Source organism: Zootoca vivipara, chromosome 12 (genome assembly GCF_963506605.1).
Source record: "Zootoca vivipara chromosome 12, rZooViv1.1, whole genome shotgun sequence".
Classification (NCBI taxonomy): domain Eukaryota; kingdom Metazoa; phylum Chordata; class Lepidosauria; order Squamata; family Lacertidae; genus Zootoca; species Zootoca vivipara.
Window position 1 is genome coordinate 22,732,967 of NC_083287.1, and position 141,461 is coordinate 22,874,427.

Sequence of the window (141,461 nt, forward strand, 5' to 3'; positions counted from 1 at the left end):
AGGGTGGACAGTTGTTTGGAGATAGGGACGGGGATGAGGAAATGTTAGATGAGGGCGCTGCCCCTCCGTGTGTATTTTTAGCCAATTTCTCCTGACTGCTATTTTTCCGCTCGTTGCTGATGCAAAGAAAGGATTATCAATCCAGTTCAAACCCAGGGCACTACAGAGCAATTAATACCCCCCCTTATTGTTACCCTATTTATTCTGCTTGTTATTTCCCGCCCACTCTCATTATTGATGCAAATAATACGTGTGTGTGTGTTTGTGTGTGTGTAGATAGATACAGATTCAGTTCAACCTCAATGCAGCTAAAGAGCTATAACTATTTTCTCCGGTCCTGCAGCTCATTCGAACCAGTTTATTCTGGCTATTATTATTTTTCGGGGCATTACTGAGGAAGTCTTGATTAAAACGATGCAGAAGAGCATAGGCGGGGCCAGAGTGGGACAAGAGCCCCCCCCCGTAGACCCCTCCATTCACTATCATCCTTGCTTGACCCCCGTGAGAAAAGCGTATTCTATAACCCCCAACCCCACCCCCAAAACCCCTGCGCTTTTCCCCTTCTGTTCTTGGTGCGGGTACTGTAGAAGAAGGTTCTCCTACATATTAGACTCGCAGTGGGGTTAAGATTCCTTCCCATTCCCCGCAAACCTATTTTAAATCTGGTTATCAATATTTTCGTGCTCCTTTCTGGTGAAGACGATGCAAATGGTGCAGAAATGGACCTGACGGCTATACTAAATATTCGCAGTCACGCAGCTTTGCTTTGGTTCTTCGGGAAATAAATGCTCCTGCCTGCTGCCCCTTACTATAATAATAGTATTCTGTGAGCAGCGAGTGCATATTTAATCAGTGTGGTGCGAAAATGATAGTCAGTCCTATCTTAACCACGTTTACCCAGAAGTAAGTTATAGTGAGATGAATGGAACCTTAGTCTCGAGTCAATGCTCCTAGGATTGCTGGACGACGAGGCCCAATGAGAATACAGTTATCTTATTCCCTTGTACTACAGCTTAAATGGTCCGTGGTTTGCATTTTTGTCCAGTATAGCAGAGTAGCCCATAGCTGCCAAGTTTTCCCTTTTCTCGCGAGGAAGCCTATTCAGCATGAGGGAAAATCCCTTAAAAAAAGGGATAACTTGGCAGCTATGCAGAGTAGCATTGCAAAAACGCAGGCAATTTGTTTGTTTGAAGGCCTTCTAAAATCTGAAGTTCGTATTCTGAAGCTACGGAGAAACTCTGGAGACGAAGAATATTGTATGTTAGGTGAATATGGCGATTATAAAGAATGGTTTTTACAATGAGTTTGCAGCACAGAATAATGAGAAGCTTTGTGTCGTCACTTGGTGATTTAGGGAAATTAATAAACGTTTTCTTGTTGTTGTTATAATAGGTCATACCAATTCTACAGTTGTTTAAAAGCATATATTTTAGCTCCCATGTGAGGAGTTAAAAAAGCATATATGTTATTGTACTGTACTTATTGTACCTAACAGGTGATTCAAATAATAACACTTTATCAAATTACTTTTCTGTATCCAAAGAACAATATTAGCGAAATCACTGAAGGTACAACAGGTATAATGAAATAAAATTTTTTTGCTCAAATATCTAGTCTTGAACAAGAAATAAATTTTAAATGTTGGGAATAGAGAAATGAAAGAAATTGAACGGTTTTTCACCCATTAAGTAAATAATGAAACATAGCACGATCATTGCATTAAAATGTTATACTTTCGTGGATTTTGTTGATTAACAAACCTAAGGTCAAGTTCAAGGCATCACCTGTGACAATACGTCTAAATATGTCAAACTTGAAATGTTGTCCTGCGGTTGTTTTGGTTGTTTATAAACGGGAATGGTCTCCTTTGCAGACCAGACATTGACCTCACGGTCTTTAGGAAAAAACCCGAGGTTCAGAATCCGTGGCTGGACTTCTCATTAGGATGTCAGAGCATATTATGTCTTTGAAATTTACAAGAGCGGTGTCCGTCTTTTGCTCTCTTGAAGCAGCAGATCTGCTGGGGCAGATCCAGACGCAACCTTGAAGGGAAAAAAAGCTAGAAATATAAATTCCTTGATAGGTGCTACAGTGCTGTGGTTTAACCGACTGATGCTAATTATGTTCTGCAATGGCTGATTTGTTAGGGATTTCGTGGATATGAACCGGGTGTGTTTTGTCCATCAAGGAACGTGTAGACCTTTCCACCCCTCACCCTCCTGCTTTTTCTTCTCAAACCAAGTTAGCTGGTCTAAACACCTGGAGAACCTTGCATCTGGAAGCTTTATGTATTGGGACTCAAAAGAAGACCTGTGAATCCTGTATTTGTGTGTGCTGCCCATATTTTCATTTAGTGGGGAAAGGAGAGTGGTCAAATAAATGTACACTCCAGAATGTACACCCAAAGCACAAGAGCATGAATATGTGGCTCCTTCTCCCGCCAGTAGGTTACAGAAACACTGACTGCAACATCTAAAGTAATACCTCAATTTTATTTGCAAATGCTTATGCAACGCTATGGAGTGTTTAGTACAGTCTATCACAGAAGCTGTTGCTGACTGCTATAATGAAACAAACGCTGCACTGAGGTGGACGAAAAGCATACAGAAAATTCACATCTATGACTACCGTCTGTAAGCGGTATATCTTGAAAGCACATGTAACATTCTGTTAATAGTTCCAAGTGTACTTACTTGGAAGCAGATTTCGTGGAAAGCGATGGGGCTTATTTGGAAGCAAATGCAGTTTAAGATAGGGAAAGTAACAGGCGGTTTGAGGTGTCTAAAAATCTTAACAGCAGCTAAGGAAAGTCAATCTCTCTTGCTTAAACTAATGGCAACTAAAAACCCTTAACTTTAACCTAGCCATGATTTCCGATGTCAAAGAAACACTTCCAGTTTTGGATAGGATCGGGCCCATTCTTTAATCAAATATGTATAGGGTCGAAATCAGTTCGCGCCATCTCATCAGGCAACAAAAATACATTTCCAAATGCATTTATTTGCTTTAATTTTTAAAGTAAATACTGACACCAGTATCTCTAGGGCAAATTGCAAGAAAAACCAGCACCTAATCCACAATCTGTATTTTGTTAATATCCATTCACTGTTAGGGAAATACAACCGAAGCTATTGTTTTATTTAAACATATATTTCATTATAAAATATTCCTAATAATTGCTTCCAGGGACATCATCCAGGGAACAAGGGATTCTAAACCCCACTGAGTTCAGTGGCAGAGAACAGGTGAAAATCTCTCACCATTGAAATAAGGGAGAATGAAAATGCTTAATTTTATCTGGTTCATGCCCTATGAATTTATTTATGTATTTGTAGGCCACTTCTATAACAGTAAGTGTGCATTTAAAAAGAACAACAAATAGAGGGGAAATATTGGCCAATGGGACAGAATACATTTACAAGCACAGTTTATAAATGGTTTTACAGCAATGAAACTTCTTTTACATAGCTGCTTTTGTTTTAAGTAATGGAAAATTAAAAGCCAGGAGTCACTTGCAGCATCAACAACCTCACACCAGCATCTCTCCTGATTGTCCATTTAGGTGCCATATGCAACCTATCTAGCTAATAGAGGGCATATACCCACAGTAACATGACAAATCCCGCAGACCTAAATCCCATTTAAGCTCAGCGACATGTACCGCCGTGCATCTGAACTGAAGGAGATCAGCTGAAAATAAAATAAAATTCTGCAGCATGGGCCCAATGGCAAAACACATTATACATTAAGAAAAAGACGTGATAAGCGAATTTTCACAACATCTGCCAAATATATACCCATAAAGAAGCAACCATTCTCTATAATATCGTATAGATCTGAGCGTCGGGCGCCTGGCATATAACCATGCTAGACAATTTATAGGTAAGAAAGCGAATAGGCATTTAGCATATACTGTAATAAAGCGAGGTCTTTAGAGAACAAAGGGAGCATTTCGAATCTTTCTTCTTGTGCTCGTTACAACGACGAAGAGAAAGCCTATAATCTTCCGGAATGAAAACCGCTCTTCCTCGTTTAGTGGAGGCATGTGTTTTCCTATTTTCCCCACTTACGTGCACTGAATCCTTAAATCCTTAAATTGAGACCCTCGATTTCTAATCCCAAAGTAAGCACCTCCGTGTTATCTACGTGGCTTTCTCACAAGGTGAATTGTGGGGATGGCGCAGGCTCAGGGGATGATCCTCAGCTTCTTTTCCCTCCTCCTACCGAATCTCAGCAGAGGAAGTCGCTGATACTGCATTCGGGGGGGGGGCTTTTTTTAAAGGAGAGCAAACAAATAAGCCCCCAAAATAGCCACCTTAATAGCAGGCTCACCATAACTGAGGGCCCATTTGGAGGAGGCATACATTAGCGGTCTTTCACTTAGCAGCAAATAACGCAGAGATAAGTGTGCCTTGGGTGCCTACTAATTCTTAGACTAGTGGCACCCTTAAGTCTTGTCCCTTTGCATAATAGCCATTAATGGCTTCACAAATGTAAGCGGTTGCCAGGAGTCAATGCATAGTGTGTGTCCCGCACCCTTCCTCCAGCACACACACCGCCACCTCTTCCATTGCACAAAAATTACAACTGTACCCAAATCTCCGAGTATCTAATTCATTTCCGAAAAACGAAAACCCATCAATAATATCCCAAGCCAGACAGGAGATGGCTGAGGGTGCAGACAACTGGACAAGCTTCATTCATGCTATATCCTCCTCGCCGCCCCATCTTAATTTCCCCTTTGTCTGAAAGGATTTGAACATGCAAGACTCTCGGTCACCCAAAGGACCTGGAGTCCTACCGAACAACAAACCTTGGGCTTCCAAACCTGCCGCCTTTTCACCTAAGGCTGCAGCAGACTTATTGAAACCAGCGAGGAGGGGAGGGGGGAGGGATCCGTGTAGGTGGTTGTCTGTCTCCTGGCTTTCACGTCGGTCGGATCTGGCATGTCCGCTCAGAGGCAAGCTGAAGTTGACTGCCAAAAGTGCCATAAAACCCCAGGCCAGTCTAGAACTGTTTTCGGTTCTCCTAGACGCGCCGGGTTCAATGAGAGCCTGTAAAAACCACCCCCCACCCTCCATACAAGTGCAAGAAAGTTGTTTGCTAAGGCAGAGAGGCGGAGCGAGTCTGGGCAATGGTGGCGCCTTTGTTATCACTGGGGAGGAAAAGGGGGGAGCCTTCAGAAATCCACTCTTGTCCAGTTGGAAGGGAAAGGAATCAAGCAATCTTTTCATAAATATATTTGGGTCCTGGGGGGGGGCGATCCTCATTATGTATTTTCTACCATATGTATATATTACAGTATATGGTAGCCTACAAATGTAAGCTAGATACAATTCTCAGGTACCTTGTTTTATTCGGGACGGAGGGAAAATAAAAGCAAAAGGCTGTCGTTAAGGCCAATTTGGCAAGCATCAGTGTTGCATATTTCTGCACTTTACCCCCCTCCCCAAAAGAAAAGAAATAAAACAGTTTTATAGTCCCACACAGACCCAAGCAATCTGTAACTAGCCCTTTGATGACACGCTTATCTCTTATTTTCATCCACTCTCTTGGCAAATGCGACAAGGAGGGAGATTAATTAATAATTTCAAGTTCAGCTCACAACCGTTGAAGGCCCATAAAAGTTATTCCAGCGATCCAAAATAAAGAGTTCATTAAAGGGATATGTCCAAAGCGCTTGATTTGTGATTGGTAACCCTTGTAAAAAAAGAAGAAAAAGAAGAGGGGAGGGGGGAGAGAAAAGAAAATAGGGAGCCAGAGAAAGAGCGAGGTAAAAGGCATATAAACATTAATGTTAATAAATTAGTTTACTCCGCTACAAAGTAATTACTAGATATTATTGATATTTGCAGCTTCGTACAGTTAAATCGAACGCAGAGAAAATACATAATGAGGATTTTTTCCCTCCCAGGACCCAACATGATTAGATTTGTTATTGAGTCAGTTACCATAAGTTCAGCAATAAATAAACAAATCGATCTTGACATTCAAATCCCCGGATCTCCAGCATGTACAGTAGAACTTTGAGCTTCTGATTTATTTAAAAAAACAACAACATAGGTTACATAGGTGGGTGGGTGGTAAAACAGCAATTCAAAAAATGATTTCTCCCTCCCTAAAAAAAAGGTTCCCAAAGAGATCGTGACATCCCCTGGAATGATATGTGTGGGGGGGTTTTCTTTTTACATCAATTGCATAGGAAGTTGTCTGTGGCCTTGTGGTAGCTCTGTTCTCCCCACCCCGCCGTCCGCTATAATCAGATCCAGCCAAAACACGGATCTTCCTAAAATTAAGCATAGTAAGAGTGCACACATAGGGAAGGGTGGGACATGGTTGCTGTAGGTTTTTCCTGTTGCTTGGCAGGATTATTCCACACACAGACACACACCACCACCAGCACTTCCACCTGGTTTCCGTTTACTCTTGGGTGCGGACGTTACTTCTAAACACAGCCAGTTGCCTTTTTTCTGCGCATGTTTCCTCGGAAGTAAGCTCCACTGAGTTCAATGAGCCTGAATCAGTTGCTTCCAGCCCTAATCACTTCTCTATACAGTCTTTCCTCTCTCTAAGGCCGCCTTTCCTCCGACTATAGTCCAAGCTATTTTTAAAAAGAGGTCTCTTTCTGCAGACTGGGGTTAGTGCTATACAGTATAGAGCCACTGAGCAGTTAAACGTTATCAGTGAGATTCGGACCCGCCGAAACCATGGTTCGTCTGCCTCCTATCCCTGCTAATTTTGCATACTTCTTGCTCGCAGATATAAGTCTCGCTTGGCGCATCTGACCAAGTGATTCCAGTCCACGCCAGTTTGTGCCATCATGGAAATGTGTTGGCCTTATTGGTGCGGCTCACCCGCTGGAATTCTAATGCTCCTCACGAGTCCCTTGCAATGAACGGCACTTACTTCCGAGGAACACCTTTCAGGATGGGGAGGGGCGCGCGCCTTGGGCTCATCCATCCTCCTTGCTGTGGGTTTCTCAGGTAGGCAGCTGCCCTTAGGTCGCACGCTGCTCTTTCACCTGATGGGTTGCAATCCAAAGACGTCCTGGCATTGCAAGTAATAATGGACAAAAATAATAACAATGAAACTAATCGAGCAACTGGGGTTTCAAAGCGAGAGGAGGCCGGGGATGGGGAGTGTGTGCACGCGGGGATCGGAGAGGAAAAGCCTTGTTAAGGGAGCATAAAAGACCGTGAAATGCCTAGAGCAGAGCTAGGATGAAGCAGCCCAGGCTCTCTGAGGTTAGTACGCAGGAAAGGAAGGCGTTTAAGCGCCTTCGGAAGTCGAACATGAATGCGAGCATGTCATCTATTCACCATGAAAATCAGTACAGACTTGGCCCTGGCACATTATTCCCCGATCATGCCTTCGGAGGGAAACCACCACCCCACCCCCCGCAAAAAAAAACCCTGCAGGGCTGGGCGAGTACCTTCCGGAGGAGCCCTTCCCAAGGACCCCGTAGTTTTGCGGAGCAACGCTTCCCAGAAGTCAAGATCTGGTCAGAATTAGGAGATTACTCGGCATCTCATGGAAGCGACTCAACGTGCTTTTAAATGGGGGAAGGGAAGGGGAAGGTGCGGGGGAGAGGGAGAGAAATCCGTGGGCACTTCAGCGGGCTAATAAGCTCAAGATAGCTTGATTGCGCGCGCGGGTGGGGAGAGAAGGGCTGCAGGGCGAGAGAGAGAGCGAGGAAGGAAGAGAGAGAGAGAAAGAAAGGAGAGCCGGACAGAGGCCAGCAGTCTTTTCTGTCCTCCTTACTGTCCACGAGGCCCGCGTGAGTTGCACTTTAGATCTCGTGCTTTTTAGCCAGAAGACCAAAAGTGACGATCTGTTGCTTCCCCTGAGATGGCTACAAAAGAGGAGGGGGCGGGAAAAGCGGGGGGGGGGGACGGGAGGGGAGAGAGAGAGAGAGAGGGCCCATACTCGCAGCTTGTCAATTTCAACATTTGGTCACGTGACCAGCGCCTCCCTGCTAAGGATGGGGATAGATTTCCACGTCAGCTTTACGTCTCCAAATTTCTTACTTCACGGATCTGCTTCAAAGAGGCAGCTGCATTAGAGAATCATGTTAAGCTCGGCTAATGCGGAGAGCCCGAGGTAGCCTAATGATGGATTTTGATGAGCGTGTCCCTTGCTCGTCAAATATGTATTTGCCAAGTTGCACGTACTACGTGTCGGGTCCTGATTTCTCCAGCCTCCCTTCTTTCCTGCCCCAGACCCCGTCTTCTCGCCCCATGACATACTCCTACTCCTCCAACCTACCCCAGGTCCAACCCGTGCGGGAAGTCACCTTCCGTGAGTATGCCATTGATCCGGCTAGTAAATGGCACCACAGGAACAACCTCCCGCATTGCTACTCGGCCGAGGAGATCATGCACAGAGACTGCCTGCCCGCCGCCGCCAACACGGCCGCCGCCGCCGCCGCTGCAGCCAGCATGAGCGAGATGTTCGGGAAAAACACCGCCGCCGTCTACCACGGCCACCACCCGGCTACCACAGCCACCGCCGCCGCCAGCGTCTCGTCCAATTTCTATAGCACCGTGGGCAGGAACGGGGTGCTCCCGCAGGCTTTCGACCAGTTCTTCGAGACGGCTTATGGCACGGCCGACAGCCACTCGGACTATGCAGGCGAGAAGAACGGAGAGAAGATGCCCCCGGGAGGGGGAGCCGCTCCCGGGCCGGCCGCCGCCGCTGCCGTCGGCGCAACGTCAAGTTCGGACGGGAGCTGCGCCAGGGACGCGGCATCTGCGGCGGCGGCAGCGGCTGCAGCCAGCGCCGCGGCCTCGGCTGCGGAGGAGAAGGAGCGGCGGCGGCGGACAGAGAGCAGCAGCAGCCCAGCTTCGTCTTCCGGCAACAATGAGGAGAAATCCAGCAGCTCCAGTACGTATAAAGGCAGCGCCCTGGCGCTTTTATGAAGCGGACTTGGAAATCTTAGCGCACCGCCGCTGTTAAATTTTTATATGCTGTTTTATAAGCATATGAGGTTTATGGAAGGGCCTGTAGATTTCCCCCAACAAAACTTTGTTATAAAAGGAGAGATCACGTGGCGGGGACTGAAATTGGCCGTGAAATACCCACCGGCCAATGGATGCCTTTTTAAACAAAAAAGAAAAAAAAGAAAAGCCCCCCCCTTAAATCATAAAAAAGAATAAAGAGAGAGAGGGGATGGTGGGGAGAGAAAGGCTCTGTGGTCAAACTCTTGAAAATATAATAACGCACGTTTTGCGCCTGTAAATGTACCCAAAAGGGGATTTCTGAGTCCTTTGATATCCATGTAATCCTGTGATTATTTTTCTTCTCTCTTTTTTTGGATTTTTTTTATAAAAGCCATGTGTTGCCCCAGAAGCCTAGTTAGAAACTTGGATTCAAAGGCATCCCAGTTTTTTAACGATTGCCCGGGAATAGCCTTTAGCAGAAAAACTAGCTGCCTGCACTGTAGCAATATAGTTAAAGCAGCAAATTAACCTAAGGCTGGCCCTTTTTTGTCTGAAGGAAGCCATTTTCCTAAGACACTGTGGCAAGTATGTGTTGCCTTCTGCCCAACAATTGCTATTCAACCTGTCACTGCCCGATTTTATTTTTTTAATGTAGATTTTTCTTGCTCCTCATTCCCCCCCCACCTTCAAAAGCCTATGAAAATAGCCTTGTAATGAGCTGTAACAGGAAATGGGGACGTGTTGTGTGTATGTGTGTTTGTAAGGAAATATAGCACCAATATTTAATGTAAAAAGCCTTTAAACCTTAAAGGAGGGGGCTATGAACATTAACCCCAGTGTGGCTATGAAGGAGCGAAAGGATTTAAGAGAATATTGCAGATTGGAGATTAATTTTTAAACACACACACCCCAGATGAGAGGGATAAGATGTAATTAACTAATGGTTGTCCTAGGCGCTGGGGTACTGTTTTGTTATTTTTAAACAAAAGGAAGCTGCACACAAAAGCAAAACCAAGTTTAAGATTAAAAAAACCCTCGGTCAATGTACAGCAGTCCATTTGGCTTCTCAGATCATAGTGGCATAATGTCCTTCAGGGGTTGAACAAGCGATGAAGCTCTCTATGTCCTCTCTTAAAACTGAGATGCAAAACTGGGTTGCAAGAACAGTGTCACAGCTAGGTTACCTTACAGAGAGTCTGCCATCAACCTTCCTAACCTTCCCGCGCCAAGCATTGTATTATTCGGAGACTGCTTGTACAATGTCCATCTAGATGTTGTGCACTGCAGATTCTGCCGACTAGGGAGTCAGTAGTTTGGACACTGTGGGTTTTAATTTCATAGCATAGCGCCTCAGGTCTACTGCTTGAAGTGATGCTTCAAAGTGAAGATGTTGGGATTTTGGAATATTACATGCAAATATGTTCCTAATATAAAGGTCAAGCTAATACAGCTGCAGAACGGAACAGAGCGTCAACTTTATGTAGCTAATAAACCAGGCCTTTTCTCAATGGTTCAACCCAAGAATGTCCCTTTATTAAATATGAATTGCAGTCGTCCCCCAGCCCTATCTGATCCCAGACTTAATGGCTTCTGCCTTTTATTTTTATTTTTTTCATTCCACAGGTGGACAACGCACCCGTAAAAAGAGATGCCCATACACCAAATATCAGATTAGAGAATTAGAGAGGGAATTCTTCTTCAGTGTCTATATAAACAAAGAGAAACGCCTCCAGCTCTCCCGAATGCTCAACTTGACCGACCGTCAAGTAAAAATATGGTTTCAAAACAGAAGAATGAAAGAGAAAAAAATTAACAGGGACCGATTACAATATTACTCAGCTAATCCACTACTTTAAAAAACTCGTAGCGTTTTTCAAGATGAGATTAAATTCAGATCTCGCCCATGACAAGGTCAAGCCACAGGGTTACCTATGAGAAGGAGGTGTGCAAAGTGACGGAGGACGCTGGGAAAAAACACCACACTAATTTTTTTTCCGTCCCCATAAAAATGCAAACCAACTAAGGTTTGCCCCTACTTTTCCCTCCCCCCCTAAAAAAGTTCTTCTTAAAGCTCTTGACATATCAACTGGAAACGGTTTACACCCTGGACCCGCATTTTCAAACATGCCACCCCCTTATTTTTCTCTGAGGGCAATTTTATACCTCTTACCTATAGACACAGCAACTCATCCCAATGTGGGTTCACACGTGAAAAAGCGGGGAGTGAGTTATTGGATTCGTGTCGGTCTAAAACTATGTTACTTTGGTTTTACTGTGGAACATTGCTTGAAAGGCTACCCATGGCTGCACCGGAGCCTGATGAACTACTGCAAAAGAAAACCTACAGGAGCCCCCCACAATCTCTAAATGCACAGCCGCCGTCCCACCACCTTCCCCTCCTCGGCCCTTAAAATGACAAACCTTCCGCAAGAGCGGTTACCCTCTTGACCAAGTTCAAAAAATTAAACCAGTTGCAAAGCCAATCATAAATGTTTGTAGAGGTGTAGTAGTGTTGAGTCTAACCGTGCTGTTGATAGGGAGTTATGGCGTGGAAGGTTTGACAGTCTCCTTTTGAAACCATTTCAGGTATTAATTTGCCATATATGGTAAGGAAACAATCACTGAACAATCAAACACATAGCCACGTGCATTAGCTCTCGTTTTAAAAAAACACAACAAAAACTGAACAACAACTGTCGAAAAGTGGCCATCCCTTTGGAGACAAATCATTATGTTCTTATTTAAATGCTTATTTTTTTTTAACCAAACAAATAAATAAAAGTGCACGGTGGGGTGGAAAGAGAGGGAGAAAGAAAGACTAATCGAATAGCTCCAAAGGGGGAAACAGTAAAAGGAAGGAAGCTTCTGGCTTCTGTCTCACAAACTTTCTTCAGGAAATACCTGTGGAGAAGGACAGTTTGGCAAATACCACACAACACTTAATTGGACCCTGGATGTGTGCAATGCACTGAGATCAGATCATTAAAATAACTAGCGTTTTCTTTCCCTTAGAAGCCCAAGCAGAAGGCAAACAATGTAAATATGGTGGATTGGTTTTCAGATCTTTTTGTTCACTATTAAGTGTCGAAAGCCCTACTTAATCGCTCAGGCGGCAGAATCAAAGAACGGAGAGTTCCCTGGAGTTATTTTAAATATATATAAAAGAAGTATATTTCCCTGCAGGAACCAAAGCGAGAGTGAGAAATAGAGAGAGAGAGAGAGAGAGAACAACGAATTTTAAATGAAAGAACTATTTAAAAGTCTATATCAGTTTACAAAGGATATTGTGTTTTATTGTAAAAGTCGCTTGCTGTCGAGAATATCTGAATGTATATTTCATACGAGAATGGTGTTTTACAAGACTTGTACATTTTTTAATGATCCGTTTTGGTTGGTATATGTTTTTTTACGGTCCTTTTCCTTGGAAAATGTCGAGTTTGTCCTTTAAAAAAAAATCTGTGCAAGAAAGATAAGCTGACTAGAATGTTGTAAAAATCACCAGCTTCGAAAAGGGACACGATTTCTTTTACACGGTTCACAAAACGCAATACCTTTATATTCCAACACTGTTTGAAAATATGTATCGTCATATATGTAAATACTGTTTCTTTTACTATGCGAAGGTCTTTCGTGGCATGTATACAGTGGTACGGCGCACAACAAAAATAAACATGTGGGAAATTTATAATAATAATATTTTTTAATCCCTGTGTTGTATTCATGGATATTCCTTGATCTGGGCTCTGAGAGTTTGAATCATGGCTACTGAATGGGATGCTTTCATTGAAATTCCATTCACCTATTGCTTCTGGTCCTTCAGGATAAGGCAGTGCAACATGTCTGGTATTTATGAATGCGTAGGCTGGCAGACTGCAGCGAGCTTGAGGCCAGGTTTCACCGGTTTGTAGAAGTGGGGGTGGGAGGATCACTCCTTCCAGTAACTGCAGATTACAGACTTCATACATTTGCTCACAGGTGTAAAACCTATTAGAAAAGCTGGTGATTATTTCTGGGTTCGTCCGGTCTTGTTTATCTCGGGCGCCATATTTCTGAACACACTCCTTTAAGTGCCAAGAAATGTTTGTGGCAGGATCTGATCCCCAAAACGGCAATGATAGCGAGGCAGGATGAAGCATATTGGTTGAAACGTGTTGGTGCCTCTGTGGTGATTCCTAGGGAAAGAGGATGAAGGGGCATTCCTCGTGCAAGTGAGGCCCAGATGGGCTGTGTGTGGTTTTCGTTCTTAATCTCTCGAGCGGGGGGGGGATTTAAAAAAATTAAAAAACGCCACCGAAGACCTTTTTGAGGATGTGGCATGAGGTTGATTTTCCTCTCTTACACTTAATCAGGAGAGAAAGTACATACTGTTTTTCCCTATTGTTTATTGGCTTTGAACTTCTGTATTGCTTTGGACATCACCCATAACCTTGAGGTGAAGGGCTAACTGGCTCTGGGCTTTTGCTGACAACCCCCACCTAAGCCAGACAGCGTCTGGTCAAAGGAAATGTACAAAGATGAAGCGCGGGGGGAGAGGACAGAGAGAGAATGGAGCTCACTTGCTTGTTTGTTTATTTGGCTAGCATGCTACAAAGGAATGCAACTCTTAAAAGGGAGAGATAAAAAGATAGATGGAGAGAAGAGAAAGAGAGGGAGAAGACAGGGAGAGGACTAGGCGGGTGGCAATAAATGTTCAGGCAGCAACTTCCTTCGCTAGTTAAAAATTAACTGGTTATTCATCTCTAGGTTGAGTCATGGAGTTTCTCTAGTTTTGTGGAGAGGCTGCTGGTGATTTCCTGGCCTAGTTAAAAAAAGGTGGGGGGGGGACATCCCATATGTGTTGCCGGGACAATACAGCTATAAAAGTGCCCTCGACTCCCCCCCCTTCTATTTGCATACTGGGAAAGCTGGGCTATAAACGAGGCGGAGGTTAGTTTCAGCCATCTCTGAGCTTTGGAGGGTAGATCTGCGGAGGGCAATTGTCTGCGCTAGCTAGCGGCTAGCATCCGTTTAACGCGGGGCATTTGGAAACCGGCTGGCAGGTCAGCACTGCGGAGGAACGCTGTTGCCACAAGATGGCGATCTTCAGATCAATGTCAAAGCCGCAGTGGGAGAAGAGGGGGAGAGGAAGGGGGGGTTGAAATCTTGGCCTTTGTTCCCCTTGCGTTCTAGGAGCTGCACATTATATTATTTCACTTTCCACGCTCAGATTTGTAAAGGTAAGGTGAAGCCGATTGCTCACTCCTTCACGGAGAAGCCAGGAGTTTCTCTCTCACACACACTCTCAAGGCTGACTACTCCGGACTTCCAGCGCTTCCATAGGGTGAGTATTTCCTTTGAGGCTAAGTTTGGTTGATTAAAGAGGAAGCAGCTCTTATCAAGGTGCATCTGGAGTGACCTCTAGGTCTACTTGCTCTCGATTAAGTCTTTTCACGTTTATTTTTATTTCTTTTTGGAAGTGAAACTCCAAGGGTGTGGTGTCTTTTCGGAAAGCCAGTCATTAAAAGGTTGGCTGAGTGGAAAGTATTGTTTTAAGACTTGCTAAGTTTAGAGAGCAACTATTCGAAAGGAGTGGAGAAAAGATTTTCAGGTTGAAGGTCTGCCAAGCAGTTCACGCGGTGGTGAAACAAGCGTAGGTAGGCCAAGACGGAGGCTTTCTTATAAAAGCTGCATCCCTGGGAATACAGCACAGTATTATGAATGTCCACGTTTGTGTGGAGGACGCTAGGTGTCTTCTATCAACTAGATCTATAGCGGCGTAGACTGAAAATGGCAGCTATTGGACTTGAGCTGTGGTTTGCTCATTCCAGTTTGGCCGAGTTCGCCCGCCTATGGTTGGTTTACAGCGATATTTATTAAATGCCTTTTTCTTCCGAGGCAACGTCACTCTCCTCCACTCTAAGCAGAAGAAGCTGGAAATCGATATAGCTGGATGTAGAGTAGAAGCTCCTTTCGCTTAACACCCCCACCTCGGAGCGATCTCATGTAAAGCCAATTCCTGGGTGGAGGTTGAATTTAAAAGATCTCTTGTTGAGCCTGTCTCTATTGATCTGCAGTGTACTTGCTGCAGAGATATTCTGAGAGCAGAGCTATAATCTGGAAGGCCTAACCCTTGTAGATAATAACAGGAAATTTGCTTAACCACTTAGAGCTGCGGTCATCAGCCTACTTGCTGCAGCGAATTTGCAGGGATCTCGTGTTAGGATTATGAGCGGGCCAATTACTTAAGTAGGACTGAGGGATACCCAGTTTACCTTTACTATACAACATCCAGAGGGGATATTCTAAAGCGCCTGGGATCAGATGCTAACCGTGAAGTGTAGCACCCAGGACAGATTAGGAGGAGCAGTCCTGATTTCTTAAGCAGTCGACGAGCTGACCTTGGGATAAATTACAGATTACAGATGCTCGGGATGCGTTTCCCCTTTACCCCACTCAGATAGGCCCAACTTTATTCGAGAAGTCTGCCTGTGGTATTAATAACTTCTTCGGCTTGCATTTTTTGGTCCGAGTCATGTGTGTATGCTAGAAAGTCTTGAGCACGCACCGCTGCTACTGAACTGTGATTTCTGAAGTCCAATGTTAAAGCTTTACTCGGTTATTATGGTGGGGTGGAGGCGGCCAGGCGGGAAGACCGAGGGAACTTTTCTCCAGTGTTTGTGGAAACAAAGGCAACCGATTCATAGGAGGAAAACGTTCAGCCCAACAACTTTCTTGCATTGATTTAATCAACTTCTTAGGTCTCATTAGCAGATCATGTCACCAGTTACCTCGTGCTTCTGTAGTAATAGCAAGCATGGTGTCCTCTTTTCCAAGGGAACTTTCCTCTAGAGCTTATGGAAACAAAGGCAACCGATTAACTGGAGGGAAACGTTCAGCCCAACAACTTTCTTGCATTTATTTAATCAATTTCTTAGGTCTCATTAGCAGATCATGTCACCAGTTACCTCGTGAGTCTGTAGTAGTAGCAAGCATGGTGTCCACCTTTGATAAAATTTTAAGCATAACACAAATGAGAGGTCTTCCCTTTCATTTTAACAAGAAGAAGAAAGAAAAAGAAATTAGCAAAAAATGAATAAATATGTATTCAGAAGCATACTTTTTGGTTTTGATTGCTTCTCTTTCATTTTATCCAAAAATATAAATAATAAACAGGTTTCCACAATGGTTGGTCTCTGAATATCCTCTGGTGGTAAAATTAAGTTTGCTGTAGATGTAGGTCAGAAAGCAACCTTCCTTGTAGCTGTTTCCTTATATTCACTCTTCCCCACCCTCTTCGATTTCTAATAAGCTTGGGATAGTGTGCTTGGGGGAAGAGGGTGATAATTACTCTGAGTTTATAATATGCTGCGATTGCTTTTTCCGCACACAAGCCCGCCTAAGGGTCTTTAAAGAGGCGTCTTCCACTTCGACGTCTCCTTCGGATATCTAGTATTTCCCATCCCACCCCAAATCTGTGCAAAGGAAATGCCTCTGAGAAGGAACAATGGCCGAATTTCAATATAATTTTATATTATAATTTTACGTTGTAACTTAAAAATGCAAATACTGTAGATATCCCTCCGCGAACAGCTGCTGCCTCCTAGTTTGAAATAGTGTACCAAACTCACGTTGAAAGGAAAGGAGAAACATAGGTTCAAACATGCGCCTCGCTTTGACTTCAACATGTTATTGCCTAGCCTAAATTATTCGAAGGGATAAATCCAACTTCGCTGGAGTCAGATCAATGCACTCTCTCCAAATTTCGTTGCTACATGCACAACATAATGCGCTACTAGAACCAGACGGAAATCTATGACGGAAAATGCTAGATATGTGTCTGCTAGCCTGGGCCTAGGCTTGCTAACCCAGAATTGTGTCGCATTAAATTCAATAGGGCTCAAGTCTCAGGTTAAGTGTGAGCAGGATTGTAGTATTTAATAGCTTTCTTATGCTCCGGATACTCTAGCTTAGGCCTTGGAACGGCCTTATTTTGAATGTGAGCCCCACTGAGACCTGAAAAGACTTGTGCTCTGCTCCCATTCCTTAGGAGACGTTGATTTGGGAGAGATGCCCTTGACTTCAACTGAATTTACGTCCAAGTAAATACGCATTCATATACGTCTGTGGTCCCAGCCACTCTCGCGCGGAAGGATGTCCTATTGAAACCAGCAGGACTTCCTTCCCTACCGACGCGTTTAACACTGGGGTGCCAGGCTACGATCCTGCGCTCGGTTGCCCGCACATAAATCCCATGCCTATCAGAGAGAAGAAGGAAGGTAGTCACCAGCAAACCGGTGAGCAGAATTTCAGCCAGACCAGAATCCCAGCTGCCAGGAAAAAAATGGGTTTAAGGTGCAAACGAAGTCCAAATTTTAAAGGAAATAAATCTCCCAAACCCGATCGTCGCTCACTCTTTACCCTTCACGCCCTCTCCCCCCTTCCCCCCTTTCAACCTGAAAGAATTTCGAAGCGAAGATAAAAAATTACTTCGGTAGTCGTTTGACACCTTTTCTTGGCGCAGAGATGCAGTTATTAAAACGCCTGATGGAAAGCCGCCTGTTTAGAAATTTTTCCAGAGGGAAAACTGCCTTGGCACACAGTCACATTCTTGACAACTGACACTTTTAATATTAAATAAGTGCGCACTGATTGTATTAATTTGGGTGAAGATTTACAAAATGCAATCTGCGGCTATATATTTAAAGGCAGGCAGCCTTCCGACTCCCATGATAGCTTTTACACTTTTTCCTTCCTCTCCGCGCCCCGTCACCGCCAGCCCCTTCCCCGCAAAACCTCAATTTACCCATGTCAGAAATATAAAGCCCGTTTTAATTAGCATACAAAATAGCATCCCTTTCTTAACAATGTTGTACCTTTTTAGTTCCTCCTGGAAATAAGTAGTGGATAAATCATTCTCTTCAGCGAGTGGGATTTTAAAGGAAGAGAGACCGAAAGTAGTAGGGGGGGGGAATCCCTCCTTCGATCTAACTTGGCTTAAGTTATTGTGTCTTACTTAGCCCTTCCAGTCTTTTTTAATTTTCACTTCAAACTCATAAAACAGCCTAACGACTGTACTAATGCAGGCATTATATTTCTCTTGGACCAATAACTGTGTTGTTGATGTTGTTGTTTAAAAAATTAATAGGATATCGGTGACTCCGCAGTGTACAAGAGCTCGTCTCCCCACCACTCACCCCAAACTACCAACCCTTTGGGTGGCTTCTGAGAGCCTTCGGTCCATTCCATAACTCAACTACGGAGACTCTAGGCTTTGCCGACCCACACGCTCCAGCGCAACCTGGTTGTAGAGCTGGTTGGTTGTTTGCTGGTGCTTAACCCGCCAACCCTCCACCCACCCACTTCCCAATCTCCCAGACGAGTTTGTTGGCAGCAGCAGAATGAAAAAGCAGTCATTTCTCTCTCCCCGCCCCCCCCCGCCCTGCATAATAGTCTCAAGAAATGCTATAAAGTCCTGGTTAATGTCCGAGACACATTGTTAAGTGTTTAAAATGTTACCGCTACACACAATGCACGCCAAAGTAGTTTAGTTTGCTCTAGAATTGACCATTATCTTTTATAGTTAAAAATCAAGTGCACATTATTAGTTTTACTTCACTGGCTTTGACGATGCTTTTGGCCTTGTTAGCGATTAAAGAAAAAGGCGCCGAGAGCCGAGTTCACGAGCTCCTCCTCGCGCGATCCAAAAGCTTCCCCGAGTCAAATGCTAGCCTTCTCTTTACCATTGACCTCCCCGGGCTTCGGATCCGGCCCTGGGTGCCTTGACCCTCAAAGCCCAGACGCTTTGGGTCCCACAAACGCAACCATAAAAGGGGGCCCTGGATATGAGAGGCCGCTTCCTTATAGTACCCTTGATTGCAGAGGGTGCGTGTGTGTGCGTGTGTCCAGCTGCAAGCGGTTCTAACCTGAAAGAAAAGAGGTTTCAAACATCTTTTCCTAGCCCCGCTCCTCTGGTTTCGACTGTGGGTTTCCCCTTCGATTCTTCTCTTGAATCTTAAGAGCAGAAACCAAGTCTTGCTGGGATGGATCCGACTAAAGGTCCAACTGACCTCCAAAGTGGCCCACGGGGTGCCCCTGGACCTCTCTGAAACAGGACACGGTCAGTCAGTCGCCCCTGCACTTATGAAATGCGCATTCCCGTATCTCCAGGATTTTCGCCTTCGCTAGACTCACGAATCGGCTCGACCTTCTTTAAAGAGAGGAATGGCTGAAGGGAATTCTTTCCATTGGGATATATAGATTCGCAATCTTTTTATTTAAACTGGGGGGGGTGATTATTATTTTTAAACAGACTTCTCTTATCTTTCCTTTCTTCGCCAACGGACCCTTCCCCAGGTAGACGGCTGTTGTTATTGTTGTTGTTGCATAAGTAGCAATATTTTTTGGATCTGGCAGATGAGGGGTGAAGGCGGGGATCAACACACCGCACAGAGGGACGAGATCCCCCCTCCTCGAAGTTTTGATCTACCTGATTTTAGCTCCTCCAAGTCCTGGGGAAAGGAAGGTGGGCCGTGCGCGCGGGTCCCATTTCATTGCACGGAGATCTGCTGTTACAACTCTAAGCCCATTGATAATAGGTTTCCAATGTGCTAGCCCATAAAAGTGCTCCTTATATGGCATTAATTTTGCTAGAAGTCATATTGCCCTCCTAGGAATCTGATAAGAACTTGTTCCTCACACATTAACACAGTGTAAGTTAAGTCGAGTTGGGGAAACACGGACAATATTACTCCAGGGTGTGGGGAAGGCGGCTCTTCTTATAGGCTGCTGACCCCCTGCTTCTGGTTGTTCTGCCTACATGCTTAACTTGTGCTGGAAGCCAGCAGAAGTGAAAAACCCAGGGTGCAATTTTTGGCTGGTGGAAGAGGAGATGATAGGTGAGGGTGATGGGTATGGCGGTGGTGGAAGTGGCTTAAGAAGAAGGACGTCTTGCCTGCCCATAAAGATTTTACGGGCCCGGCAAAGTTGCAACAATCTCTGCCAGGCTTCCCATCCGACAAGCCAGAAACCTCAGGAGGCCCCTCTTCGCGTTAACTTCCCTAGGAGAGAACTCACGTTCTGTGTCCTGTTGCCTTCTGAATGTTTTAGAAGCTAAGCGGAGGGGAATCCCAAAAGGAAGGGAGGGAATTTCCCCACTTTTGTAGGCAAAACCAGGGCGTTATTAGGCACGCGAGGCTTGGCAGATCAATCCTACCCCACCCAGCCCTCCGTGGTGTGGAGAGGGGGAAATGTGCGGAGTGGCATATGAGTGGCATCCTTTTTGCAGGACTCGCCCTGCATTGTATGAAAGCCAAGGGTAAGCCGTGCCAGAGAGAGAGGGTATATCTGAAAGCCACCCTCTCTGCTGCACTCACTACACCGAAGGCTTGGTCAGGAAAATAAGGCAGCGCCTTTGCCTCCCGATTCCCTTGGCATTCTTAGCGCTTTTGAGGGCTTTATGGACGAGGGAGTGGGTGCCAAAACGGAACCGAGCAGAAGATTTACAGCACAATATTGAATTGTTCAAAAGAATATTCCTACTCGCTTGGGAGCAGAGACAGGCGATCATTTAAATCCTACCAGCTGGGGCGGTTTGGAAGAAGAGATACTTAAGGCAGGGATTTGTAACCTTAAAAAAAAAGTTAAACAAATATTTATTTGTTTTATTTTCTTGAAAAAATAATAATTCTAAAAGACTCCATGGACAATAAGAGATGTTATTTCTCCCAAGTTTTTATTATTTCCAAACAACGTGTGCCAAGAATATGAGAGACAAAGAGGCAGAGAGAGAAGTGGAGTCCTTATTTCGCTCCCCCCCCATTATAAAATCTATCTATCTGCCCCCGTCTGCCGATCTCACTCTCTTGTCTGCTAGTTGTCTACCATCTCCGCCACAATTACGAACTGGCTACACAGTTTTGTCTGACAGTCCTTTTTAGCCTTTTATGGGTTGATAATGAAGGTATTTTGAAATAATTTGCTTGTGGCGCACTTTTGAATCTATAGTGGGTGTGTGATTGTTATACTCCCCATTGGGGGGGGGGACCAAAAACGAACACTACCCATTAGAATTTAATGTTAATCTGAGGATATCTCGCATCCACTTTCTGTGAGACCTTTTGCTACCCTCATTCCTACAAGACACACCATATATTTCTGCTTCGCAAGACCAGATACGGAAGACTTCAATACAATACTTGCTTACTGGGTCAACAAAGATGGGCTCTTATAGTTACTGTTGCTTCTGCGGCGCTAGACAGGACTATTATTTCACAGTGGCGCTCCTCAGCCTCTCGGCTGAGGTTCACTTCTGAGGCGGCATTTCTATATGCACACTTAGCTGAAAGTAAACCCACCCATCCCATACTGGACACAGTGGGACTTGCTTCCGAGTAAAACACGTATATGCCAATATTCAAAGATGGGAGCCAGGCTTGAGAATTTTCTTCATTAGTGTCGTTGTCATCTTGAGGAGACATTGGGTGACTTTATGATGCCCGTAAACCTTCAGGGCTAGTGTGGATGTCAGATTGGTTTAGAACTTCCAGTGGCCCGTGATGCCATAATCACCACCACTAAAAATAGGTAAGCAAATGCGTGTCCCAGGGCTTGACAATAAATACTGAGGCTTGGTGGTTTTATTAATTTCATCACAGCCATGGGCTGTATGAGATGGGATTGGGAGAGCAAAAGGGGGAGGGGGGGAAATGTTGGTGGCGAGGTGGCAGAAAGAGAGAGAGGAGTTGGAATGTTGAAAGGTTCACTTACAGCTCGCTTTATGACCTAAACGCTTAATATGCTCCTTTGCAATTTTATATTAGCACATATGCTTAAAGAGGAAGCCTGGCTAAATTATGGGCTGAATTAAAATCAGGCCAAATTGTTTTTCTATTGTTTGACTCCCCTTTCTCCTCCGTATGCGCAAGAGCCCACGCGCGCCTTTCCCCCTCCTTTGCTCACACTCAGGCAAAAGGCAGCCTATATGTGGCAACATCAGTTGTACCCCGGGTACCTAGGCAAGGGCAGCTATGTGGCAACATCGATTTTACACACACACAGAGAGATATAAAATTCAGCAGTGGACCTGAGAGCAGCTCATTGCCTACGAAACCAAACGGGGAGGGGTTGCTGGCGAGGGCTGGGATTCCATTGGCTGCACGCACTCGCCGTGGCGCGGGGGTATCTCTAATCATATCCAGCATGTTTTGCACAAGAAATGTCAGCCAGAAAGGGCTATCTGCTCTCTTCGCCAAATTATTCCACCACGGCCATGGCATGCTCGGAGAGCCCCGCTGCAAACTCTTTTTTGGTGGACTCCTTGATCAGCTCAGCCTCGAGCAGAGGGGAAGGCGGAGGAGGAGGAGGCGGGGGCGGCGGAGGAGTTGGAGGAGGCGGAGGCGGAGGAGGCGGCGGCGGCGGCGGCTACTATCCCAACAACAGCGGTGTCTACCTGCCACAGGCGTCCGATCTGTCCTATGGGCTGCAAAGCTACGGGCTTTTCCCGGTCCTGAGCAAACGCAATGAAGGCCCTTCTCCAAGCGTGGCGGCGGCTTCTCACGCCTACATGTCAGGGATGGAAGTCTGGCTAGATCCCCCCAGGTCCTGCCGCCTGGAAGAGCACGAGAGCCCGCAGGCGACCTCCTGCTCCTTCGCTCCCAACATCAAAGAGGAGAGCTCCTACTGCCTCTATGACGCCGAGAAGGGCCCCAAAGAGGCAGCGGCCACCGACTTGTCCGTTTTCCCAAGGCTGAGCTCGGAGGTCTGCTCCATGAACAACGTGACAGCCGCCGGGGTGCCCGTCCCAGGCTACTTCCGCTTGTCTCAAGCCTACGGTACTAGTAAGAGCAGCGGCAGCAGCAATGGCAGCAGCTACAACAACAGCAACCACCACCATCAACATCATCACCAACAGCAGCAGCAGCACCATCCGGGGCAGATGGTAGTTCCTTCCCAGTTCGCCCCGCAACCTCAAGTGCGCTTTGAAACTCCGCCAGCGTTGACTCCTGCAGTCCCACCGCCGGATCCGGGGAGAAAAGACAGCGAGGATTCATCCCCACCAAGCACCTTGGCTTGCGTGGCCCAAAGGGGTGAGGAAGAAGGGCAAGCTTCCTCTTCGGCCCCCGAAGAACTCTCCCCGGCTCCTTCAGAGAACAGCAAGCCCTCTCCAGAGAAGGAAACGCTAGGTAAGCAAAATAAATAAATAAATAAAATTTGCACTACTCTCTACCCGCCTAGCTCCCCCGCCCCCGCGCACGGCAGCCGGCCCCACTGCCACAAAAACCAGGAGGGTTGGGTGGGTGGGATGCGATAAGGGGGTGAGAATCGCCCAGAATACTCGAAGCCCCCTTCGCTGGCCAAAATGGCCATTCATAGAGCGGCTTAGCGTAACCTGCTGAGCTGCCATTCATATTTGGAAGCTGGGATGCTGTAAAGATAAATAAATAAATAAATATTGGCATATCCACCACTTCGAGTTTATGATCCGTACAAAAAGGAAATAAAATAAAAGCTGAGTATGGGTAAAATCCTAAAGCAAAAGCACAGAGGGCTTGAAAAGAAACAAAATAGGAAGAAAATGAAAAAGAGATAAATACAGCTCTGTATTTCCTCGCCCCAAGTGATGCTGAGGTAACTGCAGAGATAACATAGATGTTTGTAAAGCGTCCAAAGTAAGCAAGGGGCCAGCGCCAATAAATAAGCCCATTAACAGGCTAAGTTCTAGTTTACGATCCTGGATGCCTTAAAAAAAAGCAGCTGGGTTAAAATTCTCTTCTATGAAGCACTATCAAATTAGACTGCTGGAGACTGCGCTGCGAGAGGCTCTCCAGAGCGCTACAAGGCTTCTCTGTTGAAATATACTCAGGGTCATTGGAATGAATGGGAGCTCTACAAAAATGCCAGAGTTCCTGATCGGAGCTCAGTCATTCATTTCAACGCGCGGGGATGGCGAGTGGCTTTTGCAGAATAATTTTCCATTTCATTATGCCACTAAAGGGAATAAGAAAATAATAATAAGAGCTTTTAGTTGTTGTATCTCCCACAATTCTGAAACAGGACGCAATGAAGCATGTTAAGTGTGTACACATATATGCATATGCATATCGTTATCTAAGTGCACACAGAGAGAGTTGGGTTTCCCGTCCCAACCCCACCTCCAGTTACATGTACTTCCAAAAAATAAAGAGAAACACACATGTGCTTTTAAAAAAAAAAGTGCATCATCAGTGTGTGCTAAACCGCTAAACTGCCCAACGGTTTAAATTTAATGAATACATCGAATTTGGAAACGCACAGCCCGTTCCTATGCATGCTTGTTTGCTGCATCACTGAATTAAACGGGCTTGATTCTCAGTAACGCAACATTCCTATACCCGCTTACCGCGAAGTAAGCCACACTGAACACAGTGGGACTTACTTCTGAGCGAACATGCCAAGGATTGCTCTGGAAGGGTGTGTGGGGTAGCTTAGATGGGATTGCAGTCCTCATTCGCCAGAAGTATTAGGCATAACAATTCGAAAAAGCCATCCAGGTTTGTTTGCTTTTTGGGTGTTTTTTGTTGTGTTTTTTTTTTTGATCGAGCGCTTCAGTGGCGTTGACCACATTTTTGAATAATCTGGATTTAGGGGAGGGAGCAGGGGGCGGTCTCGGAACGAGTGTTTTGAGAACAAACGGCCAGAACTGAAGCAGGGGCAAAACCCTGTAAGACGCCACTGCCAAAGGCATTTGTGCGCATCTGTGTCAACTCCAAAAGCGAGCCGGTCTCTCAGACCAGCGAGTTACGGCAAAGTCAGGGAGTGTGTTGCAATGCTCGCTCTCCTTTGGGGGCTACCAATTTAAGAGGGACCCGGACAGGAACCCTGAAGGAAGGCCAGAGTGTCCTTCTCAAATTTATATTCGGTACTAAGTACAGTACGGAAGTGTCCCCCCACCCGAGCCCCGCTACGCCGCCCAAGTTTTCCTGGTGTTCTGGTAACCTTCCCATTTTTCTTATTTTTTCCTTAAAACTAGGCAATTCAAAAGGAGAGAGCGCAGCCAGTTGGCTCACCGCAAAAAGTGGCAGGAAGAAGCGATGCCCTTACACCAAGCACCAAACTCTCGAGCTGGAAAAGGAGTTTCTGTTCAACATGTACCTGACTCGTGAGCGTCGCCTAGAGATCAGCCGCACAGTCCACCTAACAGACAGACAAGTCAAAATCTGGTTTCAGAACCGCAGGATGAAACTGAAGAAAATGAACAGGGAAAATCGAATCCGGGAGCTCACAGCCAACTTCAATTTCTCCTGATGAACCCTAGGCACGCAACTTGATGGTTTAAACAGCTAGGACGGTTCCACCCCCCCCTCCTCACCCACCGGTCTCCTCCCCACCCCCTAAGCCTCTAGCTACTCGCACCTGTGTGGGTTCAAGCCTTTCAATTACATCCTCAGCCTCTCCATGGCCTCTTGGTAATTGATTTCGTTGGGATGAAGCCATAACTGATGCACACTACCCCATCCATGTCCGCTACTGCCCTCAGTGCATTCTCGGTTCTGGAAAGTCTGGCGCCGAGGGGGGGAAAAGGGTTTTCAGAACCCTAGATGCCTATTGTCCCCCCCTTCTCAACACCCCCTCCTCAAACTCCATTTTCAGAAAATTGAGCCAAATCAGAATGAAGGCAACTGGCGTTCTCTCCCACCGCACTGTAGTGATAGCTGGTGTTTTGGATCTGGGCCGAGGAAGTTTTGAATAATTAAAATCTGGCCACGCCGCTGCTTAATAGGAAGCATGCTTCTAGCCGATCCAGATAAAATCAGGTTATATAATATGGCGTCAGGAGCCAAGGCTGGCGCACTTATATGTTTGCTTGTGCCCAATCCCCCGCGTACTCAAAAAAATCTATATTTAATACGTATTACAACTTTTAAAATTGCCACGAAAATGATACCTCTTCCCCCTCCTCCCCCCTTCCCCCCCCAAAAAGGAGAGAGGAAAGTCTTTGTCTCGCTTTATTGGCTAAAATCTTACACTTTCTGGTTGTAGGTAATGACTTGAGGTAGTTTTTGCTTTGGATACCTTTGGGTTACCGCTAGTTACGCTTGGCAAGCACATGAAAGGAAGGAAGGAAGAAATCTCCTCGCTTTGGAGAGGAGAAACGACTTTGTCCACGGAGAGGTGTGTTATTCTATGTATATTGGACCACCAGAAGAATTTTTTTCCCTGTCTTGACTGTGGGGGACAGCAAGGGAGATAAAAGTTTTTTCCCTGGTTTCCTTGATACTGTGAAGTTACATGCGTTGAAAAGGTCAGGCGTGTAGTGCAAAGAGAAGTTTTTTTAAAAAAGAAAAAATATCTATGAATACAGAATATGTATAAATGTCTATTAATATTAATATTATTAATATTATTAAAATGCCGATACTGTTGCAAGCAAAGCATTCTGTAGCGTTATTCTCGATGTTAGCTCTATCTCTCGTCCATCCCCTCCTTACCTTAAAACCAATTAATTGTAATGCTGCCCTGCATGGAAGTAAAGCAACACACACACACACACACACACACACACACAAACCCCACAGGACAAAATGGAGACGTTGTTTATGTTTCTCTTGGAAGAAGAATAAAAGGCATGGAATGAACCACCCTCTTTAAAAAAAAATACCTCGTTTGTGACTGTTTATTCTCATGGTCCTACTTTCAGATCTCCAAGAACTTTTACAACAGGAATAGTTTGCCCGAGCCCCCTGCAATTACTTTAGGAATCTATTTAAATATTACCTAGACGGTCGTAATTTGTCTGGGCCATATAGCAATGGTGCTGTAAGGTTTGTCGGCTTTTGTTCAGTTTTATGACTTGCTAGTATATCTGGATTGTTGCTGTCTTGGACGAGTGGTTTTAGTTGACTGAGGAGCTGCACAGGCAGAGGAAGCCAAGGGCTATTTATTTGCAAAGCTAGAGGACTTGGGCTTCTCTTTATTTATTTATTTATTTTATTAAAATAACTCGCTGGTTAATTCACGAGGAAGGATCCACTTTTATTTTTTATTTTTAAACCAAACAAAACTACCCCGCTAGACGCTCGGAGCTCTTTTCAACTCCAGAGGAAAACCTAGATGCCCCACCCCGCAAAAAAGACGATTCTGATAAGGTGAGCACGTGGGAACGAGGATCTTGAGCCTTGTTCTCCTTGATCGATCAGCTTTTCCGCCATGATTTTTCCTCCCCTCGCTACCTGCCTGCTTGCGGATGCGCTTAAGCGGAGAATGTTTTGGCCTTAAGGTTCTGTATCATTGCGCGTTGATCAGCTCCAGAATCCAGACAAAGGCAAATCGGGTGGGGAGGGAAGAGAGAGGGGGAGATTGGAAGGGGTGGGAGTGGAGACGGTGGTGATGATGGGAGCCTGAAAGGGCTGTGTAGCCATTTCTTTTTCCAGACTTTGAACCCGCGCATCTTGATCGTCTCCGATAGCCTATGTATACAAGGATTCTTGCCTTTCGAGGCCTGTCTGGCCCCGCTGCCCCTTTCTCTAAGTTGCATTTTAAAAATAAATCATCCCCAATTCGATCCGTGGCTAAATTAGAGAACTATGATGGAACGTAGAGAGTAAGATTAAACGGAGTGACTTACAAAGTGGGCACAAAGGCGGTTTTAATGATTTGGCGGGTCCAGAAGAAGAGAACGAACTTCATTTATAAAAAACAACAACACAAAGAATGTGGAAAGTTTGTAGACCGAGATGAAGACTTTGGTGGAGAGGGCGGTGGGGGGGGCAGTGGGAAGGGTGAGGTCTTGTTGCTGTTCGGTTTTGCGAGGGGAGTGGGTTTTTCCCACCCCCTCGGAATCTGTTTCTTTTGGGCATTGGTGTCTCTCCATATTTATTCGTAGCGGGATCCTGTTTCGTAAGGAAAGCGGCAGTGGGGAGCCCTCTTAATTAGGAGGCTGAGAACTGGTCGGTGGTTTAGGTAGTTTCATGTTGTTGGGGCTGGATCTCAATCTCTCTCTACAGCACGAAACTGCCTTAATTACTTCAGTTTGAAATCATCAACCGGGTCTAATAAGAATAAGCGCCGGAGTCCATCCGTAGTAGTAATAGCAATACAATACTAATAATACCGCCTTTTACTGAAGAAATCTGGGAAGCTGCCATTCCTCGGCAGGCGTTAAGTCCCAATGCCATTGGCTTGCCTTCTGCGCGCCGAAAAAACCCGCGCCTTTCCGGCTGCCCCTCAATTAATCCATTTCAGCCAAGGTGGAAGAGGGGGGAAATGTTTAAAGGCGCTATTAGAGGAGACCTTCAAACTTAGCTAGGATCGGTTGTCTTCGGGTTTTCTCATGCAGGTTTCCTTCAAGGTCAGGTGCACTCTGCCAGTTTAGGAATGTCCAGATTTTATTGTCTAATCCCTATCAATGGATACTTTGATTATTGTCGCTGCTGTTGCTGGTGATATTATTCGCAAAAAATTCTGTTGCACTGCTGTTTTCCTCTCTATGTATTGGGTGTGTTTCAGTTACTCCGCTGTAAAGGGAGAGAATCTGGTAGCAATTTCCAGCCCTGCTTACTGGTTCTCTCTCATTATATTTTATTGAGCTATATTGCGTTATGAGGTCTCGCCGCCCGTCCGTTTGCGCAAACACACACACACACACAGAGAGAGAGAGAGAGAGAGAGAGAGAGAGAGAGAGAGAGAGCGCCCTTGCTCTCCCTCTACGTACAGTGGTGGCCTTCAGAATCACCCTTTTTTCTCTCTGCTCTTTCTCCCCCTACCCCGAAGCTAGAACAGTCCTTCCAATGTCTGCAGGGAATGCAGACCCTAAGGGCATAAGAGGCGGAAAGAGGGAGCCCGGGGAGGCAGAAAAACTCTGGAGGGGGGACCCCAAGGATTTATCTGTAGCTCACAAGGCCTCGGTTACGATCATTATTGGAGTGTGTCCGGGCGCCTGCATTCCAATGAGGCGGAATAAGCAACAGCGACCTCACTCGGGCTCCAGGCTGTTCTGTGCTGTCGCCTTGCCTTTTATGCGCAGCAGCCCAGCAAGAGGCAAAGGAGCTGCAGCGCCTTGTTTATACCGGATACACACATTGTTTACAGCTATTGTAAATGAACAAGACCTCTCCGTTCCATGTCCTGGGGTGGGTCCGGGTGCAGGGATATTGGGAAACGCACGGGAATATCCTTTATATTCCACACACACACACACCAAGTTTCCGAACGTTTCAGAGAACAATTAAAAGGGCTGGAGAAATCAGATTTGTTTAATTCTGCCTCCCACAAACACACACCATCCGGTCAATTTTTGGGGGAGACTTTGCCATGGTTGAATAACTTAAATGGCAAGTTCACAGAATAAGTGCTTCGGGGCATTGCTGCTTATAATATGGACATTGTGTGGTTATGTATGTGTGTGTGTTTGCACGAATGCACGTGCCTAAGGTTTGGATCTAGAGGAGGTACATATTCCCACCACGTGAATACAGAAAGAAGGCATTGCTGTATGCAAGCAGCTACAATAGCCAGCCTTCTGTATGAAGTCTGTGCTTCTTCTGAATCATTCCACGATTGTTTGGTCATTTATCTCGAGCAAATCTTATTTAAAATCTAGAAACACAACAAAACAGACAACCCCAAGAACCCGGAATTATCCATATCAGTGCGCAATACATTACCTCCTACAGAATACAGTATTATCCAAATCCTATTTGGACTACTTTTGTTTCCTTTTTTTTTAAAAAAGAAATCTTTATATGTCTCTGTGTGTACACATATATGTGTGTGCAGGAATGAGAGGGAGAAGGAGGTGGAATATATGTGTGTGTGTGTGGAGAGAGAGAAAAACGTTAGTTAATTACATTGCTTAGATATGTTTAGGAACATACTGATTACTTCAGACTCTGTGTAAAATAAGTAAATAAAGTGCGAGCACACACTTATAACCCTTAAACGGCGGTTTTATTTTTCCTTTAATCTGTCTGGTAGGTAGATTCAAGGGTTAAAACCTAATAATGTGTGTGTGTGTGTGTGTGTAACCAGATATAGTTATTAAAACTCTGAAGCTGCGACCATAAATGCACTCTAACTTGAAATAAATACTATTGAGATCAGCATAACATTTTTTAACCCGGGCGAAAATTTCCCGAAATGGGCGAGTCAATGTATGTGGGTTGTTTATATGTAACGGCTACCGTTCTGCACACACTTACTCGGGAGTAAGTCCCAAATTTATGTGTTCAGGGTAATGTCCAAAAACTGGTAGCCGCCTTATTCCAACCCGAAGCCTATTTCATTGGAAGTAATTAACAGTTCAAAGAAAGCAGGAATTCGGCTAATGAGGAACCTTTTTTCATTTCCATATTATTTGTCACTAAATGGAAGTCAGCTATATGAGCTACAAAGCCGAGCTATTAAAAAAATATTCCTGTTTATACTGAAAAAACAATACTTGCACCATATGAAGAAAATGGCGAAGCTAACATGCGAAGCACTTTGTATTTATCCCTTTCTATCATTTCGAAGGTGAATATAACAAACCATCTTTAAATTCTTTAATTTTAATGGTTCAGCAGCCAGCTTTTTTTTAGGGAGCTCGTGAAATGTTTATTCCTTTATTGTAACGCGAGCCTCACATTTCAAATTTCTACATGTCTACTCAAAAGCACTGAGTTCAATGGCGCTTCTAGGTAACTGGGTAAAGAGACTGCAGCCTTAGACTGCAAATTTACCCAGAAGTAAGTCCCACTGAGTTTAACGGGATTTACTCTGTAGTACGTGCCTGGGATTGCAGCCGGATCATTCCCGTTGTTTCCCACTCTCAAAGGCTTAATCCGGGATGAAAAGTCACTACCGCTTCCGAAACCCCAAAAAGTCATAAAAACATTTAGGAATCCTGCTGTTAAGATTATTTTTCTCCTTCGAGGAGGAAGGAAGTTCTGCCAGCATATTTCACAACAGCTGACTCTCGATTTTAAACAAAAATGACGTAAGACTTCCGTCTTTCCAGGAGAGAAACCGACTAATAATAATATTTTCCTCCTCCCTCCTGTTGAGGATATAGCACTAAGGCGATCACATACTTTAGCTGTAATTACATAGGAAGACATTTGTCTACATTTTTTTTTTAAGAAATGGCTTTGTTGAGGCATGGGAAGAGATTTCCAGCATCGCCCCTGCGAAATTATTCCTGCTGAGGATCTGTGAAATATTAATTGTTTCTTGTAATCTCGGGACCTTATGTCAAAAAAAGAGAACTGACTGCTAATTTAAGTTTTTCTCAAGACTCAGCTATTGGAGAAGTATGAAAGGGGAAAAGAACGCTGACGTGATGTAAAGCTAATGAGAACCATACTTTTTGCGTTCACAATATTCACAGACGAATTTCATTAGCACGCGGTTTCCTTGCTATTTGCCCCGTCTCTAGCCTGACGAAGAGTTAAAAAAAATAAAAAATAAAATAAAATACAGAGATCCTTATTCTATTCCCCCTCCTCCCACTAGCAGAACACAGCATTTCTTTCCAAAGAAAGAAAGAGAGAAATAAATAGGGGAAAAACGTGTAGGACAATGAATGCAAATGTCACCGACAACCCACCATTTAGTCATAACTTTAATCCACAACACTGGACTTGATCTGAGAACCGTATCACCTTCTCCTTGTTTTTCCTAGACGGCGGTAACCCTCCGCCGCTTACAGAAGCCATATAAGAACGTGCCAGAGAGTAAATAACTATTTGCACCTAAAATCGGCTCGGGAATGCGATCCGCCAGCGGGGATACTGCATAAAAAATGCAAGGGCGAACGAGGGTGCCCCTTTAAGGCAGGCGACAGGCAGGCTTTTTGCTCCTATTTGCTTTCATGCATGCTTAGGAATTAATCGTCATGAAGAGTGTGTGAATGTGTATTTTGTGTGTGTGTGTGTGTATTCCTTCCCCACCCATCCACAGACAGACACAGTCTCACACACTCACAGTCTCCAATATAGCTGTGCTTTATCCGGTTCTTGACAGAATGTGTAGTTACACTTCAGAGAGAGAGAGAGAGAGAGAGACAGAAGGGAGAAAATGCCCAGTGGCCGTGGATCCCCCGCCGCAGTCAACTTGATCGAGGGGGATGTGTCCGCTCAGTTTTATTCCCGCATAAAAGTTCTCTTTTGTATTCCTCCTCTTGACTTGGTCTCTTCCTTTCACCAAAAAAATAAAAAATTATAAAGGTTATCTAGTTGTCAAACCTGCATCAAATAACAGGGCATCAAATAACTTCTTGATAAAATTTCACAATATTATTTAAAAGAAAAATAGCAAGAAGGGTAATTATCTCCCACACCTGCAGGTTAAGCTAGTATTTGTGGCAGAATTGAAATGTGCCAGCGGTTCCTTGCCTTATTCTGCTGCTGGAATTATTTCGGGGGCTGTGCAGGGGGTGAGGGGAGAGGGAGAAGAGAAAGAGATTATCGAGGAGCCAGGAGGTGGGTGTTTGGGATTCCTGGGCTGTGGGTCCAAGAACTCTTAGATCGGAGGTGCAGATAAAGATGCAAATTTCGATATCGATTTGAGATCTCTCGCCCCCAGCCCCAGTTATCCTCCTGCTCTGTTCGGCGGTGGGCTGTAGGAGAAGGCAGATTCCCTTTTCGAAAGGGGAATCGTGTTGCATTTGACTTTTCCCTGCCAGCCCCAGTTAGCTCTGAACTCAACGGCACAGTATTATTTACAGTGAGTTCCCAAACTAAACACAATAGTATAATTTAACCTTTCCAGGCACTCGTAAATTTTTACTGCTGTGAAACACAGCGATGCAAATGAATATGCTCGTAGTTACTGACTTAATAACAACCCCGTGGCTCCCGAAACAATAACTCCTTATGAAATATAATAAATATATATTTAAATACAGTATGCCGCCAATGTTATTTTGCTTTTTTTATTGCTTCAATTATTGTATAATTTTATGTGAAGGTCTCCGATCACAAGAAGGGTAGCCTGTCTGTCTGTCTGTGTGTGTGTGTGTGTGTGTATGTGTGTGTGTGAGAGAGAGACTTGGCTTTTTTTTTTTTTTGCAAGGAACACGGGCCATTGATGGGATGATTAATTATGATATAAAATAGTCCGCTTTAGAAAGGTGGCCATACCCAAAATTCTGATCTTTTAATCTTGATCAGCCACAATTAAAACAAATATTGCCGTACAAGTTGTCTATCCCTTTGCATAAAAACATATGGCTTTGCTATAAAAATGATGACGGGAAAACACTGACCCATTAATAGCCTGCGGACTGATTTATACTTTATTGTTCTGCTGCCCGGCCATGTGACGCGAGGCAGCCAATGGGCTGACAGGCAGCCTTCAACTTATTAGGTGACTGTACTTCTTCGTGAGGACCAAGTTGTTACATGAAATCTGCAGTTTCATAATTTCGCCAGGTCTTGCCTCTCCTTTTTTTTGCATTGGGGCTGGGGCTTGGCTTGGATGGCTATGTCTTCTTCGGGGACGCTCAGCAATTACTACGTGGACTCTTTCCTCATCCACGACAGCGAGGAGCTGGTGCAGTCCCGCTATGGCTCGGCTTCCCTAGGTCAGCCGGCCAGGCAGGCGACCCTTGGAGACCACCCCGAGTTCACCCCGTGCAGCTTTCAGTCGAAAACGTCCGTCTTCAGCACTTCCTGGAACGCCGTGCACCCGCCGAGCGCTAACAATGTGCCCACCGTGTACCACCCGTACGTGCATCACCAGGCACCAATGGCAGCGCCCGACGGCAGGTACATGCGCTCGTGGCTGGAGCCCATGCCGGGCTCCTTGTCTTTCCCGGGCTTGGCGGCCAGCAGGCATTACGGCATTAAACCTGAACCGCTCACGGCCAGGAGGGGTGACTGTACCACCTTTGACACGCACGCGCTCTCTCTGACTGACTATGCTTGTGGTTCTCCTCCAGCTGATAGGGATAAGCAAGGCAACGACGGCGCGTTCTCGGAAAACAATGGCGAGAGCGAGGCGAACGGAGACAAGCCCCAGATCGACCCAAGTAAGTGCCATCCGCCTGGGCTTGGGCGGGAGGAGGGTGGGTGGGCGGGCGGGCGGGTAGGGGGCTGGGTGTGGAGAGCCACCGTCTACCGTGAGCTATGCGGCAATGGCTGCTGGGTGGGTGACTGGGGGGGGGGCTTCTGTGGTCATAGAAGAACGCCCAGCGGCACCACTGAGCTTTTCTCTATCTCTCTGTGTGTAGAATAATTGTGTGCGTAAAAAGGGGAATTTGGGTGCGCATGCATATACGCCTGTTTGGTGCCAGAGTCTTTGTAGGCTCAGGTCTATGCAGCCAGCTAGGTCTGTGTGTGTTTCTCAGCTTCAAGGTGCCAGCAAAGTCCAGCATGACCTCCCTGTCGCAACAGTGTGCAGGGGCGCGTCACCAGCGTGTTTTTCTGGGCACACGCTTCAGCTACAAAGCCTCTTCGGGGGGATGGGAGGAGAGAGCCGGGCGGTGTAAGGGGGGGGCGTGAGAGGGTGGTGGTCGCGCACAACCCAAGTTACTTGGGAGAGGCGAGGAAAAACAAAACATTGGATGTGAATCTGATCCCTTTGTGACGCCTAGCTGAGCTAGGAAAGCCAAGAACGACAACTGTGCATGTGTGTGTACCGGTATGTGTTTTCCCTAACTTCGTTTTAGCACTCTCTTTGGCGACTATTTATTCCACTCCTTTGCTTGTTGCTAACACCTTCGCTTGCCTTTAGAACTGAGCTACCGGATCAATAGTGCAGGCACGACAAATAATGCCAAATGCAAATGTGTGAGTGGGTGGGTGTTTCCCCATCTAAGCAAGCCAGGCTTACCCTGAAGAGAGGGCCCTTATCTCATTGAAAGCGCCCAGCTATCATATAAGAGAAGGTCAGAACTGGAAAGTGAAAAAAATTCAGCATGACACTTATTCTCAGGGGTTGTGCACCAGTCCTGGGTTTTTTTTCCCTCCGGAGGGGGAGAGGAGAGAGAGAAATCGGGGAGGGCTTGGCTGAGAGGAGGGTAAGCAGCAAAGGCAGGCTTTGAAATTACACCCTATATAAACACTATGAAGAAGTGAGGAGGTGGCCAGTGAGGTCCCCCCTCTTTCTTTTTCTTTTTTTACTACGCGTAATTCTACGTGACCTTTTCCCATGTGTCTCAGTTTGGAGTCCATTGTGTCTGACCCCATCCTGTATGTCTGTCCAAAGGAAAGGAATGTCGTAAACCACCAATATCAGGGCATCCATGCTCTTCAAAAGGAAGGTGGTGTCTTGGGGGTGGGAGGAGGTGCTGTTTGTGTGAGTATGGGGTGGAGATGCAGTCATAATAGCAGTGCGGGGAGGGGGGGTTGGTGCGGGGTTCTGTCCTTCGCCAACTTAACCCTCTTTGGCGTCCTTTTCCTTGCAGACAACCCGGCCGCGAATTGGTTGCACGCGAGATCCACTCGGAAAAAACGGTGCCCTTACACCAAGCACCAGACGCTGGAGCTGGAGAAGGAGTTTTTGTTCAACATGTATCTCACTAGGGACCGACGGTACGAAGTGGCCCGGCTCCTGAATTTAACCGAGAGACAAGTGAAAATCTGGTTTCAGAACCGGAGGATGAAAATGAAGAAAATCAACAAAGACCGAGCGAAGGATGAATGATGCTCGGCTTCCAGGTTTAATCACGTTTCAAACAGCAAAAATCTCCCCCTCCAGCGCAACGCAACACAATCCTCCCCTCTTCTCTTCCCAGCATACCCCGAGACTGTGTCCAGGCCTCATGTGTTGTTATTATTATTAATAATAATATTATTTGGGGTTTCCCACCCCCCTGGGGTTGTTGCTGTTGTTTTGTCCTTGGCCAATTCAGCTCTTGAATGTATCTTGCCAGCGTGCAGGGAGATATGGCTGTGCCCCGGTGCTATTATGGAGGTACCCAGATTTATCATTTTCTAATCATAGGAAAGGAAAGAGGGGCATTAAACGCGGAAGGCTGATCTGTTGGCTTGTCTAAACCTACCTGTCCTTCACGAAAGAAAGAAAAAGAAAGAAACTACCTTTTTAATGCACAATTCTTTACAGACTGTATAGGTTAGTCGACGTAGTTAATTTTATTTGCTCTTTGCGCGGCAGAGAGAGGTCTGCTCTAATACTTGAACACTGTGTTTTATTGTGGTAATTATATTTGTGACTCAATTTTTTGTGCTTGGGTGCTGTACCAGATGTGATTGTGTAAGCTAGGATTCAATTTGAACTCAGGTTGTTTATTATAAAGGTTGCATAGAGTATAGCTCGGTAGTGTAAGGAGTCCTTTTTCTGTATCATTATTAGACAGTGAACCTTGGATTGTACTGGGGGGAACCAATTCGTTCGCTCTTTTTCTATCCCAGCTTTTAAACACAAAAGTGGGGGCATGATCTGGGATAGCCAAGGACTTGTGGACCCCCCCAGTTCTTTTGAAGCAAGTCATTTTCGTATGCACACTTGATCTATCTATCTATCTATATATAGAACAGTCTTCGTCAGTTGTATATATCATAATCTATATATTAAAGAAAGAAACCCTTAATAATCAGGCTAGCTTGAATCTTGTTTTTGCACCCGTGAGCAATTTTCAGATAACGGAGCTATACCTATATGTGAAAAAGAAGGTAACTACCTATGGTTTACGTTTTGAGTTTAATCGAATTTAATTGATTCTTATTGTAATGAAGTTTAATTTTATTGATAATAAATTATACACTCTAAAAAAAACCTACCTTTTGGTTATTGTAGATTTGTATCGATTATTAACATAAAAAATAAAAAGTCCTGGACGTTATGTTTATGCAGAAGCTACACTGTATATTTTGCAATAGTTACCTCATGGCCTACTGACCAAATAGTTGTGTCCAGAATGATATTTAACTTTTTGCTAAATAAAATATATATTGATTCTTTTTAAAAAAATTGTGCTGTTTTTAAGATTATTAAGAAGGCAAAACCTGCCGCATCTTTACCTCTGGAGAGCAATCAAAATCCTGACACTGATCCTTTAACACGGTTACTCAAAAGGAAGCCCCACTGATTTTGATGGAACTTAACTTCCAAGCAATTATGGTTCACATGGCAAATCCTTCTCCCAAACGGAAACGTGAGTGGAATCTGGGAGAAGACGACAGTGGAGTAACTGGGCCAGGGATGTTGCACCCAGGCTATCCAATGACTGTACAGAACCCTGCGCTGGAAACTAAGGATAGTAGCTGGTGTGTGTGTCTTTAATTAGTTAAGGTGCTGCGTAATAATAATAATAATAATAATAATAATAATAATAATAATAATAATAATAATGGAACAAATTGATAAACATAAAGCAAAGCAGGACAAAATTTCGGTGACCTTTTGCAAGAATAATCTAGTTAGTACCCCGCCCCCTTTTCAACTCTCATTTAAAAATTCAACTTGGCTTCCAGAAGCAAATAATCCATAGATTATGAAATTTCATCCATGTCTCTTCATAGAGAAAGCATTCCCAATGTAAAACCCATTTCAGCTGCCTTCTGTGTCTTCGGTGCATTCTCGCCCGCGAAATAAAAACACCGCATTAGATGCAGCCAAAGATGGAGGCTTATCGGGCAACAATGGACGCTAGAAAGGTTTTTGTCGTTGTTTCTAAAGTTCAGGTTAGAAAACCGGGCTGGTTGGCAAAGGGGTGTTGGTGATGGAGATTAACCAACACTTTAACGAATACATGCAGGCGATGGGGTGGGGGGCAGTCCAAACGGATGAACAATAAAAGGAATTCTGACTAGTTGGGAGTTTAGTCGCGCCTCGGGCAGGCTCGGCTCTCCGCTCAGAAATTATTATCCTCCCCCATAAAAAAATACCAGTTATAGCAGAGTTGTGCACAAGACCAAACAGGGGCTCCTCTGTAGCTCATTGCAGAAGAGTTTATTTTAAAGGCACAAACAAGCCCGCACACTTCCAGCTAACAAGTCTTAGCTGAAGAAGCTGTTAAGAAAATTCAGAGCCATAGTGTGCCATAAAAGAAAATGACGGCTGTAACCGTTTATGGGGTGTAAAATGCTGCAGGGTTGAAGGCAAGAACTTTCAGTATCTCAGGCTTTGAAAATGTTCGAAGGTTCAGGCTTTGAAAATGTTCGAAGGTTCAGAGAGGCAGGGAAAATTACTCTGAGTTTTGTTGGCCTGTTTAATTTTTATTTTAAAAATAAAGAAATCTCTGGTAAATTGCATTTAATTAACAAAAAGAGAAACAGTTCTTGTCTACAAAAACGGAAGGGGGGGTGAGTTCTAATTAATGCCTGTTCCAGTGGTTTGGGATGTTGCGACGCCCTCTGTTGTTGCAGACAGTGGGGACTTCAAAGAATCCGCATTGGAAGTGCGTAATAAATGGCAGGTCTGCAAACTGTCTGGAATTCGGCCCTTAATGAGTTTACAACTGTCCAGCCACAATTAAGATTTTCTACAAAAGCCCTTTCATTTGTTTTGTCTGGCTGTTTTAGATAAAGCGGGTCTGCGGAAATAGCTCGTTTTTATTAGCCCTTTCCCCCTCTGAAATGTAGGCTGTAAGGTGAGCGTTTATCTTTAATGAATATACCGCTGGAACCTTTTCTATAATTGCTACTGCATGGCAAAGTAGATTACTGAAGCGTTTGCAAGGGTAGTTATCAGCTCTGTTTACACGTTCGTAAGATTCCTGCACCTATTTTATTGCTTGCGATTACCAGGATAGAACAGCAGATGGCAGTGTTGTTCCACGAAAACAAGGGCGATTTCCGCCATGAGGCCAATGGAAAAAATTCTAAAATGTCGACTTTCTAGGATCAGCACATGCGGTTTTGAAACTGCTGATTTGATATTAACAAAAGGCGATATTATATATGCCCCCACTACTAAAATGAATACCTTTAATGCTTCAGTATTTCGTGTTTCAATATGTTATACTCTTAAAAGTAAATAACTGCAATGGTAAACTTCTCCGTTTGTAACCATTAGTTTAAGTATTAGTATTTTAGTATCATTTCAGTTCTGTACAGACTGATATTTTCCCCTCTCAGCTTGAAGCATGCTTCAAGAATACTGCTAATTTGACCGCAGCAAGAGCAAATATGTCGTGCGCATGAGTGATAATCCAACACATATACAGTGAGAATATATTTAAACAGTTTAAGTTTATACAGATGCATTTGGCTTGAACACCCCGTGTATAATGTAATCGACTAATGAAATGCATAACGGCATGAGTAAGGATCTATAATGTACAACGTCAAAGCAGATATTATCACACAATATAATCGTTTGTATTAACCCGTTCATGGCTTTGGCAATTTACCTGGGAATGTGCCCCAATGAATGCAGCAAGGCTTCTTACTTCAGAGTATAACTGTATAGGACTGCAGTACGCTATATACTGAGGCCGCATAAGCAATTTTTTATAGCCGGGAATCTCAAAGCGCTTGGAATGCGGATGCTGGTGATTGAAACGCGGCAGAGTTGTTAAAGAAACAAGCTCAGTGTGTATTAAAAACAACAACAACGCACAGGTAGACGTGGGTTTTTTATTCTTTTTTTTTAATGGCTCCGATTAATTAAAAAAAATATTTATTAGGAGCAAACAGTTTTCACAGTGCAATGGGCGATGCTGAGCATCGATGGCTCCATCTTAATCTCTTATTCAGCCAATGACCCCTGACTTTGGTTCCATTCTGCTCTGGGCACAGAATCCTTCGGAAACGACGTTCTTTTCGCCGGGCCAAAACAGAGGCTCTAAGTTGGTGGCTCGGCAACAAAATTTAATTTGAAAATTATTTACCGGCCACTGAATTTCTTCACCAGATGTCTTTGCGGCAGTTAAAGGCTCCCGCTCGCTTCCTTAAGCAATTTCATCTCTGTGGGACCCGGTTTAATTATGCAGTGCAGATGATAACAGTTCTAATACACCACAGGAGTGAAATGCCTGTACGAATCCAGACTGGAACTCTTATGGCATTTTATTTACTAATTCGTGTGTGTGTGTGTGTGTGTGTGTGTGTGTGTGTGTGTGTGTGTGTACCTCTCCCTCACCCCTCACTTCTGAATTCTACGGCTCCATCGAGCCAGTATACACAAACATACATATGAGCCAGTATACACAAACATACATACATACATACATACATACATACATACATACATACATACGGAAGATAGATGAATGGACTCAATGTTTGTGAATAAATAAGACAATCATACCACAAATGTGCACCTAATGTACCGAAATTAAGAGCCAAGAAAGACAAATAACACTATTGGGGAAATGCCTTAAGTTTGCGTCTTTTTTCCCCTGCCAAAAAAAGAAAAGAAAAAGAACGTTTAGCAGTCAAATGACCCACTAAATGTGATTATCAAAGGTATTTCATTGTAATTCCTTAATACGAATCCAGGAGGATAAAACAACCTGATTCCTAAAGAAGATTGGAAATTTATTGTGCATTTATTGTGCATGGGACTTACATATACTGTACTTAATTCAAATCGCCAGTAGAAAATGCCGTTTATATGAACGAATGACTGGTCATGGCAGCTTTTAGTGTTAATTCTTATTGTCTTGTGTGTACTTTTAATGTAGCTTGTCCTCAATGACTTCAGCTACAGTAAAATGCAAACAAGAATATACATTTGCTGTAAGTAATTTGGACAATGGGTGATCAATGGAGATACCGTAATAAAGGAGGAGGAAGGCAGCTGAAACAGCGGAATAATACCCCGAGTCCAAATTGCAGAAAATTCTTTGCTTGATCCAATAAGAAACCACCCTGCAGAATGACCAGTTGGTGTGTGTGTTTTCAAATCATCCTCGTTGTTTTTAACTTTTTATTCTGTGTGTTGGTTGTTTTTTAACGAGGTTTGTTTAGAGAAAGCTATAAAGCAGCAGTTTCTAGGTTACAATTTTTTAAAGGGGGCGGAGAGGGCACTTTGGATAGAATGAGTGACCTAGGGAAAACTTTAAATAATTAAGCAGCATCCATTCCAACATATCTTTCATTTTTATTTTTAAGTGGGATGGAGAATAGAGGCATCTTCTAAAACTGGACACCATTAAATTTCCGCATTCATGTACCGGTAATATGTCCAGGAAACATGGCTTAGAAGTTAATAATCTTTTCGCCCTCTTTTTTTTTTTTGCTATTTATACTGGAAGTCTATACTTTGGAGGTGATTCGGAACTCATTGCGAAGGGACATTCCGTTTAGCGAGGGTTAGTCCTGAGTCTGTATTATAAAACTCCCTATTTCCTGGAGGGGAGGGGAGGCCGTGGACAACGAGGTCTGTGTGTGATGGTTTTCTCAAGTAGCGTTTCGAAGAAGTGACTTTAGGCATACGCGATTTTAAAATATATTTATATAATAATCCCAGCAGAACTGACACACACACACACACACACACACACGTCTAAGAAAGCAGTGTGCGGTTTGATGCTTCCAGACCTCGGCCTCAAAGCTGGTTGCACTTAACGGTGTCCTTTCAAGACTCATCGATAAAATTCTGTCTTGCTCTTATCAATACCCAAGTCTAGACTGTCGGTTCTGTTTGCTGCTGTTTTCTTCTGGCATCTTGGCTGCGTTGTCACCAGAGGAGCAATTTATTGGAAGAATGCCGTCTAAATCCGCTTCTTTGATCTGGCTCGTCGTCTTTGGCAGGTTTTCCTTCGCCTTCCCTTCTTAACTTCTTAGCCCTTTATATTTCTCTCAGGAGGCTTTTCTTCCTTTCTTAAAATTTCAAGGTTTTTTTTGAGGGGGTGTTATTACTGCAGCCCCGCAATCTTGCACCACACGCCTCCCCCCCCCCCTCTCACATTTTCTTCCTTTGGGATTGACAGCCATCTTAGTGCGTAGACCGATTTTGGCGGAATCGAAAACCAAAGACGTCGCAAAGCAAACCTCGAAGGGCATCCATGGGGACGGTCTCCGAGCCCAGGACCGATTCCAGTCCATATCACTGATTGTGAAGATGAGTTCGTGATAATAACGTTCTTCCTTTGCAAAACTGTACACCAACACCTCTCTCCAGCCCCTGTTGCACCCGGGCCTCCTCAGGCCCCTTAGCTGAGCCCCCCCCCCCCAATTCTCTGCTTCCCTCCCATGGGTTACCAAAATGTGCCCCTCTGAAGGGTCCCTGCGAAATATGGGCCAGGCATAATTCTAAACTGGTGAGAACCTCTTTGTACACACAGGATACCAAACTCTATAATCTAAAGGGAGAATTTCCGGGGCAATCTCATTGTCCTCCTTCCAGTTTATGATGTGCAATATAGCAGGGCAGTAAAAGCTGTCTTTACCAAAACTCCCCCGTCTGAGGGAAGGAAACTAGTTTTACGATCCGTTTTAAAGGAAGGGTAGGGCGCAACATCCTCAATGGCTTGTCCTCTTATTGCTTGGTGGGGGCCGAGTGTTTAGAAATTAAGGAGCTGGCTTATCCGAGATCTGGGGAGGGGGGGGGAGGGCGGACCGGACACACATGCCACCGCTCTCACTCACCACCACCACCACCGAAAGCCAGAGGTAGGTATTTATTTACCCCGGGGGTGGGGGAGGAAAAAGAAGAAGCAAGGATGAAACAAAGAAACTTGAGTCCGCATCCCAAGTCTCTTCGATTTTTTTTAAAATAAGATAAAAACAAACGGACTTTCAGCACCTCTTATTTCCCACTGTATCATTTTTGGGGGGCTGGTGGTGACTGAAATATGCATGCTATTGGATAGAAGAAATCTACACTGGTAAAGGCAGACCGGCTGAATCACCGAAAAACATAACATAACATAACATAACAAAAATGCCTCCTGGATATAAACCTTCCTGAAGTAAGAGGAGGCAAAAGCAGACACATGCCTTCATATCTTCTTCTTCTTCTTCTTCTTCTTCTTCTTCTTCTTCTTCTTCTTCTTCTTCTTCTTCTTCTTCTTCTTCTTCTTCTTCTTCTTCTTCTTCTTCTTCTTCTTCTTCTTCTTCTTCTCATCTGTCCTCCCTTAGATATACTGTGCTCTTTCTCTATTTGTGTTTTGTTTCCGAGGAAGAGAATTTGGCAAAAGAGGGAGAGAGATGATAGAACACGTATTTAGCAACCCTTCAGTCATCTTGCCAACAGCGATTAGCCGAATATGTCTGTCAATATCTTAATAAATCTGCGAGCAAATTGGGAAGCCTCCCATATAAATATTTCACTCTTTCCTTTCCTGAGGAAAAATAAATGTGAGCAGAATACAGAAGGATTTGCCAAACCAGTTCATTCACACACACACACACACTTGAGATAGACAGACGGAGATAACACATCCTGCATAATGGTGGTTGTTTTTTTTTTTTTTTACTATGGGGGTATTTTTATGGGCACCTTATTATTATTATTTTTAATGTACTTTCCCTCTCGCAGCTCTACGCCTCCCCTTTCGGAATATGAAAGAGATGAAAGGCGGAGAGAGATAAGAAACAAGAAAAACAAACAGGAAACATACGTGGAAACTCAGAGTTGTGTTTGTGGTCTATTTCCAGCTCTGCAGGAAATATGACTGAGGAGTGGGGTATATGGAGGAGCAGAACAGAAATGCTTTTTTCCTCTCCTTAAAAAAAAAGACATGGAGAAAAGGGGTAGAGAGGATAAAGATGCAAAGAGGAAAATGTATATTTCAAAACACAGTGGGTTGACGTTTCTTATTCTAGCTTCCCTCCGCCTCGGGGCTGATCTCGGCGCTCCCTCGGCTTTATCCGGAGCCGCTCCGGGAACCCGGGCCCCGTTGGAGCTCCCGAGAGGCCAAGGCTCCCCCTCGCCTTCGAATCGGCCAGGCATCGGCTCGATCCTCTTCCCCTTCCATCATAGGACCTTGTGAGCCACCCTGATCTATACCACCTGTGATGCAGGAGGAGATTGGAGGATGGGGTCATATGACTGGTCACGTGGTGGAGGCAGCTCACTCCAAAAGAAAATGGGGTTTGGTGTAAATCTGGGGGTGTAATGTTATCATATATCACGCTACCTCGTAAAACCGACACGGAAGCCTACCGGACCACAAATCACCGGTCAAAATTATGAGTTCTTCGTATTATGTGAACGCTCTTTTTAGCAAATATACGGCGGGGGCTGCTTCTCTTTTCCAAAATGCGGAGCCCACGTCTTGCTCCTTTGCTACCAACTCGCAGAGAAGCGGCTATGGACCAGGCGCTAGCGCGTTCACCTCCTCCATGCCTGCCTTGTACAACGTGAACAGCACCATATATCAAAGCCCGTTCTCTTCCGGATACAGCCTGGGCTCAGAAGCCTACAACCTGCATTGCTCCTCTTTTGATCAGAACATTCCCGTCCTTTGCAATGAGTTAACCAAACCCAGCTGTGACAAAGCGGAGGACAGCAACCTGCACAGCCAGGCGGAGAATAATTTCCGGATATACCCCTGGATGAGGTCTTCAGGTATGGGGGAGGAAGGAAGGAAGGGGGGGCAAAACCGAGATGCGGGCGGGGAAGGCCGGGCGCGGGGGGGGGAGCGTTGGATTGAAAGCGCTGCCGAGCAGGCAAATGGCAACTTCCACGCGGGTGCGGGGGCAACTTCCACGCAAGGAGCGCGCGCGCGCCTGCCTGCTTTTAATTAGAGCAAGCGGCGCCATTGCGCAGAAAGCCCGTGGCATTGTATGTAAATGAGTCTCATAAAACTTTTTATTGCCCAATTAATGGGTTCCAGCCTCGTAAATTTATTTAACTCTCTATCTCTCTTTCTCTCCCCCCCCCCCAATATGGAATGGGAGCGTTGGGTTGAATTTTTGGTCGGGGCCCTAGGGAATATGGAAAGGGTGGTGGCGAAGCTGCCCGGAGACATGGCAGAGTGAGAACCTCGCTTCTCCTCGCCCGCACTGGCAGGGGGGGTAATGCTGAGTGAGAGAAGAGCCGCGGGTGCGGGGTGGGGTGGGGGAATGTATCAGAGAGAGAGAGAGAGAGAGAGAGAGAGAGAGAGAGAGAATATATGAGAGGAAAAAATAGAGCTTTCTATTCTTGGAGTGAGCGAAAACGTTTGATTCCCTATTATTTATCTCACCCACCCTCCGCAAGAAATATAAACGGTCAGTGGTAGGCATGTCAATAAAGAAAAGGGGTATTGGAGCGATGCAAACCCGAACCTGCAGTTAATTTTTCAGGAGGACAGGAAGACTGAGAGCAAAAGCGAGCCCTGGGTTCCAGACACCGCTTTGACTTCCGCCAGAGTCTGGAATGTGGCGGGCAAACCGGAGAGAGTTTGCTTTCAGTCAATCGCCCTCTTTCCCCCGCCTGGGTTTATTTATTTAAACTGCATGGTTAAAACCCGAATTCCTCCACCCACCCAGTCTCTCCCAGCTTGTCGCATTTGCCCGGGGCACTTGAGGGAAAGCTAAGCCTTCAGTTTTTAATATACTGTGCAGGAAGTCAGTAGGATTTGCTTCCGAGTAGACGTGTCTCAGAATTGGACGGTCAGCTTCTACCCACTGGCCAGGAAGTTACGCCTTGCTGGACTCAATGGAGCTTACTTCTGAGTAGGCAGGATTGAACTGCTGCTGTCCCTTTCCGAGATATATATACATGTATATTTATTGGGGGTGGGGGTGGGACTCGTGTGTGTGTGTGTGTGTGTGTGTGTGTGCGAGAGAGAGAGAGAGAGAGAATAGGAAATAGGAGGGATTTGTTTTTTATTTGTTTGCCAGCTGTTGTAAAACTATTTCCTGGTCCTCTAACTTCGCTGGTTCTTTCCCGGCCTCCCCAAATCCTCTCTTCAGGTCCGGATAGGAAGAGAGGGCGTCAGACCTATACCCGTTACCAAACTCTGGAGCTGGAGAAAGAGTTCCATTTCAACCGCTATCTGACCCGGCGACGGCGGATAGAGATCGCCCACGCCTTGTGCCTGACCGAGAGGCAGATCAAGATTTGGTTTCAAAACCGACGCATGAAATGGAAGAAGGAACATAAAGAAGAAGCAGGCGGCGGCAGCGGCGGCGGCGCCCCGGCGGCCAACGACAGCGCATCAGCCACTGCCTCTGTGGAGAAAGTGGAGGAGGAGGAGGAAGAAGAGGAAGAGGAAGCGGAATGAACGGACAACTCCCCCCCCTCTCCCGGGCTCTCGCTCGCTGGAGCCCAGCGCTCGTCTTCTGTATGCACGTGACATTGTAAACACTCTCTTCAAATAATAATTAAAATCTATTTAAAAAGGAGACCCTTGCAATCGCCAATTCCAATTATAAGGGATGGGGGGAGAGGTGAGTTCACCTCCACTGGCCCTTCCGCATTCCCAGAGCATCCGAGACACAGCTCTGTGTAAACTAAGAGTAAAATTATCACTTGAACACCCGGACCAGTTTGGCTGTGAATGTCCAAACCTGTTGTATTGTTATTATTATTTTTTGTTACATGATAGACGGATATATTTTTCTCCCCGCCCTGGTATTTGTGAGGGGAGGGGGGTGTCCTAACTTGCACATATTAAGGGGCGAAAAAGAAAAAAGGGGGAAAAACGCTGGGGGAGCCCCATTTAGTTTAACTTCCAAATAAACTACCTGACTGTACTGGTCCCAATCAATCGCTAAGGGATAAGTGCATTAGGTTCACACTCAAACTACCTAATATATGCTGAGGATCGATGTACTTCCAGTTACTGAATTTTTTGTTGTTGTTGTTTCTTGTTTTAAAATAACCCGAAGACGGATTTGGGGTGGGTGGGGAATTTTGAATTCCATGCGGGAGATAAACAATGACTAAACCACTACACTCAGCTGCAGTGATTTGTACTACCTATTTTCCAAACTACCTATTATCTAGCTCCGCCTACCTATCTTCAAAATTATGCTGTATTTTATTAATGCAAAACGGAAAGATGACAATACTTAAAGCGGACTTCCTTGCAGGACCTGAAGCGTAGTGCATAAGGTATAAAAGGGAAGACAATTGACATGGGAGGCCTTCCCAAGTCCTCCGCAGGATTTGATGCCTGGTATTGTTGAGTATAATTTAAAGTTTTTAAATAATAATAATATATTTATTCTAAGGCTGTTATTAAGTGGAAACAATATGCTGCAATGTAAGCTTTCGTCACACACAAGTCTTCGCTAGGCCGAATTCGATGGAGGTTAAACCATCGCAATGGATTTGTACAAAGCGGTTTCATCTCGTCCTTTTTGTGCGGCTCTGCTCATGGCCGATTTAGTGTTCCCTTTTGAGTTTTTCTACCATTCTGCTTGATGCAACTGGAAAAAAAACACAAAGCAACAAATTGAAAAAAGATGTGAATTTAAGCACCGGCCACATATGCCTATTCTCAGCCACCTTATTCCCTTCTCCCTATTGCCAGAATGTGTTAAGTCTGAAGCAGCGTTAATTTTCATAAGAATGAACGGATATTGTAGATTGGATCGAGGGAGGCTTGAGACATTTCTGATTTTCTTGGACCTCATAGATAAATACACCATGTCATCCGCTGGGAAGCCTGTTAGGCAAACTTTGTAGCATGAAGCAACGTTGACAACTCTGTATAAATAAATTCTGCCTTGAAAGTTTTGGCTAAACTTTATTCATAAAATGTACGTTACAATGTGTTTTTTCACTGTGAACATTGAGGTATCTCGTGTTAAAATTGAAGGGGGCGGGAAGTGTGTGTGTGCGTCTGCGTGAATACTCTTCGGAGGTGCTGTAGTGTATCGCCCACGTTCGATGTGTTTTATGTTACACAGAAATAAAAAATGCTTGTTGACAAAATAATCATCTCTCTCTTTTTTGTTATTGAAAGTTACATATAAACATTTATATACACATCTAGGCACGCATGCAGACCCGCATCCTAATGCAAAAGTCCCGAGTATATACACAAAACAACCCAAAACAACTAAGGATAACTCTGTCGACCTGGTACATGGAAATAAATGTTAATATTATCACTAAGATCTGCTCTCACGGTGATCTACTTCATATATGAGAATGAGCGAGGGCGCTGCCAGTCACCTAGCAAGCAACCCAAATATTTCTTGGGCGGAAATCTCGAGGATTCCGATCAGAGTTCCTTCCCCGTAGTATAATGGGGATATACAAAAGAGAGAGTTTGCTTAAAGTCTACTGATTCGTTGGAAAACATACATACATCTGATTTCGAAGTAGGTCCTCATTAACTAATTCAGGATTCGTTTTTCAAAAGTATCCTCCGAGGTATATATAAGCGGGTATAGTCCGCACTTTGGAGAGGAAGTCACTGAAATTTCTGGAATGGAATGACTATAAGGCGCTTTAAGGCACCGTCAGTAGGGCGCACAGTAGCCCCCAGAACACCGAATTAAAGACAATGCAATCAGCAAAGATATAACACTTATAGAACCTATTTCCATAGCATATTCCCAAAATATTTCTCCTACGAGCAATTTCTCTCCCCGCCCCCCTTTTTATTCATTTAAAGCAAAACTGGGTGCTCTCTCATATTTTCATAATATATATATATGGAAAGATAAATAAGAGTGGTGAGTGACTAAGGGCAGATTTCCTGCTGCTCTGTTAAAAGCGTGTGGCATAGTTTTAATATTCCCCCTTTTATAAAATACAATTCAAAAATTGTCCAGACTGTGTGGGTCCTTTAAAAAATCTAGAGCTTGCCTCTCTGGTAAAATGGCGCCTCTCTAAGTCCTGCCTCTTTCTTAGTGAGGAGGAAAGGGCCATAAATCCGTTGTTGTTTATGAAAATTTACAACTTTGCAATACAACTTTATGAGTGGTTCCGTTCCTCCATTGGTTGCCGGTGGTCATGTGGATGGCAACCGTGAACATGAACTTTTTTATAATTTCCCTGGCGAGAATAGAGCTGCATTCTTTTGCTCAGCTCTGTCCTGCTTCGGATCTCTCTGGCTTTTCAGTTCCCCCCACCTCCACCACCCCCGATTTTCATTTGTCCTTTGTAAGTCAATAGGGAGCCGGGTGGATGGAGATTCAGCGCAGGCAGTCGCCTAGAACGCAGGTCTTGGATGGCAATTTCCAGTTCCTCCGCCGGAAGGTGTGGCATATTGGATTCAAAGCGCTGGAGTGGCAGATTTTCAACTCTCAACCTGGCTAATTTCCTGCTTCTTCTGGCACCAAAAGGAGGGCGATTCGTCTCCGGTGCAGCCAAAGCGACAGCTGTCAAAGTAGCAGGGGCTCCTGAAAGCCAGAACCTAAAAAGGTGAGAAATTCAGAGAACTACCAGCATGAGCGAGCAACCCCTGTTATAACATTAGACTAGACAAACCTGGAAAATCAGCATCTTTCTCTGAAATAGATTAGACATAGAATGTAGATCCGCCCAAGGTGCGATTGTGCCAATTGACTCTCTAAGCTTCCTGGATTGTGCCGGGAGCAATCAAAACAGACCAGAGCTGCTAGTGAGCCTGTAGACATGCTATTTGAGCATCGGCTGCATATACATTTGCTTAAGAATAACCTGTATTTTTTTTGAAGCCTCGGGGGATTTTAGAAACAGTCTCATTAAATGCTGCGTTGATAGTAAGGTAGAGTTGGAATTCTTCTAAGATGTGTATTTCAGCAAAGCGGGTGCGTTTTGACCTTTTTTGTGTTTAATGCGTGGCTGTTGTTGCTATGAGATCTGTCGATGTAAATAGAGAGTTTAGGAACTTATCGCTTCATTTTTGATATTAGGTGGAAATTAATTCCTGTAACGTCAGAGGATAGATTATGCATGCACTGGATTGCTTCATCTTCAGATGAAGATGTACGTACAATAGCATGGTAGTCACGTATATCGTATGGTGCCTGGATAACATTAGGAGCTTTTTAAAGTCCTGAAATGCAGCTTGTTCCTTAATAACTGAGGATTAAATGCAATAAGGAAGCTTACTTCAGAATCACAAAATGCAGCTTTTTGTTTGGCGGAGACGGGGTGTGTTTGTGTGTATGTGAGAGAAAAACAGGTTAATGAAATAATAGAAAATTATCCTCAAAACTGGTATAGGTGGAGGGATGGGGTGAAGCAATATTTCCGCAAGAGTACGTAATTTTGTGTGATTCGCCCATTTTGTGTCGTCTCCTTAAAATGGTTTTCTGGGAGGAAAATATTTCTGATTGCATATCTTCAAATATTCATTTCAGTTGTTAAAGATAAGAAGCAATTATCTTATGTGTTCAGTACGATATGTGCCCCCCCTCCTCCACTTCTCCTAGCTGATAAAGAATTACGTTCGGGTGCATTGCATTGCAGTATCTGGTTGACTGCAACCGCAGTGAGTGTCGGATTATTTATCGTCGAGTGGAGTGTACTCAGTGCTGCCACTGTGTGGTTGAAGGAGGTACTTGACGCAGAGTGAGCTGGGGCAACCGCCAGTATCACACACACACATCCAAATACACACACACACACACGCAGAACGTAGCGGGTGGTTCTCCATTGGAAAACTCTATTAGTAAAAATCGGCCTTCAGTTGCCCACATCAAGCCGTATCGCTTTAAGGATTCTTTTTCCGCGAGAGCTTTAAAAAAATTACGTGGCAGACGGGATTTGAAGGGGACACCCCGGAAAGATGATGTTGTTGAACTGAATGTTTTGGCGTGGTGAATTGGAAGGACCAGAGGAAGGGCTACTAACACGCTCAGTCTAAACAATGGCTGGGATTGCGAGAACTGTTTGGATTAGCGGCTGTTAGCTAAATGTTGCTTTCTGTTACATCTCTGAACATAAGAAGGATTTGCAAGTGGATTTATACCTTAGGGAAACGGAGCTTTTAAGCTTAAGAGGGTAACTGCTCCCCGCACCTGTATTCTAACTTTTGTTTGACTTATGGCTTCGATTGAATGAAAGCTCGAGAGGAAAGGGGGTAAATGGCAGCAGAGGGGAAATCCTAAACGGGTAGTCACACATTTTAAATCGATGGGTACTGCTATATATTAAAAGAAAGAAAAAGTTTTGGAGTTTTGCATTTTTTTCTTTTAAACGGGGCCACTTCAGCTGTTTACCTTGCTTCGGTTAGGAATGTGTCTCCGGGAGCTTGTCTGGGTTCATTTGAGAAGCTGCACTCTGTGGCAAGGCTTCTGCTTACCAGATGTGGGTCTCAGAACCTCTAGTTGGGGAGGGGCGACTTTTTCTACTGGCAGACCTTGATATATATATTTTTGTACATTGGACTGCAACCATGACATTATTGTTATTATTATTATTATTACATTGCATCTTGCTAAATAACCTCATTAAGAGACCTGGTGAGCGTTGCATGCACTTTCCTGCTTTTAATTCTGCTTTATTTGGTTCTTGGTGAGTAAAAGAAAAATGAGGGAGATTCCTTCGTTATATTGCGCTGAATTTACAGACACTTCCCTGCAATTTGTATTTTTACTGGCTGCTCGTCTTTGCAGGATGATTTGAGAGTAGCATTTTGGTTCATTAAAACTGATGGGAAGGGGAACCCTAGCACAACTTCCTGAAAATATTAATAGAGAGTGAAGAAATGTTTTACCTGTCCTTCAGCTGTTTGAAGTTTCCCACATTCGAGTGCCTTGTGCATCCTGACGTTATATATCTGCACTGTAAAAATGTTTGAAACGTGATTTATTCATTTTTGTTGTTTTCCGTGAATGGTTAGCTTCCTGCTTCTCTGCTTCTGAGTTTTCCCACCTATACTATCGATTGCATTTATAGGTAACCTTTTAGCGGAAAGATTGGGGAAGTCCTTTGAAAGCACTCGCCATTATTGGAGGTAATCGAGAGTTCCCTGTGAAACCCCAATGAGGGGCGCAAACAATGCACACGGTGGGGAGGTGGGGAGATGTTTTAACTTACTGCTGTTTTATAGATCCCCTAATGGGACTCCGGAAATGAAACACACCAGCTTACAACTGGGACAAACCTCACGGCTTTTAAGCCAACTGAGGGCTAGTTTTTAAAGCGCCCATTCAAAAACTCGAATCTGTGGAAGGAAGTGTAAATCGCTACCTAGGCAATTGTCACAGAAAATATTTTGTAGGCCTCTGCCCTAAAGACACTTTACTTGGGACCAAAGTCCTAATGGGCTCAGGGGGACTTACTTCTGAGTAAACGTGCTTAGAAATGATCCAGATGTATTTAAAGAGTGGATCTATCAGATGTTAGCATTAGCACCTCTGCAACCTTAGGCCTGGGTGTACCACCTTCTTTTTATTACCATAAAATTTCCACCACGTTTGTGGGGGAGGGATTACAGTGTGGTGCTTGCTAAGTGATGTCTGGGGGAGTCAACAACAGCCGGGTTAAATATAAATATGAAAAGGGGCAGTCCCCCCACCCACCCAAAGTACTGGCTATAAAGAATATTTGTGCAGTTCGCCACGACGGGTTTCCACTCTGCCTGCCAGACTGAGACAAAAACAAGGACTAAAGCTGCAGATATATTCCTTGACGGGTTAAAAAATGCCAACAAGAAAAACAAGCCTGTTCTAGCCGGAATGGTTCAGCCTTTTCAAAGCTTCTGATGTCGTGTCCTCAGCTACTTTCGAGAGGATTCCTTTGCCAAAAGCAATAACAAAAAAACCACCCACTGCCAGCATACAATAACAACCACGTCGAGACATCCTCACTTCTTTCCTGCATTCCGATTTACTATTAAAATTGTCTGGGTCATGCTTAACAGACGAGATTCTTTTCCTCAGCCACCAAGAGGCTCAAGGAAGAAGAAGTATTGCAGAGAGATTCATCTGCGTGCGCGTGTTTTCTTACTAACCAAATAAAACTAGGCTAAGCTGTATATTATTATTATTATTATTATTATTATTATTATTACCTGAATCGAAACATTTTGGGAAGCCTTGTACGACTAAGCTTATTCTCCCTGTCCTACCCCACCCCGGACTAGGAATATGTGAAAATAATTGAAGCTTTTAATTGAGGTGGTTTCTTTTTAAACCGGTCAGTTGAGCAGAAGTTCCCGTTTTCGAACTTGTTTGACATTTTCTTATTATATATTTTTTCAATTCTTAGATACCACATAAATCAACCAACCGGCTGCCCTGCTCTCATCTTCCGGGGAGGGGGGGAGGCTGAAGGGTCCTGGGGGGAGAATCAATGGAGAGGGGCAATGGGGAGTTTCCTTGGGTGCTGCTTCATAACGCCTTCAGTCTAGACACCCTAACTTCGCAGAGGTGCCTCTTTTGCTTACAGATGCCAGCGGGCCTGTGCTCTGGGTGTCTACAATCACCTTGATTTATTTATCTATACAACACCCACCCACTCCTAATTCCTCTCTAGCCGTCCCCCCGCCTCCAGCTTTTTGGCACAGCGGACGATAACCGCTGTTTGCAAGTTGCCATCCATCTGCCGGGCTCCGGCGGCGGCTGAGATGCGGCGGCTGGGGGGGGGTGTTGTTTGTAACTTTGCTGGTTCGGTGGCGGCGGGTCCCAGGGGAGAAGGGCCCTCCGCCGCTCTCTCATTGGTCGCCGAGCCATCAGCTGGTGCTATTTGCTGCTGTCGCTTTTGGCGCTCGGCCAGCCAGAAACAAACCACTTCGATGACTACTAATAGTTATAGCCAGATGTACTAATACACAACAAATCACGGTCCGGGATCTGGGGAGCGTCAATGAGTTCCTATTTTGTGAATCCCACTTTCCCGGGGAGCCTGCCTAATGGGCAGGAGTCGTTCCTCGGGCAGATCCCCATCTACCCAGCTGGGTACGAGGCTCTGAGACACTTCCCAGCCTCTTATGGGGCCGGCAGCCTGCAGGACAAGACCTACTCCTCACCTTGCTTCTATCAACAGTCCACCAACACGGTCATCGCCTGCAACCGGGCATCCTATGACTATGGAGCCTCCTCCTGCTTCTATCCAGACAAGGACTTGGGCGGCGCTTCCTCGCCCTCCGGCAGTGGCAAGCAAAGGGCCAGCCACCCTGGGGACTATCTGCCCTGCTTTGCTTCTGACCAGCAGTACAAGCCCGAGAGCGGGCCGGCCAAAATCCTAAACGAGGAAGGAACCGACCGGAAGTACAGCAGTCCTGTTTATCCTTGGATGCAGAGGATGAACTCTTGCGCTGGTAAGTCACAGGGATGCAACCAAGAATCAAGGGGTGGGCGGGCGAGTGAGGGTGAAAGTGAAGGTGGGGGGAGAGAGAGAGATAAAGGGCTTTGGGGGAGGATGGGGGAATATGAGGGTTTTGTTGCGGGGGGGGGGGCTGGATCTATAAAGACCAGTGTCACCTGCAAGCAAGTGGGTACACTGATTCCTCTCCAGGTTCTCCTCTATCCTGACACTTTGCTGGGCGGGGTGGGGTGGGGGGCTACAGTACTTTGAAGAAGTATGCATTTATTTATTTTTTAAAGGAAAGGTCGCCTAAAGTCTGAGTCAGCAGATAAAGGCTGCAATGCCAAACAATCATACCTGAGAGCCAGTTCCGTATAAAGTATTAAGATTTGATGCTCTTTGTAGTCTTGGATGGTGCTTGCTTACTGCTGCTACTAGTACGAAATGATTATTATTAAAAGAAGCCCGCTTCCATGAGAGCCAAAGACGGATGCAGAGGACTATGCCCTCTGTATTGACTGCTCCATATATTTGCAAGACAGAGCCTCTCTTCCCCCTCCCTTCACCCACTCATTAGTGTGTAAGTATTAGCTACTGAATGCACGTTTTCCAGTAATATGTGCACGCACACAAATCATCTACTGGGGGCGGAGGAGGTGGGAAGAGAGGAAACATGATCAATGGCCAAATTCCCATTGATTTCAATGGATCAGAATTTCATCCTTTGCCCCTCTTAAAGGGGAAGTTTGGAAAGGAGGTGAAAAGACATGCACAATTTAAACTCCACAACGCATTTTTATTCAGTTTTTTCCTACATAAGTTTATCTTCTCCGTTGTGAGTTTGTTTCTTTTTGGGGTACCACATTACAGTAAATATAACACTTTGTGGTGGGGGCTTGTTGCTTTAAGAATGCATATTAGGATTTATTTCTTTGTAATTATACAGTACTTCGTTTCTGGGCTGTCATGCTAAGAGCACTTAACTTGAAAGTAGGTTTTACTGAAACCAATGGCCTTGCAAATAAATGAGCTCAGGAACTGGTATCTGTTGCTTTAATTGTTATGAAAGGTCGTGGTCCAGACAAAATTAAGCACTTTCAGATAGCACTTATTTTAAATAGAGCAGAGTTAAGGACGTGCGCCGGCTCCAGTATGCCTCTGAAAATCAGTTGAGCTGCTTAACTTTGTCCGGATCCTGCCCAGGTACCCTATGGGCGTGATCTTAGGCATGCTTGCTTATAAGTAGGTCCTGTTGAGTTCAATGGGATTTACTCCCAGGTTGATGGGTATAGAATTGCACCCTGAGTTTTTGCCGACGCCACAGCGAGATAGAAATGTTACACACCTACCCCACACAGAGTCAGTCACAGCGTGTGCATATGTGTCCGTTTGCGTGCCATATGAGGGTATTTTCTGCGTGTTGAGCGCGGAAATTTAGCCCCGATGTCAATACGAACATTCGCTTCCCAAAGTTCTGCTATCAAACTAGATATCCCTGAGAAATATTTAACCCGGGAAACGTTGAGGAAGGGACTGAGCTTTCCCCACGCATCTCGTTATATCCTCTTATGCAAGGATATGGGCTGGGGGTAAGGGCGAGAGGGGGGGGGGGAAACACACACTAACGCAGCTCGAAGCAGTTTTCCTCCATTGTTAACAGAAAGCACGAAGGCCTCTCCAACTGAGACCGTCTTGTCTTTCCTTCCATAGGTGCAGTATACGGAACGCACGGCAGACGGGGCAGGCAGACCTACACCAGATACCAGACCCTAGAGTTAGAGAAGGAATTTCACTATAACAGATATTTAACCAGGAGGCGACGGATTGAGATAGCGAATGCTCTCTGCCTCACTGAGCGGCAGATTAAAATCTGGTTTCAAAACAGGAGGATGAAATGGAAAAAAGAAAGCAAACTCATCAATTCCACCCAGCCGGGAGAAGAAACAGAGGAAAAGTCAGGGGAGTAAAACAATGCTTACAACGAGGCGTTGGGGGGGGGGAGTTGCCACCGTACCCTTTCATTAGTTGCTTTTTCCATCTCTCCTTACCCCTCCACTCATGTTCCTCCAGGAATATATATATAGATAGATAGATAGATATAATTCGTATTGTAATGATTCTGACGACTTTCAAAGGCTTGATTAAAATATATACATATTTATATATATCTATATATATTTGCAATTAACTGTGAATTTCTGGATCGGTAGAATGAACGGACATGGAAGGGAGTGGTGGACATAGTCAGTTCTCCAAAGTGTAGGTTAGGATATGCTTCAGATGGTATCAAGATTCTTAAAAAAAAAAAAAACACCAACCCACACCAAACAAACTTTGAAGTGGAGCATCGGTGTTAATATGAAAGACTGGAAATTGGTGGAATGGCTTCCAGGGACAAAAAAAAAAGGGGGGGCGATCGCTTGTTCAGAGGGAAACCTCCATATTCTAGGACGGCCAGAGATGTACAGGCGTCTTATTTATGTCTTTGCTGCTGACTCGGGATAGATTGGTGCCATTGTTCCTCTCCTTTTCACCTCAGACCTGAGCCCATTCTTTCGGATTTTAAAAAAACTACACAAAAAAATAAATAAAAAGACTCCATGATTAAAGTTGCCACCATGGCAACTTTATGGCACCGAAATATTACAGTACAGATTAGGAAAAGCGTGTTTCCTTGTACATATGGTTGAAATATATAGTTAGGGTCCCACACCACCAAAAAAAATAGGGAAAGGGGAAATTTCAATAATGAGATTAAAGGTTTTTCTGTTTTTTAGGGTTTTTTTTTAATACAGCCTTGAAGTATTGATAAATGCTATGGATGTTTCAAAATGGCCAAATATTTGCGTACTGTTTTGTTTTAATTAGCAAAAGCCTGCATTAAAAAAACCCCACAAAGCTCAAAATACTGTAATTAAAAGCACAAAAAGTGAAGGGAGAAGTATCTCCAGGCAGGCAGAGATGGGTAGAGTTCGAATTAGAGGAGTATGTGTGTGTGTACACATACGTATATGCACGCACACAAACACAACTTGACTATCGAGGGTGACTTTGATTTCTGAGTACAGTTGGAGGAGTAGGCAAAATACTGAATCGTGGCTGTTTCCCCAACCCCCCTTCACATTTGGTTAAATTTCTAAACAACGATAGTAAATAATGATGATGATGGAAGTAAAGTCGAAATGTAGGTACTATTCTATGCTTTCATTGTGAATGTGTGGAAGAAGGATCCCGCGCAAGCACGGTTAGCTTTAAATAACAGTGACAGTGAAAATGTGTCTTTATATATGCGATTAAGTGTGTTTGGCGTCCTCTGTGTATATGTGGAAATGCAAAGGTCTTTTTCGATACTATGAAAAGTGTACTTTTTGGGCAATGATTCTGAATACTAATAAAAGTGAAATAGTGAAAACCTTCCCCTCAAAAGATCACCACCACTGTATCTATCTACCTATTTATCTATCTATGTTATATATTTGTTGTTGAGAAATTGGGTGGGGGAGGGAGAGAATATGCCATGGTGTCATAAAATGATACTGGGGTTTGCTTGCTTTTAGTTCCAGGCTGTTTAAAAGAGGCTTAGAGAACAGCTCAGCTGAAGGAAAATTTGAAATCGGCACTGATCTTTAAAAATACACAGTGATCGATCCCCCGCCACCCCTTTTATCCTGGGTTTTTCAAGCGCCTGAGAAAAAAGGACACCATAGTGATTGTTGCTAGAATGTTGGGGTTTATTGCTTTCCTCTAATTGGCTTCAATAATAATTAGTCTTTTCCCTTCCTCCCGCAAAAGAAATCCCTATATATATATATGGCTCTCTCTATTTATATAGCTTTTCTTTGTAAATAATCTCTAGCAGAATGGGGGATGTTAGAAAATAATAAAGGAATGTGCAAGATTAAAAGGAATTTTATTGAAAAGGAAAGGCTGAATATATTATTTCTCCCCTATGCTTCTGAATTCTTGCTGGTTTTCTGATCTGGAGCCGATAGCCCTTAAAAATTGGTCCATACTAATGGAACTCTGTGAGAGATGCCATAATTTTGCTATAATGGGCTGTAACCTCGATTCGACCCCAGACTTGCGAGTAAGCTCCTGGCTGGGGTGGGAGTGCGTGTGTGCGTGTGTGTTGCGGAGGTGAAGATCCCGCTTTCCTCCAGAGGGTGGCGCACGAGGCCGACTGACAGTCGCGAGCTGGCGGCCGGGTGCGCGCGCCGGCGCGCGCGCCCCAGCCCTTCCAGCATCCACCCAAACTCCCCCATTTAGTGCACGAGTTTACCTCTAGAGGTCATCAGGCAGGATTTACGACTGGACAACAAAAGCACGTGATATGAAGCCGTACCCCATATTTGGGTGCCTACGTAGGAGGGAACCAAGTACATGTCCCAGTCATTTCCATAATTCATCATAAATTGTGCTAGGGTGCTATAGACGCACCAAAAAACGAAGCAAAGAGCCACAAATCAAGCCCCCCGATCAAAAAAAAAAAAGCAACAAAAAATCCCAACCAACAACAACAACAACAAAAATCATCATCAACTTAAAAACAAATGAGCTCTTATTTTGTAAACTCATTTTGCGGTCGCTATCCAAATGGCCCGGACTACCCGTTACATAATTATGGAGATCCCAGTGCCGTGAGCGAGCAATTCAGGGACTCCTCCAGCATGCATTCCGGCAGGTACGGCGGCGGCGGAGGCGGCGGAGGCTACGGCTACAATGGCATGGACCTCAGCGTCGGTCGCTCGGCTTCCAGCCACTTTGCGGCAGGGGGCCCCTCGGAGAGGGCTCGCAGCAGCTACCCCGCCAACGCTGCCCCCGAGGCCAGGTACGCCAGCCGGGCGGCGGCGGGGGCCACGGGGGCCACTCACTCGCCTCCGCCTGACCCTCTGCCCTGCGCCGCTGCCGCCGCCGCCGTGGCCACCTCGCCTGTCAGCGGCGACGCTCATCACGGCGGCAGCGTGAAAAACTCCACGGCCAACTCGAGCAGCAGCACTTCGTCCACTTCCAGCAGCGGCGCCAGCAGCAGCAGCACCAGCGCCTGCAGCAGCACGGGCAACAACCCCCACCACCTAGGCAGAGAAGGGCTCAGCACGTCGCCAGGCACCGAGGAGGACGCCCCGGCCAGCAGCGAGCAGGCGAATCCCCAGCAGAACGACCAAAGCACAGCTCCACAGCCGCCCCAGCCCCAGATCTACCCCTGGATGAGAAAACTGCACATAAGCCATGGTAAAAAAGCATGCCCAGATTACAATATCTATGTATGAGAGAGAGGGGGGGAGTGTGTGTCGAGAGAGAAGGTAGATTGTTTGCAAATTAGAAAACGTGGTGGGCAAGAAATGTGCTTTCTCTTGCTCTCTGTGTTCCTCTGCCTGCTTGTCTGATCATCTGGTCTGTGCGGAGGAAACCCCCACCCCACCCCGTCCCTCCTGGAAAAGGCAAGTGGGACTTTGGAAATCGGGGTAGGGTGAGCCAAGCTCTCTTTAATAACTCTTCTAAGTCTCCCGGACTGTGAGGTGTAATTGAAATTTGGGGGGAGGGGGAGAGAGAGAGAGAGAGAGGGAAAAAAGCGTGTGTGTGTGTGTGAGAGAGGGATCTTGAATAGTGCGTGTCAGTCCTTGTAATTTATGACGAGGACCGTCCAGTGAAAAACACCGTTACTAATTATATCAAAAAAGAAGTTGAGTAAATAATGTGTGTGTGAGAGAGAGGGGGGGGAAAGATATTTTTTCTGGGAGGGAAGGAAGTCGAGGAAAAAATTAAGAGAGGAGGTTGGAGGGGGGCAAGTCCTGCAGCCCATAGTGCACTTGGAAATTCTTCCCAGTGACTCCCAAATAAAGTGTGTTCAAATCAGGAGTGGGAGTAGAACTTCAGAGGGTGCTTAGTTTGGGTGTTTATGTTTGTGTAAAACTCACTCTAGTAACAACTTCCCCACGATCCTAAGCATCCTGTCAGGAGGAAGTAAGTTCTCATGAAGCCAAATGGTTTTGTTTTCTTTTACTTGTGAGTAGTAATATATTAAGGATCGGGGTGCAGGAGGGGGCTGCCATACTGTCTTCCCCATATTAAATAATATTCCTCAGAAGAGGCAAAGGGGAGGCTACTCAAATTCAGAGCCCGGGATATTATTGAAGGGAAGGGGAGAAGAGATAGATGGGGGTGGGGTGGGGATAGGGAGAGAGAAGGAAAGAAAGAAAGAAAGAAAGAAAGAGGAGAAGGAGCTACTTGTTGATCATTTCCTCCCAACTGCCCAAACCAAGCAGAGAAGGAAATCAGGGAGAGAAAGATTGGAGAGGAAGGGTCCGGGGTGGCGGAGTTGGGGGGGATGTCTCCTCTTGCCAAAGGTCTAAACCGTGTCCTCCCCTTTCTATTTTTGTTGTTGTTGCAGACAACATAGGGGGTCCCGAAGGGAAAAGGGCTCGGACTGCTTACACCCGCTACCAGACCCTGGAGCTGGAGAAAGAGTTTCACTTCAATAGATACCTGACCCGCAGGAGGAGGATTGAAATAGCACACGCTCTTTGCCTCTCAGAGAGACAAATCAAGATCTGGTTCCAAAACAGGCGGATGAAATGGAAAAAGGATAACAAGCTGAAGAGTATGAGCATGGCAGCGGCGGGAGGAGCCTTCCGCCCTTAAGAGGAAAACCCCCCCGGCCCTGAAGTTGCTGCTGCTGCTGCTCCTTCTCCTTCTTCCTTCCCCGGAAAAAAAACAAAAAACCCGAGTAACTGAGCAGTATTATAATTGAGCTGACCCTGCGTGGAATGTCAGTAGCCTCTTCTCGCTCTCGCTCTCCTTCTGTCCCTCGTCCTGTATACCACATTGACTTGCTCCAACTTCTCTGGGAGGCTGAAGATCCCTCGCCCATCGTTTCACCCTGAGCCTGTTTTAATTGAGCCCCCCACCCCCGCCCGCGTCTCTCTCTCTCTTCCTCTCTCTCTCTAGCGCGTGTTAGGAGTAGATCTGCTTCCCGTGCATTTTATGTCTTGAATGGCTTTTGTCTTGAAGCGGGGAAACAATGTAGATGTTTTAACTTATTTATATGAAGCGAGTGGTGTTACTTGAAGTAACTGTAAAGTGGGAGGGGGGAACCGAGGGGGGGGAAGACACCCTAGACAAACAAAAGTAAAGGAGGACGATCTGGTCCCTCGTTCGCTTCCCCCTCAACTCCTTCCCTTCTGGCTCCCCCACCCCCCACAAGTCCTGTTTGATTCCCAATGTTCTCTCTCTGTGTGTGTTGCACTTGCTGTGCTTTGCTGTGCATGTGTGTTCAAAACGTGTCAGTGTCTGTATAGCTCCAAGCTGTGGCCGAGATTTCCGATCAGGAACGACCTATCTTATTCCCTGTGTCCATTAATGGCTGTTGTAGAGGTGAATATGACGAAATACAAAACGGAACGTGTCCTAACGTGTAGTGAATAGTGAATCTGTGACGAAAACTGTGATTCCAGACAGTATGTCCTTTGCTTGTGCCTTTGTATATGACTATCTTTGCACGAAGTCTTAGAAGTGGCTTTTTATTAAGCGCAGCTTCAGTAACGTATTCCCCCCCCCTTCTCTCTTATAGCTTCCTTCCTTTCTTTTGGTGAACAAAAAGTTACACATAGAGTCAAAGTCTGGCTGTTTGAGCAAACAACAACAATAATAATAGCAGCAGCAACAACAACAACAATAATAATGTGATCGGCTTTTGAAAAGAAACTGGTTTTTTTTTTAAATAACTGACTGGAAAAAATAAACTTTTTATTGTAAGGGTTTCCCCACTTTCTTTCTTCCCCATCGAATCCCCCGGTTTTTGTTTGACTTCTGCGGGTAGTATGGTTTCTCCCCTAACGGAGGTGCCCTCCCTCCTTAGCTTCATCACTCTAACGAGAGCAAAGTTGGAGAAGAACCTAATCCAAATTCAAAATAGATGCAGACACGATTGCCCCAGATCATCCCTTGGAATTGTAAAGTTATTCTTTGGATGGAGGGCTTGCAATAACCGACCCTCAGCCAACTCCTTGTCTTGGAAGTGGGGTGGGAGGGGATAAGGAATGCCCCAAACTTCTGCTCTTTCTTGGCTGGGGAGAAAAAAATGAGAAGAACCTTGTCCTTTTCTTCAACAACGTTATCATCTCCAGAACCTGCTTTATACTATCTCCATCGGTTCATCCTCATAAGTTAAAGAAAGTTAAGTTAAACCTGCCAGAAAGGCAAAACTCTTGCCTCTGTTGAGCACCAGTCCAACATGGGGGAAAAAAGTATTTAAATAAAGCAGATACACCCACCTTCTCATTCTGCACTCTTAAGAGAGGTATTGGGGAAGGGTTTTGTGGCTGTTGTTGCGCGGTTGGGGATAAATTCCACCCTTCGACATAACATTTATTTCTTTATTTTCGCTACAGCTACTTTTTTAATTTTTCTTTTGCTAGGAAATGTAACGTTACTTACCCTCACCAGGGCTTGAATGGTTAACTCTCCCGAGCTTCTAAGCGCAACTAAAGCTTTGCACATTTACAGACGGCTTTACATTGATGCCTTCCCTTAAAAGTTATAAAACAGTAAACTTTATAAGCCCCAGTTCCGGCTATATGACATTTGGGTGCCAAATGAATAGGGTTTTGTCTATGAATTAGATCGTAAAATCATCCATAGCACAGACAGATAGGCTCACTGGCTATAAAAAGTCACGTGGTGCCATTAAAGTAAGTTTTATGGTTTTGGGGAGTTGTCATCCAACATTATATACCACATAACATATAATCACACTGACGGTGGACTTCATTTGACTCTTTTGCAGGCTACGTGCGCCTCCTGGCCATTCAAATTGTCAGGTTTAGGTACAGAAGTATCCATTCCCCCAAGTTCTCAAATACTGTCTGAAAAAAATGGCTCATTGCAAGTTAAGGTAAGTTTCGTGCTCAAGTTGCTTAAGTTTATTTGTACAGTGGAGAGCTCGACTGTCGTTGCCTGGCTCCTTCTTAACGCTGCCCCGTTGATTCGGAAGGGAAGAAATAATACAGTATATAAGAGACGCAGGTTACAGTGGGTGGGGGACCGTTGTCCCTCCTCCCCATTTTTATCTAACCTCTCCTTTTAAAAAAATTATCCGTCAAATCCAGGCAAACCACCATAAGCGACTTTGGCAGAGATGGATTTTGAGGCCTAACTTTAATTACTTTGACTACGGCGAATGATAATGACTTCCTTTGCTTCATGAACTTTTCCGTGCCCAGTGATTTTGTTTATTGAGGGGGCAGAAAGCCCCTAGGCGATTTTTGTAATAATAATAATAATAATAATAATAATAATATTGTAATGAAAGGAACATATATTTGGCTATATCTGTAGACTGAGCATCCCTGTCTTTGCGGGGTGGTGTGTGTGTGGAATTGATGCAGTCGTGGGTTTTCCAAGTGGGCGAACTTATCGTCTCTAAAAGACAAAGAAGCTCTAAGTCTGGGTTGACATGGTTAAGGTTCTTTGAGACTTATCTCTTCTCCATAATTACCCCTACCTACCTACATCTCTCTCATGTGTCCCTCTCTGTGTGTACATAGAGTGTATATATACGCAATTTACACCCTTACCGTAGATTCCCCCAAACCCCAGTGCCTTCATTTCCCCGCTGGTTCCTTTATTCCTTCCCATGAAGGAACAAGTTGACTGTAACTTTTACAGGAGATTCTAAGTGCCATTAGAGTGCTTGGCATTATGAAGAACAATACGTATAGGTTTATAGTAAATAACCCCATTTATATAGATATCCATATATATTTATATCTACATACACACATACATACACACACACATAACTGGCTGGGAATTGCAGGGTAGGCCCCAGCTGCCTGTTTATTTCAACAGTCTTTTTTCTATTTAAGTAGACTCTTCTCACTAGAGTGTGATTACTCAGCAATAAACTTTATGACCGGATTCAACTTTAAGTCTTTGAATTTCCAGGGTTGAAAGAGAGCGTGAAAGAGCATCCCTTTTTCCACTGCCCTTCTTCTTTTTGTTTTGTTTTGTTATTTCCTTTTCTTTCTTCTCCCCTTCTTTGTACTGCCAGAGCCAAATCCTGGAAATCCTTGCTCACCCGAGCAGCTTTTAAGTCTTATCAGTTGTATCTTTGGAGCGCCTTGTAGCTAAAAGCCATGCAGGTGACTAAGAATTGGCAAGATAGGACCCTACTCTTTTTGAAAAAGAAAGTATAAATGGGTACATTGAGGTGACCCCACTTGAGGTTTGAAACGATCTCACCCCAATTCCTGCCTTTTAAAAAACAACAACAGATTGTTATCAGCATGTGGGGCTCTAGAATGTGCTTTTCTACTCTTATATCGCTTTGGACATCAGAGGAAAAGACAGTGTTGTCAGAAAATGTAATAGCGTAATATAACATAAGCTTGCCCTGTCCTAGTTACTATTTGGAAAGAGATATTCTGATGAAGGATATGTTTTTCTTGTGTATAGGTGGGTAATCTTAGAAGACTGAGAAACTTGCATCAATAAGTGAATATATATTTTAACACTTCAAATATTTTTTACACATTTCCCTGAATAATACGCTAGCAATGCAATAAACTGGGTGGAGAGGAGCAGTTTTTAATTATACATTTAGTCCAAGCCTATGTGGCAGAATTAATCACACGGAACCGAATGCTAATAGTAGCTGGCATTTTCATGGTATTTACTTTCCTACATCTTAAACAGTTAGCAGTGCGTATACACGTGTTTGAAAATATGACTAGATTTTTTTTTCAGTAGAAAAAATTAAGGATTTAAATATAATGCATATCTGCTAAAGTGAAACAGATGACAGAATTACAAATCCATAATCCAGTTAAGGGAAAGACCTGATTTTACATTCTTTTTTTATTATTCCAACGGGACTATTGTTGGACTTCTAAAGCATTTACGTACTGTACTGGGAAATTCGAGTCCAGGCATTCAAGGGGATATTTCTCCAAGTAAAATATCACTAAAATCCAGGTGCTAATCTACTTCAGTTTACATAAGATGAACTTTAGCTTCTGTTTCCTCGTGAAAAACAAGGTACAGTTTTAGCTCATTCGGGACTGGATGTGGTCTCATCGTCTTGGATGGGACCATCTGAAGATTGTGGTCTTTCTGCTCCATACCTAGGCAGAATAAAATTGTAATGAAGTATGTTGGATTTAAGTCAGAAGAATTCAGGAATGGAGTAGGGAAACCCTGATGCCGTCTGATTTTGTAACTGGGGAAAAACAAGTCATTGAGCTGAATGCTTAGTTAACTCTTACCGTGGCTACCTAGCGATCGTGGCTACCTAGCGATTGCTAGTTGACTGAAGGGATACACAATGAAACACAGACAGCTTTGTGAACAATGTCATTTAGGATGCAATCCTATACAGTACTCACTTCCCTGGGAGTGAATCCCATTGAACTCAACGAGACTTACTTCTGAGTAGGCAAAATTCCTCACGCACAAAAAACAAAAGGGAAAGAAGGCAACCCCTAAACACAAAATAAATTCATTGAACATACGAATAACTATGGCAATTGTCACTTTTTAAAAAATATTTCTAGTTTTCTGTCGTGCCACCTTGAAACACTCTCCCGAATAACCTAGGCAAAACACATTCACACGAAACTCCACAATGTAAAGCCCATTTTAAAATAATATTGAATGTATATTTAGTGCAAGTATATCTGATGGTGATGACTGTCCGTATCACTGTTACTTACTTTCTCTGACAACTGTATGTTTTCTTTTACTTAAATTACCGCGAGCAATTCTGAACATTAGAAGTACTTCGTTGGCCCAGATGTAAGCACCAGCGCCATTAAAGGTTAGACAAGGGTGTGTGTATATAGCAAGGGCGTAGGAAGACTTCACTTTCTTTAAAGCGTAAGATGGCTTTTCTAAGTCACATGATTCGATGGTTTGCGCGTGCCCCTCACTACAAAGCATCATGGGAAAATTATTAGTGGCCTTATCTTAACGAATTAATTTCCTTGTCTTCAAAAGAGTGAAATTGCAAGTGTTTTCTACCTTATCTGTCCAGCTTTCAGCATTACATTCTAATATCGAGGACATAAGCATTTTGTGCTCTTGTATTGCATCTTTCTTGTAATCCCTCTCTTTCTTCCCCTCTTTCATCTGATTTTCTGATTTGTATAATTCGGCCTTTGAGAGTTTTTTTTGTTCTTTCTATCCACTCTGATCATATGACGTCTATTTTTCGCAGGCTTTATTTTCAGGAGTCTCCAAAATCCTAGTAGTTTCCCAGGCAGCTAGCGTTTCTCCAAAACAGCTCCTCCACAATCACAGCGCTGTATGGTTTGCATATTGGACGCAAACAATGCACCGAGATCTGAAAGAGAAAGACACCATGTTTTCTAAAGGGCGTCTCTTTCCTGGGAGCCTAAGGGATCTGTCTCCTTCTTTTCCTTCTCCACATAACCCTCTGAAATGGGCTTTTCAATAATAATATTTGTTATGAAGGTTATTGGGTAATTATTGCAGTTTTTGTGAAACAGTACTTGCTCGAGGTGAAATCTGTCTCTGGATAATAAATGGCAGCCCTCGCAGTTCATTGCCAGGTTAAGTAAATGCAGAAACTAAGATAAATCTGCACACTCCAGAACTCGCCAGCAGAGCTCGCTTTAGACCAAGTTCACAGTCAACTTGCTTTCTCCGTGGGCAAGGCTTCTCAACTCCGTTGGATCAGGGTCTTTATTAAATAAATAAGATGGCATAATGGCCAGCCTGGATAAACTGTCCAGTCACTGCGCATCCAGAATTTACACATCTACCAATGGAAAGCACACCGTTCCTTTCAGTTAATCTCCCATGCTGGTTTCTGGGCATTGCGTTTGATTTTAGAATTCGGTTTCAGTGATGGAAGCCGTTGAGGCTGCTCTTTTTTAAATATATATATAAAACAGCAATGCAGAAAACTGCATTCCCTTAAAATCTTAGCGAAAAGGGAAACAGTCAAAGCTTGATGGCAACAAACAAGAGAGCTGGAGATTCTTTTAAGGAGATAGGAGCTGCTCCGCTTTTGTATATCTCTGTGGTTAGGGCGGAACAACTCTAGGTCAAAAAGTTGAGGGTCAAAAGTTTACGTTGTGCGCCACTCTTAGTCATGCGCCCAGACAGAGTTTGATGTCAATGTTATAGCCAAGATCTTGACTATCAACACAAAAGATAAAATAGCTTTGAGTTAGGCGTGTATCATAGTATGGACTCCAGGTGAACTCTAGCGGTTGAATGACCTCAATTACCGAGGAAAGGATAGAAAATCCCTCTTTTCAAAGAGTAATGCACGTTGTATTTCATCTTGAATTATCAACCACATTTTCCCCATTGAATATCGTTGGCTGGCAGATGCATCAGGTGAATGCGGGCGCACTTTCCCCTCCCCCCCCCCCGCCGCCCGGGCAACTGCGCATACACGCACCACCACCAACGCATTTTAAAGGTTCGTGCGAGTCCTATCAGAGTCCATCGGAAATTTCCATTGGATTTTAATTGTTCTGAATCTCAACGTAGTGGACTCTTGTTCACGGAAGCGCATGCCATACAATGGCCTGGCTTTTAAGTGCCACAATACTCTGTTTTTTCCCTGTGTTGTTCGGTTTTGCTACAACAGACTAACACAGTTAACCCTCTCAAAAAGGCTCAATGAGGTGCCAGTTGAGTCCTTAACTGCCCAGTGGGTACCAGAAGACTGCCCGCTGGCTGATAGCAATATCTGAGGAAACGAGGAGACTGAGATGACCATCTCACTGCCGGATACCACAGGAGCATAAAATACAAGCATGACAATTCTGGAGAAGTCCAGTTATGTTGTCTTTATGAGTGAAAGTTAAGGAATGACCCAATGCAAATTGCATGCCCCCCTATCCTTTAGGCTTATACGTTTAATAAGAAATATATAGTTTCACCCTTTTGGCCGCCTTATTTAGCCACAATGAAGCTTCCCCCCCTCTTTTTTCAAAGCGTGTTTGTATCTGAATAATTATTTATTTCAAATTTGGAAGTAGGGATTATTTGTTTAGCTATCAGTAGGATTGCTTCCTGAGATGGATTTTCCGTTTTGTTTCCTTTGTGTATTTTTTTTTAATCCGAGAAGGTGCGTTTTTCATCCCTAAGAAATACATAATATCTCACAGAGATCCAGTGAGTGGTTTATTACGAAGCAAATACATAGGAGAGATTGCTCCTTTCAGAGGTGTCCAAACAGAGATAACGTGCAGGAGAAAGTAAGCAACTTATTATTAGAAGGCTTTATCAATGCTTTGAAAATACACAAAGAACTAGGAAACACTTCCCCGTTCGACAAGAAATAGTTTTAATTATAAGGCGAGGACGTTGGGCTTCTGGGAAATATATTTGCAATATATTTTGATTTTTCATCAGCGACCTTCTCTTGAAAATTCTCTTGCAACGTCCCCCCCCGTCCCCCCCGTCTCCTATATGTGATTGTGCAATGAAATTATCACTGTAAGGTAGAGGGGGATGCTATCCACAACACACTGTTAAAAACACGCCTCTCCTATTTCGATTTTGCCCTTGAAATACTGCATTGCCTATTTGGAAATTTAATTATAGGAAGCATGAACATTGCAAGGCGGGGTGTTTGCCTAAACGTCCCTTTTATATACAGAGGACCAGGGAGACTGTTTCGAAGACAACACTTCTTTGACTCCGCCTGTCCTGAAAAACTTGGCTTAAAAAAAAAGAGGGGGGAAAAGAAGAGAGAATAAGATCTCTGTGAAAAGCAGCAAAGCGAAACCTGGCTTTCTTTCCCAAGGATTCCTGGTGCCAATTTATTTTGCTTCCATTTAAGGTGGAATTTTGGGCGGGGGATGGGAGTAGGGACAAGTTTTTTTTCAAATACAGAATATTTCCAAAAGGGCTTTAAAGTGCATCTGGAAGAAGTATTGCCTTCTCAAGTCGTTTTCTATTCATTCATTTTTTAAAAAAGGTAAAGATAAAAACGACACAGTGGGCTTTTGTTGCTTTGATCGGAGTCATACCCATAGACAGTCGGAGGGTCCTACCTCTAGCGCAGCACAGACACTGGTTCTTGGTGCGTAACGTGACCTTTGAAAAGATTAGCCTTCTCAGCCTCAAATGTAGATGCCAATCGCCCCAACTTCCCCTTCTTTATAAATTGTGCCTATTTACGGTTCTGGACGACCAGGACCTCAAAGTCCAGTTGCCAAATACACACACACACACACACGTACCCACGAGTTAGATCCTTATAAATAAAAATCACCAATATTTCGGAATGGGGGAAGGTGAGAATCCCAACCTCTTGTCCCAAGAATGAACTCCATAGGAACTCCATCACACCATCCAGTTCCCTGGTAGGACCTTTTGCTGATTTAAAGGAAGTTTAGGAGTTACGCAGCCGCTGCATTATCACAACGTTTACATGTTTTCTCGCACGGTCGCCTTAAGATTCATTCCCCATTTGCGAATAAGTGACCTGCCCAGAGCCTCTCTTTGCCCCTTGCTATTTTTTTTAAAAGACGCTCTTAAAGACCTCGTGGAGGAGAAGGGGAAGGGAAAAAAAAAACCTAAGTCCAAGGCCGAGGTGAACTTCAGGTCAGCGCGTCTAACAAATATGAAAATGTCGCTTGGTGAAGGGCACGCCTTGTTATTTAACAAAGACTGTCAATGTGTAAGATTAATAAGAAACAAAATGCGCCCGGTGTCACTTTTCGGTCACTTTGAAACTTGGGGCAGGCTTGCATTCAAGAGTGAAAGCTGGGTTAAATATATTCAAAATGCCTCGAATCAAATTCAAGCCAGGCTGCCGGGTGTCGCTCTCCACCACCGCCACCCCCACCCCCCCCCCGCCCGCGTCTCTCTTGCTCGCTCGCTCCCTCCCTCCCTCTCAGGCGCGTGGGCAAGTTGGTAAGTTTAATTGCATAGATTATCTATAAAAGCGCAACCTAAGATTGCGATGCGCGCGCACACACATATATTTACACTCTGAACTTCCACGGGGTTGGCACTCTCCTCTTATCCATTTACTTGGTTTGCTCCAGTTCTGAGATCGGCTCCTGTTTCTTGGGAACTCGGATTTATCTTGCCATCAAGTTTCATTTCGGTCAATATTCCACGTTCTTCACTGGTTAGCTGCTAAACTTCAGCCTCCCCTCATCGCTGATGATGATGAGGCCTTGGTGCTGAAATCCCCCTCACTGAAATGTGTGTGGTTAAAAAAAAAAGAAGATAGGCGATGCTCTGAAGCAGTTTCAGGAGGCCAGGGTTCAGGGTTCGGTGTAGGTTCGTTCAGGGATTTGCTCCGCGGAGCCATAAATCTCTGGAGGGAGCGGGAGGGGGAGGCTTAACGTGGAAACCGCTGCATATGAGATAACAATTTGGTGGTCTTGGCTGGGCTCTTGTTTATGATACGTAAACCGCAAAGACGAGGAACAGGCCCATCTCTGCAGCCTGATAGAATCCCATGGAGGTGGGGGGGGGGGGGACCCTGGCTGCTCCCGCAGCTGAGCAGTTTAGGTCACCTTGGAGATTTACAGCCCCAGCTCCAGAATCGTATTCATTGCTTGTTGCAACTGAGCAAAGGAGACACCCAGTGGAAAGCAGACCAGGGGGAAACAGACCAGGCTCTCTGAGATACAATCAGGAGAGCTAATATTAAACAGCCCCTGGGACGTTCTCCGAAGGTAATAATCAGCAGACCAAAAAAGAGAGAAGGTACCTGCTTTCCTTGTATTGTTGTGGTTTCTTTTCTTTTCTTTCTTTGTTTTGTTTTGTTTTGAGGAAAAAAAACCCTGCGGTTTTGACGCATGGTGGTTTTCTGGTATTTACTATCGCCCTCACATGCAAGGGCACCGCTTTATCTCAAGGGAAATTGATAGTGTTTATGTCAGAGGTGCATCTTGCAGTGTTTCTGTGCCAGAATCGCACTGTCCGTTTCAGGTTGTGGGAGAAAAGGGGAGGAGAAAGCGAAACAAAACCCTGCGCCTTTGCTTTAGCCGTTTAACACCACCATGTGCTTAATTGTTGCTTTTTGTAAGTGGCAAAAGACCTCCCCAAAGGGGCAGCTTTGCATCCCGGTCTACTATTCCGTGAAACCATAAAACGGGACTGGAGCGGGTTGTCATTCCTACAAATGTCACAGGCGCGCAATCAGCGTTAAAAAGCCAAGTGCTGGATCCTGCTATTTGACTTCCGCATTGTCTGCGAGTGTTTTACGGCCTGCCACTCGCCAGTGGCATCATATTTGCTTCCACATTGTATGGTGCATTCGAGAAAGCTTTGCATACATAGAATATCCACTGGAGATGTGCAAGGGGGGAGGGCTATTGGCATTTCCTGGACGGACGTATTTCCGATAGTATCTGGAAACCAGCACTTATTGTTATTGTTATTGTTATTATGAATAGTATTATTACTATTGTTATCGTGGAACTAGGTCTCAGCTGTTTAAGGGAGACGCACAGAGAAGCGGAAGGGAAATTCAACGAGAGCATAAAAACGGGACCTATTGAGCGCACTGACACACATTTATACAAAAAGAATTGTAGCTGGCTAATCTAGATCCACATGAGCGCTATGAACGGTTGATACAACCGAAAAAGTCATCAGTCCACACTTCGAGTGAAATAATCACCATGAGAATGAACACTCCTATTATATGGATCTTTTTATTAAAACTAAACTGGTTCTTTGGGAAGAGGGCAGAGCAGCATTTTATCAAGTCCCAAATACTTCTTATTTTTAAGTAATATTAATAATGTATTAAATGGGTGTGTCTCTAAAGGCTCAAATATTAGAAGCGAAGGTGGGTCACTAGACCTACCAAGCAGTTGAATTAATTTAAAGGCTAATTTAACGTCCAGATTTCAATTACCCCCTACGTCAGGCCATCGCCTCCTTTTCCTTCCTGTATTGCAAACGGGTCCATTTCCAAGCAATCTAACACAAGTCGAAGAGACTATCCACGACGCTCAACTGCAATGTTTACGGTACTTGCGAAAAATAACAGTGTGTTCTGTTTTAAATATTGTAACCAATTCCTCTCCCTTTCTCGCTCTCTCAAAGGGAAATACTGTTTCCTGGGCACTAGACAGTTTGCTTTATTTATTTAGGAATGTGAATGGGCTTAATTATTGATCTTAACTGCCTCTCTAGTCTGCTGGAGTTTTGATTAAAATCTATTCACCTTACAAAAAAAGAAAAGCCTTTTTTATATTGGCCTCTCTATCTAATGACATGCCCCCGCAGCTCCAAATTTCATAGCTGCCAAGTTATCCCTTTTTTACAGGGATTTTCCCTTATGCTGAATAGGCTTCCTCGCGAGAAAAGGGAAAACTTGGCAGCTATGCCAAATTTGCCACGGGGTGGAAGATTTTTTTTATAAAAAAATTAAGTTATCGTAAAATAGCAACATTTAAAAGCCCCCGGGAGGTACCAGAGAGAAACAAATAGCTAGTTGCAATTAGGTTGTCTCTGTTTTCATAGGATCGACTGGTCTCATTGATTGCACTGCTACCGTCCAATCACTCATTGATACCCCCGAAATCCGGCGAATCTATCACGCGATCTTGGGTGCCCTTTTATGTCTCGGGAGGACACTGCGTTTCCTTTGCTTTCAATGACTTGGTAAGGGCTGGAGATACAGAGAGCGAAACAGAGAGCGCTGCGTTTGATGTTGGGTTTCAGATACATAATACAATGCTGGCGCTCAGTCACTTTGCTCACACTGTTGCTACCAACGGCCTGATGCTTGTGGTCAGAAATAGCACACATGCGCAAGCTCCCAGTTTGTGTTCAGGAGAATGTATTATTCCGGAATAAGGACTACCCTTGGTTCCCTCCTCATGATAGCACACAAGGACGTCTTCTGCAACACACACTTTTGGGCTGCCCCAGATCACTCCGTATACCATCCTGACCCTAAGTAGCACATAGCTGTTTTAAGGGGTAACGACCGTGCGTGGTTAGTCTTAGGTGACCTAGCATTTCAAGCAAGGATCTCTCGCTGCTTTCCCTGGGGAAGCTCGCTCAAAGCAGCGGCCCCCTCGCCACAGGAGAAACCTGCAGACATGGCCCGTAGGCTTTCCTCTCGGCCTAATTCTCTAGTTAGGCCGCTTGCACCGACTTCGGTTCTGACTGCCGCTATCTGGAGCGCGCAGAAAGGAATCTCCAGCTTCTCATTGCCTCTGCCGCAAGAAAGGCAAGGCAGGCAGGCAGGGGCCGTCCTGGGCTTGTCCACCAGCGTTTCATTTCCTGATCCGGGCTCTGCCAACCGCGTAGCAATTGGCCCTGCCGGTCAGGTGGTGGGGGTGGCACTGGTTTGTGTGTTTGTGTGTGTGTGTTTGCGCGCGCGTGTGTTCCAGGCTCTTGGGGTGGGAATTGGAAAGGAAGGGGGGAGCGGAGGCCCAAACTTTGGCAGCAGGCGCTTGACAACAGCAGCAAAGGGGGGTTAGAGGAGGAGGAGGGAGGAGGGAAGGAAGGAAAGAGGGAGGGAGGGAAGGAAGGAAGAAGGGGGAGGAGGGGAGGGGCCTCCTCGAGCCCAGAAAAACGACAACGCGAGAAAAATTAGTATTTTTGCACTTCACAAATTAATGACCATGAGTTCGTTTTTGATAAACTCCAACTACATCGAGCCCAAATTTCCGCCTTGCGAGGAATATTCGCAGCTCGGCGGCGGCGGCGGCGGCGGCGGGAGCAGCTACCACCACCACCACCAGAACCAGCCCCACCACCAGCAGCCCCATCACCACCACCCTCAGCCGCAGCAGCACCTGCGCCAGCAGCACCACCAGGCTCACCCCGGCCAGCCTCTCCCCGATTACTACCAGCGGCCGAGCAGGGAGCCCGGATACCAGCCGCCAGCGCCTCCGCCGCCTCCGCCGCCTCCTCCTCCTCCCCCCGAGGCGCTCTACCCCGCGCAGCCACCCCACCACTACCCGGAGTCGCCTTATAGCTACAGCAGCCTCAGCGCCACTCCGGGCCAGGAGCAACCGCCTCCCGGAACCTCGCCGCCACCGCCTCCTCCGCCGCCCCTGCCTCCTCCTCCGCCACCGCCTGCTCCACAGACTCCCGCGCGGAAGGGCCACCATGTCCCGAGCCAGCCCTTGCTCCAAGGCCACGTCCCGCCACCGCCTCAGCCCCACCAGCGCCATTGCGAAGCAGCGGCGGCGACAGCGCCCGGGGGAATCCCTGCCTGTCCGCTCTTGCCGGACAAGAACCTGCCCGGCCTGAAAGGCAAGGAGCCGGTGGTGTACCCTTGGATGAAGAAGGTCCACGTTAACACGGGTGAGTTGACCACCTTCTTCCAAGGGGAGCCGGGATGGCTTGTATGTGTTTGTGTGCGTGGCGAGGTGGAGGAGGCTGGGCTAGGCTGGACTCCGATGTTTTGTGCATATACGTGTGTGTGTGCTGGCGCATTTCCTAATTTTAAAAAAGTGCGCACGCACACGTGAGAAGCCTTTTGTATTCGGGGCCCTTTATCAAGAGATTTACGAGACGCCAAACTGTTAGGGCAGTAATTATAGCCCCCATAAATTTAATCGCCCTGCCTGTGGCTCTGGGCCACGTCTCTTTGAAGCTTTTCTTGAACCCAAATGCCCATCACCATTTTTTATGGCTCCCCAATTGTCTCCTGTTGTCACGAGCCTGTGAACCATTTTCTTCCCCGCTTCTGTGGCTAATCTAAACCCAGTGCCGACTTATTATATAATAATGATAATGTTCCGTTGCCTTCTTCTCCTTTGTGTGTGTGCGTGTGTGTGCGCGCCTGTGTACGCTCAGTCAACCCCAATTACACTGGAGGCGAGCCCAAAAGGTCTCGAACTGCCTACACCAGACAGCAAGTCCTGGAGCTGGAGAAGGAGTTCCATTTTAACCGCTACCTGACCAGGAGGCGACGCATCGAGATCGCGCACACGCTCTGCCTCTCCGAGCGCCAGGTCAAGATCTGGTTTCAGAACAGGAGGATGAAGTGGAAGAAGGACCACAAGCTGCCCAACACCAAGATGCGCTCCGCCAACCCCTCCAGTCTTAGCCAGCAAGCCAAAGCGTCAGCACAGCACCATCAGACACCACTACCCAGGGGTAGGGCGACCCCAAACTCAGCAGCGCTCTGATGGCCCGACAGACGCAGGGACACCCTAACCCATCACACGTCCCGCTCCTGCCTGATTTAATTTGCCATAGGGACTATATTAAGGGGCATAAATGCAGAACAAGAGCCAGTCACAGGGCACGTGTGTTAAAACCAAAAACCAAAAACAAACACCTTGGACAAAGTGTTCACCTTCTGTAAATATGACCTTTCCATCCCCACCATGTTTCTTTTTTTAATTTATTTATGGAAATACGGTCCACCTGCAGCGTCATTAAAGAGTTGAGGATGGATCCTGTACCCAAAAAGGACCCTTTGCAGATATGTTTTAAGGTGTCAACATATGTTAATAAGTGACTTTGTGAAATGTGTGTGTAAATCATAGACTTTGTCTTGTTTCGTGGAACATTCGTGGACTCTCAATTACAGACAGAAGCAAACCCATCTTATTACCTGGAAGTATTTTGGAAGTTGGAGTGGGGGCGATGCCCAGAGACCCCAGCACCCTCCAGCCCTTACCGACCAAGAAAGTATGTTTTCTGTGTAATAAGAACAAAAAAGTGTAGTCTCTGCTGTAGTCGTGATACGTTATCCTCCCCCGAAGCTGCATTTATTACTCTAAAAAAAGGAAAAAAAGATAAAAGTACACCAATATTGCTATAAAGGCTATTTCTGTCTTCGTGTCTTGCCATAGTCAAACGTCCGTTTACAGTTTGTGAAATCCATGTGTACACATTTGTGAATGTGTGATGTATATATAATGTCCAGTGCTGGTAATAAAACAAAACAAAACCACACCTCTCTGTACAAAAATAAAACTTAAGGCACTAGACACACCGTGAGAAGCGTGCATTTGCCTAGGATGTGACTTTGTTGACATAAACATGAAAACTCTCGAGGATGTCATGTGTACATGCTGTTCAACCCATTCCTTAGGAGAGGCCGAGTGCCTGCATTATAGTTGAATTAGTTTTATTAAGGAGTAATGTTTCTCCTTCCCAAGCACCCTAACCACTTTATGTGTAAGGAAGCCACATAGTTTTCTATGAAGCTGGCTTCCACATAGGACCATAGACCAAAGCCCCTAGGGAAACCAGAGAGTTGGGAGTAATTCCCATGGAAACAGGTTGAGGGGGGGGGGTGTTGTTGTAGATGGGCTGAATAGGCTGCCATCCAAGTACCCGGTTTTAAATGAGTTGTGGATCGGCCTGCGCAGCCTGCCCATTTCCCCAAGGAGGCGCTTCGGCTTAGCCACTCCTACAGGATACAGTCCACTGTGTGTAGAACAAGAAAGGCGTCCCCCCAAAAAAAATCTCATTTATGACACGAGTCCTCTGCCTACACCATTGGGGAAATATAGCTCTTGCCCGCCTTGTGTGAAGAGAAACGGGACTATTCCAGTAGAATGAAGTGAATAATAACAGTAATAGTAACACTGCACTATCAATGCTTAAACATACTGCAGCATCAGTAGTGACCCCTTGGTTTATTCTAGCTGCAGCAACTTTCCACAGGGGGGAAAGAGGGACGAGTTGCAATGGCCACCGCTCTTTGGCATGGGAACAAACCGGAAACGTTAAAGCCGCACACCCAAAACATTATGGTAAAGCTCAGATGATGCCCTTGACATGGAGGTTCATGGGGGGGGGTGTCTCCTGAACAGCTTAACCAACCCATGCAATAAGTACAGGTGAAAGTTGCTAGTTTAATTATTCACCTCCGTTGATGTTTACTCCGAGGCAAGTCCCACTGTTGCACGGTGAGGGCTTATTTCCAGGTAAGTGTGTCTAGGGTTGCACTCTTATAAGTAGCAATTCTTCAATCTCCTTCTGGAGAGTGGAATACGGTTCTGGGCCCTTTCTGATATACAGAACTATAATCCGATGCTAGTTTATACTGGAGACTTAAATGGCCCATTGAGTCCAAAAGCCTGTAGACGGCTCAGCCAGAACTGTCGTGGAAGCATAAGCAGATAGTTTAAATGTACCCTTCGACCATTGGGCTGGGGAGGGTAACACCGCCATTTGAACAGTTATGGTCTCACTTGCCGTGCAAAAGAGAAGTAAACGTTGCTGTGAATAATCTGGAAGTGTGCGTCGAACTGAACCACCCCAAAGGACTTCCTTCCTTATTTACTATATCCTTGAAGTGCCTTGTCCCGCATGTTTGTTTGTTGTTAAGAAGTAAAAGAGAATAGGCTGGAAAACAATATCTCCCCCTCCCTGTTAACATGGACCTCTTTTGTCTAAAGTCTTTGTTTGGTCTACCCTGGAGAATTCTCTTCTGCTAAATCCACTGACGCTCGAAAACCAAGAGGAGTGTCCCAAACTGTTAAATCAATGATTAGTATTGAAATATGATTGCGGATCTTCCCTGACTTCCGTAGTCTTACGCTTGGAGCACCCCCCTTTCCCTCCCCCCCTCTTTCTCCATGGAGGGGGGGGAGAGCCCGAAATGAAATCACGCTGAAAATAGCAATTTTACTAGGAATCATTAATCACCTCCTACAATAAATACTTCTTTGTAATTCAACAGCGATTCTGAAAGGCATTCTCTTGGAAAAAGGTCTGAGAAGACACGAAGGATTTTCCTGGGGAAAATGGGTTCATGTAGAAAGACACAGTTGCTTGGCTGTGCCATGAAAATGTACACTTTCTGGGTGGAGAACCAAACCAGGACTGGAAAATGCACGTGGCAGATCACCATCATTCAAGGTAATGTTTTTATTTGATTTTTGGGGTTGGTTTTCCCCCCCTTTATGCCTTTCCCCTTGAAAACGCAGTGCGCTTCACTGTGGTGTGTAGGTGTCGATGTTTTTTTTTGCTTAGCTTGGCTGCCATAATCGATGTAACAATAAGTTTGAAAACTACACTCGACCATTGTCCTGTTTGTGCGAGGGCAATGGGGAGAGTTCACCAAAAGGACAAATTTTCTATCCCATTAATTGTTTTTTTAAGAGAAGCAGACTGACCCATCAAACCCTTGACCTTTAAAGGCAGGATTCTTTCTAGCTGCTGGACCTACATCTGCTCCTCTTGCCCTGTTTTACACACACACACACACACACACACACACACACACACACACACACACACACACACACACACAACATATTACCAAAGAAAGCTGCTCTGGATCCTAAAGGTGGAAGCGCCTTCATGTTTCAGATGGAGTGAAAATGCAAATGTCAGTCCTTGAAACAGTCGGGCGTAAAGATCTAAGCTCTATGGGGTCCAACCCATAGCTGTCAAGTTTTCCCTTTTCTCGCGAGGAAGCCTATTCAGCTTAAGGGAATTTGCCTTAAAAAAAAGGGAGAACTTGACAGCTATGGTCCAACCACAAGCAAGGGAGGAGGGCTAGATTTGTGCTGCTTGCCCCCCCCCCTAGAGATGTGGCATGCGTGGCGCAGGTTTGTTTGTTTGCGTTTTTATTTTATTTCTTCCTTTGGGATTCACCCATGGCCAGCATCCAATGCTGAAGAGGGATTGCCACGTGGATTCCTGAAGAAGGGACTGGCCATTTTGGGTTGCAGCAGCTACAGGACGATATGGGTTTGCGTATGTAAGGGAACGAGTAGGGAGGAAGGCCCAGACCGGTGAGCATATTTGGCTGGTTTCCGCACCATCTCATGCTGTCTAGATTTTCCCCAATTTTGTAAGCGTGTACGTGGCGCTGTGTAGGGTTAGAGGATTGTGAAGGACCGTTTCCTCTCTCTCTCTCTCTCTCTCTCTCTCTCTCGTCCCCACATATACACAAATACACAACCAGTCTTCAAACTTTAGGCTCATATTTGCTAACTTTGAGCGTGTGAAATGAGCGCTGCAGGCCTCCAGACAATTCCACTAGTTCCACAACTCCTGGTCCAAGTCTTTCATGCTGGAAACTCTGCTCCCCCCATACTTATTTTCCTTTTAAGAGAAGTGCCCCTCGGTTTGCTTAGCTTGTTCGCTACAGAAATATACAAAACAGATCAATATCTTGGTGACACCATTTCACGGAGCAACCTTAGCGTGAACCGACCGGGAAGACCAATAAACAAGAACTGCGAGCTTTTGGATGTGATTTATAGTATGCGGAGAAGAGACATTTTTTTAAAAAAAAGTCAGAAAGAGAAAGTTTCAGAAAGAGAAAGTAGTGTCTTTCTCCTACACTTCCATTACAAGAGAGACAGATGGACACCTAAGACAGAAGTGCTACTCTCAGGCAAAGACAATCTCTGAGCGCAGGCTTGGCTAGGTTGAGAAGGAGGAGTAGGTGTGAATATATCGTTCTTGCCCTGCTTTGAGGAAAATGTTAGCTTTGCAGTTCTGCTAATTGCCAACTCCCTCCAGAGCAGTTTAATTTGCTCACTCCTTTGGCCATGCTGCGACCCAGGAGGATTAGGCCGCCAAGTTCTCTTAACTTCATACTTTGACCCCATTTGAGCTCATTGGTGCTTTTGCCTGTATCATGAATAATAAGCAGTAGTCCCCCCCTGTTTTAAAGCACATATTACTCCCCCGCTCCAAGAATCCTGAAAGCTGTCATTTACCCCTCCAGAGAACTACGGCTCCCAGCACCTTTAACAAATTATGGTTCCAAGTATTCTTGGGGGAAGCGGGGATGTGCTTTAATCATATGATTCTCAGCGTTGAAATCTGGGTTGACTCCAGCCTAAGGTACGGCACTTGGGTGCCATTGAAATCGATGCCTCAAGTCAGACATGAAGCCTGCAAGCCTAACCCCCACTTACCTGGAAGCCACCCTCCTTGAATTGTTTCTGAGTAGATTGCTCTGCTCATGCCTGAAACCAGTGGGCCCTAAGCGCAACTAGCTCGTTCTAGATCAGGCATAGGCAACCTTGGCTCTCCAGATGTTTTGGAACTACAACTCCCATGATCCCTAGCTAACTGGGCCAGTGGTCAGGGATCATGGGAGTTGTAGTTCCAAAACATCTGGAGAGCCAAGGTTGCCTATGCCTGTTCTAGATTAAACCCACCACGCCTTAAGTGCTCGCCAATCCTCATTGCATCTCATCCAACCGAGTTTTCGCCTGCCTCGCTTCCTTTCTGGAACTAGTCAAGGTGTGAAACACCTTTGTTTCCCAGGACTGGGTGGCAACACTCCTGCTGACCTCAGAAGAATAAAGTTGTCACCCCCTCCGACCAGTTAAAAGGGAATACTGACTAAAGAGGGTTATGGCCCAACCGTGGCCGTTCTCTTAGCTACTTGCCTGCCTGATATTCCTGTCGCAAGGCCTTTTTTCTTATCAGGCGGTCCCTGTTGTGATGAAAGGCGTGGGTTCCAAATCATGTCTGCTGCCCCAACCTGCTGCCACTGACAATAAAAAGTCGAATTCAAATGACTGATTCGGGGGCTCGGCTGCTTCATTCTGCCTGGGCCTGACAAGCCCCGCGTTATTAATGTCCAAATGATCTCCCCAGAAACTGAAAAGCTGTCAAAAACCGGCGAGATGATGAGGCCTAAATAAGCAATAGAGAAGCACTGCAAGGGTAGATAAAGGTGTTGTGTCTGTTCTCGGGTATTGAAATTTTAATCTGGCCGGGTTGGGGAGGGGAGGGTTGGGGGTGAGAGAGAGAAAGGATGGGATGTCACGTGACATCCAATAATTAATGCAGATCTTCACGAATGGATCTGTGACGGTCAGTTCTCACTAGTAGGAGTGATTCTTTCCGAAGTGAAAGAATCTTTTTCTTTCTTTCTTTTTATTATTAAACAAAAAACAAACAAAACAAAAACCCAAAAAGCCTACCTGGTTTATCTTTTGCAAGGCTCCTTAAACTCCTTAAACAAGCAATAAGGGGGATGAGGTCGGTAAGTATGCGCAGGCCGGTCGTGTGCCTGGATTGCCTTTCATTGTTTGCACTTGCCTTCCTTTTTGATTGGGGAGCCTTGACTTAAGCGACGGGGAGATTTACGAAATGTTCCATCTTTGTTGCAAAGCTGCCTTGTGGTCGCATTATGCCTTTTTGGTGATTAAACCTAAAGCGAGGCGAGGCGATTTGATAACGTTCGAGTACTAATTCACACACTGTGGAAAGTTGCCGACCACAGTGCGGGAGTCCTGGGTTTTTTTTGTGTGTGGTTTTTTTTTCCTTCCAATTTGCCAGGCGTTCATAAATCACCGGCTCGCAGTGCAGGGCCAAGAAGAGAAACCAGAGAGGCGGCGGCAGCAGCAGCAAGAAGCATTGTGAGGAAGGCAAGAGGGGGGGGGGCAGAAGTCATGGACACATTTCTCTATGACTCATCAAGCAGCGCGATATAGTACCCATTTAAAGCACCGAAATTAATAGCAGAGTTTTGTGATAAGGTCCCCCCCCCCGTTTAACTCATGACGTTTTGTTAACTGTTCCATTGCTACTTTCTAACTTTAAAGCTGCAAAGGAGGAGCCCTCCCCCCCCCACCTCAAGAGGTCTCTAAAATATCATAGCATGTAGTTTAATCGTCCCCAAATATACCACCAAAAGCTACTGAATAGCATGATGCTGATTTAATAGTAAGCACATTAAGTGGTTCTGTATGCTATTGCTTTCGATTGTATTACAGTTTGCCACGCGTTGGGCTGTTTACGAAGTAGTTTGAACGTTAAACGCCAAAGGAGTTTCCCAGAACAGAGAACTGGTAGGATAAAGAGCGAGCGAGAAATATTATTATACCCTTAAATACTCCTTGGTATAGAAACAGCTGTCTGGCAAAATCCACCGGCAGTTCCAGAAATCGAAGCATTTTCCTAATGTGGGAGTGCAATAAAAGCCCCAGTAAACGATTTAGAGATTCTCCTTTCTTTCGTCCTGCTTGATGCCTGCTTAGCACCAAATCTAAAATTTTAATAGTCATTACCAAACGATCCAATTACCAAAAGCAAATTCTATCATGCCAAGTTCTCCCAAGATGAGATTTAAAACTTTTTTTTCAAGCCTTCGATGACATTATTCCAAGAAACAGCACTTAGCAATTATTAGCAGTCACTTTTGCTAGCCAGGCGAAGGAGAATCCAGCGGGACATTTAAAGGGGGGGGGGGGAGGCCTGTCAGTGCATAGCTGTCAAGTTCTCCCTTTTTTAAAGGGAAATTCCCTTATGCTGAATAGGCTTCCTCGAGAGAAAAGGGAAAACTTGACAGCTATGTGTCAGTGGATTGCGGAAAGCGGGGTGAACATCTCATTGTTACTATCAATGATTCATAAATATATTTAAATAAAATTATTGCTTTGAGAAAGTCAATATCCTTATCTTCAGGCTACTTTTCTGCCAACGGACCAAAGAACAGCCATTTAAGCCCACAACACACGTCTGTTTCCCCCGTTTCAACACTATTTTTGTTGCTATTGCCCCTAGTCTGATTTTTAAGTCAATTGTAGCCAATGGGAGACAGTTCAGGGACGGCAGATCAGGCCCACAGATTCAAGTGTGCGCCTAATTTCGACCGACCTGTGCCTTGCATTTAAACGAGAGAGTCACATTCTTATGCCATTAAACAGAGATGAACGTGGCCAGTTGTATTTAATGTCCTTACTTGATTAAATGATGCTAAACAAAGGCTTCCCAGAGGAATATAAAGCTTACATTTCATAAAAGAGGAATTATAAGATATTCACAGGGAGAATAGTTGTCTTCATAAGAAAGGAGCTTATATTTCAATTCCATACACGATTGCAAAAGGCAATATTTTTACGTGAGTTTTTTCTTAAAGAGGAAAAAAAACCGCAACTCAACAGCGTCCTTTTAATGATTATATACCCACCCAGGATCTGCTAAAACAACTCAGCAGCTGACCCACGTCTTATCTCGAAAATAATGCTCATCCCCTATAGTTCTCTTATTTAGCTATTGCTTGTTCTTTATTTACAGCACTCCGGTGCACCGGAAAATACGGTTTAAAGACACCTACAATCTGGAAACAATTCTGCCCGCTGCTGGTTGGAAACGCGAGGAGGTAAGAACCCTGTGGATGGAAAGAGGAAAAAAGAAAAGAAGGGAATCTGTTGTCCTATTGTTTAAAATAGTTTCATATTGCAGAGAAGAGGATTCGGTTTGCTAGTGCTTGTTACAGAGGTTACTGTGAGTTTCGGGTTTGATAAATAGCTTAAATCGGTTGGAATTTTCTGCACTGCGCCAATTCATCTTTCGTCGTCGGTGAATGCACGTCTTGTCAAACATAGAGCCTTAGTAAGAGTAATTCTTCGAGAGCCATTCAGAACAGGGAGGGTTGCAAAAGGGCTGGAAAGAGCTAGAGAAGCAAATTAAGTCTTTACTGAAAATGCATTTTGCTTATAAAATCCAGCTCTCAGGATAGGTTCGTGTTTAAGAGCAGCGCTGCATTTATTGTTTGATATTCCGAGTGGCTTTAGATTGTTTAGAACAGGAGAACAAAAGTCACCTTTATAACTTAGAATACCTGAGTATTCTCTATGGCTGCAAGCAACTACTACTAGGAATCAGTAATATCGCATTTGCTTTACCTGCTGTTGTAGTGAAATTTAAAATTTTCTCTAGGTGGCCTCGTTTACACCCAGCTGAAGGCAAACGAAATATATTCATTGATGGCATCTATTCATTGAAAACTGTTCTTAATCCTAATAGAGGTGCCTTGCACTCTTCTCTCATTTCAATTCTTAAAATCGATGAAAACGCTTAAAACGCCACCATATGATTATTATTTTTATTAACCAACGTTAGAAGACCAAGGGATATGTAGAGCCGCTTAAATTTCCTGCTAGAATTACCCGCTTTTATGAGGCTGAAGTACAATTAGTTTAGTTTACTACCTTTTAAACGGGCAGGCATAAATTACAAGCCTACAAAGGCTTGTTGTGTTGATTTAGCAGCTTGTTGAAATTCTCCCTGCTAAAAGGCGCTGCAAATGCCCCTTCCTGAGCCATTTCAAGACAAAATGTTGATTTAAAACTATCAACATTCCAGGGGGGGGGGAGTGGAAATTACTTTAAAAAACAAAACACTTCCAAGTGTCTGAAATATAGCCGGACCATATCCTCCCAGAAATATATTATATATATATATATATATATATATATATATATATATATATATATATATATATATATATATATATAGCACTCGTCCGCATTTCTGTGATAAGGGTGCATGAAATTTGGACAAACTTTAATAGATGTGATGCAGAGCAGCTGTCCTAGTAGTTAAACTAAAAAGATAAAATTATTTAAGGTGGACAAAAACAAAAACAAAAAAACCTAGTGACATAAAAAACTCACAACAGGCTCTGATAATAACAGAGTCTCTATGAGAACGTCATTTCCTAGTTCTGATTACCTTGCTTTGCATTTTCAGACATAAACGTGACATAAAATATTCAGAGAAGTTCATTCGGTATCTTCTCCGTGTAAACAACATTTTAAGGTTAACGTTAACAATCAGCATTCGTTTTAAATGAGGTGTATTGCGGAACAAACTTTAACTAAGTCCAAAACTAAATTCATCTAAAGCAAAAGCACAAATCGTTTTATTTTATCTAAGCATGGATAGCTGAAGGGACGTCCCACTTTCTTCGGAGGATTCTCTGCTCAGTATATTTACTTGGCAGAAAGTCCCACTGAAATCAATAGGACTTACCTCTGAGTAAATATGCTTAAGCCTTGCAGCTTTTAAATTCGTAGAGACTTTACAGCTTAGTTGCACTTGGATGCTAAGCAATCATTTGAAAAACGATGTCCATTGATTTCGGCGATCTCTCTCTCCCTCCAAGTAATCTTGGATCTCCAAGTGTCTTGGATCTCGACCTCAGGTCTGCTCTGCGCCTTCTTTCTTCCGCATGCATTCCACTGCTATGTGTGCAGAAAGAGGCGGGGCAGCCTAGCCCTGTTCCCTAAAATGAAATGTAGCATTTTTAGCTCTCCCAAAAGCGTTCAGATTTCCCAGTCCTCGAAGTAACAGATGGAGGCAACGGAGAACCACAGTGAGGAAGGCAAAATGGGTGGCAAGGCTGCTGCCTTCCTGTCCATTCGCATTTGTATTTCTCAAAATTCAAGATCTCTGAAGTTCGACCAAAGCAAATGAATTCCAGGTCAGCTTTTTGGTGGGTTTTTGTTTTGAAAAGGCAAGTTTTTGAAAAGCAGAGTTACCAGGACTCCAGTGAGGCAAGCTTGTCTCCTATAAAGCACAGCCTGAAGAATTAGCTCCTCATAAATCACCAAGAAGTTACTTTTCTTTAGGGAAAAAAAAACCCCACATATTCACTATCCATGCAATACGCACCGGAGTTAATAGTTCAGCGGCAGATTTCACATTAACTTGATCGTTAAAACTAATACAGATCTTCATAGCAAAGGGCCCTTTCCTTTTTTCAAAAATAAGGAAAGGAAAGGGGGAAAAGGGTGTGCTCATAGATGGCGTTAAGGCATGTAAGTTGAATCTGCACCCCGGAGTTATGATTTATGGCTTTGTAGTTTCTATTTGGTAAAGTCATCTTTCTGCTTCTGACTCAAAGCAGTCGATAACGTTTTACTCGAGATTCAGGAAGATTTGCTGTGCCTCCCTCCCCCATCTGCTCCATTATCCATTAATTTTGGCTGCATTGTTGCTGAAGAACTTCTGAAGGCCTCTTTTGACTGCGCTGAAGGCACTTTAGTTTAAATGCCTATGAATCCATCTCTTGGATAAGGGTCTCCCTGTTTAAAGTTTAGCATTTGTCAGTGAAACTATTAGTGATGGACGTGCCTATGACTATTCTACAAGTTTCCGTTGAATGCTCCCCCCCTTTCTTTTTTAAGGTTGCTTATGGCCTAAGATCTGTAGGTTCTAGTCCTATCAAGCGGTGTATTTTGGTTCCATTAAAGGCTATATTCCGGGAAGGAAAATTTATAAAGGTAGCTTCGAAGTAATATATCTTTGGGCATTCTGCCACTGAGTTCAGTGGGAAGAAAGAAAGAAAGTTGCTTTCAGAGGAACTCAGAGCTTATGAAAACTCTGAGCCTAGAGAGCCTCTGGGTGACAAGGGGAGCTTTTTGTGTGTGCGCTGAAACCCCCGCATTTCCACTTAACACGGTTTGTGGAACGAGATGATGGTTACTAGTGTGGTTAAATCCACCAACCTCTTAAAAGTTAAGTTGTAATCAAAGGAATAGGACGGCTCATAATTTGATCAGAAGGTTGGCAGACGATACATTTCATCTGCTCACACATAGTAAATGGGGTTCTCTCTCCCCGCCCCAAGCTCTAATGCAAGTGATGAAAGAAATAGAATACAGTGAGACTTGCTTTAGAGTTGGTTGGAAGAACAGCTGAGAGGGATGTTACATAGGAAACCGGGCAAGAAATTCAGGACCACCATCTCCAAAGTGGGCCCGTAGTGCATTTAAGGTAGAAAGGACGTTTGCCTTGTAAGACATGGTCACTTTGTTAGAGCACTATGAAGGTTGTGGAAACTGAACAGAAAGAAAAAAGAGCTTTTAGATCTGCATACAAATGAAATATTAATTCATTTCTGAGGCTCACTCCAGGGACCTGTGTGAGACCCCCCCCCCCATTTATTGCTTGCTTGTTTTTTTTTTAAATCCTCCCTCTCCGGACAGTTAGATCATTATTCCGCGCTAAATATTTCATCGCTCCAGAACCCTATAATTTTGTACATCACTCAAGTACTTGCATAGGAAATGCGTAAGCGCAGGTTGAAAGAGAAGGTCCCAACAGAGTTTGCAAAGTGTAGATCCACCACAAAGCCAGCAGACGCCTTCCTCTTCGTCGTCCTCCTCCTAGGGTGTTAACAAGGATAGAAGCCCACCAGCTCTATACCAGAGGATCCTTGGGCCTTTTGTCAGGTAATTACGGGTCTTTGGGGTTCCTACAACGGCTCTGGTGTAACGTGGGTGTTCAGCAAGTTCCACTCAATAGAAGTACAGAGGAGCCCGTGGGATGGCGGATATCCCCCCCCTTAATACTGAAGGGCTTTTCCTTATGGAAATAGTGGCAGAAGTTCATCTCGGATGGGGCCAGCTGCCCTTTTTTCCTCTAAGGGTCAGCGCGGAGAGTTTCTCCTTCAGAACGAGGCCAGTTGGTTAGCCTCAAAAAGTTATGGGTAATCACATGGGAGAGAGAGAGAATTATTGATTCTTCCTATCTTCCGTCTAAAACTTATATAGAAAAATATTCGTGGGAGGAGTGGGATAAAAAAATAAAAGATAATATGTGCCCCCCCTTTATTGGCTAAAGCGTAAGGAGGGGTGAGAGAAGAAACAGAAAAGAAAGGAGGAGAAAAACACACACACACACACACACACACACACACACACACACACACAGGCTTGCGCTTCCAACCCTTGTTCCTTCAGTGATTCCCTATTTCAAATAAAAGGATTTAAGTTGACGTATGACCACGTGAGCACATAATACAGCGCATTATTGTGGCATTTGGAGTGGAGACCCGGACTGGCTTCGCCCGTGATTACGTTTTTTCCGTTTCTGTTCAGAGCAAGAACTGCTTTCTATTATCCACCATCAGCGCCGCCGCCGCCGCCGCCTCCCCCCCCCAAACTACCAACCCACCCGCTCACCCTCGGAGAGAGAGCTTCCACTTGGGCTACGGCGCTTGGTCCTTATGGAAAGGTTATCGCCGGACTGTTAGGACGCGATGCTTCGTTTTTAAAAAAAGAGAGGATGGATTTTATTTTAAGGTATTTCCGCCGATTGTTCCTTTACGGTGGGTGACTTATGGCTGGGCGAGGCAAAGGTCAGGAGAAAAAGCTTAAGGGTGTATATGGACACCAGGCAAGCCTCGTTTCCCCCTTTGTTTCACTGGGCTTGTGGAAGGGGGGCGAGAGAGAGAGAGAGCTTTGCAACAAACAGATCAGAGAATATTTGCGCCCCCCCCCGGTTTTGGATTTCTGCGTGTTGTTCTTGTGGCTGGGCTTTGTTGTGGCTTTTTGTTGTGGTCTGGATGCTTTAGTGGCCGTTGTTATTTATATCGCCCAACAGAAGCAGGAGATGACAGATTCTAGGCTTTTGCTTGTCCTGTTTATTACATACCTCTGATGCTGATTTAAGTGTGTTTTGGGAAGCGAAACGGGACCGTGATTCGAGCTTCTTTCTTTCTTTCTTTCTTTCTCTCTTTCTCTCTTTCTCTCTTTCTCTCTTTCTCTCTTTCTCTCTTTCTCTCTTTCTCTCTTTCTCTCTCTCTCTCCCCTATTCTGGACCTTCAAATCGATGAGTATGCAATTCTGCTGCCATTTTATTTATGATGCTTAGTGGTATTTTGTTGACTGGTGGCCCACTTAACGCGCGACTGGTGGGATCTTCACCATTCCAGGAGAAAGAAGCCAGGCGGTTTTCCTGCTCTCCCTGCTCAATTTTCAAGCTGTTTCCCTGTCTTCTCTCTCTCTGTGTGTGAGAACGGAATAAAACCATCCATCCACACTCCGTTATAATCAATGGGAATATTGGAGCGGGGAGGAGGGAGCTGTGGTTGGATTGAGCAAGGATCTGGAAAGGAAAAGAGGGCGCTTGAACCTCTTTCTCTCTCCAAAATCTTTACGTTCGCATTAGATTTCCTTTACCTCTCACCAAGTCTTAACCAGCTATTCATTCAGTTTTATGGAGGGAGATGCACCGCAAATAAGGGGGAGGGGGAATGAAAGCACTGCTTGTGTTATACAAGGGGACAAATGTTATATAAAATTACATCCACCACTGAGTCCCAGCATTGCTAAAGGTCAGAGTGCTGACTTTTGATTTATGTTTCCAGTGGGCTTGGGGCAGAGCGCTCGCCTACACGCTGCTTGCGCCTCCTCCCTCTCCCTTCTTACTGCCCAGTTGCAATTATTCAATTCAGGGTTAGATTTTAGAATTGGGGGTTAAGGAGCAAAAGCTTCTTCTTCTTCTATTATGAATAAAACTCCCTTATCTAAAACAGGATGATTGTTTAATTCTAGAATGTGTCTTGCGGATATTGTATATTTTCCCCCTTCCCTGATCTGTTCACCGACCAGATCCTAAATTAATAAATGAAAAGCAAGCGAATCCAAATTTTCCACGCATCTCTATAGACATATGCACCTCTATACACTCTTTCAGATATATATGAAAGAAGTAGGGAAACTATTTTTTTCCCTTTGGGGAGGGGGGGAGGGAATTAGATTTCAAATAGGCCGAAACCTCTTTGGGAAAATAAATAAATAAAAATGTAAGTTTTAATTGTGGCTCAATTACTTTGTCACGGTTCCTTATGATTTATGACCTAGTTCTGGTGCATTTTGACCCAGTTTTCAAACAGTCATAAATAATAAGAGTGCTGAACCTGATATGAAAAAGGGCTTCCTTGCACAAGTGCTGGAAAGTAAGTAAATAATAATAAAAATTATTATTATAAAGATTCTGGTTAAAATCCTCAGTACATATGCTGAGTAAATACAAAATGAAGTGTCAAAAGCGGTTATATGGGGTTTGATAAGATAAACAGTGATAAGAGACCAAAGAGGCTTCTTCTGCCTTAGGTTGGAAGCGATACACTTCGGGGATTGAGATCCTAAACACCCTTACCGGGAAGCAAATGCCATAAAAAGCCAATGGTACTTACTTCCAAGTAACCAAGCTGAGTTTCGGCGAATTAAGCGTCTCAGATTTGCATTTTATCAAGACTCTGTACCAAACAAGCCTCTCTCCCTGCAATTAATTCAGTTGAGTAGTTCTTCTCGGTGCCTTCTTGCAGTATAGTTATTCCGGAGTTCTGAATATTTTTCTCTTCCCAGGAAATATATATAGTTATATTTTCTTTCACAATGCATTCTGAAATCTTTGGGCTATTTGCCGAAATGATCGGTGAAACTCCCCTGGATTTTCTATCCAGAGAAGAGAAAATGTTCGTTTACAAACTTCAGCTCCTGGTTCAAAATGTAGTGTAGTAGCTGTTTGTTGGTTTGTTTGTTTTTCCGGTGAGCAGCCCATCCCCAGGTTGCAGAAAGGGTTTTCAGGGGAGGGAGGGGCATCTTGAGATATTAATTTATTCCCCAGTATAATCCAGTTAACTGGAAACATATTTATGCCGCTTGACTCCCAATGGCATAAATCCAAATATCGTCGCTTCTTAGCAGGGGGAGTATTAGGCAACAGCAGCCATATAAAGTAAAATTAAGATATATATTTTTTAATGATCAGGTTGGATAGAGAAAGGATACAAAGCCTAGAACAGAATTCGGGATGGGGGGTATTTTCACTTATTAAATTAAATAGCCAGTTTAATTTAAATAGTCAGGGCTTAGAAATCTACCCCCGCTTCCAACCACACATCCTTTATCCGATTTACTTCTAAGGTGAAATATGTTATCTCTGCATCAGAATATTGCTCGCCACAAAATTATCCTAAAGTACTGTAATTCCGAAGTGTGACAGAGCACTCCCACCTCGCCATCGCTGCTGGGAATCCTAAGACTGCCTTTGTGGCAAGTGGGGTGCGCGCGCGGTGGATACCCGGACCGTCTTCTGTAATTTGTTCCGGAGAGGGTTTCTCTCTCTGCCACCCGCCTTGCTCCCCACGCAAATCCTCCCCCAGTTTCTTAGCCGGCATCTTGTTCTTTTTTTGGTGGCTAAAAAAAAAAAAGGAAGAGTGTAGCATCAGCAGTTTCCAGAAGAAAAGTACGAGGTTGATTATTGACCAAAAGAGGCGTTTTCTCTTCTAGCGCAACTTTCAAGGGGTTGTTTGTAGCAAAAAAAAAATGCCTACCAGTGAATTTTTTTGGGGGGCCCCCTCCTACGCTGCTCAGCTTTCCCCTTTCAAGTTGGGAGCCGCCGCGATCTGCTGCGAGGAGCAAGTGTTTTCTGTTGTGAAGCTCTGTTTACAGCTTGGGCGCACGAAGTCATAAATCTTGCCTAGCCATAAATGACAAAAACCATTGGTATGCGTAAGAGGCCACCCTGGCCTTAGAGTCCTTGTGTGTGCATGTGTTTAAATATCCTCTTTCTTCCCCTCCTTTTGCTTTGTTTCGGCTTTAAGGTGACATTGCGGTTTAAAGGGAGCCCTTTGTATTTCTCACACCTTGGGTTTTATCGAAAGCATGTCAGGTTCACACCTAGGCTTTATCCAAGCGCACCGCGGAAGGTCTGAAGCGCCGAGCGGCTCCTTTGTGTTGCCTTGGAAGAGCCTTGATGCTCTCCGTAGGTCCAGCGTGGTTTTGGTTTTTTGTTTTGTTTTTGGAACTCAGAAGCATTCTGCTGGCTAAACCTCGCGACATTTGGTTTGGTGGTTGGAAGGGAATAAAGAAATGGTTAGGAGAAGGGAGAATAGGACAAAGACTAAGAGGGGGGCGGCGGAAGAGAACTGAAGTTCACAGAACCAAACATCCACGCCCATCAACATGCAACCACAACATTACATATGTCTGTGTGCGCATTTTTTACTAATGCGCACGGAGAGGTGTGTCTTTATGGGTGAAAAGTCGTTCACGCTAGCCTCTCTGAACGCATTTACAGAGGTCCTCCACGCACACCTAGGCTTCAGAAAGTTTAGGAGCCCCTCCGAATTATTTAGAACCCGAGACCCATTTGTTTCTGCCGCGGAAGGATGCGCATCCTCCCCATTCGATCCTAACGATGTTTGCTCGCCAGCAAACCCCGTCAATTTCAATTCGATCGGCTTTCACCTAAGCACCCTTTAGGAGTAGGTTTGCCTGTCTCAGTTCCATTGATCTGAACAGAGACAAACATGCCAGCAATTCGGTTCTAAATGGGAACGGAGTCTTTATGGGAGTGACATCCCATTTGCGCGGGATTCAATGGCAAAAAAAGAAATCGCCCCTCGGTGTTGAATCTTTGCGGCTTGTTTGCGTACCACGGTCGCGTGGGTATCCCGCATCCAGTTGCGCGCGTTAATGTAAGCCATGGGGGAGGGCATATTTGTGTAGATGCGTCCTTACATGGGCATCTGGCTGCGGTTGCCTATCTCGGGTGAGCGCGCCCGTTCATCATCCCGAAATGTCATTACTTTAATCGTTCCTTTGAAACGCTGTCTAGATTGGCCTGGGTGGTAGACAGATCAGAGGGCTCCTGGTTTATTACACGGGGAGCATCCGAGTCTTGCAGGAGTTCCAGGTTTCGACCCCTTCTGCACGTCCAAAAGAGTCCATATCTACCATAAGCACGTTCATATAATGTGGAAATACGCACGCGCGCACATATATATCAACAATCCGGTCTAGGGAGGGTGACCCCTTTGTGAGCATCCTTTGTCTTCATTTGCATAATTTCCCTGGCCTTCAGTGCCGCCCCGGCGCTTCCCTCCCTCCCTCTTTCTTCTTCCTCCCCTCCCCCCCCACTCTGCTCGCCTGCCTGCCCCGGACTTCCCGAGGCAGCTGCCTTACCCCCCCCTTCAAACAAACGCCCCCTTGGGCGCACAAAGATTTCAGAAGAAACATCCCTGCTGCTTTTTCCCCCCTGTAGAAAATCTGGTCAAGGTGGGAGAAGCCGGGCTCCGGTAGCCTGGGGAGGCTCTCGATCGAGGCCAGGCCCCGAGGAGCGTGGGGAGGTGGAGGTAGGGGCTGGAGCGAAGTAAAGGCTCGCGCGGGTCGAGGAGGGGCGGGTGGCTCTCCGTCAGAGGCGAGCTGGAGAAAGATCCCCTTGCGCGCGTGCCCTCTTCCTGATCAAGGCAGGGCTGCTCCCATCTGTACTCGTGGGCTCGTCCTGGTGGAGATGAGTTGAGCTGAGACCCATCCCGGAGAAGCTGAGGGGCTTGCTTGGGGAGGGGAGGGGTGGGGAACTCGCGAGGTGGAGTGGGGGGTAGTGGATTGAGGAGAAGAGAGTCGTGCTCCCAGGGCTGGCGGGGAGCGACTGTCGCCGAGCCTCCAAAGAGCAAAATGCGGGCTTCCGCCTCAGTCGTCAGAAGTTAAGGTAAGCAGGCCACAAATACGCTGCTATCAGTGGTGAATGGCGGAGTTTATGTCCTGGTGATTTATGACCAGAGACTTAAATCTCGGTTCAAGAAGAGTTCACAGGCTGGAGCTTCCTTCCAGGCAGTGACGGATAGACCCTGGTGCTTCGAGTTCAGGCCAGTTGCCCACCCCCTCCCCTCCCCTCCACTTTCCCTTTATCTGGCAGGAAATCTTGGGGCGAAGGAAAGGTGGGTGAGAGGGGGTGCCCGCCTGGATCGAGTAGGGTGAAGGGGAAAGAGGGGAGCGCGGGAAGGAAATAGCTCGAGATTGGTCGTCGCAGCTCGCTCCACGAGCCAGTTGAGGAGGACTGAAACTTTTAGGCCAGTTCAGTCTCCCTGTTTTCCAAGCAGGACTGTATCGGCTCAAGTCCAGACAACCCGCCTTTTTCTGAGCTGCGGGTCGAGGCGTGGAAGGGAGGAAGGTTTTTGTTGTTGTTGTTGTTTAAAAAAATCTGAGTGTGGGGTGGGAGAAGCAAAAGGGAGCCTTCCCTAACCAAGCAAAAGTTTCCACCAAAGCTTCCTAGTGTTTCTAAGGAGCTAGGAAAGTCCTAATTGATGAGGATATTTTATTTGCAAGGACCTGTCTAGTCTTCTTGCTCACCCCTTGAGACACTTTTGGATCCTGAGATAGTACAATCCTGCGCACATTTCTTCCTGGGAAGGGAGTCCAACCGCGTAGAGTGGGACGTCCCGGTTAAATGGACATAGGATAGCTCTATAAGGCAGCGAGAGTAAACTCCATGCAACTCTATGGAACTTACTTTGGAGTAAGCTTATGCAAGACTGGGCTGTGTATGATCCCATGATAAGCAATCAAGTTTTTATGAAGTCTGCTGGCCAAATCACTGGGATGAGTGACAAACTTCTGCGGGGCCTAATTTTTCTTGTAACCTGTTCCTCCCCGCCAGTTTCCTTTTGTCTATCATCTGTGCATCGTCATAAGCAATAGGCAAATGATATGAAGGGTGCATTTTACTTTGAATTGGTAATACAGTATAAGATGTGATCCAGAGCCACGTCCTTTCGTGGAAGTTTTGCCCCTGATTTCAACCGGAGTTGTTTATTAGCACTCCTCCTCTCATTGTTTGAGAATACGTAGGTTACCTTTGCTCAGAGTGGGCTGCTGACATTAAGGATGAGAATTGCGTTATTCCTCTCTCTCACTTCACACTCTTTTTGGCACCATTCTCCACCTGAGCTGGTTCTCGCCTCTCTGCCTAAGCATACAAGAACAAAACTTAAAAGCCTGGGACAGCGTGGAAATATTATGAATTTGACCAAACGGAAACCACGATCATAACAGACCCCACTACCTAATTTGTGGTTCACAGAAGATAACAGGCCTCTGCAAACGAAGCCCGGAAATTAGCAGAATGATTAAAAGGCAGATAGCAACAGTAGGATCTACAATCAATGTTTTTGTTTTGTTTTTTGTTAGCTATTTTGGGTTTAAGTCGATTCAGTCTCAAACTGGAGGAAATCAGTTTATGCCTGGATTGTGTTCCGGGGCTACAATTTCTAAACTGCAGCCAAATAAAGTTAATTGCCTACATTTTTAGCTCTTAACCGCCGGGTTAAGAAAGGACTTGATTACTGTTTAAATAATAATAAGAAGAATCAAAAGGCAGCTGCCATCTGTAAGGGGTTTATTAAATTAGTTTGTCTCTACAATGTGCCTTGTTTTCTAAGGAAACGAGTGTGGACTGAAATGCTAACACATGTAATGAATTTGAGTGGGTGCCTATGGTGCTGTGTAATGTTTTCTTCAAGAATATAAGCCTTGGCACAACACCATCTTGGCGGAGAAGAGGGAACCGAGGATGTTTTGTAAGAAGATGGAGATAGGGAAACTATGAAGGCGCGGATAGATGGGTTTTGATTTCGGGGTTTGGCTGGCCTGTTAAAAAAAAAAGTTCTTAGATGGCAGATAAAATTCCTGGGAATGGAAGCCCATCTCTAACCTCGGTTGTACTCATGCAGGTAAACATTGTGGAGTGAACAGAAAAAGAGTCGCCTGGGTTGTAGGAGCCTTCTGCGGTTTTGTGTGTCCATTCTCCTTTTCCCAGCCAAATGACCCTCATACATCAAATTACATAGCAGTTCCAAAGACAGAGCCCATTATCGTTAAGTTGGTAGGAAAGTTCAATCCGTGGTCATGGAGATGAACGCTGGTTTTTCAGGTTCCTGGTGTGTGTCTTTCCCCCAATCCATCATGTTTGAACAGGTAGAATTTGGGTATATTACATGAAGGGGTTTGGGGGAGGGGGAAAGTGAAGATACTAATGATAATATTTTAAAAGTTCACATGTGTCTAATATACCCCCGAAATAGTTATTAGCTGTTCCCGCAGAACACAATGGACAGAAAGAATATATAGGCCCGAGGGTGCGAAGGAAACTTCCCACAAAAGCAGGTCTAGCTGAAAGGCCGCCTCGGATTATTATGTTTGGTTACATGTTGAGGCTGTTTGATCCTGGAGGCCAGATTTGTGTCTCTGTCTAAAGGCGCAGCAGTTAAAGCTAATTTATGCGCAGGAAGTTGGCTGGTTATTAAACTGCGAAGGAGAAGGGTTTCCCTCGTCGCTGTGCTGTTTCATCACACGAGGGCCATTATGGGTTGCATTTGTCAAACGTTTCCGAGCAAACAGTTCATGTGTTCGAATCCCTCGAGTGCCAGAACGTTGAGTAGCCCTTCACGGGGAATGCGATACAGTTATTTATGGGTCTTCTAGCTTTCCCTTTTCTGTTTTCTTTTTTTTTAAAATGAAATTCAAAATGATGTTTGCTTAATAACAAAAAAGGAGGAGGGAGCAAAAAAACAGTCTAAAGAGGAAAGAGCTATGGATTTGCTCATTATTTTGGGGGTGGGGCGGGGAGAGAATATCACTTTCCCACGGTGAACACAAGTTTACTCTGGTCGTTCTTATCTCGAGACTCTCCCTTTAAATAACCTACGAAGTTCCTTTCCTGAGAATTGAAAAATTGGTTCTTAGAGTAAGGGTGGTGTGTGTGTGTGTGTGCGCGCACACACACACACACATACACACAGATATAGATATGAAAATCCTAGAAAACTACACTCTCCCGGAGCAGTAAAACACACAGTATCGGCTGCCTAGTAAATCCCAGCCACTATCGAAATTCTCTTCGCCCTCCAGGCCAAGTCATGCTGCTAAATATTGCTGACCACTTTTTCTGTTATGGCTTTCATGTCACTTAGCTATTGAAAGTAAGATGGATTTGTACTATTTCTTCACTCTCCTGTGCTTTCCCTACACCCTAGGTCTACCAGGACGGGCCATTGGAGGAAAAACGTCACGTGACAGAGGGGTGCCAATGTTATTCTTTAAGGGTGTCAAGACCCTGTCAGTTTGTGAAATAAATATTGGGAAACAACGAAATGCAAAAAGCGACCTACTACGACAGCTCTGCGATCTATGGCGGCTATCCTTACCAAGGAGCAAATGGTTTCGCTTACAATGCTAGTCAGCAGCAATATCCTCCTCCGCCTCCCTCTTCCTCGCTGGTGGAAACGGAGTACCATCGACCGGCCTGCTCTTTACAGTCCCCCGGCGGCGGCGGCAACAACACCACCGTGTCCCACCACAAGGCCAATGAAATCAATGAGAGTTGTATGAGGACCCTCACCAGCCAGTCTCTCCAGCCCCCAGTCCTTTCAGAGCAGCCTCAGCAGCAGCCTCCAGCCCCACAGCCAGCACCACCACCTCCACCCCCCTCTGTGTCACCACCTCAGAATGCCACCACTAATTCAGCCCCGCCTAGCGCCACCAAGAGCTCCATCTTGAACTCGCCCACCATGTCCAAGCAAATATTCCCCTGGATGAAAGAGTCTCGGCAAAACACCAAGCAGAAAAACAGCGGCTCCAGTTCAGGTATGGCAAAACGAGGAGGGCTAGTAGAGATTTCCCGAGCGGATGTACTTACAGGCAGCCCCATCCACCAAGCCGTTAAGCAGAAGTTATTCAGTTCCTTGACTTCTAGGTGTTTCATTAGTCTTGCAGGAATGGTTTAGATTCCCCAGCTATTTCACTCGGAAATTGGAAACACACACAATCGCTTGAGATCAGAAAGATTGCCTTATCTATAGCTACACACAGAGATTATATCTATATCTATATCTAATCATATAGCTATAGCTATATGTCTATTTTGTCTATTTTGTCTATATCATCTATCTCTTCTATCTCTATCTCTATCTATCTCATCTCTATCTATTACACATACACACAGCAAAAGATAGATATGCAAATGCATACATACATACAACTACATGTGTACATATTTAGGTAGGTGTGTGTGTGTGTGTGTGTGTGCGCACACACACACACACACCAAAGAGGCTGATCTCCAGAAAGAGGAGGACTCCTGAAGTTTGGTTGCTTTGAATGACCTCTGTTGAATTCTTGCAAAAGAATGTGAAGTTGCTTAGCTTCCAAGCTCTTCTCTTTGCAGACTTTGAGATGACTGTAACAGGCACCTCTGAGTCCTCAACATTCCATAGACAACCCGCCCCCCCTCCTTCTTTCTGCTTCTATTAAATCATGTCCAGATACAAAGGTCCAGGCCTATCTTCAACCAGTGGCAAGACCTGTGTGCTTTTCTTCTCTCTCTCTCTCTCTCTCTCTCTCTCTCTCTCTCTCTCTCTCTCTCTCTGTTTATTTTCTTTTTTGGCACAGTGCTACAGTCACAAGACAGTGACCTATCCCTGCTAAAGTGTAATGAGAATAAAATAGCTCATCATTATCTGCAGTCAAGATCAATGCATTGTTTGATATTCATAACCTCTTTTGATTTTAGCGCACAGACTGGCAACCTTACAAGTGTGGTAAACAAAGCTTAGGTTTCTTTAGCACTTTGCAGGCAGGTCCATAAATACATTATGGGTGGATTGTAGTGTTTATCAACAGTGCTATTACATAAGTAAACCCAAATCGATGAGAGAAGTATTAGCGTCAGTCTCCCCAGGCATTTGGCCTCTATTTACCACTTACTTCCTCCATTTATCTTGTGCTGCGAAAATAGATTCTAAAAATTTTGCAAATGTTTTCTTCTATGCATTTCTAATACTGTTACAGTGGTGTATCAACACTGACAATCCTGATTATTTGATATGTACTGTGGTTTAGACTGTATATTTATCTACATGCATATTATATCATCTAGGAACCCTGGCTCTGATCCATAAACCCAGGCAGTCAAAGTACTAAGGGTGGCAGCCTAATTCTAAACATGTCAACCTGGAAGTAAACCCTGCTCAGTTTAATAGGCCTTGCTTATTAGTAAATATGCAGAAGACTGCAGACATATCTCATTAGGTGCAAATGTTGGAAGGAAAGTCCCACAGAACTGAATGTAATGTAGGCTTGATACTAAACTTGGAAGCAAGTTCCTGGAATTCTGTGGGGCTTCCAAATAGGCTTAGGAACTCTGCTTAACAGTGTACTCCTATACCTATCTACCAGAAGGAATCCCACTGAGTTCAATGGGAATTTCCCCCTGGTAAGAAGGTATTGGGTTAAAGCCGAAATCTCATGGAGTTTGATGTGACTTCAGAAATATTTCATTTATTTGGATTGTGCACTCAGCAAAGGCTAAATACATTTTGGAAAATGTCCAAGTGTCCCCAATCCCACCCCACCATGGTAGTAAAAAAACCAGCACAATGAATCGAACAATTAACCATGTTGCTGCCCTTTAATGGTACCCTAAAATCACTGCCTACAGCAGGCCTCTTTGTCCTTCCCAGTCACAGAGCTGGCCCTGTGTTCCTATCCATTCCATTCACTTGAGTGTGTCCAAGCTGGCTTTAAGCCAAGTAATTCTTCACTGGTGTGTGGAGCTGGCAGCCAGGGTGGTTTTATATTTGGGGAAGGAAGTGGATGGAGTATGGATGTTTGTCTTTGGCTTTTTGTATTCTGATTCCCGGTGTATTGACATAGATACCTATCTTGTTATACTTAATGGAATATACCTTTTGAAGTTCTATGGACCTCTCTGAATGTCAGCCGCATTATCCTGACCCCACGAAAGTCAATGGGACTTTTGCGGTTGATTCTAAAAGAGTCAAGTTTTCTCCTCTCTAAAGTTCCATGTGAAAGAAATAATTCAGCCTACCACTTCAATTGGACTTTCATTCAATTACTTGGGAGTAATCCAATTCATATAGCAAACAACTTTTGTTTTAGCGGTTTGGGAGCTGACAACATGTAACCCCAAAACCCATACCTTTATTTGCCATGGTGTTTATCTTTCCCATAAAAGCATGGTTTCTGGTCAGATGCATTTCTAGTGGTTTTCAAAGACCTCATCTCTGATCCTACAGAGATACCAGCAATTTGCATATATTGGTGCGGTAAATAACTGTCACTTGAGCATATCTTTGGTCACAGCAGACAACCTCATGTGTGGAAGAGCCAGCGCTACCAATAGGCAAGGCTGATTATTACTGGTTGTTGTGTGTTCGGGTGCCCCCATACTCACTTTGTTCTTTGTATGATTTGCATAGGTGAGAGTTGTGCTGGTGATAAAAGCCCCCCAGGGCAAGCCTCCTCTAAAAGAGCCCGCACGGCTTACACAAGTGCCCAGCTGGTAGAACTGGAAAAGGAGTTTCACTTCAATAGATACCTTTGCAGGCCAAGAAGGGTTGAGATGGCTAACTTGCTCAACCTCACGGAAAGACAGATCAAAATATGGTTTCAAAACCGCAGGATGAAATACAAAAAGGATCAGAAGGGCAAAGGCATGATGACCTCTTCAGGAGGACAGTCCCCCAGCAGAAGTCCTGTCCCTCCGGCCGCTGGTGGATACCTGAACTCTATGCATTCCCTAGTAAACAGTGTTCCATATGAACCCCAGTCACCGCCATCCTTCAGCAAGCCTCATCAGAACGCCTATGGCATCCCTACGTCATATCCGGCTCCTCTCAATAACTGCCCGCCTCCACAAAAGAGATATACCGGAACTGCAGCAGTGACTCCTGAATATGACCCTCATCCTCTTCAAGGGAATGGCTATGGCAATCCACATATACAGGGAAGCCCCGTCTATGTTGGGGGCAATTACGTGGACACCATGGCAAATTCTGGGCCTTCCATCTTTGGTCTGACTCACCTCCCTCATCCTTCCTCTGCCAACATGGACTACAGTGGGCCAATGGGCAACAATCATCACCATGGACCGTGTGACCCACACCCAACCTATACAGACCTTACTTCTCACCATCCTTCTCAGGGAAGAATTCAGGAAGCGCCCAAACTGACCCATCTGTAATATACCATCAGTTACTTAGTGGATCATAAAACTCCCCCAGCCTTTTTTAAAAAAAGAAAAAGGGAAAAAGAAGGAAAAGAAAAGAAAAATACTTTAAATCCCCCCCTGCCCTTTCTGTTTTGCTTCTGTTTTATTTTCTTTTGGTAAAAAGGAAAAAAATGCATTTTCTAGTTTATGTGACGTAGCAATATCTGTTGCTTGAATTGCTCCCTAGTTTCAATAGTGGATATTTATCTCCTTGAACTCTTTGCCTTGTGTTCTCCCTTTGAGAGTATACATAGGCTTTCTACTCTTAACTTCAACACTTTTATCAAAACAGGGTATATGAACAAATTTTCTATACAGACGGTTCTTAAATGTGAATTTGTTCGTACAGAATCGATCCCAACCGGGGAAGCATTTTTATTTTAATTGCACTTCTTTTAAATAGCGAGAAAGAAATAAAAAGGCGCTTGAACAGGGGCTCTCTGAGCGAACTTATTAATACGTGTACGTCTTTCAACGTGTGTATGCTGGTGAACTTTCAGATTTATTTATATTTTTTGCAAACTTTGAATAATCTAAGTGTTTAATTTTTTTTATTTATCCCCATCTGTTCATATTTATATATATAAATATATTAAAAAATAAATAAACTTCTGTACCCTGAATATTCAGGAGATATTTACCTGGCTGTATGTTAAATGACATACGTAGGAAATATCATTTGAAAGGGGGGAAACTTAAACTCCTTTATTTAAAAAGAAGAAGGAAAAAAATGCAATAAAATCTGGAAAATAAACAGCAGGCCACCACAGAAACAGAAATGGGTGCCTGTTAACATTGAACTAAAAGGAAATGTGTAAACCTGAACGAGAACAACACAAAGCTAGATTTTGTTTTGAAAGTTATACATTCCTTGCTGCTCACATTCTGGAAAAAAAATAAAGTTTTTATTCTGAATAATACAGACTTAAGATATGATCATTTGATTTTAGAAAAAAAGCGACAGAGAAAGAGAACAAGGACTGACGCCCTTGGAGCTTTTAAATACATAAATCTCCAATATCCAACCTTCAGGTCTTCTCTGTTTCTCTGAGCTTTCAAAGCTTAGAAGGCTTACACATTTTTTTCTCTCCACTCCCCACTCCTCAAGAAACAACAACAGTGGGGAGAATTGGAGCATTGAAAATATCCAAGATGGAAAAAAGATCCGCCCTTTCCGACCATAGCTTGAAGACTGCAGTTCTCCAGACGTTTTTCATAAACGCAGCCCATAGGTAACTGTGGCAGCTTGCTCGTTTTTGTTGCATTCATTGTGGCCGAAGGGAAGCGGAGGAAGGGGTGGAGGTGGGGAAGAGAAACTGTGTCCCTCATGTCTGGAGCGATATGCTGTAAATCAAGCTCAGGTGGCTGCGTCGCCTCTGCAGAAGGGAATCTTCTCCTGAGGCCGCAGGCTGAGCTGGGTCCCGCTTGCAGGCTGTTCTCCCTCTCGCCATGTTGGGTCCTCTCTCTGCTGGAGGAAGCCAGCCGTTCCTAATGGGGGAAAAGGCTCTCCTCGCCTCTGCACTGGGGACCTTTGAGCCGATCGGCAGCTCGCTACTCCCACACTTATAAGCTCCTCTCGGGAACAAAAAAAAAGGACAATTCAGCGACTGTTTATGCTGAGTGATGGGGAAAATACTTTTTTAAAAAAGGAAAAGGAAGGGGTGGGGATCTGGAGAGAAGAAAGAGAGGCGAAATTAAATGAACTAAGGCTAAAAAACGAAGAGCATGTAGTTAGACTCATATTTGATATGGCACGGATTCAAAAGCACATTTGTTTACAGGCAAAATACAATTCATCACCCTAATAATGAAGGGACAGATTCAGCAATAATAAATCAGGCCTGTTTGCCAAGCGATCTGGCCCATCCCCGGGGTTGAAAGAGAGTTTGTTCCTTATGGTTTTCTCCACTAACTGAGCTGCTCATCTGCGGTCTTAGAATTTGAAGGGCTTTAATAATCTTTGCACGATTTGTTAATCGAGCGTCCTTTCCCATCCCGCACCCCCTCCCACTTCTTTTCTAGATTGGGTGGGCGAGGTGAGGCAATCGAATGTAAATCTTCTATTTGGGGGGGGGGAGAGAGAAGGGGAAATAAAATAAATAAAATCCTTTCTTTCCGAAATACCTTTTGATATATCCATAGCAAATTGGTCTCGAAGACCCTCGTGCATGGATCTGCGCTAATAAACGAGTTACAATAAATCCAAACAGTAAACAGATAATTTAAAGATGCGAGGCTTATTTGTTGTAGCAATTGGGTTTGGGATTCTAAAATCACCGGTATACACAATAGTGCATTTAGAGGGGAACTATTCCACATTCAGCATCTGTTATTTCAATCTGAAGGAGATTGTCGCCATGTTGGTCACCTTGGTAGAAATATTATTCATCTCTTCCCTTTTTCACAGTCTCAAGAATCTTCCTGATTTCTTGTCCCAATAACATTGCTACCCCCAATATAAAAAATAAACACAAGGCGTAGCTAACTACAATGCAAAGAAACATAACTCTGTATTATTATTTTGCCATCCATACAAACCTTATTATAGCTTGAGTTAGGCAAGTCCCATATATACTTACAGCGACGCACTCCAGACTGTAGAAAGGCTGCACCCAGCCTTTTAAAACTCATTAATCTGTTTTAAAAGAGTCTTATGATGGGGAAGGGGGAAAAAACCCAATTGGAGCTCCGGAATGCAGCATTTGGAGAAAGATGAAGCGAAAATGGATCGTGGTGGATATTCTCCTGTTCAAAATTAATTTGAGAGAGGATGCCTTTTATCAGTGGCGAATAACTGACTGTTTGAGTATTGAAAACCAACCTTTTAAGACAATTTTCTGGGAAAGGGAAGTCATTTCCCCATTTTTATCTCATTTCAAAAGCATATATTTTCTTGTTCTCCTGCATATATTTTCTCCACGTGCTCTCTCTTTTTTTTTTCTCAAACAGGAAAAGGGTCACCTAAATTTTCTCCCTGCACTCCCTCGACTGTATCACATACTGTTAGGATTTCATTTAGCGAAACATAAATTTTGTTTGTTTTTTGTTTGGTTTGGTTTTGCAGGGGTTTTTTGAGTGGAGGGCATGGTTTTTGTTGTTGTTGACCAGCCTCTTTGTTCCAGGTGTTTTTTCTATTAGGCTGCCCACCCCAAAATGCTGGCCCTAAACCCTCCCACGCCGATTTGACTCACAAAGCCTTTCTGGACCCAACTGCCCCAGCCTTCTCCCACGTTCGCCTTTCCTCCTAGCGGGTCCCCGAACAAACCCTCCCACCCATTTCACTTCTAGCACCTATATTCTATAGGGGGGGAATAAAGATTAAAAAACAAAGATCGGAGCTGTCTTTCAGGGTGATGCGAAGAAGAGGAAGTCCCCCACCCTTAATACAGGGGAAAAATCCATTTGGGGAGCAGAAGCAGCTTCGTCGTCCTCTTTTTCCTTGTTTACTCGCTTTTCTTGCTCTCTCTATTTCCCCCCTTCTTTTCTCAGCCACATTTGATCTGGGAAAGAGCAAGAAGCTTCAAATGTGTTCTTAAAGGCCAGAAGCTGTCAAAGCGTTTGGCCCGGGAAGATTGATCGCGCGCAGGCTTCAGCGGATCTTTGTTTGGAGTAAAAGCAAGAAAATTAAAAAGAGAGAGAGGAAAGAAACCCAGCCTACATCTTCCAACAGCATGTATATTTGTAAGGCACCCTTTCCCTCCCTCCCTCCCTCCCCTCCCTCCTTTCCTGTCAAAGATGCATTAAATAGCAACCCCAATCTACATTTTTTAAAAATGTGAACAAATTATTGCAATATCTCGGCCCCTCCCCCACCCTTCCTTAGCCCCTGATCTATATTGTGGGAGTTTATTTGCTTGGAATCAAAAAGGGGTTTTGCCTTTTTTTGCTTTTAAAAAAATCACCTTTAAAAACATTCTTTTCTTTTCCTTTTTGCTTAGCTTCACTCCACCTGAAGATGCAATGGTCAGTTTATTGTTTTAAGCGCTTCCAAGCTCTGCTCAGGATTCTGCTCTGAAATCTAACAAGGACTCGAGGTAGCGGATGGAGCACTTTCGGTCTTCACTGGAATATATCAATATAGAAAGAGAGCTCTTCCATGCCACCCCTCTCGCCTTGCAGAAAGCCCTCTTCTCAAAAAAGGAGGATGCGCGGCCTTTTTCCTGGTTTGCTTTGAAGAAGAGGAAACCTTCGCCTCGTTCCCACCGTGTCCTTCTGGGTCTTCTCTTCCCTCCTCCAGCGCTGTTCATCCCTCCCCTCATTTACCTTTTAAAAAAATAATAACGATGATGATAATAATTGAGGCGATTGGAGAGCTATCCTGTCCAAACCATCGGCATCACGGAATGAATGAGCAAATCGAATAAACCGTGCGCTCCAAAACGAGATGGTAAGGGCAGGAACGGGATAGTCACTTCCACAGTCCTTAGAGCTCTTTGGTTTAATCTGCAGCATTATTGTGGTTTTGTTTCGTTTTTTAAATCCCTGACATTGGCTTTTGACACATTTCACTGTAATCGAGAGAGAAAATACATTTTATTGGGGGCTACGGAAAGAAAACGCGCCAGCAAATTCCAGTGTCGGTTGTGTGAATGCTCTGGATGTTGTTTTGTGACACCCTCCCCGCTTTCCTTTCCTCTTTTGGTCGGGACCTATGTTTACAGTCCCAGTGTCTAATGAAAATCTGCATCTCCTCTGAACTGTCCACTTCTGTCAAGCCAACTGCAGGGAGAAAGTAGCGACCCACCAGCCTGCGTGCTCTTACTCTTCCCCTAGGAGCGAAGCTGCTGGAGAAATTCCTTCGAAACAATGGATGGAGGCAGGGACCGGCGGCCAATTGTTCTCCATACTGTACCCTCAGCTGAAACGGGGAGAGAAATGGGGAAAAGAAGAAGATGCCAGGTCGTGATCGAGGGGGAGGAAACCCCAACCTTGCCGTCCTTTAATTTTTCTTAAGGAAGCGGTTAGTCCTCAGCACAGAGGTGGGACCGGGTTTTGTTGGAGATGGGGGGGAGGGGAGGGGAAAAAAACAAACCCAAATCAAATATAAGCAAAGACTCCCTTCCTTGGCATCCCCTGGCCGGGTGGAACTTTTTGTGCAGCGGTGGAGATGTTGGGGGCCCGCAGTGTCACAACTTTGGAGATTAATGGATGACTTTGTTAATGACTCAGGGCGTCCGATGGAGGTGCGCCCGTGATTTGTGAGGTGCAAGGCGCTTGCTTGACAGTCCCAAACAATGAGAAGGGGGAGTGTGCGGAGGGGAGGCAAGCGGGGCAAAGGAGCCTCCCCGGCCAAGCTAAGCATCAGAGGCAGCAGCAGCAGCAGCAACAGCAGACAACCCACCCAAGCAACCACACACACACACACACACACACCCCTCTCCCTCAGATATCATTTCAGATTAGGAGGCAAAAGGGGGAGAGCGAGCGAGAGAGCGCGCGGCGGAGATACCCTTTCCCCCCTTCTAAAAAGTATAAATAATGCCTTGCTGGCCCCCAATGAGGCGTTCCTTCCCGACTTTTTTGGATCAATCAAACAGACAGTGGCTTCTTTTGATTAAAGCCCAAATTGTCATTGGGCAGAGGCAATCATGTGACAGCCAATTCGGTCCAATTTCAACCTTGTCTCCATGAATTCAATAGTTTAATAGTAGCACGGTCCCCATACGGCTGTAATCAGTGAATTAGAAAAAAAACACCCCACCAGCGATCTTCTATGATATTTTTTTTCCTTCTCTCTCTCTCCCTCTCCCTCTTCCTTTCTCTCCCTCTCTCTCGGTTTTTTCCCCTCCCCCCCTTTTCCTGGGCCTTGCTCCCCCCTCCCCCTCCCAGAAGCGCTAAATAAGAGGGAACTTTTTCTCCAAGGGGGCTGCGAGTTGAAGGCCATGAATTTCGAATTTGAGCGAGAGATTGGTTTTATCAATAGTCAGCCATCGCTCGCTGAGTGCCTGACATCTTTTCCCCCTGTCGGTGATACATTTCAAAGTTCATCAATCAAGAACTCGACGCTTTCACACTCGACACTGATTCCTCCTCCTTTTGAGCAGACCATCCCCAGCCTGAACCCAGGCAGCCACCCTCGCCACAGCAGCAGCAGCCGCCCCAAGCACAGCCCCAATGCCAGCAGCGGCAGCCCAGTGCCAGCCGGCGCCCTCCAGCCTCCGGAATACCCCTGGATGAAAGAGAAAAAAGCCTCCAAGAAAACTGTCCTGCCGCCTCCTTCGGCCTCCGCCACTGGACCAGCCTGCCTGAGCCACAAAGGTCAGTTCAAAGACTTTGCTGCACCTTCAGTCTTCCTGGGACTCAGAGATCTCTCTCTCTCTCTATCTCCATATATCTCCTTTTTCCCTCTCCCACTCCCTCTCGCTTGGATGGGTGCCTCCCTAACTTACGGCACTCCAATCCGGGTTCGTTGGAGGAAAGAGGAGATCTGGTGGGGGATCCACAGGCAGATTCCTCAGAAACCAACCCCGCCGACACCCCCAAATCCCCCCACCCCAGCAAAGTTTCTTTTTTCCTCTCTCCCCTAACTTGTTTAGCGTGGGATGATTTATTTGAGTTGGAGGTGACCCTCCTCTTGTCTCGCTGTCCTAGAGTTGGGATATTTGACAGTAATGAAGAGTGATAGATTGCTCTTGCTCAGCTAAGCAGCTGATGCATTAATTATAAATTGTTGTATGGCTAATATCAAAGTTTGCTCGGGTATGGGCAGGTTGGGGAGATGGAGGCAAATCAAGTTCCTGGAGCTAAGCGAGGAGGGTGGGGGGAGAAAGAAAAGTGGGTCCAAGAGACCGGGCTCACAGGAGTGCAAACACAATGGATTTACTGCATTCATGGGCGGCCATTTTGTTGCAGTTGAAATTTTAATGCTTTAAGAGAGAGAGAAAGAACCCCCCCCCCTCCAACTAGCTCATTTCCCCCCACCAGGCTTGGATGTTCAAAATCCTAAAATAAGACATTCTCATTCTCTCTCTCTCTCTCTCTCTCCTCTTTCATATCTCTCATTCTAATGGGGATTGTTGTTGTCTCCTTTTAAGCAGAATCTCTGGAGATCTCCGAAAATGGGACCGGGGGCTCCAGGAGGTTGAGGACTGCTTATACCAACACGCAGCTCTTGGAGCTGGAGAAGGAATTCCATTTCAACAAGTACCTCTGCAGACCGAGGAGGGTGGAGATCGCCGCTCTCCTGGACCTGACCGAGAGGCAAGTCAAGGTGTGGTTTCAGAACAGGAGGATGAAGCACAAGAGGCAGACCCAGTGCAAGGAGAACCAGAACAGCGAAGGGAAATTCAAAGGCTTGGAGGATCCCGAGAAAGCAGAAGACGACGACGAGGAGGAGGAAGAGGAGGAGGAGGAGAAGTCCCTCTTCGAGCAAGCCCTCAACAATGTATCAGGCGCCCTTTCGGAAAGGGAAGGCTACACTTTTCAGCAGAATGCACTAGCGCAACAGCAGGCTGTCACTGTCCACAATGGAGAGTCCCAAAGTTTCCCAGTTTCGCCTTTAACGAGCAATGAGAAAAATCTGAAACATTTTCAGCATCAGTCACCCACTGTTCCCAACTGCCTGTCAACAATGGCCCAGAACTGTGCAGCTGGCCTGAACAATGACAGTCCTGAGGCCCTGGAGGTCCCTTCTTTACAGGACTTCAGCGTTTTCTCCGCAGATTCCTGCCTACAGCTCTCCGACGCCGTCTCCCCCAGTTTGCCAGGGTCCCTCGACAGCCCTGTAGATATTTCAGCTGACAGCTTTGACTTTTTTACAGATACACTCACCACAATTGACTTGCAGCATCTGAATTACTGAGAAATGACAGACCAACTTTTTCGAAAAGGGTTATTTCCCCCCCTCTCCTTTTCCTTTTTTTGGGGAGAGCGGGAGGGGGAGGGGGATGACTTGATTTAATTTCTTTCCCTTTTCCTGGTCAGTATTTTCCTGTTTATTTTTATTTTTCCTTCTCGGTGTGTTGGAGAGCTTATTTTGCCGTTTGCCTATGACACTTTCAGTTGTGCTCGGTTTAAAGCCTAGTCCCATTCTAGGTCCTTCTATGAAAAAGCAATATATAAGGCCTGTAAGAAAGTGATCATATCAAAATTGTATCTTCACTTTCTTTTTATTTTTGTATTACATTAGGATGCGTTGTCATAAGTATTTTTGGTAGAATAAATTCTTGTTTGCTACAAGCACTTTTCTTATCTCTTTCTCTCTCTCTTTCTCTGCTTCATACAAGGAAGTTAATCTCTGCCCCTCCCCTAGTTCTGAAATAAAATTTAAAAACAACAACACAATTTGGTCACAACCTTCGTCCTTTTTCGTTAGAAATATATTTATTAGGGGGGAAGCCAGCGGTAAATGATGGATTTCCAAAGTTCTCAATAGTCAAATAGGTGGAAGAGAGAAAAAATAAACATAAAATAACTCCAAAACTATATCCCCCAGAAGCACAAGTTAAAATGTTTCTGTGCTATCGCAAACGTTTTATTATAGTATAGGTTGAATATATCGTAACATTATAAAAAAATTCTCTTCTACGTTTTAACTGATATTGTATTATAGGCAGAATATATCATATTATTGCAAGTGGAAACAAAAAGCACTACAGCAAGCCTTGCTGCATAAACGGCCAGAAATCGACAGAAGTGTATACTGGTTTCTACTATTGAACGCTATTTTTAACTATTTCTTTTGCGACCCGTGTCTTGGAAGGGGGGGAGGGATGGTGGTGTTGTGGGGAGTCAGAACTGAGAAAGGAAGGCGTTTGATGGATTCTCCAGCTGTCCGAAGGCCCAGAGAAAAGAAACCTAAAAGAGAGGAAACCAGAGGAGAGAATTAAAACACACGCACACGCGGTTAGGATGTATGCAAGGCATATGATAAATCGCTTTCAAATCCTGTGGTTTTCGCTAGGTCTAGCGAACAAAAGCTGTTGGAGGGCACCGAGTCCTACTGGAACTGGACTAACAAGTGTAGAGTCATGAGGTCCGTTTAAAAGTGCTACCAGGCGGGGATAGCTGTGTGTATTCTCTAATCCGATTTCAATTCGGATTGTTAGCAAAATCCAGTGTGCCTTTTTTTAAAAAAGCTTTTTTTTTTTGCCCCACAGCCTATCAGTAGGTGTTAGCATACATCTTCGTGTTCATGCAGATATGCCAGCGTAGATATTTATAGCCCGCTCCTTAAGAACTTCCCCAGATCTTTGCAAGCGCGGATTTCCTGGTTGCTCTCCTATGCGGGCGTTTGTTGTGGCCGTCGTTGGCTTCCCTGTTTTGCAAACCCCCTCTAAGTGGGGTGGCGCTGAGCTGCGTGGGTAATAGCTGGAAGGACTGGATGCAATTCTTCCTAAAGTCATAAATCAAACGCTTTCTGTGAATGAGAATGTCATCAAAGAGATCAATTGCAGGACCACATGCACAAATAAAAATCCTCTTACGTATTTGCTCGGGCTGGGGATCCCCGTCTAAAACCATTAAGCTAGGAGGCGGTTAGTCATAATTCATTTTTATTGCTCTGTTAAAACAACAGCTTGGCTAAGCTTCAGGTGCGGCAGGGAATCCCGGGCGCTCTCCCGCTCTTTTTCGCTCCCCCACCCGCTTTTTGCTAAGGGTTTGCCTGGTTTGTGATACAGAAAACTCCACTCCGGGCGTGCATTTCGGAACGTTTTCCTTTTATACAGAGAAGGCAGCGCTTAGGTTTATTGGGGGGGGGAGCCTCCGGTTCAAAGAACAAAAGAAGCCTTCCATACAAATCGACTCCCCCCACAGCAGATTCTCTCCCCCACCCCAGCATATCAGAACTAGGCCAAGCCCTGCAAATATCCTCTTTCAAAACGAACAAGAGAGAAATTCGAAAGATTCTTTTTCGAAATTCGAAAGATTCTTTTTCGAAATTCGAAAGATTCTTTTTAGTTCCTGGTCGCAGGAACTAAGGCTAGCGAAGGGTTTGACGACGTTCAGAACCACCAGAGGAACCGATTCAACAAAGGCGGGTGTAGGGTGACGGGGGGGGGACACCGGTGGGGGGGCAGGGCCTACTCTGGAAAAGGCCTTCGTCGAGCTTAGGGGGCTTTTCTGTGGGCCTGCTTGCGTTTTCCAGAAGGCAGACATGGGATGGGGAATGTGGTTGCTCCGCCACACTGGGAAAGGCGTTCCCCTCCCCCGATCTCCCCGGCCGACACCACCCCGCCCTCCATGTCTCTCCTCCTGCATTCTGGTAAAACAGAGGAATTGTGTTGGCTTCAGAATGCAAAAGCGTTGGGCCACAGAGACAATATAACAAAAGGGGGAAAGAGTTCTTCTGAACAATGGCGGAGAAATGGGGGAGAAAGTGTGGAAGGGAGCAACGAAGCAGCAGGCACAGGAGGGAGGGTTCTGCTCAGAGAAAGGCGGCCAGGAAGGAGGAAGAGAGGGAGATGATAGGGGCCCAAATGAAATTACCAACTTTTCATAGGAAACAAGGCTTCCTTTAGATCAGGATTTATACCCTGTTTTCAAAGCCGGCATGCACCAACATAGTTTTACATCTAAAGCTGTAAGGGAAAGCTGTTACTGTAAATCCCTACATGCACGTTCTTTTGTTTTACAAAACGCCTCCTCGTAAATCCACTCCTCGGGCCATGAGTTGGCCACTCATATCGATGCGATCTACTCCCAGACCGTCGTGCCTGGGCAATACGTGACTGTGCGTGCAATGAGTAGAATAGAAATCAATTGGGCTACTAATAAAGGGGACCCTGTATCTGTTCTTCCTTCCTTCCAGTAAATTGAAGAAGATATAAATATTATTCTTAAACACACACACACACAGAGAGAGAGAGAGAGAGAGAGAGAGAGAGAGAAGAAAGAAATCCGAGGTGTGACTACAGGGCCAAAAGGAAGTGTTTTTAAAGTCCCACTAAGAGCGAGTTAGCTCTACCAAAGGAAAGCCAGGAAGTACGTAGGAGATTTTCAAAGTCTCACAGCCAGATTCGGGGCATGTTTGTCTTATCGTAGTATACAATGCATGCTTATCAATATTTTGAGTGGGCCTCGTTTTTGAGAGAGGGAAAAGGAAGAAAGGGGAACCTGGAGAACAGCCTAATCCAGATCAGTAGCATTTTAGGAATGAAAATAGTATTGTAGTTTCAGAGGGCCTAGGGTGGTACAGAATCATACATGGTGTGTGTGTGTGTAGATAACACAGAAGCAACAACTATTAACACACTAATGCTAAATATTGGGCTGATTTCGACATTTGCAAGATGAAAGCATAAGAAGTCCGCATAGCTATTTCCGGACTCTAGCAGGCAAAGTTTGCCTTCTTTCTAGTCAGGCCTGTTTTCCTTCCTGCATTGCAGGGGGTTGGACTAGATGACCCTTGGGGGTCCCTTCCAACTCTACCATTCTATGATTTTATGCTGAATTCTGTGCTGTTGAGTCCTCCCTGCTCACCTCTCCTTCTTGTGCAGATGAAGCCCTCGTGGGACCCACCACCTCCCCACATCCAACCCAGGGGCTTTCCTCCAGGTTTAAGCTGACCCTGCCTTTCCTCCGGGGAAGGTCTAGCCCCACCGAGAGCCAGGCGTCTCTCTTGGCCCCACGGACTTGAGCGGAATCAGGGATTCACATATCCGAGAAGAAAGCACTTGTGGTGCTCGCGAGGGAAATCAGAGAGGCCTCTCCCAACGCCCCGCCATTTGTTTTCCTCGGCTCCCTCTCTCCCTCCTCGGAAGGAGGGCGGCAGCCTAGTGATCAAGTGCCTGGAGGAGCGCTGTCGACCCCCTCGCCCCTTCCTCCAGACAGTCTCCTCCCCCTAACCGCTGGCCATGCCATCCAGAGGCCTGCTATTTTAAAGACTCGCATCTTTCTAGACCTCATGGTTTCAATCCGGGGCCGTGGACACTCCTTGGGGTGTGGGTGGGGAGGCAAAGGTTATACGTGAGAAGCGGGGTGGGGGAGCAATAGTGAATGGGAGCTGAGAGAGAGGAGAGGCCTGGCATTTTGCACAGGCGCTCTGGCGGCTCAGCTGCTGGAGAGAACCTAAGAAAGCTTCCCTGGCAATCTTTGTAAGCGCTTCCTTCCTCTAACCGCGCCCAGCAGCGTCGGATCGTCCGAAAAAGAGAAAAAAAAGCAACCAAGTACCCAGTCGGCAGGCAGGCACACTACCGCCTCCGTTTCAGCCCAGGCTCCCGGCTCCAACTGCCCGCCACTGACTCCCCGTCTCCGGGAGCCAACGGCGCCATTCCCCTGCATTAAAGCCAACCACGCTGCCCGCAGCAGCAACAACAATGGCGTTGCCTTGCAGAGAGCCTCATTTCCATGCAAATAACCGCGAGAGAGAGGCTGGACCAAGCGCATTTTAACTCTTGCCGGTTCGCGCGCGCGCGCGCCGGGCTCTGGCTGAGGACGCCTCGGCAACTGGCAGAGCTCAGCCGCCGTCCTCCTACCTCTCTCCATGCCCCCTAACCTCCCCCAGCCCCCTTGATCTCTCTCTCTCTCTCCACCCACCTCGCGCACACAGCAGCAACCCCAGGCTGATGGAGACTGCCCAAGGCAGACCATAAAGATCCAAGCGATCTAACTGTAGCCGAGAGGGTTTAGCCTAGCTGTGCTCTCCCGACAACAGCCCTGGAGAAAGCAGCAGCAGGAGCAGCTACCCAACTGGGGACGCACTGCGCGGGTCCCTTTGCTTACCTGCCAAGCCAAGGCTGTTCCTTCGTAAATCCATGCAGGAGCAGCCCCCTCCGGCGGCGGCTCTGTGCTTGCTGCTGCTTCAGGCTGAGCGCCTGGGCGCGCACTGCCTCTCCGGCCCGGCTCTCAAACCCCAACGCGCTGACTGGGGACGGGGGAGGAGATGGGGGGTGTGGAGAGAGAGAAGGAAAGAGGGAGAGAGGGAGGTGGTGGTGGTGGCTGCGCGTCACCTTGATGGAGGAGCGTTCGGAATTTAAATGCCACAGCCAGGGTGATCCATCACCAGGAAGGAGCAGGGCAACTTTGGCAGGAGGAGCAGCCATTGGCTGCCGCCCTCACGTGGCCGCCGTCTCACTGTACATTCATATCATTTTTCTTCTGGCCCCCATGGAGGAAGTGAGAAAGTTGGCACGGTCACCCAGGACTCCGAAGAGCCGGTCAACCGGTGATAGATGGACACGGCGAGGATGAATTCCTTCCTCGATTATCCGCCCATCCTCAACGGCGAGTCCGCCACTTGCTCACCCCGTGCTTACCACCACCACCGCCACCACCACCACCACCCCGACCATGGGATTACCACAACCACGTTCCAGTCCTGCGCTGTCAGTGCCAACAACTGCAACGGGGACGACCGCTTCCTCGTGGGCAGGGGGGTCCAGATCAGCCCCCATCCCCATCACCAGACTGCTACCTACCAGCACCACCCCAACCTGGGGGTGTCCTACGCCCACCCGAGCTGTGGGCCGACCTACGGCGTGCAGAACTTCGGTGCGGGGGGCTACAGCCACTACCCACTCGCTCAAGAGGCAGAGATTAATGGGGGCTTCCCCCAGTGCGCTCCTACGCTCTACTCTGGAAACGTCTCGTCGTCCGTGGTTCAGCAGCCCCAGGTTTATGCTGGGGGTCCCGTGGGCTCCGCTCAGTACATCCACCCTTCTTATGGGGACGAGCAACAGAACTTAACCCTAACCAATTACAGCCACCCCCTGTCTCCTCTCCATTCGAATCACCAGGAAGGCTGCGGTTCCCCTTCATCGGAGACTTCTCCTCCCGCCCAGACTTTCGACTGGATGAAAGTGAAGAGAAACCCTCCCAAAACAGGTGAGTCACCTGCCTGAGCGATCACTCTGGACTTTGGAAAGTTCGGGCCCGAAGTTTTCTTCTTTTTGTTATTATGTTTGTAAGGTGGACGCGGAAGATCTGCATTTAAGGTAGATGCAGATCAACTTGATGGTCCCAGGTATGATGGGAACAGGTATGGTTGGGATCCTGAAGCGTACCGGTTCTCCAGACGTGGGGGAAAGGTCGTGTTGTGATTTGAGGTTCCTATTATAACGCTCAGTTTGATGTGTTTGTGTCCCCGCTGTGGATCACAAAGCAGCCTGATCTAGGTGAGTTCAGTTGCTGTTTCACTGGACAGGCGGCCCCTAAGAAGTTAGCCCATGTGCACTCGCTAGGTCTTTACTTAGGAATAAGCAGGTTTCCGATTGGCCCACCAAGTTCCTTTCACTTCAAGAGCTCATTCTCTATGGTTTGTACCTGCGCGCGCCTGCCTATTGCTTCATGTCACCTATAAATCATTGCTTCGACTTAACGTTTCTGATGTGGGTTGTTGTTGCTCTCTCTCTCTCTCTCTCTCTCTCTCTCTCTCTCTCTCTCTCTCCTCCCTCTAGGGAAAGCTGGCGAGTACGGTTATGTTGGCCAGCCCAACACGGTCCGGACCAACTTCACCACCAAACAGCTGACGGAGCTGGAGAAGGAATTCCACTTCAACAAATACTTAACCCGGGCCCGCAGGGTGGAGATCGCCGCCTCGCTGCAGCTGAACGAGACTCAGGTCAAGATCTGGTTCCAGAACCGCAGGATGAAGCAGAAGAAGCGAGAGAAAGAGGGCTTGCTCCCCATTTCTCCGGCCACCCCAACAGGAAGCGAAGAGAAAGCGGAGGAGTCCTCGGAAAAGTCCAGCCCATCCCCCTGTACCCCTTCGCCAGCTTCCTCTACCTCAGACACCCTGACTACCTCGAATTGAAAGACACGCTGCTGCTCATTCTTCCTCTAAGGCACAATCTAAGAGTAAATTTATTGTGTTTCGAACTTCTCTGAGACCCCCTCATCCCCTAGCTCAGGCATGTCAAACCTGCGGCCCTCCAGATGTTTTGGACTACAATTCCCATCTTCCCCAACCACTGGTCCTGCTAGCTAGGGATCATGGGAGTTGTAGGCCAAAACATCTGGAGGGCCGCAGATTTGACATGCCTGCCCTAGCTTATTTTCCGACTCTCACGCAATTGGCGGAGAGAGTAACCCAAACTCTCATCCTGAACCCTTTGATTTGGAGACAAGTCTCATTGATTTTACTGGAACTCTCTCACAAATTTAGCAACTTTGAGGCTGAGATCCTATAAGGCCTGCAAGCAAGCTCTCTGGAACCCAACATGCCTGAGTAGGCAGGCCACAGGACTGCGCTATTAAATAATCCCTAAATCCCATGAAAAGGAGCTGGATGGGACTTTGTGACTATTTTAAACTCAATTGATTTCAATGGGAGCTGGCTCACGTTGGCTGGGTTGTGGCCCAGGAGTTTAGGATCTCACTCTGAGTAGCTTATTCAGCACCACTCACTAAGCCTGCCTCAGTTCCTCAGAGTTGATCTGTTTTCATCTCTAAAGACTGTTTTGTGGGAACAATCAAGAGAATTTGTTAGACCAGAATTGAGTTGCCAAAGACATTGCTACCGTTTTCTCCTCCAACCAAAGACCTGTCAGACCCAAATTCACGAAGAGATGCACTATTGAAAGCGTTTACACGACTTCGAGAACTTTCACCACTTTAATTTAATGTCTCTTGTCTTCTCGTGTGTATGAGTTTTGTTGGTTGTAAATACTTTGTCCCAGAGATTTATCTTTTTACGGATTTTCTAGAAATGTTTAGATAAGATTATGAGCTTAAACAGGGTGGTTACATTCTCAACACTGGATTCGATTTTATAGCGAAAAGTGAGGATGTCACGAACGAAAAGTTGTTCAACTCAATCAGATACCTCAACAATCATAGGTTGCTACTATTTCTTTGAACGAACTAGAAAAGAAAGTGGAAATTGCACTAGGTTTTTTTAAAAAATAAACCTTGCTTATTAGTGTCTACCCCCGCTTTAACCCCCCCCCTTTCCCGAACTCTGTGCTGGATCATTCCCAACCCCCAATATTATCATTAAGAAGGGAGAGGGGATATCCCCCCCACCCCCAGGAAACGTTCCTTAGACTTGAAGTCTTTTCAGCCCAATTCCTGAATGTGATGAATGGCCAAACGAATGTATATTTTATGTGATTGGTGGATGGAACTTGCATGATGCACAACCGCTTGGATGTACTCAGTGAAAATAACACTGAGTTCTATCAGTTGTCATTTGTGATGGAGTACTTTCTGATTTTTTTCTGTACAATCATCCAAGGTTCTGAGATTCTGTGTTTAAAAAGAAAAAAAGAAAGAAAGAAAGGAATCCAGAGCAGAATTTTACGGGTCCTACAAATCTCTGTAATAAATATATTCATATCTCAGGTTTTTACTTTGCTTCGGTATCTTTTGGAAAGCGGAGTCTGGGGTTGAGGTTAATCTTTCTGCACCCTTTCCAGTTCCCCTGGAGTGGCTTTTGATCGGCTGCTCAGATATCCTCCAGATATCCCTACATCGAATTATTCGCGCCCTTTGACTGCACGTTATGTATAGTACCCCGAGATTATACAAAGTAGGTCCATTAATCAATAGAAGGAGAAAGATCCATGTTTATCTTCTGCAGTTAAGAGAAAGGCGAAGGAAGCGGAGCTATTTTTGAACCATACTTGCGGGAACTTCCTGGGTCAAGGGCTAACCTTTTCACCCCGAACTGAATATTGACCTGTGTGTAAACAGAGTCCTCTTCAAAAGCAGAAGCTGTCTTCGGCCGGTCTTTCCTCACATCACAAGCCACCAGTTAAGAGAGTCACATTTCATTATCCCTGGGTATAAAGCTGTCCAAGGAACCCCCAGCGTCACTCCCTGCCTTCTAAATCGTCAGTGACATTTTGAAGGCACAAAGCACGGTAAAAGTTCACAGAGGGAGAAAGAGGGAAGGAGAAATCCTTGTTGATCCAACTCCGATCCCTGCGTGGTCTGCAGACAATTTCCTAACCCAAGTATGTTCAACCCAACGTGTCCCTGCAAACCCCACACCATTCCCCCCCTCTATTTGGAAAACAAGTTCTGGCAGGTGAATTACAGTTTCTTCCTGAAAAGATTTGCAAACAAGTTTGTTTTTGTTTTTTAAAGATCTGCAGAACCCTCTAACGCGCCCCCGCTTTTTCTTCCAAGCTCCCTAGCGCTTTCTAGCCAGAACATCGAGGCTTTCCATTCCAGCTCATCTGAGGAGCTGTATTTCTTTCTTTGGGGATTTAATACAAAACAACAAAACACAACAAAACACCCTCCGCGCTGCAAGATCTGCAGGAGGCTTTTACTGTACAAGCTTTGAGCCTGGACTGTGAAAACAACAGCGGAGGCTGCTGGTTTTGAGAGAGCCGGAGCGCGCGAGTCGTATGTGGCTTCTCGGCTGAAGTGTCAAAAGCAGAGAAGCCTGGATTTGCAGGCGCATCGGCCATATCAAGAGGGCGAGGAGGAGAGACCCCCCTCCCTCCCCCCTCCCTGCTATTGCGCAGGGCTTGTCTCCAAAGGGCTCTCTTGACTGCCTTGTTGCAACTTCAAAGCAGGAGACAGAGGTTTCATTTAATCCTTCCTTCCTCTGCTGGCCCCCCGCCTGCCTGCTTTATACTTTTATATACATTTTAAAAAAATACATTTTGTTGACTAGGGTGAGGCTGCAAACTCAGCAGATGGCCTTCTGCCAGAGGCTTTCGTGACCCAAGGGGCAGCTATCTCTGCATCTGCATGCCAAGAGGGCCTGATCGGGATCACCTCTCGGAGAGAGCTGGCCCTCCTCAAACACGCGGCGGCCGCCTGACCCTTCCGCATCCCTTGCGCTCTTCCTCCCTTCCTGACTCGTTTGGTGGGACCGCGAGAACAATAACAAAAGGCTGGCAATAATATTATTGAGGGTTTCGCGGGTGTTTTTAAAGGAGGACGAATGTGCCAGGCGGTGGGGGTGTGTGTGAGGCTGTCCTAAGATAACCTTCTGCATTTCAATACACATTAAGCGCCCGTCCCCAAGAATCCAGGAAACCGTAGTTTACCCTTCACAGAGCTACAGTTCCCAACACCAGTAACAAACTACAGCTCCCATGATTCTTGTGGGGAGCGGGGAAATGCGCTTTGAACGCGCTTTATAGTGTGGATCTGCATCTTCGCCTTATTCACCGGAGCATGTCTTTCGAGACCTATTATTTATTCGTATTATTTTACCATCTAGTAGGGCTGCCGTTGCGACCCGCTTTAGATCAGGCCGGGGACCGCTAGTGGGCCCCGATTCGGGGACACCAACATAGGGCCAACCCCCCCCCCAAAGAGTTCCTCCTTGCTGCTAAAAATGTTTCATGTGGAGGTTAACAAGGAATAAATAACTCACTTTTCGTGACGCAGGCTTCCTGACTGACACCCGCAACAGCAGTGCTTCCTAAATAATATCCAGTTCTACCCTAGGCACGTTTACCCTGAAATCTCTCCCCCCTCCGCTGAGTATGGACTTGCTCCCCAGTAAGAGTGTGTTAAATTGCAGCTTCTCTGGTTTGGACAAAGACCAGCAAGAAAAAGCATTCCTCTGGAGCCGCTTCATTTATGCTTGGGCAGAAACACCGCCCTTCACTGGGAGCTGAGGCCGCTCTCCTCATATATCTATAGATATATACGTATATATGACATTTGATCAATAGGCTTGTCAGCCAAATAACATTGCTGACATCTCGATCCTAAGCGGATTTAGAATGGGGTGGTGGTCGGCGGACTCTCTCATACCGTAGATGAACGGTATTTGGAAGGAGACTCCAAAGCATTGCCTAATTTGAGGTGAGATATAAAGGCTATGGGACTTCCTTTGGATGAAATAAAAGTCAAGCACATCGTGTGTGAATGAAGATTTGTGCACGCATGCTTCGGGGTAACTTGCTCTGAGCTTCACGGTTTCACGGCTCTCCGAAACCCACGCTGCTGTGTCTGCGGCTGAATTAGTCAATCGCTGCTACAAATCGATTGATCACACCTGTGAGTCGATTAGTGCCTCATGTTCTCTTTATTTACAAAAGAATTTGCGAGAAATCTTCTCATCCTTTCCCCCAAATTGTGCAAAAGGATGAGGAGGGGGGGTCTCTCTTCTTCTTCTTCTTCTTCTTCTTCTTCTTCTTCTTCTTCTTCTTCTTCTTCTTCTTCTTCTTCTTCTTCTTCTTCTTCTTCTTCTTCTTCTTCTTCTTCTTCTTCTTCTTCTTCTTCTTCTATTATTATTAAAATAGAGATGCCAACAGCAACTATCCTTGGTCTGCTTATTTGCACCCTGGTCCTCTTATGACTGTGTATATATTTATTACCCTCAACTCAGCCAAACGTCTCAAGGAATTGAGCGTCTTCTTTCAAGCCTGAGATCTATTTTCGATGTTCACCTTTAAAGTTTACTTTTGGAGGCTACATTGAGATGCTCGGTGTTTTCCTCTGGGGCAATCAGATTGAAAGCGATCAATATTTACTCAGTCTGAAAAGGGTTGTTGAAAAGGCAGCTCGCAACAAACTGCTTAGCTGCTCACCCCTGTTTAATCTCAGGTTCACCGAAAGTTCAAGCAGAAATGAATTCAGCAGTGGGTCACTTTAGAATGTGTCCCAGTGGTTTATTTCAGCTCTCTGCTAAAGGCAACAATTATTTACACACACACACACACACACACACCCCTCCCAGCAGAGCCTCTTGTCTATTATTCTAATGCTAAAATTGATCCTTTGACTTAAAACTTAAAACATTTTTTACCTAGTTGTGGGGTTAAAATCTTGTTTCCTCCTCGTCCCCTTCTAGTCCTCTTTTGTTCTAGCCTTGATGATCTTTAGCCATTGTTAAAATTAGTGCACTTTTTTTAAGCGAGTGAAAGAGAGAGATTGTTTGCAACAACAACTTTTAAATTATACAGAACAAACCGCGGGCCTTTCATCTGCTTTCTGGGCAGCAAGCCCTGATGACTTCAGCAAGAATGCGCTTCCCAGTAAATGCATTTCTGGATCAAGCTTTTTCGCTATATCTACACAAACCAGAGAATTTAAAGGAACACCCCCCCCTCCAGCCAAGCCGTAGATCCCATTGCTTCGACTTAACTGGGTTGAGGACAGTTTTGGCGGCATTATTCAAGGAAAGAAGCACGCGAAAGAGGCGGCCATTTGAGGCGATTCAGATGTTCCCTGAAGCAAGCCCTACTTAAGATCAAGGCAACGGGCTTCCAAATCGAGAAAGCACAGAACTTGCTTTATAATAATGCAGCCAGTCTCTTAACGGAGACGCTTCGAAAGGCGCGCACAATTCAAATTGTGTGTGCGCGCGGGCGCGCCTTTGCTCGTGTGAACAAATGCGAGTTCTTTAACGTGTTTGCACGCTCCTCCCGGTCCATAGTTTAATGAAAGCAAGCGGGAAGGGACCGCGGGACTACGCAAAAACCGAACATTTGAAGGTGCTGCACGTTGTGTCTAATTGCAACAACTCTCCAGAGGTCAAAGTTCACCTAATCTCTGCATAAATGCATCCGGAATGGGAATTTATTAGCCTTTTTCTCCGGGCAGATCACGTTTGAGGCAGAATCTAATTCTCATTAGCATATTGGCTAGCAGGAACTATCACCCATAAACTCGGCGGCTTCCCATTTTTCCTTTGAGATGCTGAGCATCTTTAATTGTTTTGTCCTAACGCAGGGATAACATTGAAAGATGCTGCGCCGTTTCGCTAGGCAGAGGCAAACAGAGGGTCAGATTCTTAAGCGTGCGCCTCTAAGCACTGTTCCTGGGGAAAGAAAATCCAGGCGCATTTCCAAAGCGCTGATCCTGATCCTCTTTCTGGCATACCGCACATATTAGATCTGCGGAACTAATCCAAAGCAAGCGTTTTCAGGACCCCCTGCTTTCAGATTCTCGCTGGTAACCGATTATATTACTCTGAGTTTAGTTTCAGGGGGGCGTTTTAGGGGCCATATGTTTTTCTTTTTTTAACAACCACATTTAAAAAGAAGAGAATAGAGGTGGATGTTAATAAAAACTTACCTATGAGGAAAGGCAGAAGATTAAAAATAAAATAATTGGGCAAACTAAAAGTAATTTTAAAAATACAGTATGCAGCCGATTAATACAGAGATGTGTTGGCGGGGTCAATCGTAGAAAAAAACTAACTCCCTAACCTCCCCTCCACCTTTCCTGTGGCCTCTAGGCATGTTCCTCGGCTGTCTTTCACAGTTGAAATTCCTTTCTTTTTTAAATGGCTTATGCATCATAAACTCTCCTGGGTGCCCCCCGCTCTTTGTCTCAAGCTCAGGAATTCAGTGGGACAACCTCGGCCAAACCCGATCGCGGCTGAGATGCCTGCAGGAGGAAGGTGTTTCAACCCAGCGGGGCCCACGCCTGGCTTTTGAAGCTCATCCCAGTCACCCGGTTTGCCCACTCGAGTTCGAGGGAATCCAGAGCAGGGGAGGGGAAGGGAAGAGACTTGCATTTGTCTCTTCCCCGTTTCTCTGCTCTCCTCCGGATGCTTCCTTTTGCTTCTCTTTGATTCCGCGGGAGTGTGATTAGGATTGGGATGGAAATCCGCTCCGCTCGCACAATCTGTTAAGCGAGAATCAGAAAGGAACATTTGCTCTCGAAGGCTTGGGCAATTCCAGAGAACCAGGTCCGAACACGATTCCCCTGGAAAACCTCCAGAAGAGATTAAATCAAATATAAAACACAGAAAAGTGCAGGGCGGGGCGGGGCGGGGCGGGGGAGAGGGTAAGCAACACCCGGGGTGAGAAACCTGGGAAAGCTAGTGGATATAATCTATATCACTATCTTGCGGGAAATCCAAATGCAACTGGGCATTTCCAGATCCACGCCGCGCTGCAGCCCGCCCGATTTTGCGTCAGACAATTAAATGGAAGGAAATCGGTTTGAATCCGAATGCCTCCCCCCCCCCCAATAACAGGCCACCTGATCGAACTCAACAATGCGCATTTGTCACTGGTGGGTTTAAAAGCAGGCAGATTTGCGGTACTTGAGCCGGGGAACCCTCTGAGAGATCAGACTGGGGAGAGTCTTCTGCTAAACTTCTGCGCCATCCATTAACCGCGGGATCGCTTTAGCAATCTGCAGAGACTCTAATTTTAAACAGGCGCAACTCCGTTTCGAAGGAAGACAAGAAAGTAACACCAAGAAGGCCGGTCTTGATAGAGATGGGTGCAAGCACACACGACCACCACCGATATAGGTAGAGACCTCCTTTAAAGTGTTTCTCCACCAGTGGGTCGAATTGCAGGCGATAATTGCAAGTAGCTTACTTCGGTATTAATCCTCCAAGGGTACAAATGAAACGAAATTTTGCAGCCCCTACCTTTATATAGGATCGCAACAAAAACGTAAACTCATTTTGCAGACCATTTGCAGACAAAGGCATGTTATGGATGCGAGGCGCGCGCAATTTCAAACAGTATTAGGAACTTATGCACAAACGAGAGAAAGAAAAATATCTTTGAAGTTCAAAGTTTGACAGTATTCGGGTTTAGCTGTGAACACGCGGAAAGGATGTGTCTGCACTGAGTCACCATTGCTGTACTGTACATGAAAATTAAAAAATTAAACCGCGCCGAATTAACAAAGTATCACCGGAAGGTAACATACTTTAATAAAAGACACCGCATGAACTCCGATAGGTTCCCCCCCAATCGCTTTCTTCTTATGTTTCTGAGTTAAGAAAAGCAGTTTTTAACATAGTTCTACTCAGGTGCTGTAGCTGCTTGTGGTTCCTTATATTTAATACGAGCAGTTCAGGCTTCATAAGCAAATAAACAGCTGCTCGAGGGTATGGGAAACGCACTCGTTGAAATGGTTGCGCAGAACTTTCTCTGTCAATCACAGATTCCCAACGATTATAACCCTGTACAACTGACACGTGCCTCTCATATTCACAAGATGCCCTAGAACGCACGGGTTCCCAGCTACCCATGCACCGGTACCAACCCTGTAGAAAACCGTCTTGGATTTAATACAGTTGCTTCTTTGGTTAAATATCCATTGCACATCCTCTTGAAGTCGAACGCAAATGTACTCATAGGGAGATCACAAGCTGAAATGTGTGGCCTGTGCCTAATGATTCAGGAGAGGGGGGCTGTCAGGCAGACTTTGACGAGAGATGCCACACCAACAGCGCTGCAGACAGAATAGCTGCTTTGATTCTGCAAAGGATTAAAAAAAAAAAGAACAGTGGAGAAAACGGCCCAAAATGTAGCAGTCACCAATAAAATTGCCTTGAGTGATCCATTTTTTAATCCATAAATCAAGAGCACTCAATTCCTATTTGATTTTTCTATCTGCGCTTCAGTTTTACAATCTATGTCGGATCCAATGACAGAACTCTTTTGGATTCTAATAGCTGTGCCTGTCTTCTTTGCATATTATTTTGCTATATCCCACCCACCCAAATATATATAAGATGATTTAGAATTCTTCCCAGGAGTACTCATAATTCAAAGTGCTTGACAGTGTTGGATATGTCAACAACCTTGTTAAGCCAAATTGGTATTTTATTCCCATTTTACAGGTGCAGAAGTGAGGGAGGCAACCTAAGGCCACATAATGTACCTACCCAAGCGCCCAGATTCAAGTACAGGTTTATATCTACTTGACCATACTGGTTATCATTGGTTTTTCAAATGGTGGAGAAGAAATACATTGAAAAGGTCATCTCAACAGGTATCCATTCTCTTCCGTTTCAATAGTGGGCAAAGAGACGGTTGTCTTTTGCAAACCAGTTAGACCAAAGAACCTCAGCTTAAATCCATTTCTTTGCAAAACCTCAATGAATTTTCTTTCTTTCTTTCAAAAAGCAAAACCACTTTTGATATGTTCGATATGTTTCCGATACATGTCTACTCAGAAGTAGGTCCCATTGTGTTCAGTGAAACTTACTCCTAGGTAAGCAAGTCTAGGACTTTAGCTTCAGTCTAGGAAATGCAAGAACTCAAACTTGCTGCTCGTAAAAATACATTGAGAATACATGTTGCACTGGTCAAACATTTGAACAGGAAGTGCCACTGACCAAATAAAGAGAGGAAGCTGGTGGACTCCCCTTCACTGGAGGCTTTTAAACTTATCTGTTGGGGGCTCTTCAGCTGTGATTCCTGCATTGTGTGGTGACCCTTGGAGTCCCTTCGAACTTTGCAATTCTATGATTTCCACAGACAAATTGACTACAGAAGGCATTTAATTATTGCATCTATATCCCACCTTTTCTCGAAGGAGCTCAAGGTGGCATACATAGTTATCCTTCTCCACATTCTATCTTCACAATAACCCTGCAAGATAATTTAGGCTGAGAGTGAGTGATTGACCCAAAGGGTTGAATTTCTTGCACGGACAAGAATGGGGAAGGTAAGGAAATTTAAGTGAGTTTTTTAAAAAACACAGCCACCTTGCTGCTGGATCTACTGGTGGGCGGTGCATTTGCTTATGCATGCTTTGTGCCAGGTTTTAAATTAAGGATGTGTCCCTGTCCTGGATTACTTTGGAACAGAGCAAAAGGTTCCTGAGTGTTTCTGTCCACCTGGGCAGAGAGAAGTAGTAGATTTCCCTTGTCAAAAGGCACAGACAACACCTATGCTCTTTTAGGCATTACAATAGAATCTGAAATAGCCACCACACTTCATGACGCACTGGGGATCATTGTACTGATTGATTGATTTGGTTTATATACCACCCTTCATCATAGGATCTCAGGGCGGTTCACAGAATAATGATTTAGCCTATATTGAAGAGTCAATCTGCACAGAACTTAAAGCAATGAACTCGTATGAGAATTAGCCAAGTTATTGCTGTTTGAAATGGTAGGCGGGAATGGATACTGTATGCTTGATGCACAAATCCAATATCGTCCCCATGCTTGCAGAAAATACTTTCTTTTTCTTTAAAATCTTGGTAGATGAATGAAGCATCTAGCTTGATTACTCATGCTCTGATTTATTTATTCTGCTAATAAGCTGATTGCCCTGCTTTCCTGGACCTGCTTTCCTTTGTCTCTTTCACCACTGCCTCAGACAACAGTGTATGTACTCTAGGGAAAAGGTATTGGATATGCCATCAGGATCTTGCGATAGGGTAACCCCTTCAGAGGTTCCTTGGTGACAGATGCTGGCATTTGCAAAGAGTTCAGTAAACAGAGACTTGGACTGGACATTTTCATAGCCCCAGATGTTTTTCATCATTTCCCATCAAGCTGAGACCAAAGGAAGGTGCGTCTCTCCTCACACTGTTCATCTTCCCACATCTTTGGCCGTCTTCTAGCGATGGTGACATGAACTTAAGAGAAGAGAAAACACAGGAGACTAGGTTCTTCGTTAGCTGCTCGCTAGCCAGGTGGAGAGCTGCAGCAAGTTCATCTGATAGAAAGGTCAAACTTATAAAATAAAACAGAAAAGGAGCCCAACTTGGTAAGCCTGATGCCCTCATTGCCCTCCACTGCTGGTTACTTAAGTTGTGGGTTCAGGAAGGGGACAGTTAAATTGAAAGGGAGAGATATTCACAACTGAATGTCATTGCTACATGGTTATATAAATGGACTAAATGCTTCAAAACAGAGAATTGTCCTGATGTCTAGTCTTGACTTGTTTTGCTGGTGGCGATAGCAAAATCTGTATCTAGATAGAATTCTAGTGCACACACCTGGTATAACTGAACAAATATTTTCAGGTGTAAATAATATTCCTAGATATAAATAATTGCCATAGGCAGAACTTGCTATGAATGAAATAAAACACAGCCTTAATATACAGTATACACATTCAGAACTCTGTATAGGTAATGCATATAGAATATGCAATACAAATGCATACTAAATCTAATCTAATAAATAAAAAAATACTAAATATGAGACAGGGGAATGTAAAAAAATATGTACTTACAAATTAATTGAGTTTTTTTTTTTACTGCATAGACTTAAGAACGTGAGTGCAGAAATCCCCATGTATTTAATGTAAATCTGTTTCATACATTTAAGGCTGTGAACAGGTCTGTCAAAATTAAAGAAGGGTGCATGCTTGATAAGGCTATAAAAATATTCTTTGTTGTACAAGCTGAATCATGTCACAAAGGTTAGCAAACAGCACATACTGATGGTGACTCAGGTTTGGCCTTAGGCAGGAGAATTGTAGTTTGTGCAGCAGCCAAGGGGCAGGACTTTCCCTTCTGAATGCAACCTTAGCATACATGCATTAGGTAAAGGAAGGAAGGATACAGTCTTGCAAAAATAGGCCATCCAAGTAATAGGCAGAGTGGGAGATAAGAGAGGGTCAAGAGAACAGCACCAGCCCTTTGGGCACCCAGGTCACATGATGAGTGAGGAGTGTGCAGAGATGGTAGTAGTTGCAAGGCTCAACTATGGGCAAAGGAGAAGGATGGAGCTAGGCAGGGTTAGTGGCACAGCTTCTTAGACCCATGAATTCCAGGTTCCAGGGCAGAAGGGCTGGTGACTAATTTTAATATTTCAGTTGGAATGCCCAAGTAACAAACAATATCACATGCCTGTCTTCATGCTGCAATGCTAACTGTCATATGCATATAAGATTTTCTAACATTAGTGGGAGACGTACACTTGTCTTGATGTTACAGAACGGGAGGAGACAGGGGCTCCCAGTGCCTCCAAAGATACATTTGTGATGTATGTGCACATTTCTTGGTCCAAAATGTGGACTTCTCGGTCCAAATTATGCTTGAATGCATTTTTAAGGAAGCGTCCTCAGGATCACAGCCGTGGAAAAAGCCAAATGGTGTCTAATCTCTTTTCAATAATACGCAGAGCTATTGCACATCAACACAACCTGGTTCTTCTTAATACTAAAAGGTTCGTGGTGCGGCCCTCTCTAGCTAATGGTAGAATGACTTCAAAAGCTTGGAATTGCACTTAGTGACATCTCGGCCTTCAGCGAACTCTAACAAGGGATTAGGAGCTGTTGTCTAGAAAGCTGACATATACCAGCTTCGCTTTGTAACTAGCTGTGACTTGGAAGTCTATTTTGTGTAAATATATGTGTACCTCAGGGAAAGCCAGCTAATAAGCAATTAATAGATCTGGACACGGGTCTACTGTTTTTTACCTCACCCCTACCCACTCCGGCGCAGGGCATGACACCTTGATATGTCTCCAAGGAGACTGGAGGCTCTGAGTCTTTGGGAACCTCAGTTTGAGAAAGAAACACTTCTTAGGCAAGTAAACAGATTACAGGGTTTGATTTCTATTTGGGGCACAAACCCTAGAGACACGCTTGTGCTGGCAGAGGTCAAGACACAGATATAGAAAGGCTGGAGCTGGAATGAGAGCTGACAGGCTTCTGCAGAGGGATCTGAGAGATGGACTCAGAAGCCAGTGGGGTAAAACTGAAGGAACTCTCAGCTCCCCACCCCCTTGCTCCTTAGATTGCTTATTTCACTATCAGAACCTGGAAACTGAATGCCATTGCACTTGATTATTTGATGTGCTTCTGAATACTTGGTGGTTTCCTTCAAAAGCATCCCTTGTTTGAGACGCAAAGCTGAGTTGTTTGTTTAGATTCCATGAAATTGAGAAGAGCTAACTTTCTCAGTCAACAAGCCACTGTGTTTTTAGTGTCAGACTAGCTAGAGAGGCTCCCTGAAGGGAATTCATTGGCCTGTATGAAGATTGGTAAACCTCTGTGCGACCCTTGTTTTTTTCAGATCATTTGACTATAAACAATGCTTTTGGGACATAGCAGCAATTCTCTACGCTAATATCCAATCAGAGAACCTGTGCAGTAGCATAACATGTGCCTTAGGACGCATGGTGATGTATTCTGTAAACATTAACGTATCCACTGGTAGGGAATGCTGATACTGTACTGGGGGAACACTCTGGGGTTTTTGGCTCCTTACTGTATTTCCAAATGGCTTCTGCTCTTTCAGCCTAAAGTCACAATGCAATTTTGGGCTGAAAGGCCAGAAGCAGTTTGGAAATACGTTATGGAGGTTATGGGACATCCTAGACAGAGATAAATTTGGATGGATGATGAATGGAAAGTTTTGAGGTTTTATAATTGGTCATATTCTAAGAACATAAAAAAAGCCTGCTGGATCAGGCCAATGGCCCATCTACTCCAGCATCTGGTTCTCACAGTGGCCAATCAGATGTCTGTGGGAATCCTGCAAGCAGGATCCAAGCATAAGAGCCCTCTCCCCTCCTGTGGTTTCCAGCAACTGGTATGCAGAAGCATTGCTGCCTCCAGTTGTGGAAGCTAGTAGCTATCGATAGACCTCTCCTCCATGAATGTGTCTTATCCTCTTTTAAAGCCTTCCAAGTTGATGGCAAGACCCAATGAAATATGGCTTTATTTGATATTCATAACATTTGTTTTGTATTTTTTCTGTATCAGATCAGGGTTTCCCCCCCAACATCTAATTCACTGTACTTTATTTTATGAGCTAATGGCTGTGAACCTTCCTCTTTTCTGAACTGCCCCCATGTTTTATTTATTTTATTTCTTTCAAAACTTATAGAGAAGGGGGGTCCAGTAGTATGGGGTGGCTTATGGCACCAACACAAATTAAAAGATTTTTGTGGGCATCCATTGCTCTCAGAGAATCTTAGAAGCTGAGTTCGCTGTGTCTCAGTATAATGGACTGAGCCAGTCATCACTATTCCCTGCCTCCTTGGCAGCAATGGAAGTCTCACATGAGTACTTGGGCCTTCAAGGTGAGATGTCTGCTACAAGCTCTCCACACTAGTTGTCTCTCTGCTGCTGTCCACCATCATGAGAGTAAGTCTCTGAAAAGAAGCGAGAAGTAGGAGGGCTGGAACTGAGTGCCCTTGGGGTGGAACACCATTAGCTAAACTTCTGAGTATAAAACACAACCTAATTAAGAGATAAGTAGGGAAGTCAGGGGGAGGCAATGCTGATGACTGCATTAGGCAGTGGCCTCAAGAGAGGACCCTGGGGTGATGGAAATGTAGAAAATGAGGAGAAGCCCCAGAGAAATTAGGACTAAAGCAAAATTAGAAATAAAATAAGGGCATTGTTAATTACATGTTTATCCCAATCATCCTTTAAAGAACTGAGGGTGCCTTTATGTGGGTTTCTCTCCCCGTTATCTTCATAATAAACCCCTGAGCTAGGGCTAGACTACAAAAGAGTGGCTGGCCCAAGGTCACTCAGTCAGCTTCATGGCTTGAACTCAGGTCTCCTTGGTCCTAGTCTGGCATTCTAACCACTATGACACTCTGACTTAAACAAACAAACCAACAAACAAACCTGAGCACTATTGGTAAGAAGAAAATGGGCAAGGTAAGTGACGTTTGGGAGTGCTATAGGCTAGGTAGCTAAGGAGCCACACGGCTGCTAGTTTACAGTCTAGAGAAACCCACCAACTGGATGCCTGCCAGACATGGTTGAAATCAAACTCTTATTAAGTGCCAGCAAGCATGGCCAATGGTCATAGGTGATGGGAACTGTTGTTAGCATCCATCTGTCTTGAGAGACAATGGAGTACACCTCTGGGGGTGAAGTCAAACTGCTGTGGCTGCAAAGACCAGTAACTTGTAACTGCTGCCTCGTGTGTCATTTTGCTGTGTTAGCAGCACTGAAGTGACCTTCCCAGGGCGAAAGCCTGGGCAGTGTGTATGGAGGTCCTGGGCTGCCCAGATGAGAAGTCCCCCCTCTCGGCCTCGCTGTTGTGGTCCAAAGGAAAGCAGAGCGATATGTTTGGCACCAGCTTGGCTGCAGGAGTTGCCAGAAGGAGGCATAAAAGGTGCCATCCAACCATCTTAGGGACTCCATGCTGGATTTGTGTAGGGTTTACTCCCAAAGATGTATTGCAAGGAAGTGGGTACAGATTTTTCCAATACAAGGCGTGCACCAGCTTGGGAAAGAATGAAGTAGACAAAGAAATTCTGCCAGTTATATAGCGCTTCTTCTAATAAAAATGGAACAAAATCAGCTTCTTATAATAAAATAGCAAGGGGGTGGTATGTGTTGTGTATGTGCTGAGCAGTGCAGGGGCAAATGGGGAGCCTGAATTTCACATGCCCATTTGAACTAACCAGCCAATTCTTTGTTTGCAAGCTTCTTATATATTTGTAATGTGGTTGTTCTAAAGACTCTGGACAATATATATGCGTGTGTGTGTGTGTGATTGGTGCATGTCAACACAAATGTAGCTAACAGGAATGACAGGCCAGAGAAATGTCTTCACACTAATAAAGCACGTGCAAATTTATAATTAAGGCTTGTCTTTCTGATATACCACTGAGACTGGTGAAAAACATGGAGAAGTTCGATAGGCACAAGGATCTAAAGAGACTATCTATCACAATAAAAACACCAGGTGACACGGACCCGTGATTATAATGTCTTTTGTTGTCATTACTCTTTCCATTGCATACGTTTGTCAGAATAATAATTAGTGTTCTACTTTTAAAAAGATGGATTTCACTCATTGTTCTCTCTTAAGATCATCTCGACCATTTGTAATGTAGCTGGAAACCATAATGGGTTTTTTGGTGGTGGTGGTGGTGGGGGCGCATATTGCAAATACTTTAGCTGTTTTATTAATGATATAGAGACTTATAATACCATGGTTTTACCCTAACATTAACTATGCTGGACCTTGCATAAACATACACGGGGATAGGTTTTCAGTAGTTCCACAAAACGTTCTCCTAAATTGCATCTTGATGTTATGATTATGGCTATAGTCATCGCTGGAAAGCATCAATGTTTTAAGTGAGATAAAGGTGATTTAAAGTGCATTTGTGACTCTGGCAATGAGTTGACAGCCATCTTTAACCAGTCTGACCTGGGGATGACCCTGAGCTCAGCTGGTTGTGAGATACTTTGGTCTATTACGGGACAAAGTATCATATATCTGACAGGAGGCAGAGAACACATTGTAAGATCACGGCTGAGTAACACCACAAGACAGAACCTCATATCGTTTGACAAGGAAACTATACACAAATTTTAAAACAGTTTTAAAAGAAAGAAAGAAAAGAAGTGCCTTCCCCCTTCAAATGTATAGAAATTCACATTTGTTAACTCATACTTCTGTCCTTAGGTTAAAACAAATGATTTTGGTCCCAGATTGCATATAAGCAAGTTAACGCATGATGATAAATTAAAATGGACATACATCTTTCATTTGGCTTTCCCCCTTCCCATGTGGCTGTTACTAGTTATCCATGTCTATTAATACTGACACCCCACTAGCAGTTTTGTCCAAAGCCGCATACGTAATTTTTGTCACGCACAGTAGTATTGGAGGTCACCTAAAGAAGGTGTCTCGAAGCAAATGATATCAGCCAAAGATATGATTTGATGACTGGCTATTACCCCTCCATAGGTATGTGGGTACATTTACATGTGTGAATGACCTGGAAGAGGCACATCAAAAAAATTATATTATTATTATTATTATTATTATTATTATTATTATTATTATTATTATTATTTATTCCCCAGCCACTCTGGGCGGCTTCCAACAGAAATATTAAAATACAATAATTTATTAAACATTAAAAGCTTCCCTAAACAGGGCTGCCTTCAGATGTCCTCTAAAAGTCTAAAAAGTAAAGTGATATTTATTATTTATTACTAACACTTTATTACTGCCTGATCCTGTGCAGGTTAACTTGGAAGTGATGTTCTCTGAATTGCTCATAGATAAGTATGCACAGGATTTACTAAACCATGGTGAACAACTCTCTCTCTCTCTCTCTCTCCACACACACACACACACACACACACACACACACACACACACACTGATTGGGATGTAGCCTTCCTTCCTTCCTTCCTTCCTTCCTTCCTTCCTTCCTTCCTTCCTTCCTTCCTTCCTTCCTTCCTTCCTTCCTTCCTTCCTTGAATGGGGAATGGTTGTTTTACTTATGAAGGGCTGTTGACTCTCAGGGAAAGTCAATTGGGGGCTGGATCCAATGCAGGTGGAACCATTGCTCTCTCACACACTCACTCTCTGCTACCCCCTTCTCTGCTCTCCTTATTTCTGCCACCCCATTCCCCTCCGCTGCCCCTTTAATTTCTCTTGCTCTTTCTTCCATCCCTTTTCTCTCCCTCTCTCACACTTTCTGTCACCCTTTCCCTCTTTACTCCCCCCTCCTCTTTCTCCATTTTCCATATTTCTGCCGTCCCCTTTCTTTTTCTTTGCCACCCTGTCCTTCTGGCCTCCTGGTCCCACTCCCCAAACTAGGTAGCAACTCTTTGGTGCTCTTTCAACCCTCTTCCCTCCACATTCCAATCTGCTTTTTCATCCGGGTGAGTCTAGGATAGTCACTTTGGAGCAAGGACACCTGGATTCTCAAGCAGGATTGGTTGGAATAAGTGAATGGCCAATATCAATTTGGAACTGATCGATGCATGGATCGAAGTTATGGTGTTCCAGATGAAACCATGGGCTAGAGTGGCAGAACATGACCAATAGGCTGAATCCAACCCAAGGGTTGAAGGCTCCCCACCCCAGTATCATTCCATGTCAATCATTCCATGCATCTGGCCTGATTCACTCTCGTCTGTGTGACTGCTGCCCAAACTTCAGAATGTGCAGCTTCACAACTGCAGCAGAAACAAATGCAAGAAGCAGTCTTATAGGTCTTCCTGTTTCCTGCTTCTGTGGTCAAGTTATTATTTCCTACAACTTTATTATTTCGCCTCCACGGGGATCACTGGTGCTGTTGTAAGCCCGCATGGATCAGGAGACTTGTGTGGGAGGCATTACTATTGCAATGTCCATGGCCAATGCCTTTGATGACATGGGTATGAATCTGCTGTATCCATCCTTTTCTATGTTTTCACTCATAGTTACCCGCCAAACATAGGAGCCAACTCCTAGGGGCTGAGGTCTCTTCATCCCCCAACCCCAATAAAATATTTGAGGATATCGGGCCCCCCAAAATTAATAGCCATTGCCATTTAAATGGTGTGCGCACACAACACCTTGTTATCTATTATGTGGAGTGGGGCTTCCCTGGGCCCCCTAATATTTTACTCAAGTCCCTCCCCCCGCTGCCATAAGCTTTTCACGAGGCAGCTATAGATATAAATAAATTTAAATACATTAACCCCCTTCATGATGAAAGCCCAAACATGTGCATAAATTAACCCAAGCTTGAATCTGAATTCATACAACACTTCCTGCTTCCTTGCCTATTGACATATGGCTGGCTTTGGCTTAGTCAGACAGCCTCCAGAATGAGATGGACAAGATGTGAATCATGTGACCTCCTGAACTGAGCAGCATTGGAACAGCCTTGGGGTGGCCACACTTCTATTGCATAACACCCTTTAGGTAGTATCATGATTTTGCTGCAAAGATTTATCCCGCTCTGCTCACTTGTGTGCTGCAACTGCTTTCTGTCTTCTGAATATTGACTCATGTGCCAAAATGTTAGAGGACTTCATCTATGGCCCAGCCAATATATCTTTACAGTAACAGGCCAAAGGATTTTTTGTCAGGGAACAATACTCAGGAGAGTTTCATGATGTGGGGGGTGGGTGGGTGGCAGCACACACAAGCTGTTCTGAAATATGGTCCAAGAGAAGCAGTGGCAGCAATGGCTGGGGCCAGGGTTGTATTTGTCCATTCAGCTTTTTCACAGAAATGCCTTCTCTTTGTCATCCTGACCTGTGAAAAATTGTAAAATTGGACATTTGGGGGAGGGGGACTGGATGGAGAGGGCGTTAAATAAATAATAATTTAGAAGCGATCTCTATGTCCCTCTCTATCAAAATTGGTGCATTTTATTTAAATATTTTGAACGGGACACTTCCCGCATTGCATTTTCTGCATTACATTTCTACATTTCTGTTGTACACCACCTCCGTGGCTTCTGGCTGTGAAGCAGTTAACAGATGTGCAGAACAAATACATTAATTCTGATACAGTGGAGTGTATTTATCTCTTATACAGCTCTTCTGTAATCAGCCTCCTACGGTATACAGATTGTAACCTCTGCAGTTAAACAGCACATTTCTAGCATTCCGCTGGGTAAGATGGTGATGATTTAAGCTTCTTGTTTTGTAGACCTCTGTTCTAATTCATTCGGTGTGAGTGGAACACACTTTCTTATTTTGTGGCATGGAGGAGGCTTCCCAACTGAAAGGCTTGAAATGTTTCCAAATTGAAACGGAGCCCTTAGGCTATGCTGCGATTAAAAGAAGGGATGGGGAAATGAGGAAAAAGACATGTGGGGAAGAAGTAGGAAGCTGCTGCAAGGTGGATGGGGGCCCCTGTTTTCATGGGGCTACTGATCAGTCAAAGCACAACTGTTCAAGGGCCACAGTTACATGAATGCTTTTATGTGGCATCCATTTCAGCAAACAGCATTCACTTCACATCACATGAAGCTCGAGCCCGTACTAGATTTCATTTAACAATGCAACCCAAGGAATATGACAACCAGGACCTGCAACAGAGTGTTGATAGATACCTTTATACCTCTTCTTAAGTACTTCAGTCAGCCTGGAATGGGATGTATGCTTGGTAGGAAAGGACACCTCTCTCCCTACCACCACTGGGGCCATCTCCTGGTATAGTATATACTACTACCGGTAGAGCAGTGGTTCATCAACCTATTTTGAAACCTCCTCCCCCCAACAATTACCTATTTAGACTATTGGCGCTTTCTTTATCAAATGATATCAGGGCCATATAACTAACAACAACCGCAGTTCCCTCTCTTTACAGTCTCAGCTGCAATCAGAATTCTGAAAGCCCAGAAATTCTTATAGGCAGTTTTTTTGGTTTTATTTTCATTTTCAAATTTCTGTATTTCTGCATACCTAGCAAAGTGGCACTGCTTCACTTTCAACAAACAGATACTTGACAATGTTGTTGTTGTTGTTGTTGTTGTTGTTAATAATAATAATAATAATAATAATAATAGAGAGCGGGGCCCTTAGCTATAGCTTGTTTAGCTTATACGTAAATCTGGCACTGCTTATAGTAATTATTTCTGAATTTTCACCGACACATATAAATTGACTTCTTTTTTGGGTGTGAGAGGGATGCACATCTTTTTTTAAGGCAATGTACTGTATAGCTGGCTCCCCAAATGTAGAGCGAACCAATCCTGCATTTCTTTATCACACTTTACCCAGCAGTTTAAAAATGTTCTCAGCAGTTTTGCAATGGTGATGTAAATACAGATCAATTCCTGAGCTGAATATATGCTGAAACAATTCCACCTACACTCTGAACGCTGCTTGGATCCAGATATTTTCAGCATGCCAATCTGATGATGCGAACCCAGCCTAAATAATAGCAATAGATTGACTGAGAGGCAGAAGCACTAAGTTAATTAAATTGCATTGTGCACATTTTAATGGGCCAAATCAGCATTTAAGAACTGAACTTGGCATAGATTGCCGTGCTGCTTGAGCATGAATTTGTGGGAGATGGTTTCTCATGTCAAAACTGCATAATCTTTAAAGGTATTTTATATACAGTGTATACGTGTGTGTGTGTGTGTGTGTGTGTGTGTGGAGAGAGAGAGAGAGAGAGAGAGAGAGAGAGAGAGAGTTAGTTAGTTGCCGGTTAAATATTTAAGTGATTGGTTTGAAATCATGTCATTTAGAGATGATTTTATTTTATGTTCCTAGTATCCCTTCAGTGTTTCCAGAGGGGGCTCACTCTGTACATAAAACTGCTGTTGGCGGTATACCATTAACATAACAACCCAAGTAAGATCTGTACCTTGACACAGGATGACAAGGATTTTATAATAAAACCACACAAAAATAGTATCCATAACAGCGAGGCCTAGAATGCCGTTTAAAGCAAAGATTTCATTTCAGCAAGTGAAATGGATTTTCTTTTAGTGCTTTTATCATAATAATATGGGCACACATTTCTAACTGGCAAATAATGATAATCCCTATTGAGAGTAATATGCCTCTTGTTGTCATAATGGATCTCCATTCACACATTTAACAGCTTGAAGGTACACATTTTAGACACCATAACTTACTGTAATTAATCTTTATTACGCCATTACTGCCATGTACTCATAAAACGCAGAACCCATGTAGGAATTTATCACTTATATTAATGAACGTGCCAGAGCCCTGCTAAAATTGCAGTTCAACTTGTTTTTTTTGAGACACCGCACACAAACAATGAGCCTCGGAATCAGCTTCCTGGCTGCCATTCTGTAGGAATATGCATCTATGTAATAAGCCTACATGAAAAGATGTTGCCTTCTGTTTTAAAATTCATTAGCTTCCTAATAAGACAATATTAGATCTGCCAATCACACGGAGATCTTGGAAAGTCAGGATTTCATTATAGTCTTCAGTCAAGTATCTTTTCCACTAATAACCATCACTGTTTGTTAGGTCAACCGGCCTCTTAATTATGTCTCAGGAATAATGAATCTCTCGCCACAGTAAGAAAAGATTTGAAAAGATTTCCAATTGCAGTGTAAAGATCCCTGGGCCACAAATCTTGGCTGTAAATGAACTGAGACTGGAGTGTCCTGCTGAACTTTCCACGGGGATTCTAGGATCATAAAAAAGGGGTGGGGAACCAAGGAACAGGAGTGAAAATAAGAAAGGGACATTAAATGAAATGGACACTCCTAGATGCTCTGGCTGTCTGGATTTGTTCAGCCACTAATGCTGGAAACAAACAGACAATTGGAAGGATGTGTCTGTGTTCACATTTAAAGTACTTGACTTTCTCCAAAGAATCCTGCAAACTGTAGGTTTCCTCTCACAGAGCTACAATTCCCAGCACCCTTGACAATCTACCATTTCCATGGGGGAAGTCATGGGCTTTAAATGTTTGCTTTAAATGTGTGTTTTAAGCAGCCTATGCTTATGTGTGTCTCACTGTGTGGTTTTTGAGAACTCCTCTTTCCATATTTCAATGTAATGAGTAGCGCTATAATTTCAGAGATTTCTCTGGCAGTCCTGTGCCCAAGTAGCAGGAAATCTGTTGGAAAATGAGCCTGCTCCTTTTGCCTCTGGGATGACAGCCTTTATTTACTGCAGTTATACACCTTCCAAAATCAGCTCCAGTTAAGAGCAGTCCACAACCGCACAGTGCTGAATCGCACACTGAACGCATGGTAGTTTTACGCCAGGTTGGCTCTTTATGTAAATCTGGAATATCTTTACCTTTCCCATTTAAACACTGTTTTGACTTGTGGCTCGTGAGAACATCCGGCATGCAATTGGCCCAGCCAAGGAAGGGCTAAAATGGAAGCTCTCAGAATGAGGAAGTATGCATAGCAAACAGCAATACCTTCCACGGAGGTGTCTATCTTGTCTCTGTGAGCCGGGGGGGATGAAATTGAAGAAGCAGAAATCTTTCTATATATTTTTTTAAATCATTTTTTATTCGATTTTCACTTACAAATCAATCATATCAAACCAATTATTCCAAATTATACAAATATATATCTATTAAACCAAATTATAAAACTTTTGCTTCCCCATGCTTCAGATTCTGAGGGTTCTGAATATCGATAATTGCTGCCATTCTAATCAAAGTTCCAAGTTCTTCCCAGTCCTTTTAATCCAACAGAGTCCAGATCTTTTCCAATAGCCTCTGAGATGTTTTCAGGCGAGATCGACCACAAAGCCTATGTTTCTGTGAGGATTTTTCTGTCCAGCTTCCCCATAAATCCTTGCCAGCAGAAATCTTTCTAGATGTTTTCCAGATATCTTTCTTTCTTGTCTGGACTGGTTCCCTGCTGTCTGTGCTACCTGTGCCTGTAAATTCCAATGGAACTAGACTAGAAATACCTTGGTGATGTCATGCACTGGATTGCATCCACAGAAAAACAAAGACACAGGTGTGTCATCCACATTTTCCTTGTTTGGTTTGGTTGGTGACAGTATCATTAATAGTCTATTTAACTTGGACTTCTTTTTCATGTGATATTGCAACATCAGAAGAAGAATCCCTTATCTGTATCTTTTAAAAGCACTTGAACATTATATATATATACATATGCTAGGAAAAACACAGTATTTTTTTTAAATAAAAAAGCACACTTTACTTTCCTTGTCCAAAGAAGCAAAAGTGAAATAGCTGAAACTAGATGGTAATAGGAATCAGATCACTCAAAGGAGATAAAAGATTTAACATATACATATTAGAGATATCAAATGATAAAACTTATTAAATCTGTTACTCAGTTAGGGTTTGCCGATCAGAAGGTCGGCGGTTCAAATCCCCACGACGGGGTGAGCTCCCGTTGCTCGGTCCCTGCTCATGCCAACCTAGCAGTTCGAAAGCACATCAAAGTACAAGTAGATAAATAGGTACCACTCCGGCAGGAAGGTAAACGGCGTTTCCGTGCGCTGCTCTGGTTCGCCACATAACCCGGAAGCTGTATGCTGGCTCCCTCGGCCAATAAAGCAAGATGAGCGCCGCAATTCCAGAGTCGTCTGTGACTGGATCAGAGGTCCCTTTACCTTTACATTAATGAATCATTACATTACATTAATGAATCAAATATTTCATTCCATTTCAATACATTTCCATATTACTAAAATTAGATTTGTTTTGAAATAATGAAGTAAGAAAAAGATCTTGAAATTTAATAAAAGAAAGCTACCACTCATTGCATGGTAGTAGTCAGGATTTATGTTGTGTGGGAGCAGGACTTTTGTTAGGGGGGCAGAACCAAATGACTGTTTAGTTAAGTACAGTATTCCTATTGTTTTATTTGATCTGGGAGGGGGCAGCTGCCCCCCTGCCCCCCTGGCTATATATATATTCTCTATTACATTAACACACAGGAACCAAAATAGTCTCCATGTGATTTAAATTTGCCCACACTAATTGCAATTAATCAAATAAAGCTTTAGTTGCTTAGCTTGCCAATAAACCCGGTTAAGAACTCGATTAAGAACCCGATTAAGAACCCTACTTACTTAAGAAATATACTCCATTCCATTCATGCCACAAGACACAACTCTTCAACTTGCCTTAAAAAGAGATAGAATGAAATCAAATAAGAATTATTTAGGACTCTTCTGTCACTGTTAGTCATCTTGTTGATTTCTGTTTGTTCAGTTTGTTATCAGACTGAAGGAGCATCATTTGCCACCAATACTGTGCTGTAACAATTAAATGCTGAGTATTAGACGGCTAATCCTACGCATGTTTACTCAGAAGTAAGTCCCTTTACATCCAATGGGACCCGCTTCCAGTCAGCATGCTTTGTATGCTTACTTGAATGTCAATTCCATTGAAAGCCATTATAAGCTATTTAAAAGTACCTGTGTTTTATCCATACCCTATCATATTATGGATAGATTACTTAGGGCAGACTGCAAACTGTAGTGCAATTCTCTGAGCTGAATGCTCAGACTGCAATCTATCTGAGCAGCCATGAAGACGGCTATTAGGACCGAGAAGAATATAACTTTCTACATTAGTCCAAACCTAATCTATATGACACCATATGGAAGCAACAACATATCCATTTTTGAATCACTTATCCATTTGCTCGTTTGTTTTTCTCCTTTCATATATCACAAATAAGTTCTTATTCTCACTACTGGCCATTTAGTTGAAAAAGCAGTGTATATTTCTGGCTACTTGGTTCTGCGGTTTGCTTGCAGGTATTCATTTATATATTCGCAGGCTCCTATAATATATTTAAAAACCAGAAATGAAACCCCATTGCATTTTTCTTCTGAGTTGGATTGTATCAAATGATTGGGAAATAATCTCCTATGCCTTTTATAGTGAAATGATACACACATCCCCATGTTCTCTGCACCATGAAACCACAGTGCCTTGAGAAATAAAACGGTACAAATTGGTAATTTACCAGCATGCTGCAAGTAACTGCGCCATTTCCTTGCTGCATATCAAACCTGCAGCTTCACATCTTAATCAGGCTTTTATTTAAATAGTTTTCACCGTAGCACAATAGACAGAACAGACAAGCTGTTCTTCAGTAATGGGTTACATTGTCATCACGTCATAATTCCTCAAAATGATGAACCATAATATGAACATAGAGCACATGTCACGAAAGAGAGGCGTTTGTGGGGAGAATGCAAACTGTCCCTGTGTACGTCTCTTTTGCTTTGCCTCCTGAGGCTACGAGACTGCCGGACCAAAAATGCAGTCAGGCAGCACTTGAAAAAGATCTCCAAGCATCGCCATGCCTCTGGCTCAGGTACTGACCACCTCTAGAAAGAGAACCCACCTGTGCTAAAACTTTGCTTCATATGGCGTGTGCAAGCATGCAGTCAGGGGACGAGGTTGCATGGGCACATTAGCTCAGTTACGGCATGTAACTGGAGGAATATGAAGACTCTCCTAAATTATGCAGATGGAGATTGGAGAAGAATCACAGAATCATAGAGTTGGAAGAGACCACAAGGGTCATCCAGTACAACCCCCCTGCCAAGCAGGAAACACCATCAAAGCATTCTTGACATATGGCTGTCAAGCCTCTGCTTAAAGACCTCCAAAGAAGGAGACTCCACCACACTCCTTGGTAGCAAATTCCACTGCCGAACAGCTCTTACTGTCAGGAAGTTCTTCCTAATGTTTAGGTGGAATCTTCTTTCTTGTAGTTTGAATCCATTGCTCCATGTCCGCTTCTCTGGAGCAGCAGAAAACAACCTTTCTCCCTCCTCTATATGACATCCTTTTATATATTTGAACATGGCTATCACATCACCCCTTAAACATCTCTTCTCCAGGCTAAACATACCCAGCTCCCTAAGCCGTTCCTCATAAGGCATTGTTTCCAGGCCTTTGACCATTTTGGTTGCCCTCTTCTGGACACGGTCCAGCTTGTCAGTATCCTTCTTGAGCTGTGGTGCCCAGAACTGGACACAGTACTCCAGGTGAGGTCTGACCAGAGCAGAATACAGTTGTACTATTACTTCCTTTGATCTAGATCAGGCATCCCCAAACTGCGGCCCTCCAGATGTTTTGGCCTACAACTCCCATGATCCCTAGCTAACAGGACCAGTGGTCAGGGATAATGGGAATTGTAGTCCAAAACATCTGGAGGGCTGAAGTTTGGGGATGCCTGATCTAGATGCTATACTCCTATTGATGCAGCACAGAATTGCCTTGGCTTTTTTTAGCTTCTGCATCACACTGTTGACTCATGTCAAGTTTGTGGTCTACCAAGACTCCTAGAACCTTTTCACATGTACTGCTCTCAAGCCAGGTGTCACCCATCCTGTATTTGTGCCTTTCAATTTTTTTGCCCAAGTGTAGTACTTTACATTTCTCCTTGTTAAAATTCATCTTGTTTGCTTTGGCCCAGTTGTCTAATCTGTTAAGGTCATTTTGAAGTGTGTTCCTGTCCTCTGGGGTGTTAGCCACCCCTCCCAATTTGGTGTCATCTGCAAACTTGCTCAGGATGCTCAGAAGTTCATTGGTAGAGCATCTGCTTTGCATGCAGAAGGCAGAAGACCTCAGCTTCAATCCCCAACATCTCCAGGTAGGGTTGGGACAGACCCCAGTATGAAAGCCTGG

At 44.8% G+C, this 141,461-nt stretch overlaps 10 protein-coding genes across 15 annotated transcripts; all 10 read left to right on the top strand.

Annotated features, from left to right (window-relative positions):
• The first annotated feature begins 7,915 nt into the window (after positions 1-7,915).
• Positions 7,916-33,884, top strand: HOXA11 (homeobox A11). The gene is made up of 3 exons (XM_035129097.2): positions 7,916-8,883; positions 10,563-14,259; positions 33,811-33,884. The coding sequence occupies exons 1-2, from the start codon at positions 8,085-8,087 to the stop codon at positions 10,793-10,795; spliced, it is 1,032 nt and encodes a 343-aa protein (XP_034984988.1). The 5' UTR covers positions 7,916-8,084; the 3' UTR covers positions 10,796-14,259; positions 33,811-33,884.
• On the top strand, positions 22,132-26,452 carry HOXA10 (homeobox A10). Its single transcript, XM_035129094.2, has 2 exons — positions 22,132-23,098; positions 24,925-26,452. Exons 1-2 carry the CDS (start codon positions 22,132-22,134, stop codon positions 25,197-25,199), a joined length of 1,242 nt encoding a protein of 413 aa, XP_034984985.2. The 3' UTR covers positions 25,200-26,452.
• HOXA9 (homeobox A9) lies at positions 26,590-42,723 on the top strand. The gene is made up of 2 exons (XM_035129102.2): positions 26,590-33,900; positions 35,278-42,723. Exons 1-2 carry the CDS (start codon positions 33,348-33,350, stop codon positions 35,514-35,516), a joined length of 792 nt encoding a protein of 263 aa, XP_034984993.1. The 5' UTR covers positions 26,590-33,347; the 3' UTR covers positions 35,517-42,723.
• Positions 42,724-43,798: 1,075 nt separating this feature from the next.
• HOXA7 (homeobox A7) lies at positions 43,799-47,612 on the top strand. The gene is given in 3 exon segments (XM_035129104.2): positions 43,799-43,905; positions 43,908-44,294; positions 45,626-47,612. Coding segments are annotated over 3 exon segments (762 nt in total). The 5' UTR covers positions 43,799-43,841; the 3' UTR covers positions 45,937-47,612.
• Positions 47,613-48,973: 1,361 nt separating this feature from the next.
• Positions 48,974-101,051, top strand: HOXA3 (homeobox A3). Of its 4 annotated transcripts, XM_060280696.1 has the most exons (4): positions 77,599-77,645; positions 82,782-82,866; positions 96,100-96,709; positions 99,343-101,051. In XM_060280696.1, the coding sequence occupies exons 3-4, from the start codon at positions 96,217-96,219 to the stop codon at positions 100,104-100,106; spliced, it is 1,257 nt and encodes a 418-aa protein (XP_060136679.1). In that variant the 5' UTR covers positions 77,599-77,645; positions 82,782-82,866; positions 96,100-96,216; the 3' UTR covers positions 100,107-101,051. The 4 variants fall into 4 exon arrangements, with proteins under 4 accessions (XP_060136681.1, XP_060136679.1, XP_060136682.1 ...); XM_060280698.1 differs by lacking the exons at positions 77,599-77,645; positions 82,782-82,866 and adding an exon at positions 48,974-49,034; XM_060280699.1 differs by lacking the exons at positions 77,599-77,645; positions 82,782-82,866 and adding an exon at positions 84,025-87,577.
• Positions 49,032-56,216, top strand: HOXA6 (homeobox A6). The gene is made up of 2 exons (XM_035129103.2): positions 49,032-53,862; positions 55,560-56,216. The coding sequence occupies exons 1-2, from the start codon at positions 53,409-53,411 to the stop codon at positions 55,814-55,816; spliced, it is 711 nt and encodes a 236-aa protein (XP_034984994.1). The 5' UTR covers positions 49,032-53,408; the 3' UTR covers positions 55,817-56,216.
• Positions 56,356-77,594, top strand: HOXA5 (homeobox A5). Of its 2 annotated transcripts, XR_009558382.1 has the most exons (3): positions 56,356-59,078; positions 60,238-62,739; positions 77,467-77,594. XR_009558382.1 is itself a non-coding variant. In XM_035129100.2 (2 exons), exons 1-2 carry the CDS (start codon positions 58,400-58,402, stop codon positions 60,486-60,488), a joined length of 930 nt encoding a protein of 309 aa, XP_034984991.1. In that variant the 5' UTR covers positions 56,356-58,399; the 3' UTR covers positions 60,489-73,279. The 2 variants fall into 2 exon arrangements, 1 of the variants encoding a protein (XP_034984991.1); XM_035129100.2 differs by lacking the exon at positions 77,467-77,594 and having other exon boundaries at positions 60,238-73,279.
• HOXA4 (homeobox A4) lies at positions 73,363-77,470 on the top strand. The gene is made up of 2 exons (XM_035129098.2): positions 73,363-74,123; positions 74,619-77,470. The coding sequence occupies exons 1-2, from the start codon at positions 73,430-73,432 to the stop codon at positions 74,951-74,953; spliced, it is 1,029 nt and encodes a 342-aa protein (XP_034984989.1). The 5' UTR covers positions 73,363-73,429; the 3' UTR covers positions 74,954-77,470.
• Positions 101,052-105,312: 4,261 nt separating the features above from the next.
• Positions 105,313-109,860, top strand: HOXA2 (homeobox A2). Of its 2 annotated transcripts, none has more exons than XM_035129095.2 (2): positions 105,313-106,391; positions 107,168-109,860. In XM_035129095.2, exons 1-2 carry the CDS (start codon positions 106,016-106,018, stop codon positions 107,932-107,934), a joined length of 1,143 nt encoding a protein of 380 aa, XP_034984986.1. In that variant the 5' UTR covers positions 105,313-106,015; the 3' UTR covers positions 107,935-109,860. The 2 variants fall into 2 exon arrangements, with proteins under 2 accessions (XP_034984986.1, XP_034984987.1); XM_035129096.2 differs by having other exon boundaries at positions 107,171-109,860.
• A 3,385-nt stretch (positions 109,861-113,245) lies between these two features.
• Positions 113,246-115,054, top strand: HOXA1 (homeobox A1). The gene is made up of 2 exons (XM_035129099.2): positions 113,246-113,897; positions 114,470-115,054. The coding sequence occupies exons 1-2, from the start codon at positions 113,246-113,248 to the stop codon at positions 114,823-114,825; spliced, it is 1,008 nt and encodes a 335-aa protein (XP_034984990.1). The 3' UTR covers positions 114,826-115,054.
• Positions 115,055-141,461: the final 26,407 nt, after the last annotated feature.

Coding starts and splice junctions, on each gene's coding strand:
- HOXA1 (XM_035129099.2), top strand. CDS start 113,246: ATGGACACGGCGAGGATGAATTCCTTCCTCGATTATCCGCCCATCCTC. Junction 113,898..114,469: donor GAGAAACCCTCCCAAAACAG/GTGAGTCACCTG, acceptor TCCTCCCTCTAG/GGAAAGCTGGCGAGTACGGT.
- HOXA9 (XM_035129102.2), top strand. CDS start 33,348: ATGGCTATGTCTTCTTCGGGGACGCTCAGCAATTACTACGTGGACTCT. Junction 33,901..35,277: donor CAAGCCCCAGATCGACCCAA/GTAAGTGCCATC, acceptor TTTTCCTTGCAG/ACAACCCGGCCGCGAATTGG.
- HOXA5 (XM_035129100.2), top strand. CDS start 58,400: ATGAGCTCTTATTTTGTAAACTCATTTTGCGGTCGCTATCCAAATGGC. Junction 59,079..60,237: donor AAAACTGCACATAAGCCATG/GTAAAAAAGCAT, acceptor TTGTTGTTGCAG/ACAACATAGGGGGTCCCGAA.
- HOXA11 (XM_035129097.2), top strand. CDS start 8,085: ATGCGGAGAGCCCGAGGTAGCCTAATGATGGATTTTGATGAGCGTGTC. Junction 8,884..10,562: donor GGAGAAATCCAGCAGCTCCA/GTACGTATAAAG, acceptor TTCATTCCACAG/GTGGACAACGCACCCGTAAA.
- HOXA4 (XM_035129098.2), top strand. CDS start 73,430: ATGACCATGAGTTCGTTTTTGATAAACTCCAACTACATCGAGCCCAAA. Junction 74,124..74,618: donor GAAGGTCCACGTTAACACGG/GTGAGTTGACCA, acceptor GTGTACGCTCAG/TCAACCCCAATTACACTGGA.
- HOXA2 (XM_035129095.2), top strand. CDS start 106,016: ATGAATTTCGAATTTGAGCGAGAGATTGGTTTTATCAATAGTCAGCCA. Junction 106,392..107,167: donor AGCCTGCCTGAGCCACAAAG/GTCAGTTCAAAG, acceptor TCTCCTTTTAAG/CAGAATCTCTGGAGATCTCC.
- HOXA10 (XM_035129094.2), top strand. CDS start 22,132: ATGTCAGCCAGAAAGGGCTATCTGCTCTCTTCGCCAAATTATTCCACC. Junction 23,099..24,924: donor TCCAGAGAAGGAAACGCTAG/GTAAGCAAAATA, acceptor CCTTAAAACTAG/GCAATTCAAAAGGAGAGAGC.
- HOXA3 (XM_060280698.1), top strand. CDS start 96,217: ATGCAAAAAGCGACCTACTACGACAGCTCTGCGATCTATGGCGGCTAT. Junction 96,710..99,342: donor AAACAGCGGCTCCAGTTCAG/GTATGGCAAAAC, acceptor TGATTTGCATAG/GTGAGAGTTGTGCTGGTGAT.
- HOXA6 (XM_035129103.2), top strand. CDS start 53,409: ATGAGTTCCTATTTTGTGAATCCCACTTTCCCGGGGAGCCTGCCTAAT. Junction 53,863..55,559: donor GAGGATGAACTCTTGCGCTG/GTAAGTCACAGG, acceptor TTCCTTCCATAG/GTGCAGTATACGGAACGCAC.